The sequence below is a fragment of the Arvicanthis niloticus genome, chromosome 25 (genome assembly GCF_011762505.2).
Source record: "Arvicanthis niloticus isolate mArvNil1 chromosome 25, mArvNil1.pat.X, whole genome shotgun sequence".
Lineage (NCBI taxonomy): Eukaryota > Metazoa > Chordata > Mammalia > Rodentia > Muridae > Arvicanthis > Arvicanthis niloticus.
The window spans coordinates 11616920-11761098 of record NC_133433.1 but is presented as its reverse complement, the minus strand read 5'-3'; the positions used below and the strand labels follow the sequence as shown (position 1 = coordinate 11761098).

The 144179-nt window shown below is 40.0% G+C and overlaps 3 protein-coding genes, 1 long non-coding RNA gene and 1 pseudogene across 10 annotated transcripts in view; 3 read left to right on the top strand and 2 right to left on the bottom strand.

The window, feature by feature from the left end:
* Window positions 1-7898: 7898 nt before the first annotated feature.
* LOC143438379 (large ribosomal subunit protein eL33 pseudogene) lies at window positions 7899-8316 on the top strand (annotated as a pseudogene).
* Window positions 8317-38034: 29718 nt separating this feature from the next.
* On the top strand, window positions 38035-58504 carry Ccnc (cyclin C). 3 transcript variants are annotated; one of them, XM_076924089.1, is made up of 12 exons: window positions 38035-38268; window positions 39885-39991; window positions 40969-41053; window positions 41227-41296; window positions 44316-44367; window positions 48700-48755; window positions 49671-49706; window positions 50331-50422; window positions 50942-51009; window positions 53786-53865; window positions 54091-54209; window positions 55616-58504. In XM_076924089.1, exons 1-12 carry the CDS (start codon window positions 38237-38239, stop codon window positions 55668-55670), a joined length of 852 nt encoding a protein of 283 aa, XP_076780204.1. In that variant the 5' UTR covers window positions 38035-38236; the 3' UTR covers window positions 55671-58504. The 3 variants fall into 3 exon arrangements, with proteins under 3 accessions (XP_076780204.1, XP_076780205.1, XP_076780206.1); XM_076924090.1 differs by having other exon boundaries at window positions 38059-38268; window positions 54969-56844; XM_076924091.1 differs by lacking the exon at window positions 55616-58504 and adding an exon at window positions 54856-54972 and having other exon boundaries at window positions 38102-38268.
* An 8171-nt stretch (window positions 58505-66675) lies between these two features.
* LOC143438485 (thiosulfate sulfurtransferase/rhodanese-like domain-containing protein 3) lies at window positions 66676-74653 on the bottom strand. 2 transcript variants are annotated; one of them, XM_076924087.1, is made up of 5 exons: window positions 74487-74653; window positions 70950-71060; window positions 68794-68964; window positions 68541-68700; window positions 67368-67585 (listed from the first exon to the last, which is right to left on the bottom strand). In XM_076924087.1, the coding sequence occupies exons 1-5, from the start codon at window positions 74554-74556 to the stop codon at window positions 67513-67515; spliced, it is 585 nt and encodes a 194-aa protein (XP_076780202.1). In that variant the 5' UTR covers window positions 74557-74653; the 3' UTR covers window positions 67368-67512. The 2 variants fall into 2 exon arrangements, with proteins under 2 accessions (XP_076780203.1, XP_076780202.1); XM_076924088.1 differs by lacking the exon at window positions 70950-71060 and having other exon boundaries at window positions 66676-67585; window positions 74487-74649.
* A 7988-nt stretch (window positions 74654-82641) lies between these two features.
* On the top strand, window positions 82642-139292 carry Usp45 (ubiquitin specific peptidase 45). Of its 4 annotated transcripts, none has more exons than XM_076924084.1 (18): window positions 82642-82695; window positions 86521-86630; window positions 89715-89884; window positions 90819-90922; window positions 92585-92685; window positions 104271-104413; window positions 104801-104896; window positions 105801-105931; window positions 113276-113363; window positions 118409-118490; window positions 123250-123341; window positions 125080-125136; window positions 125717-125860; window positions 129022-129682; window positions 130851-130948; window positions 133325-133411; window positions 135236-135389; window positions 136870-139292. In XM_076924084.1, the coding sequence occupies exons 2-18, from the start codon at window positions 86531-86533 to the stop codon at window positions 136998-137000; spliced, it is 2439 nt and encodes an 812-aa protein (XP_076780199.1). In that variant the 5' UTR covers window positions 82642-82695; window positions 86521-86530; the 3' UTR covers window positions 137001-139292. The 4 variants fall into 4 exon arrangements, with proteins under 4 accessions (XP_076780199.1, XP_076780197.1, XP_076780200.1 ...); XM_076924082.1 differs by having other exon boundaries at window positions 89712-89884; XM_076924086.1 differs by having other exon boundaries at window positions 82650-82695; window positions 105869-105931.
* Window positions 139293-141588: 2296 nt separating this feature from the next.
* The window catches only part of LOC143438483 (uncharacterized), a 7338-nt gene continuing 4747 nt past the window's right edge, over window positions 141589-144179 (bottom strand). Inside the window, exon 2 of the long non-coding RNA XR_013107285.1 lies at window positions 141589-142624. This is a non-coding gene — a long non-coding RNA (uncharacterized LOC143438483). The remainder of the gene's footprint in view (window positions 142625-144179) is intronic.

Sequence of the window (144179 nt, the reverse complement as noted above, 5' to 3'; positions counted from 1 at the left end):
TTCCTTCTCCTCTTCCTCCCTTACTCCTCCTCCTCTTCCTCTCTTTACTCCTCCCACCTTAGCTCCTCCTACAATGTAAAATGTCTGGGTTTATATAAATGAATTGTGCTGGATAGTTTTATGACGAGCTAGTCATCTGAGAAGAGAGAACATAAATTAAGATAATAGCTCTCTAAGACTTCGTTGTATGCAAGCCTGGAAGGCATTTTCTTAATTAGTGGTTAATGGAGGAGGACCCAGCCCATTGTGGGCGGTACCACCCCTGGCTAGTGGTATTAGGCTCTATAAGAAAGCAGGTTGAATAGGTCATGAGGAGCAAGCCAGTAAGCAGCATCCCTTCATGGCCTTTGCTTCAGTTTCTGCCTCCAGATTCCTGCTCTGTGAACTTCCTGTCCTGACTCCTTATGAACAGCAATATGGAAGTGTAAGCCAAATAAAGCCTTTTCTCCCTGACTTGCTTTCAGTCATGGTGTTTTGTCACAGCAATAGAATCCCTAACTAAAGCATGCCCTGAGGTAGAAGTTTCAGTTTAGCAAGGAAGCCCATGTGTGAACAAACAGTTGAGGTAGGGGTGGAGGACAATAGGTGAGAGCAGAGAGAAAATAATGAGATGTACTTGTGTAGGTTCATTTGAATTGTATTAAAGACTATAGATGTTCTTATGATGGAGATCATCTGGATCTGAACAGAGGTGTGGTAATTTTATGTGAGAAAGTGTGTGCTGGATGGAATATAGATACTATGATAATGAAGTACTCCTGCTGAAAATCTACAAGAATATCTAAAAGGAATACAACATGGAGAAGGATAAAGGTGGTGGTGGTGGTAGTGGTGGTGGTGGTGGTAGTGATGGTGGTGGTGATGGTGGTGATGGTGGTGGTGGTGGTGGTGGTGGTGATGGTGGTGGTGGTGGTGATGGTGGTGGTGGTGGTGGTGATGGTGGTGGTGGTGGTGGTGGTGGTGGTGATGGTGGTGGTGGTGGTGGTGGTGGTGGTGGTGGTGGTGGTGGTAGTGATGGTGGTGGTGGTGGTGGTGATGGTGGTGGTGGTGGTGGTGATGGTGGTGGTGGTGGTGGTGGTGGTGATGGTGGTGGTGGTGGTGGTGATGGTGGTGGTGGTGGTGGTGGTGGTGATGGTGGTGGTGGTGGTGGTGATGGTGGTGGTGGTGGTGGTGATGGTGGTGGTGGTGGTGGTGGTGGTGATGGTGGTGGTGGTGGTGGTGGTGATGGTGGTGGTGGTGGTGGTGGTGGTGGTGGTGATGGTGGTGGTGGTGGTGGTGGTGGTGGTGGTGGTAGTGATGGTGGTGGTGATGGTGGTGATGGTGGTGATGGTGGTGGTGGTGGTAGTGGCGGTGGTGGTGCTGAAAAGAGAAAGATTTCTGAAAATGTTTCTAAAATAGACACTCCAAGATGTCCTAATGGATGGAGCTAGGGTGTAATAGGAAAAGGACTCAAGGATGACTACTGGATTTTTGACATTAACAAATTGATAAACATGGCTTTGCAGTTTACTAAGATGCAAAAGATTGATTCTGCAGAAAATTCTAGATGGAAAGCAAAAGTTCATATTATATTTGACATAGCTCTTGCAAATGGAGAAAAGGTTACTCAGAAGATTAAAATATACATATTTAAATATTTACATTTGAATTTGCATATTCAAAATTCTAGAAATTAGGCTAGAAATACAAACTTTCAACTCATAAGCATATATTATGTATTTGAACCCATGATAACAAATAATATAATTAAAGAAATAAAACTACAGAAGATGGACAGTCCAAGGCATAACACCTTGGTGTTTTCAAATCTTACACATCAAAGAGGTGAGAGAAATAGGAGAAGAGTACAGAAAAAGAAGCTAGCAAGGCACAGGGACAACTTCTATCCTAGAATGTGTAGTTAAATAAAGTTTCTAGAAAGTGTAAGAAAAAAATCTTTGAAACACCACTGAAAGGCCTTACGTGGATGTTTAGAACCTGACCTCGCATGGGGTAACCTGGTACTCATCTGTTTTATTAGTCCAAGTTCTCACAGGAGTGTTGGGTAAGATGGTCAGATGGGAGACAGTGGCTCTCGATTACCTTTAATACGAGATTTTTCTATAAAGGGAAGTGAGAAAATAGAGTGATAACCAGGAAGAGGCATAAGATCAAAAGGTTTCAAGTTTGGTCATCGTAACGGCAGGATATATGGTGATAGCTGTGAGTCACAAAAGGCTAAAGGAATGGGTGCTGTAAGAGGGACGATTTCAAACAATCAAACCCTAGTAGTATTCCTCCTATCCGTCACCAAACCACCAAAGCGAGAGGGCCTTAAAGACCATGTTATCCAGCCTTCTTGTTGTTTTTGTAAGAAACTGAAGCACAGAAAAGCTGCACTTGTCCAGAGTCATACAACCAGCTTCCCCTTTGTGCCTCACCATGCTTTCCTAATGCCATTTTATATTAAATATTTTATTTAATATTCACATATGTACATAATGTGTTCGAATCAAACCCTTCTCCATCCTCTCCTTGCTGTAGTCCTTTCTCCCGGTTTTTAACTATTTGTCACTTCAATCATGGTTAAGTGTAACATTCAGTGCATTAAACACATTCAGACCGCTGTACAAGCATCACTACGCATTTCCCGAACGCAAACTTTGTACTTGTCAAATAACAATTTCGTAGCCACCTAGTTTCTTTGATTCTCCACAAATTTTATCACACAAGATCACACACATAGTACAGCCACACAAAGGTTGTCGGGTTTTGTCTGGACTAATTCATCTGGCACAGTGCTTTCAAAATGAACATCGTAAAACCTTACAATAAGAAGTACAGATTTCCAATGCAAAACTCTTAAGATTTAATCGCTGTAATCAAGTGGCAGAGGTATCACCAGTAATATGCACAAAGCAAGCACGTTTGGCTGGCATCATTTCTTAGTATGGTATTTTAGAGGGAAGAGGAGAGAAGTGATGTTAGCTTTTCATCTTGGTACTCTCATGCCTCCTGTTGGAAAGCAAAGGAATTGGCTCTCTCCCTAATCACTATTAAAAGCAAGAAGTGATTCAGGAAATCCAAGAATCTCAGAACCAAGGATGCATGCACTGCAAGGTGAAACTTTCCAAAGTTACTTGAAATCAAACTGTTTGGCAAGTGATGTGCACCACTCAGAAGGTGGGCAGGAGGATTACTTGAGACTAGAAAGTTGAGAAGGTTTTCTGATATTCACCAGAAATGTCTGCGTGGACATGTGTTTTATCCAATAGGAAGTTTTTATTAGCTGGCTGGTGACTACACTGGGCTACCCGGTGTAGCTCAGAACCTTTCTCAGGGTGACCTTTTAAGTACCTGGGTTGATATTACTCAGTTAACAAGAACACTAATTCAAAAGCAGAGCAACAGGAGCCGAAAAGCAAGGTTAGCATATTTAGAGACATCCCCAGAGCTTTGGACTATGAAGGCTTAGCTCTTTGTTTTAATTTTGGCAGGTGGTACTGTCTAGATGCTGAGTTTTATGGCCTGAAGGCTACTTCTATCATGACATCACTTTTGCTAAGGTCTGGGGGCTGGATCCTGTTACACATTCCCCACTGGCTCTTTGGGTATGATGGATTCATTTAGGGGCAAGGGGGTTTGTTGTCTTAGTTTACAAGAATTTATTCATTGTTTTACATAAACAAGTAGGCAGTTGAACAAGCAGAGTCGTATAGTGAAAGTTACAAGTAAGGATTAATGGCCCAGCCATGGCCTTAAGTGCAGTAGTTAACTAGGGAGCCTGACTGGTACCAGTTTTAGATTTCTGACATCTCTTTTTTCTTTTCTGATGATTATTTTTTATTATAGTTAACTTTCAAACTTATTCCCTGACTGCTTGGCATAGAAGCAACAAGTTTTCCCCGGTTCCATGCAAAGAACACCTTGTCTCAAAAAAAAGGAGGACCAGTTTCTTTAGTTCTGAAGAATGACCTCAGCTAAGGAATGTAACAGGGGTTCCAAATGGGGAGCAGAATTTTCTAGATGGCCCAAGTCTATATTAACTTGAGTACTGAGTTCCTTCAAGTTTTTATCCCCCATAACTAGGGCTAAACTTCAATAGCATCAGAGCCCATAACACCTGCCCCAAATAGAGGGATGAAAGGGGGGATGGCTCATCTCACACGGGAAAGCCCAGGATCTAGATTTACATAGACCCTGCCTTCTTTTCATTTTTAGATGAACACCTGTGGTATAACATGCATGAGCTTACAAAGGAGTGGGGTCTCCTCCAGGGTAAACAATTCAGAAGTTGCACAGTTGGTTAAGCTATTAGTGCCAGCTATTAGTCCATTGGACTCTGGGGCCAGGGAATACATTCTCTTGCCATTTCTGAAATTAACCAGCTGTGTATGGATATTAGAATATGCATCAGGGAACTATCTTGGGGTTATCTTGGTGACATTAAGCAGGTACACTTCCCACAGAGGTCCTTGTTCTGGGTAGTCTTATGTCAGCTTGACACACAAAGTAGACTGATCTGAAAAGAGGGAATCTCGACTGACAAAATGCTTCCATAAGATCTGACTATAGTGAGCAGTAGTGATAAAAACTGCATGGTATTGGTACAGAGACAGGCAGGAAGATCAATGGAATAGAATTGAAGATCCAGAAATGAGCCCACATACCTATGGTCACTTGATCTTTGACAAAGGAGCTAAAACCATCCAGTGGAAAAAAGACAACATTTTCAACAAATGGTGCTGGATCAACTGGTGGTCAGCATGTAGAAGAATGCAAATTGATCCATTCATATCTCCTTGTACAAAGCTCAAGTCCAAGTGGATAAAGGACCTTCACATAAAACCAGATACACTGAAACTAATAGAAGAAAAGGTGGGGAAGACCCTCAAATACTTAGTCACAGGGGAAAAGCTCCTGAACAGAACACCAATGGCTTATGCTCTAAGATCAAGAATTAACAAATGGGACCTCTTAAAATTGCAAAGCTTCTATAAGGCAAAAGACAATGTCAATAAGACAAAACGGCAACCAACAGATTGAAAAAAGATCATTACTAATCCTAGATCCGATAGAGGGCTAATATCCAATATATACAAAGAACTCAAGAAATTAGACTCCAGACAACCAAATAACCCTATTAAAAAATGGGGTACAGAGCTAAACAAAGAATTCTCAACTGAGGAAATTCGAATGGCCGAGAAGCACCTTAAGAAATGCTCAACTTCCTTAGTCATCAGGGAAATGCAAATCAAAACAACCCTGAGATTCCACCTCACACCAGTCAGAATGGCTAAGATCAAAAATTCAAGTGATAGTAGATGCTGGCGAGGATGTGGAGAAAAAGGAACACTCCTCCATTGTTGGGGGATTGCAAGCTGGTACAACCACTCTGGAAATCAGTCTGGAGGGTCCTCAGAAAATTGGACATAGCACTACCTGAGGACCCAGCTATACCACTCCTGGGCATATACCCAGAAGATGCTCCAACATATAACAAGGACATATGCTCCACTATGCTCATAGCAGCCTTATTTATAATAGCCAGAAGCTGGAAAGAACCCAGATGTCCTTCAACAGAGGAATGGATTTAAAAAATGTGGCACATTTACACAATGGAGTACTACTCAGCTATTAAAAATAATGAATTTGAGAAATTCTTAGGTAAATGGATGGAACTAGGAAATATCATCCTGAGTAAGGTAACCCAATCACAAAAGAACACACATGGTATTTACTCACTGATAAGCAGATGTTAGCCCAAAAGCTTGAAATAGCCAAGATTCAACTAACTGACTACATGAAGCTCATGAAGAAGGAAGACCAAGTGTGCATGCCTCAGTCCTTCTTGGAAGGAGTGACAGAATGCTCAAGAGAGCAAATAAGGTGACAAAGTGTGGGACAGAAAGTCAAGGAGGGGACATTGGGAGACCACTCTATCTTGATATCCAACCCATGTGCAGTCACCAAAGATAGACGACGATATGGATGTCAGGAAGTGCATGCTGACGGGAGCCTGATACAGCTGTCTCCTCGAAGGTCTGCCAGAGTCTGACATATCCAGAGGCGGATGCTCACAGCTACCCATTGATCTGATCAAGGGTTCCCAATGAAGAAGTTAGAGGACTGAAGGAGCTGAACAGGCTGGTGGCACCAAGAGAAGAGCAACAGTGCCAGCCAACCAGAGTTCCTCAGGGTCTAAACCACCAGCCTGGGAGCACAAAGGGAGGCACCCATGACTTCAGCTGTATACTTAGAGGAGGATGGCCTTGTTGGGCATGGGTGGAAGAGGAGATCCCTGGTCCCATAACGGCTGAACACCGAGCGGGGAGGAATTCGAGGGTGGGGAGGGGTGGTAGGTGGGGCACACTCTTGTGGAGGCAGGAGGGGGGACGGGATAGGGGGTTCCTGGGTGGTGGGGGGAATGGGATGAGGGAATAAAATCTGAAATGTATTTTAAAGAAATAAAAAATATAAAAAATAAATAAATAGAAAAAAGTAAAAAAAAAATCTAACTGTAGTACATTTTCTTAATTAAAGATTGATGACAAGGGTGCAGTCCATTGTGCATGGTTCCATGCCTAGGTTGGTGGTCCTGGGCTCTATAAGAGAGCAAGCTGAGCAAGCCAGGGAAAGCAAGCCAGTAAGCAGCACTCTTACATGGCCTCTGCATCAGCTCCTGTTTCTAGACTCCTGCCCTGTGTGAATTCTTGTCCTAACTTCCTTCAACAATGAATAGCAATGTGGAAATGTAAACTAAATAAACCCCTCCCTCCCCAACTTGCACTTTCGGCATGGTCTTCCATTGCAGCAATAAAAGCCCTAACAGTCACTCAGGGTGATTATGTTGGTTCTATTTACAGCTATAGGGTTGGAAATGGAGCTTATTGTTTGATTAGTTCCAATCCCAGCATAATATGGGGGATTGGGGTCCAGGCACAATCAGCATTCCTGATCTATATGGTTAAGAAACAGATACATTCTTTCTATCATCCCAAACACTGAGGGCCTGGGTTCCACTGAGTCCTGAACCCTTATCTGAGGTTACCAAAGAAATTCCTGGGGAAATTGGAGCTTGGGGGGCTAGTCATCTTAAAGATCTCCTATTGTGGAGATATCAAGATGGGTTGTTTCGGGCCAATAGGACCAATAACTTAAGGTGCAAGTTTCTTTTATATAGTGAATTTACTGCCTGGATCTGGACCATTTTGGTATAACCTGGATCCTCAGGTTCTACTGGTTGTCTAATAATAATTTTGACTTCCTGCCAGATATTTCCAGCATTGACAGGTAAATACTAAGAAGGGATCAGTATGCCCCCAGGAGGATTACGTTTTGTAACCCCTTGGGGCCCAATGGTATTTGCCTGACTTCTGGCAGTTCAAGGGGATGCATTGTACTGGATAGATCAGAGCAACTTCTTTTCACCCACAGCCTCCAGAGCATGGTCCTCTGCCCTGAGCAGAACTTGAGCATCAGCTATGTACCCAATCCCACAAAACCCAGAGGAGGCTGGACTCCTAGGAGCTCTAAAACAACCTGAAACAGCATCATAGGAACACAGGATCTCAGGAGATTGGTCACACCAGGATTTCAAGATCCCAGAGGCAGCCTGACTCCCAGAAGCTCTTACACCCAGTATCTCAGGATCACAGGATCACAGAGACAGCTGCACTCTGAGGAATTCTGCACAACCAAGATAACAGGAAAGACAGGCTACAGTCAGAGACAGGGGGTGCAAGTAGCACTAGAGATAACCAAATGTTGAAAGGCAAGCACAAGAATATAAACAACAGCAACCAAGGTTACTTGACATCATCAGAACCTAGTTCTTCCACCATAGCAAGTCCTGGATATCCCATCACACCGAAAAAGCAAGATTCAGATTTAAGAACACTTCTCATGATGATAATAGAGGACATTAAGAAGGACACAAATAGCTCTTTCTGCCATCTTGGAGCCTGTGGAGGCCGGCTGGGAACAAGACTTCTAAAAGCAAGCATGTCTGGAAGGCTGTGGTGCAAGGCCACTTTTGCTGGCTACAAGCGAGGTCTCCAGAACCAAAGAGAGCACACGGCTCTTCTTAAAATTGAAGGCGTTTATGCCCGAGATGAAACTGAGTTCAACTTAGGCAAGAGATGTGCTTATGTGTACAAAGCATAAAACAATACAGTGACTCCTGGAGGCAAACCAAACAAAACCAGAGTGATCTGGGGGAAGGTAAGTCGGGCCAACGGAAACAGTGGCATGGTTCTTGCCAAATTCCGAAGCAACCTTCCTGCTAAAGCCATTGGACACAGAATCTGTGTGATGCTGTACCCATCCAGGGTTTAAACTAATGAAGAGTAAATAAATAAAAGTAGATTTGTGCTTTTAAAAAAAAGAAGGACACAAATAATTCCCTCAAAAAAATACAGGAGTACACAGGTAAAAGCCCTTAAAGAGGAAACACAAAAAATCCCTTAAAGAATTACAAGAACCAAACAGGTGAAGAAATTGAACAAAACTTCCCAGGAACTAAAAATGGAAGTAGAAACAATTAAGAAATCACAAAGGGAGACTACCGTGGAGATAGAAAACCTAAGAAAGAGATTAGGAGTCATAGATGCAAGCATCACCAACAAAATACAAGAGATAGAAGAGAGACTCTCAGGTGCAGAAGATACCATAGAAAATATTGACACAACTGTCAAAGAAAACGCATAATGCAAAAAGCGCCTAACCCAAAACATCCAGAAAATCCAGGATGGACACAATAAGAAGACCAAACCTAAGGATAATATAGAAGTGTAGAAGAGATCGAAGATTCCCAACTTAAAGGGCCAGTAAATGTCTTCAACAAGATGATAGAAGAAAACTTTCCTAACCTAAATAAAGAGATGCCCATGAACATACAAGAAGCCTACAAAACTCCAAATAGACTAGACCAGAAAAGAAATTTCTCCCATCACATAATAACCAAAACACAAAATGCACCAATCAAAAAAAAAAAAGAATATAGAAAAGCAGTTAGGGGAAAAGGTCAAGTAACTTATAAAGGCAGACCTATCAGAATTACACCAGACTTCTCACCAGACACTATAAAAGCCAGAAGATCCTGGACAGATGTCATAAAGACCCTAAGAGAACACAAATGCCAGCCCATTTGTGCTTCTATACCCAGCAAAACTCTCAATTACCATAGATGGAAAAACCAAGATAGTCTATGACAAAACCAAATTTACACAATACCTTTTCACAAATCCAGCCCTACAAGGATAATAGAGGGAAAATTCTAACACAAGGAGGGAATGTATACCCTAGAAAAAGCAAGAAAATAATCTTCTTCCAAGAAACCCAAAAAAAAGATAGCCACACAAACATAATTCCACCTCTAATAACAAAAATAACAGGAAGCAACAGTCACTTTTCCTTAATATCTCTTAACATCAATGGACTTAATTCCCCCAATAAAAACACATAGACTAAAGTACTGGATACATAAACAGGACCCTGCATTTTGCTGCATACAGGACACAACTCAGTGACAAAGACAAACACTACCTCAGAGTAAAAGGCTGGAAAACAATTTTCCAAGCAAATGGTCCCAAGAAACAAGATGGAGTAACCATTCTAATATTGAATAAAATTGACTTACAACCTAAAGTTATCAAAAAAGATGAGGAAGGACACATCATACTTATCAAAGGAAAAATCAACCAAGACGAATCCTTAATTCTGACCATCTATGCTCCAAATGCAAGGGCACCCGCACCCATAAAAGAAACTTTACTAAAGCTCAAAGCATGCATTGCACCTAACACAATGATAGTGGGGGATTTCAACATCCCACTCTAAGCTATGGACAGATCATAGAAACAGAAACTAAACGGAGACACAATGAAACTAACAGAAGTTATGAACCAATTGGACTTAACTGACATCTATAGAACATTTCATCCTAAAACAAAAGAATATACCTTCTTCTCAGCACCTCATGGTACCTTCTCCAAAATAGACCATATAATTGGTCACAAAACAGGCCTCAACGGATACAATAAAATTGAAATAATCCCATGCATTCTATCAGATCACCATGGACTAAGACTGGTCTTCAATAACGACAAAAACAATGGAAAGGCCACATATATGAGGAGACTGAAAAACACTCTACTTAGTGATAACTTGGTCAAGGAAGAAATAAAGAAAGAAATTAAAGACTTTTTAGAATTTAATGAAAATGAGGGCATATCATACCAAAACTTATGGGACACAATGAAAGCAGTGCTAAAAGGAAATAGCTCTAAGTGCCTACAAAAAGAAACTGGAGAGAGCATACCTTAGCAGCTTGACAGCACACCTGAAAGCTCTAGAACAAAAAGAAGCAAATACACCCAAGAGAAGTAGACAGCAGGAAATAAACTCAGGGCTGAAATCAACCAAGTAGAAATGAAAAGAAGTATACAAAGAATCAACAAAACCAGAGGCTGGTTCTTTGAGAAAATCAACAAGATAGATAAACCCTTAACCAGACTAACCAGAGGGCACAGAGACAGTATCCAAATTAATAAAATGAGAACTGAAAAGGGAGACATAACAGACTGAGGAAATTCAAAAAATCGTCAGTTCCTACTACAAAAGCCTATACTCAATGAAACTGGAAAATCTGGATGAAATCAACAATTTTCTAACTAAATACCAAGTAGCAAAGTTAAATCAAGATCAGATAAGCCATCTAAACAGTCCCATAACCCCTAACGAAATAGCAGCAGTCATTAAAAGTCTCCCCACCAAATAAAGCCCAGGACCAGATGGTTTTAGTGCAGAATTCTATCAGACCTTCATAGAAGACCTAATACCAATTCTCTTTAAACTATTCCACAAAATAGAAACAGAAAAATACACCACCCAACTCGTTTTATGAAGCTACAATTACTCATACCTAAGCCTCACAAAGACCCAACAAAGAAAGAAAACTTCAGACCAATCTCCCTTATAAATATTGATGCAAAAATACTCAATAAAATTGTCTCAAACTGAATCCAAGAATACATCAAAACAGTTATCCATCATGATCAAGTAGGCTTTATCCCAGGAATGCAGTGATGGTTCAAAATACAGAAATCCATTAATATAATCCACTACATAAACAAACTCAAAGATCAGGAATTCAAGGCCCATACCTAAACATAGTAAAAGCAATATACAGCAAGCCAGTAGCCAACATCAAACTAAATGGAGAGAAACTTGAAGCAATCCCACTGAAATCAGGGACTAGACAAGGCTGCGTACTCTTTCAGTACCTATTCAATATAGTACTTGAGGTTCTAGCCAGAGAAATTAGACAACAAAAGGAGATCGATGGGATACAAATTGGAAAGGAAGAAGTCAAAATTTCAGTATATGATAGTATACTTAAGTGACCCCAAACTTCCACCAGAGAACTCCTAAGCCTGATAAACAACTTCAGCAAAGTGGCTGGATATAAAATTAACTCAAACAATTCAGGAGCCTTCCTCTATTCAAAGGATAAGCAGGCTGAGAAAGAAATTAGGGAAATGACACCCTTCACAATAGCCACAAATAATATAAAATACCTTGGTGTGACTCTAACCAAGCAAGTGACAGATCTGTATGACAAGAACTTCAAGTCCCTGAAGAAAGCAATCAAAGAAGATCTCAGGAAATGGAAAGATCTCCCATGTTTATGGATTGGCAGGTTTAATATTGTAAAAGTGTCCATCTTGCTGAAAGTAATATCCAGATTCAATGCAATTCCCATCAAAATTCCAACTCAATTCTTCACAGAGTTAGAAAGATCAATTTTCCAATTCATTTGGAAAAAGAAAAAAAATCAGTATAGCAAAAACTATTCTCAACAATAAAAGAACTTCTTGGGGAATCACCATCCTGGATTTCAAGCTGTACTACAAAGCAATGGTGATAAAAACTGCATGGTATTGGTACAGAGATAGGCAGAAGACCAATGAAATAGAATTGAAGACCAAAAAATGAACCCAAACACTTATGGTCACAACCATGAGGAGATAACACCTGAAATGTAAGTAAATAAAATATCTAATAATAATAATAATAATAATAATAATAATAATAATAATAAAAACAGATAATGGAACTGGCTATTGCAGTTGAACATTTGAGACTTTTTGTCGACAATTTAATATTACCCATATTACTGGGATTCCTTATGATCCTCAAGGACAAGGTATTGTAGAAGGGGCCCATGGAACTTTAAAACAATATCTTCACAAAAAGGAGAGGAGGTATATCCCCATACACTACAAATTTATTTAAATCATGCTCTTTTTATTTTAAATTTTTAAAAACTTTGGATGCCAAGGAACTTTCTGCTTAGTGTCTATGGCACCATACTCATGTCTAGGTGAAAAGGAAGAATCCACTTACTGGTATATGTCATTATCCTTATCAGGTATCTAATATGGAGAAGTGGGCATGTTTGTGGGGTTTTTTTCTGCAGAATGCTGAAAGAGCATGGTGGCTGCCAAAGTGATTGGTGAGACATGCTGATGCTGGGACAAAGAATGATGCTGACCTGTGAGCTTGCTGAGTGCCCTGACAATGGGGAATAGGAAGCTGTATTGGACATATGTTCCTGACTCACCTTGGCTTTCTTATATCCCAGATGAGACAAGCTGCCTTGCCTCAAGTTTTTAGACCTTGTGGAACAGAGAATCATAAAGAGAAGTTATTATGACTCTTGTATTTTTCTTAAATGTGACCAGTTATTCTGAGTCAATCATGAACTGGTCTTGAAATCAATCCAATATTGGAAATAACAGTCTTCACTTGGAAGGCTGGTTGTAGACATTTTCAGAGACATATCTGGAAGTTAGCTGCAGTTCTCTATGATGTTATGTTAGCAAGTTGGGACAGGATCTGGAGTTCAAACAAGTGTTAGTGCATGTGTTAAGGCTCTTTTAATTGTCAAGTTAAAATTACTTTTGTGTCTTCTATAGTATGTATTGTAAGTTGTATTGATTGTATACTTTCTAATTGTGTTAGTGTGTTGTAACCTGTCACGTCTGTTACAGGGGTTTATCAACCAGCTTTTGTCTTACTGCACTGAGTATTACAGAACCTTAGTTTTTTGAAAATAGCTTGCAAGTACTGGAAGAAACGAGTCAGGCTTTAAGCAGAAGCAAGAGTGTAGTGGGCTTGATTGTTGCTGGTATAACAGCTTTAATTACATTAATTGCTAGCACCACTGCTTCTGCAATTACTTTGACACAAGAAGATAAGACAGCTATTTTGTTAATCATTTAGCAAAAGAATGTTACTGATGTGTTGAGTATACAAGAGGATTTAGATAGACATTTGGAACCTCAGATTGATGCTCTTTATCCTATTCAAATTATTGGAACGAGATTCAGAGTTTAAGAGTAAGGAGCCATCTCAAGTGTCATGCCAAATACCAATCCAGTTGTGTTACTTCTAAAATTTACAATGATAGTCATTATAATTAGGAAAAAGTTTAAAGATGCTTGCAGGGTATTTGGCATAATTCTAACAACTCTCTGGATGGTTTAACTTTGCGTAGTGACATTATGAATTTAAAAAATACTGCTTTGCTGAGCTTTGATGCTGCCAATAATGCTGATAAAATTATTAATGGCTTGAGGTCAGCGTTTTCATTTTGGTCAAGCATCAAGAATGGCATATATAGCTGATTATGCTATCCCTTTTTGTCCTGGGAGTACTTTTATTCATGACAATTGTGTGAAAGCTTGTCTTTAACAACATCAACATGTTGGCAGCCAAAGTACATGACTTGAAACTCAAAATGGACCCCCAGACATAGTTATCAATTTAACAGGCTGGCAAGCCAAGGATGGGTAAGATTCTGCACAGAGTCTTACCAACCTAAGACATAAGTGCATTGCTTTTGATAATGCAAATTCCATGATGGGTATGGAAGGCATTCTTGTTAGAATGACCTAGGACATGCTCAGTCTTGTTTATGAAATAAAAAAGGGAGAGATGTGGAGATCTTTTGGGGCTGCTTGGCAGGAATCTGACATTGGCCAAGGACAAAGAAATGGGCTTCAGGCAGGAATCTGACATTAGGCTAGAAAAAAGAAGTAATTTCAGGCAGAAATCTAAATCTTAGGCTAGAACAAAGAAGTAGGCTTCAGGCATGAAAATTACTTTGAGCTAGAACAGGGAAGCAGTTTTTGGTCATCATGATAAGCCCTTAGAAATAGTGATCACAGTACTTTTGTTTATTGTCTTGCTTATTCTTTGACTATTTGTGTTTATTGTCTTGCTTGTTCCTTGACTATTTGCATCTATTATATTGCTAGTTCCTCAACTTAGAACTGACCTTAATACTTGCGTGCAATTAAAATGGTATAAAAGCAAAATGGAGGAGGATGGATGGGATAGGAGGTATATTGGGGATGGAATGGGGAAAGGGGCTAACATCTGAAATGTAAATAAATAAAACATCCAATAAAAAATACATCTTAAAAAAAAAACAGAAAAAAGAAGGCAAAATCCATAATTATAGAGCCCATGTCATTCTTATCTTTAGGGGGTGAGAGGACCTGTGACAGATCATCTGTCATTATCTTCTGTTGCCTTCTTCAGCTGGGCCTGGTGGGTCCATGACGTGACATCATCGAGCTTTCCTGCTGTTTCAGGTTAGAATTATCTTTACCCATATAAGCTCACTAGGCTGTAATTCGTGAGCAGGCTCCGCATAGACATGGGTGCAGCCCCTCAGACTTTCTGATGAGCAGTCGTCTCAGTCTGTTGCAGGGCCTGCATGAACTTGAAGAGAGAATGGTTACCAACTTTTGCCTTATAAATTTCTCAATATATGTTGCAACTGGTACTTAGGAAGGCAAAAAGTAGGAGACTGGCTCAATTTTTGCTAGTCTCAAGGACATATTTTCAAGATGTTTGTGTGCCCCTCCACCCCCACCCTTTTTTTTATCCTGTCCTGAGCATCGTGACCTACAGGTACAATGTCACCGTTACTTATCATTTAGGATCGATGTCGTATTTAGGCAACCTTTGCTTGTTGAAGTCTGGGTTATTGTCAGACCCCAGGGAGAGGAGCAGCCCAAATCTAGAAATAATAACTGGATTTGAGTAACTCAGTCCTCAGATGAAGTTTGGCAGCCATCTGTCTTCTGATAACAGCAGGGTGTATGGGTATCTTGTCCACCATCACCCATTTGTCTCCTGTTTGGCATCTTTTCTTTTTGTTCACAGGGTTTCTTTATGTAGATTGGGCTCTGGAGCAATTCAGGTTCAGGTAGGGTTATCAAGATCTGGAGAGGCTCACTGGTTCTAGGGATGCCTTCCAGGTGCGGAGTCTACTGTCTGGTTCCCTTAGGCCTCTGGGGATTCACATTTTTAATTGCTTTCTGGCTAAGGTGAGGATCCCTCCCTCTCTCTATAGAGGACCCCATAGGCATGAGCGATGGCAAATGCATACCGACTGTTTATGTATACGGTAATGGATTTACCTCAGCCAGTGCCTGGGTAACTCATGAAGCTCAGCCCTCTGTGTTGAAGTCCAAAGTGACAACTGAGGCCCCAGCATACCTCATTTCATTTTGACTAAAACTGTTTCCCCACCCCCACCCCACCCCCCAGTATACAGCACCGCTTCCCTTTCTTGTATGTTAGGTTAGTTTTGATGGATTGGACCATGTCGGTTATTTTCAGGTAATGCTGAGATCTGAAATGTAGACAGAGGCTGGAGGATTCAGACCCTGAAGCACAGCAGAGCAAAGGATGCAGCAGCTGCAGCTCTAGGGACAGCAGAGGCTCTCTTCAGAGCAGAGGTTCTGCCTGAAGCGGGAACTGAGTCCATCTTTCATAGCAGCAGTGAGTGCTTTCAAATTGCCAGCACCTGCCTGGATGGGCTGAGCTACAAGATCTTGCTGATGGGAGACAGAGGGGCAGGGGCATCTCCCCTCACAAAGTTTGGTGCTAGGGTACCATATCCATTGCAACATCAAGAAATAATACCCTGCTGTGTACACACATAAACTCCCAATCTGGTTGGTGGAGTCTGATGAACCTAACTTGACTGTGGTCTTGCAGAGAGGTTCTGTTGAGTTGTCAGGCAACAAGCTGGTTGGGCTAATGGATGAAGGTTTACAGAATCGGATATGGGACTGGTCCAGGAGAAGTAACTGATAATGTGTTATTTGAGCTTTGTATATCTACCCCTCTGGGATTTCCCCTCCAGAGGGCCACTACACAGTTTACAGTAGTTAGGAACAGTTACTGACTCAAAGTCAGTTTGTCAGTTTTCATTTGTACAGTTGTAATGGCAACTGCCCCAAACAAGCCTGATAAGGAACAGAAACAGGATCAAGTTTGGGGGGCAGATAGGACACTGGTCTCTTTTAGGGTCTCAGTGACTAGACAAGGACTCCATTTATAGGACAGAACATCTTTGCCCCCACCCTCCGCAACCCCATGTCTCTGGCTTTCCCTTTGGGATCTCTTTCATATTGTAAACTTTTGAACAGTCTGCAATAATTGGGGTGTGTGTGTGTGTGTGTGTGTGTGTGTGTGTGTGTGTGTGTACGTGCACGCAGGTGTGCACGCTTGCATGTGTGTGCACACACGCATGTTACATAATTTACATGACAGGGTTTCTTTGTGTAGCCCTGGCTATCCTAGAACTAGCTCTGTAGACCAGGCAGGCCTCAAACTCACAGAGATCCACATACCTCTGCATTCTTAGCGCTGGGATTAAAGGAGTGCACCACCTCCCGGCCTATTTATATTTTTAAACCTTTTAAACTTTTGGAGTTTTTTTTCCTAATATCTGGGGCTAACTGTATAACAAAAGCAGTATCACTTAAGCAGCTGTTTTTAATCCCTTTTAAAGGATTAAAATTTCACAAAGCTGACAAAATTGTTTAACATCTCCCTACCTTGGTCAGTATTAGACAAAAGGGGAAATCTGGTCCACACAGACTGCACTGTCTGGCAGTGATTCTCCTGCCAGACTCTGGGGTGGTTTCTCTACTATATCCAGAGAATAGTTTTGAATTTTCCCATTATACAGATCATTATTTGAAAGAAAAAAAATAAATGTTATGAAAGAAAAAGGAGTGAAATTTTTCTTTTCCCCAGGGGAAACTTTCCCCCTTCCCTAAGATACAACAAAGCCCTGCTTTGGCTGCTTAAAGAAGGGCAGGGGGTGAGGGGAATTAGGAAGTGCACAGCTCAGGGAACTATTTCTCCCTCCTTGTCTACAGTCTCTTAGGTGGCATGGGGCCCCGCAGGGGAAAGCCCAGGTCCCTCCCAGCCTTCACACAGGGAACTGACCACAAGCAGAGAGTCAAGTGACCAAACAAGCAAACACTGGGAAGTGGGAGGGAGAAGGTGAATTTCCTCTAATAGGGCTGAAAGAATATTTGGAGGTCTTGGATTTCTCTGGGAGACCTGGCAGGGCCAAAAAGAAGGCACATCTCAAGTAGTCAGGGTGGGTCTTGTATCAGAGAATGCCACTGGTCACTACAGGTGAACCGGTCGTGGTGGCAGAGATTTCATAGTCCAGACAGCTCCAACCATCATTAGGCACCCAACTTCAAGAGGGCCAATTGATTTCACAGAGGGGCTGGGATTTTCCTGTGTGAAAAACAGACATCAGATTCATCCTCACCAGAAAAACACTCCTCTGGGTCAAGGCAGGCCTCGTCCAACATCATCCTCAACATCACGTCACCATAGCAACAGCAGCAGCCACCAGCCGCACCTCCAGTTATGCCAGAGGGAGGCACAATGCAGTGCTGCCTGTGAGTCTACAGGAAGTAGTCTCGGGGGCAACAGTGGGTGGCTTCAGTCCCAGGATGTCTCACTCTCATTTCATTTTAGATTTGTTTCTGCAGACAAAAACAAAAAGATACACAGTAAAGACAACCAGCACACATTCATACATCTGAACAGACCAGGGGAGTCAGTGGTCTCTCACATAAATCTCCAGCTCCAGCACTGGGTCAGAGGCCAAGTCTGACCTCTCCTTTGTGCCCCAAACAAAAGATGCCTCAACCAGACTTACCTCCAGAGGTGACAGACCAGGGACCTTTCTAGTTTGGTTCCTTTGGGGATGGAGGTGTCAGACCAAGCATTAAGCAATGAGGGAGTCCTACAGCCCTGGAACTAACTTTCCAGGTTGCACATTCCCTAGAAGCCCCTTGACTACTGAACTCTTCCTCATCAAAGACTCTCTGAAACTCTCAGTGTCTTGAGGTCTGGTCTCAGGGGATGTCTGTGGAACCCCCAGAAATGTAAGGTATCCAATAGAGAAGACTACTTGGGGTTTAAGCCAGTAGAAAGTCTTTATTAGCTGGCTGGAACTATAATGGGGTTCCAATGTAGCCCCAAGTCTTTCTCAGGGTGAATGCTATGAGTTATTGCTCATATGAAAGGGTATCCTGGGACTCAGAAACCCAGGAACCATGCAGCTCTGAAGGGGAAAGTTATCCCAGTGGAAGGGAATCCTGAGACATGGACACTCAGGAACCCTTCAGCTCTAAGGTGGGACAGTGTCCCAAGGGAAGGGTGTCCTGAGTCATGGGAGCCCAGAAGCTACATAGCTCTGAGAAGAAGCTTCCTCAGAAGAGACATTGCAGCTCCCTGGGGAGAGAATCCTTTGCCGAGCTGAGGAGCTCAGGATCCTCAGCTTACTCCACTTCTTGGTTTTTTTTTTCTTTTTCTCTTCATTGCTTCTTTTCTTCCTTGCTTCTTTTGATGAGAGAGTCACACCCGGCAGCAAATATCACGAAAGAGATTTATTGACGGGTCCAGGATGTGGAGGGACAATCCAGGGATGGCTGTACTCTGTCCACGGAAGCAGACAGCAAGGAATTGGACATAGGGCAGGACTTATATAAGATTTCTTAGGGGCAGAGCCTTACACAGGCAGAGATTTCCAGATTGAGGATTGGTGGGATTTTAAGTCCTGAGCTTGAGGAGTTCAGGGATTAGTGAGTTTTCCCATTCAGGGATTGGTGGAGTTTTGTGGAAAGCTCTGGGATTTGTGGGTTTTTCCCTGCTCAAGGATTAGTGGCTTTTTTTCACTCCCTTTTCCCTGCATTGGGCTCATGGGTTAGGGTAGGAAGTCCTTGCTGGTCACAGCCGCTTTTGGCTGAGGCGCTGTCTCTGTGGAGCTGCTCAGAGAGGCTGGAGTGGAGGTGCTGCCTTGTGTACAGCTCCTGTGGGACAGCTCCTGCAGCGGTACTTCCCCAAGGCTACAGCTGAGTCTGGAAAGAAGTTGTGGACAGCTCCTCATGCAGGCAGTAATCTGAGGCAGGAAAGATGTGCCACCGTGGACAGCTCCTGAGGGGCAGCTCCCTCTGAGGAGGGAAAGGAGATGCTCCACCCACCGTGGACAGCTCCTGTGACAGCAGCAGGCAGAGGCGACGTCCTGGTGAGGCCAGGACAGCTCCTTCTAGGGCGTCTCACTGAAGCCCCAGGCAGAGGTGAGAAGGAGGAGCCAGCGCCGCCTTGACTGGCTTTGCAAGCTGCTTAGGGACTACAGAACTTTTAAGCACACAAAAAAAACATAACCTGGGTTGACATACTTCAATTAACAAGAACATTAGGAACAATTAGCCAGACATGGAACCATAGAAGCCAAAAACCAGGGTTAGTATGTCATGGCCTGAGCAAAATGTTGAGGCCCGGGCCGACCCACGTTTGGGCGGCCACTGTATCCCGGTCCAAGCTGCTGCTCCAGTCCGGGGGTCGGGGTTCAGCAAGAGAGAGAGTGAGGCTGGACTCGAAGAATGGAGACCAAACAGAATGTGTTTCAATCCTGTTTATTCTTCAGTCTCCCTTCTTCTCTCCAAGTCCCAAGTCTTAAGTTCCTAGTCCCTAGTTCCTAGTCCCTAGTGCCTCCAAGTTCCAAGTTACTTCTTCCAAGTTCTCTTCCAAGTGCCTGCTACCTGATGCCTAATTCCTACTCCAAGTTGTACTCCAAGTTGTACTCTCTGAAGTGTCTCCTAAAAGTGTCTCCCTAATGTCTGCTGTGTCTGATTCTCTCTAGAGCCAAGTGTCTTCTACCTAATGTCTGGTGTCTCTGATTCTCTGATCTCAGTCTGATTCTGATCTGTTCTGTCTCTGCCTTTTATATGTCTCACTTCTAAGCCACGCCTTTTGGTCACACCTTTAATCATGCCCTTAGGTCTTGTCTCTAAATCTGATCTCTAGGTCACACTCTTAAGTCACACACCTTTAATCTCACACACCTTTAATCTCACACACCTTTAATCTCAAGGTATCTAAACCAAGATTATCAGAGTGTGCTCAGCTGTTGTAGGCTATTGTAATCCAAGTCACATGTCAGGGTATATGGCTCAAGATGGCTGCAAAGCTGATAGCCGCTTTCTGCTAAAAGTTGGCCCCCAACATTAGTACGTTTAGAAACTTCCCCAGAACTATGGACTTTATACTATAGATTAGGTCTTTGTTTTCATTTTGGCAAGTGGAACCGAGTTTTACGGCCTGAGTGGGTTCTTCTTTCATGGTGTCAGTTGTGCTAAGGTCTGGAGGCCTGTTTTGAGACCAGTATGAGAAGCACGAAACCCGAGCTCATGTTGGAGATATAAAATGAAACCCGAGCTCATGTTGGAGATATAAAATGAAACCCGAGCTCATGTTGGAGATATAAAATGAAACCCGAGCTCATGTTGGAGATAAAATTCAGTTGTAGAATGCTTGTCTAGCATGTACAAGATTAGACCTGAAACACCATCGAAAATAATTATTAGTATTTTATTCAAACAAATATGTGCAATATATAAAACAAATAGAGTCAACAAAACTCTTCTCAGCTGCTCAATTAGACCCAGAAGAACACTTTAATGTGGTGTTGATATCAGAACAGATGAACATTTGAAAACTGTCACTTCTTGCTTTTCTTCTCTTTTTTATTGTTCTCTCTAGTTGTATTTAAGCTACCTTCTTCTCTATATCTTATGGTCCCAAACAAGACATAATTTTCCATTACCACAAAAGAATGTTTTTGAAGTGAAGGAAATACGAGGCAGTGACTTTAAAGCTCAGAGAACAGGAATAAGCTCAGGGCAGGTTGTTTGTAATAGCAGTCTTCTGTAGAAATGACCTGTGGGAAAACTTGAAGAGCAAAGCAACGTATGGACTTCACATGAATGCAAGGAAATATTTAAAAGGCTCTAAAAGTGACAAAAATGTGTAGTTATGAATCAAACGATTCAAGGTAAAGATTACATGTTTTAGCATTTGCTCTGTTTAAAAAAAAAAAAAACATAACTTTTGGGCCAAGGATGAATTACCCAGATATCTAATTAAGTCCTTCTTAAAATTTTTGATACTTAAATTCTGGATAGCATTGCCTTCAAAAGAAATCTTAATTTTAATTTTACATGGTGGCCTTGGAGAACTAACTAGACTCCACACACTATTTGTGAAGAAAGTACAGTAGATATTATATGTGTTGACCACTGCACTCATTCCAATCTCTTTTTATGCTGTCTGTGACTGGGAAATACATGTTAACCCTTCCTACTATTAAAATGGAAAGACAACAAATAATGTGGGAAAAGAAAACTAAATGTTTTTGACTTCAGAAAGAATTTTATACCCAAGTTGCAAACACGCTGTGAACTGACAATGGTTATGATTTACTCAGGGCTCTTGCACCAACAGGCCATGGAAGTTAAAACCAAGAGTTTTCATACCGATTTTTATATCACTAAGTGAATGTAAGACCAAAAATCTTTAGATCTGGCAAGTGGATTTCACTTCAGAATAAAGTATTTGCATAAAAAATGGCGCTGGTCCAAAAGAAAAGGAAGTCCTCTGCTCTCAACGCCATAATATACTGTTTCTTAAACACTCAGAATCAGACATTACCTCCTGCCTTTCTTATTACAGTTGTTTCATCAAAGGTGGCCAACAGTTAGCTTCAGGATATTCCAGCATTTCAACTGTCCTTGTTTACTGTCTGTGGAATGTTTCTGTCCAATTTGTCAAGCCTTGGCAGTCAGATCTTCATGAAGAATAAATATGTTATGTGTTTTAGTAACTTAACAACAGTTTGAAAGTGTGGGAATGTAAGCAGATTCCTATTACAACATGGGAACTAGACAGAAGGGTGGAAATTGCTAAAGGAGTTTTAACTATTTCATCATTGTCTGGCCTTCTAGAAACTGTGATGGCTAAAGTTATGTTTTAAGTTTAAATTAGGGTGCTTAAAGAGGTCTATAAAACAAAACTGCCTCTAACCTACTAAGCCCCAGTTGTCCAAAGACAGATAACTTCCTGGAAGGCTGAGGGCTGTTGTTCATGTGATAACAAGCCATGTGTTTTCACTTCTGTAAACAAGTTTGGTTGCACCAGATGAACAGAATGAGATTGATCACAAGTGGTCAAGAAGTATGTGGGCAGGAAGTACTTCAGGATATATGCTTGCACCATTAGGACAAAGGTGGGAAGTGCATAGCCTTGTGGGTCTTGCCCTTATTAGCTCCTGTCTCGTGTGATTTGAGACCATATTCTGGGAATCCCAGGTATGAGCCTGACTAGCTGGGATGATTTGTATATGCTTGGACCAGGGAGTGGCACTATTACAAGGTGTGGCCCTGTTGGAGTAGGTGTTGGAGTAGGTGTGTCACTGTGGGTGTGGGCTTAAAGATCCTCATCCTAGCTGCCTGGAAGTCAGTATTCTGCTAGCAGCCTTAAGACGAAGATGTAGAATTCTCAGCTCCTCCTGCACCATGCTGGCCTGGATGTTCCTGCCTTGATGATAATGAATTGAACCTCTGAACCTGTAAGCCAGCCCCAATTAAATATTGTATTTATAAGAGTTGCCTTGTTCATGGTGTCTGTTCACAGCTGTAAAACCATAACTAAGACACTAGTGTCCATCATCCCTGCCAGTATTGAAGAAAGCTTGCTTCAAATTTGGCTTCAAAACTGTGGTAGTGGCTTTATTCTCACACCGTGGGATTAACAAAACCTGTAACATTACAACTCTACTCCCTTTTCAGAAATTAAATTGGAATTTATTCTGGAGACTCAAATGTTGCAATGAATTCTGGGATCTCTAAAGATGTGCCTTCCTGGAACAATGTGATTAGCAGTATTTTCCAGTGAATGTGTCATCTGTGACAAAGTAAAAAAAGAGGATCTCTCTGAGCGTGAGAGCTGACTGCCTTCCATCAACGCAATGCTCAGGTTCACAGTGCTCCAAGTGCTTTAGAACACCAGAGTAAGGAAGGAATGAAGTGTGACTCCATTGGTTCTTCCATTTGGTTCCTTGTCTCCATTCCAAATTGTCTGACACTGGGAAAACCACTCAGAATTTTGAGGGCCTGATAGAGACTTATATTCTACCATCAAAGACCTCTGGGTTAAGAGTCTGGCTCCTAAGACACCTGGGACAAGTCTCAGTACCTGTGACTCCTCCCAGTACCTCTGCACCCTTCCCTAATCCTCCCCAGCCCCGGATCTAGGCCTCCCTTCCCCTAGCTTTGGATTCTTATATAACTCAATTATTCGGCTACACACTTACTTGTTTCCATATACCAAGACTCCCTTGGTCTCTTGGCTTCTCATTTGCCTCCAAGTCCCTTCTCTTGTCTGTCTTCCCTCTTTCACTGCCCACCCCCTTCTCTCATGGCCAGGTTCAGTCTGGACCCTTCTGATGCCTCTGTCTATTTTCTCCCTCATATCTACAATAAAACCCGTCTCCTCAGCCATACTTAGAAATGATCACATCCTCATTTTCATTCACTAGTGTCTTATTAAACTGGGGTTTTATTGCCGTGAAGAGACACCATGAAGATAACAACTCTTACAAAGGAAAACATTTAACTGGGGCCAGACAGTTTCAGTGATTTAATCCATTATTGTCGTTGCAGTAAGCGTGGCCGTATACAGGCAGACATGATTGGTGCTGGAGATGACGCTGTTCTACATCTTGATCTGCAGACAGCAGAAGGAGACTGCCCCAGTAGGCCTAGCTTGAGCATATGAGACCTCAAAGCCCACCTCCTAGTGACATACTTCAACAAGGCTATGCCTCCTAATAGTGCCATTCCCTATGGGTCAAGCATTCAAACTCATGAGTTAATGAGTCTAGAGGGGGCCATGCCTATTCAAACCACCACAACTAGGTACTTGAGTGACAGCATGCTGGGCCCAGAGATTCCACATGTTGGCTCTGTGGGCTGGAACTCAGGTGCAGATATGGCAGGTCTGAGACCTAAGCAAACCACATAGGAGGAAGAGTCCCAGAGAATCCCAGCCTCCTACACTGCCTGGTCTGGTTTGAGAAGTCTGGCTTCTGTGACACCATCAATATTGGATCCTTACTGGGACTCCTCCCAATTAGTCTACAGCTGCCTTGTGCCATGAAGATCCACATTCAGAACAGCAGGATTGGCCCTTTCACATGTCCCAATCATTTGCAGATGATTCAGATTTGGGGGCGGGCCATCTCAGAGGTCTGGATCTGGGCCTGGGTAATAGCAGAGCTGGTCAGCCCGCTGGATCTCCTTTATCCACACCACCATGGCTCACTAGTACTGCCCTGGCTAGGGCACCCAATGCGCCATCAGCAGGAGGTAAGCGCTGCTTTTCTCATGCCATCAGAGCTGGTTTACTTGCACCCATGCCTCCAGAGCCAGCTCCATTGTGCTGCTGAGTCAAGGTGCAGAGGTCCATTCTCCCAAGTGCTGCAGTCTGTGAAGGGCTAGGCCAGCTGTCCTGCTCTCACACCCTCATGACTGGCTCATCCATGCCTTTGTCATTAGGGCCAGCTACACTGTGATGTCCAGGTGAGGTGCAGAGCTGGCTCTGAGTGCTATAGCCAGTGACGGGCAGGGCTATCTCTCCTGATCTTATGCCCTTAGGACTAACTCTCCTGACTACCACAGGCGGTGAAGAGGGGGAAGGCATCACCCTCAAACCCACAAACCCATGTTTCTTCATGACAGCAGTAGATATGCCAGCTCTCCCTCCATCGTGCTCCCAGGGCTGGCTCACCTGCACCCCTCCACCCGTGCCAGCTCTGCTGTGCTCTCTCCGGAGTACTACAGTGGGTGAGAAGCAGAGCTAGCGATCCCATGTTTATGACTCTGTGGGCAACTTCCTCATTGCTGGAGTCAGCCGTCCCATTCTCATGCCCTTGAGGCCAGCTAATCCACACCCTGCCACCAGGGCCAGCTCCACTGGATTGCTTGGGTAAAGCACAGGCCTGCATGCTGCAGCTGGTGGAAGGTGGGGCCAGCTCTCCAGAGTGCCACAGCCAGTGAGGGGCAGGACAATTTCTGCACAGCCCCTAGACATGTGTGGTCCCCAGTGGCTGATGTCCCCATGTTCTCTAGTATGGATCTAATTGCATTCTTCTACATGACATTTGGCCAGTTTGACCAGTACCATTTGTGGAAGATGCTTTTTTTTTTTTCCAGTGTGTATTTTGGGGCTCTTTATCAAAAATCAGGTTTCCACAGGTGTGTGGATTTCTGTATGGGATTTCAATTTGATTGCAGTATCAATATGTGTTTAATAATATTATGCTGTTTAGTACATAAATTATTATATAGTAATTTGTTAATATATAGTTCTGCAGTATGACTTGACATTTATGGATGGTGATAACTCCAGAAGTTCTTTGATTATTCAGGATTGTTTTAGCTATCCTAGATTACTTGTGTTTCTGAATGAAATTGAAAATTGTCCTTTCAAAATCTGTGATAAATTATGTTGGAAATTTGGTGGAGAGTGGATTGAATTTGTAGATTGATTTTGGTAAGCTGGCCGTTTTTATTATATGAATCCTACCAATCCATGAGCATGGGAGATCTTTCCATCTTCTAATGTCTTCTTCAATTTCTTTTTTCAATGACAAAGTTTTTGTCATACAAATCTTTCATGTGCTTGGTTAGAGTTACACCAAGATATTTTATATTATTTTAGGCTATTGTGAAAGGTTATTTCCTTGACTTCGTTTTCAATATGTTGATCATTTGCATACAGGAGGGCTGCAGGGTTTTGTGAACTAATTTTGTATCCAGATACTTTTCTGTAAGACTTTCCTGGTGGAATTTTTGGTGTAACGTGTGTGTGTGTGTGTGTGTGTGTGTGTGTGTGTGTGTGCGTGTTATCATCTAAAACTAAAAATACTTTGGCTTCTTCCTTTCCAGTCTTCATCCCCTTGATCTCCTTGAACTGTCCTATTGCTCCAGCTAAAATTTCAAGTACAATATTGTATTGGTATAGAGAAGAGTGGACAACTGGCACAGCCATGGCTACTGGAAATGTTGAAAGTTATGAAGCCAGCACATGTTTGACACAGTTCCAGCAAAGCTGAACCAAACTGTAATCTTAATTTTTTAAAATCTTATTTTAATGATAGATTTTAAATGCTTTAGCCTTTCTTGTAATCTACCACCCACAGGAGGTAGTAGAAAAGACAGGATACAGGAGAAGTGGACCCAATTAGAAAGGTTCTTTGGAGCAATTCCCACCTGCGTTGTCTGGAAATCGGCAGTTCAATTCACAGGTTAGCAGGCAGTAGCATCTCGATCCATTCAAAAACAGCTCACGGATACACCAGCAGTCTAGTTCGGTAGAGATGGGTTAGCAACAGTAGTGACACAACCCAGCAAAACAGCCAAGCCTCAGCCTCAGCTCCAGTCAGCAGGAAGTGCCAGCAGAACACCAGGAGTTTTTAGCTGTGTCTCTCTCAGGAAATCAAAGATCAGCAAAGACACAAGACCCACAAACATTGCACAGCTAGCTGTACCAGCAAGCAAAGATCTGTCTCTGTCACTCTGTGGAATCCTATTTATACCTCCAAACATCATGTGTCCTCCACATGTCTTACCTCAGCATGGCGCTTGCCTCAGCACGTGCATCCAATCAGCCCGAATCCTTGGAAGCAGCAACAAACTGCAGCACACCACCAGAAGTTTTTTGGTGGGATTCTCTCTACGTCCTAACAATGCGACTCAACTATTCAATGTAAAGTGGACCAACACATGTGTGTTCTTAGCAAAGAATCCTTCATCATGTGTCCTTTCACATGTTTGTTTTAGTAGAACATCCTCTCTCCTGTGTCTGCTTCAGAGAAACATTTCTTTACCAATCTGACTTAGCCTTTCACACTTGTGTCCACTTTAATGAAATGGTTATGTGTTTTCTCCAACAAAACACCATCCAACTGTCTTTCCAAAGAACCCTTAAGTTTCCACTTTACCAAATGCTGAGATCACAGTCATCCTGTCTCTCAGTTTTAGGTTTTGGTCTCTGCATGTTGCATTCTTGCATTATAATTTTCTGCATTATAATTCATCGGATTTTTTTCCCAAAGAAAATTTGTCTGAGTCTTTTTAGAAAAGTCCTAAACTTACTATCCCTTCTGCTTTTAGGAAAATAACTTTACCTAACTCTATTTGGAAATCTTCCTGATGCCCTGGAGATCACTATGAGGACAGATAAGCACAAAGATGCTATGAGTTTCTTTGAGAGCCTATGACTCCAGGAATCTTCTTAGGGTTTCTGCCTCTAAGCAAACTGAGACAGTATAATTGGAACAGTGTAAATCTGGAGAGAGTTGGTAAATTCTGACTAGTGAGGAGGGGCTCTGAGACTCCCAGTGTTTCTCAGTCTGTGGATGACCATAACTCCTCCAAGTTATGACTGGAGAAGGTTTTTGTAGATATGAGGGAGAGTACAGCCAGAGACATCTGCAGTCCAGAGCAGGAAGAGAAAGGAGTACACTGAAAATGCCCAGCAGATTCAGTTGGGCCATGAGAGAAGACAGATGGGGAAAGAGTGGATGGATGCTTCCTGCCATGATGATAATGGAGCTGACCTGCTACCCCCCACAACGCACACTTGCACACACACACACACACACACACACACACACACACACACACCCTGAGCCAGAATGTCACAGAGTTTTTAAGCTTGAAAACTACAAATGTCTGTGCCAAGTTGTAGATACATTTTCCCACCAGTCAGGATTTATGGATAAGGGCTTTCCTTAAGTGGTTGATCTACATCAACAAATACAGAATGTAGGTTTTACAATCCAACTAATCAAATCTATTTGTTCTTTTCTGGTCAGGGAGAGTCATTGTGTTTGGGAGTAGCAAAAAAATGAATAATGGAAACTGGTCAGAAATAGTCATGTTTTGGGGAACAAAATATGAATAACAGAAGATTTTCAACTACTGAGGAATCCCCAGTTCCCTAGGGGCTGGAAACCAGAACTTAGTTTCACTTTATGATTAAAATAGAGTCTGAAAAGAAAATGGCAGTATTTAGGGAAAGTTTCTTTTGCTTGTTCCCAATAAACTTCAGTTCAGAGAAGCTAAGTATTGTAACTAAGCTTACATACGCATGTAAGTAGGAAGTGGTAAAGCCAATCCAATTTAGACAGAGTTTTTGGTTGTTTGCTAAATGGCTGCTTATTCTGTAACTCATCTTGGCCTTGAACACCCAATCGTCCTGCCTTCTCCCATGAATGCTGGGATTATAAATCTGTGTAACCACACTGCTGAGACTGAGGTCTTTCTTTATTGTTACTGCGTGTGAATGCAGGCACGTCTATGCTACTGGATCCATGTGGAGGTCAGAGGACAACATTCTAGGGTCCATTCTTTCCTTCCACCTCCCTACTGAGGGTCGCTCTTATTGTTCCTGTTATACAACACACTCAAGGCTGGCTCAGGAACTAGGGATGATGGGATTTTGTGTGAATGCTCAGATTACAGATGATATATATATATATATATATATATATATATATATATATATATATATTCATCAAGCTTACCAAAATACTTTCACAAACTGAGATCAAGATTCAGATCTTGCAGACCAAGACTGAACTCTCGCTTTGTTTTAATTTTTTGAGACAGTCTCATTATGTAGCTATGAATGTTCTGACTCATCTATGACTGTGTAGCTATCTAGATATCTACTATGCAGATATGTACTATCTACATCTTTGACTGTGTAGATTAGAGTGACATTGAACTCATAGAGATCTGACACTGACACTTCTGCCTCCTGCAAGCTGGGGTTAAAGGAATGTGTCACTATGCCTAGTAAGACTGAAGTTCTTGTCTTGGTTTGGGGGGGAGGGTTGGGTTTCTGAGACAGTATTTTTCTGTGTTATCTTGGCTGTCCTGGAACTCAATCTATTGACCAGGCTGGTCTCAAACTCAGATATCTGCCCACCTCAGCATACCAAATGCTGGGATAAAGGCATGCACCACCATACCCAGCTAAAACTGAATTTTTAACTACTGCACTTTGCATTAATTTTGAGGTTTAGTTATTGCCAACAAACACAGCAATCCAAAATTTAAAATAAAGAAAATAGAATCAATGATTAGGTATAGGGAAGGAGATAGATAGGCAGGTAGATTTCATATATATATATATATATATATATATATATATATATTGCGTGTGTATATGTATTTACAACAAATGTTATCACTTTCAAAGCAGGATAGTGAAGATAATAATTTAATTAAATTATAATATGATCCCTAGTAATAGTATTTGAGAGAGCAAGAGGGCAAAGTTAAACACCACACCTAAAATGATATGTCTAGAAAAATTTAGTCACTGTCCTGGTTAGTATTTTTTACCAACTTGACACAAACTTGGGTCATTTGGAAAGAGGGAATCTCAACTGAGCCAATGTCTCCATCAGAGTGGTCTGCAGGAAAGTCTATGGGGACACTTTATTGATTGATGCCACATTAGATAGTGCCATACCTGGGCAAGTGATCCCAGGGTATATAAGAAAGCCAAACTGAGCAAGCCAGTAAGAAGTGTTCTATGGTCTCTGCTTTCTGCTTCAGCTCCTCCTTCAGGTTCCTGCTTTGACTCCTGACTTGACTTTCTTTGATGATAGACTATGATATGGAAATATAAGCCAATTAAACTTTTCACGCACATTGCTTAAGTTCACAGTGCTTCACCACAGCACTGGATAGGACCACTGGCCCAGGGTGATACCACTTACAGTGGGTTGTACCCTCTTACATCAATCATTAATTAAGAAAATGCCCCAAAAGCTTACCCACAGGCCACTCCCATGGAGGCATTTTCTCAATTGAAGTTACTGCTTCAATTGAAATGACACTTGTATAAACAAAAACTAACCAGCACAAAGCCACTTGCTTCTTAGCTTCTAGTTATCAAGAAATAGTCTTTGTTCTGCTGGAGAAAGCATGGTAAGAAGAAAAAGATAAGTGCTTCATTTTACAAGGGAATAATCAATTGAGATTTTATCAAGACAATCACTCACACACACCCTTTTTTTTTCCACTGAGTTTTTCTATGAGTCTTTTACAGAGTTGGAGTCTATCCTGGTCTATGTAGCCCTGGATGGACTTAAACTCATTACATAAACCAGGCTGAACTCCAACTGCCTCAGATATGCCAGCCTCGCCGGGCGGTGGTGGCACACACCTTTAATTCCAGCACTTGGGAGGCAGAGGCAGGTGGATTTCTGAGTTCAAGGCCAGCCTGGTCTACAAAGTGAGTTCCAGGACAGCCAGGACTACACAGAGAAACCCTGTCTCGAAAAACCAAAAAACCAAAAAACCAAAAAAAACAAAAAAACAACAACAAAAAAAAAACCCAACAACAACAAAAAAGATATGCCAGCCTCCTGAGAGCTGGGTATTGAAAGCTTGAGCCACTAGGCCCTACCCACCCATCTTAAAAAAGAAATCACTAAAGGGCTGGGAATGTAGCTTAATCATTTGTTTGTCTGGCATGAATAAGACACCAGGTTTGAGCCTCACTTTGATATTAAATTAGGTGTTGGGGGGCATGCCTATAACTCCAAACAGAAGCTGTAATGTGGGTCAGCTACCTCAGGGAGTCAGTACAGGACACATCTGGACACCAAAATCTCAGTGAAAGAAGATTTATTACCCCAGAAGGGCAAAGTGGGAGTGGGGGGAGGCAAAAGGAGGAGGAGAGACAGCAAGCAGTTACAACAGAATTAAGAAAGAAAGAATGAGGGAGAAGGTGGTGGAGGGAGGGAGGGAGGGAGGAAGGAAGGAAGGAAGGAAGGAAGGGAGAGAGAGAGAGAGAGAGAGAGAGAGAGAGAGAGAGAGAGAGAAAGAAAGAGAAAGGAAGGAAGGAAGGAAGGAAGGAAGGAAGGAAGGAAGGAAGGAAAAAAGGAAGGAAGAAAGAAAGAAAGAAAGAAAGAAAGAAAGAAAGAAAGAAAAGAAAAGAAAGAAGGAAAGAAAGAAGAAGTAAGTTAGGGGTTTTTTTTGTACAAGTGTGTTTTTAAGGGGGAAAAATGAAAGATGGGTTTATAAATCTTGATTGGACATATTAGCCAAATAAAGAATTCTGATTGTTGGACCTCACTGTTTTGTCTCAGGAATGAGTTGGTGACCAAATAAATGAACAGGCTTTGGGAGATGGCTTCAGGGATGTTATCTGATGGTCTTTAGCAAGGAAAAGGAAAAGTGGGAGAAGGGCAAAAGGCAAAACCTGTCTGCAATGTTTGCCATGCTTGGGCCTAATCGATCCCTCTCAAAGCAGGAGGATCGGGAGTTCAAAGTCATTCTTGTCTACACAGCCTGTTCAGAGCCAACCTGGGCTACATGAAACTTTGTTTAAAACAAAACAAACAGAAACAAAAAAAATCTGACAGAACACACAAACTAAAAGACAGTATTGGCATATTTCCTGAAACTTATTTCAGTTATGTGTCTCAGGAGGACTGAAATAAACATTCCTGAAATTACAAAGAAGTTTTGAAAATATGGCCCAAGTAAGCAAACTTACTGAATGAAAACAAATGGAAAGGAAAGGAAAGGAAAGGAAAGGAAAGGAAAGGAAAGGAAAGGAAAGGAAAGGAAAGAACTGCCCCTAGGTATGGTGGAGGAGAAAGTTTATTGTAGATAAAAGGGAGAGCATAGATAGCCAGAGGCAGACACAGCATGGAAAGTTAAGAGTGGTCATGATTCTGAGTCATGAAGAGAGGGAGAATGGGAAGGGAGAGGGTACAGGGGAATTGGGTGCAGCAGCCAGGAAGCCAAATGTACAAAAGAGGTAACCAAAATGTCTGGATTTGACAGGGAAGAGCCTGTGGGGGAGGGGAGCCCAGCCCCTGGACTTGGGAGTTTAGGGCAAGGGGTGGAGTATGTCAGCCAAATTCTGTGATGGGTAGAAACTAAGGAATGTTAAGGGAGCCTGTTAAGTAGGCATCTTGGCCATTTGTCCGAGGTTTGAAAGTTAATACCTACATGCTTCTCTTTCTTTCTCTTCTCTTCTCTTCTCTTCTCTTCTCTTCTCTTCTCTTCTCTTCTCTTCTCGGCATTTAAAAGGCTTTTATAAATCATTCTACTCCAACATCGGTGTTCTTAAGTAAAATTAACTTAACTGGGCATGTTGTTCCATCAAACTACCTTCTAAATATTTATCTCCATGCCTATAGATCAGTGCCGCTTTCAGCACTGGCCATTTTGCAGTGGACAAAGGTTACTGCAGAGATAATTGACCAAAGTGCCAAAAAAGAAAAAAAAAAAGAAAGTTGTTGAATACTCAGCCTTAAGTATAACATCTATGGTACCCCTTTCCTGGATGAGAAAATGAATTGAGGACATGACACTCCTCACTATGGTTGAGGGAAGGTTTATTGCAGCTATGAGGGAGAGCAGAGGCAGAGGCATCTGGCAAAATCCAGGATGAGCATGGCTGGTGGGCTGAACAGAGCCATATGGGAGAGAAGAGGGCAGAGCCAGAAGCCAAGAGGCTGGGAGAGCAGGAACCAGGAGACCACAGTAACTAAAAACTGGCTGAGTTACATAGGGATCAGAGGCTGGGGACGGGAATCTCAGTCCAATCTCTGGCCTGCAGAGTTTGGGACAAGGAGGCAGGGCACACCAGCCAGGATGACCGCATAACTGATACTGTAACAGGTAGGAGCTGAGGAAGACTGTAGGCCAGAGGAACTTTGATATGTTAAATAGTCCTTTGTCCTGAGTTTGAGACCTAACTTTCCAAAGCCCAAGAAACATTGCAGAAGAGTTTCAAGAATGTAAAATTTTAATGGTGGGAAACATAGTCTTCTGGATATGACATGCCCATTCCACAGAATTTCCTGGGACAGACTGCTCCATCATGGGTAGGGGAGGGGCTCATGATGCTCCACCCTTCCTACAGAGTTAATAGCATTTAGTTTTTCTGGGTGGAGGCAAAGACATTTTCCTTAGTTGTGTACCAATGGATACATTGCCCATGTTCCAGTTAATTAACCTCCTTTCCCATGTTTATGTAGGCAATCCTAGTTAAAATCAGTAGGCCACTGCTGGGTGGTGGTGGCAGAGGCAGTTGTATCTCAGAGTTTGAGGACAGCCAGGTCTACAGAGTAAGTTCCAGAACAGCCAGAGATACACAAAGAAACCCTGCCTTGAAGAACAAAAACAAAGCAAAACATACTGGTCACTAAAATAAAATAAGTTGTCGCGCCCCGCTCGACCAGCAAGGAAGATGCGACAAACCGGATCCTTCTCAACAACCTTTATTGTAGAAGCGCTCTTTTAGATTTCAGGGAGAGACCTGGAGTGCCCAGAACGGGCTGCTTATATACCCTCAGCCCTGGAGGGGGAGTGGGGGGAAGCACATGGAGGTGCACGATTGGTCAAATTGCAGTGCTTCATTAGCATACCACATTAGCATACCCCGCCAGGGAAGGGGTTAACTGGTCAGAGTGTGGTGCTTAATTAGCATACCTTGTTCCGGAGGGGTTGGAGCCAAACTGAATTGCGCATGCGCGGTGCACTGGTAGTTACTAGCAGAGGCCTAGGCAGGCACCATCTTGGCCAGCCTCATCAGATCGGCTGGCACACGCTTGGCCTGCCGAGTCGGGTCGGAGGCCTACAATAAGTAAAATAAATCCTCTGAAAATAGACAGGGAAATTAAGTGGGGAGAATGCTGTGGGCAGGGAATGGCATATGCCTTTAGCTCTAGTACTCAGGGAGGGCAAAGGCAGGCTCTCTGCGAGTTTGAGGCCAGCTTGATACTATAAGAGGGGATTGGAGGGGAGGGCAGGGTGAGCACCCAAAGTTAATTTCCTGCAGAGCTCAGGAGACCTCAGCTGTAGGCACTTAATTTACATGGCCCCTCTGAGAGCACTGGAAAGCCCTGCATGTTTGGTGTTGTGGACTGGAAGCAGAAATCAGAATATAAACAAAAAAAATTCCATGTGGTAATTTGTGAAAGTGTTCACAGAAAAAAAAAGCACCTGAATGGTGTTATATAATGGCTGTAATAATGTGTTACAATTTGGTTTTACATTTACATTTCAACCTGACTTTGTGTCCATGTTATGATGTTAAAGCACCCTCCCCCAATTATGTGAGAGTTTGATTCAAATATAAGAATATGGGCTGAAGACATGACTCAATGGTTAAGAGCACTCACTGGTCTTCCTGAAGGCCTGAGTGCGATCACCATCTCATTACCAACTTGAGAAGCTCATAACTGCCTCTAACTCCAGCTCTGGGGATCTAATGACCTCTTCTCTACACATACACACCTTAAAAAGATTCCCAAACCCCACAAGTACCAGTATTGCTGTGTCTATTATTATGTGCTACAAAGATGAGGAAACTGGTTTGTGGGAAAGCATATAGGTGCAGACAGAAAGTAGACATTAGGTCCTAGGATAATGATAGACATGTATAATGTGTAAATTAACAGGAGTACATAGAAGAAAGAGGCCCTGCACAGCGGTACACCTGAAATCTCAGCAGTTAGTAGGCGAAGGCAGGAGGATCAGAAAGGTAGCATCATTAATGGTATCATAGTCAACTTGACACAAACCTATATGTCCCTTCAAAGAGGACTCTCAGTTGAGTACCTCTGTCAGACTGGCCTGCGGGCGTGTCTATGAGGCACTTTCTTGATTGCTAATTGGTATAGGAAGGCCCCGCCCACTGTGGGCAGTCCCAACCCTGAGCAGGTGAGCCAGCAATACGTAAGACAGGAAGCTAGTACGCCAGGGTGAATTAAGAAGCTTTTCTTGTCTGGCAGTGGTGGTGCACGCCTTTAATCCCAGCACTTGGGAGGCAGAGGCAGGTGGATTTCTGAGTTCAAGGCCAGCCTGGTCTACAGAGTGAGCTCCAGCACAGCCAGGGCTACACAGAGAAACCATGTCTCGAAAAACAAACAAACAAACAAACAAAAAAGCTTTTCTCCATGCTCTCTGCTTCAGTTTTGAAGTGGATTCCCGCCATGGCCTCCCTCGATGATGGACCAGTAAGCTGAAGCAAACCCTTTATTTCCCCAAGTTGCATTTGTCAGTGTTTTATCACAGCAACAGAGAAGCAAATCAGAACACTTGAGTTCACAGTGCGTTCCAGGCCAGCCTGGGATATCTCTAACCCCTCCCCCAAGACAGAGTTTCTCTGTGTAGCTTTGGCTATTCTCAAACTCATTCTGTAGACCAGGCTGACCTCAAACTCAAGAGATCTGCTGGCTTCTGCCTCCTGCATGCTGGGATTAAAGATGTGCGCTAACACTGTCCCATTTTTAAGGTGTTATAGGAGCTGAGTGTAGTGGGTCATACTTTTAATCCCAGCACTCAGAAGAAAGAGGCAGGCAGACCTTTGTGAGTTTGAGGACAACCAGAGCTACATACTGGGATCATGTCTAAGACAGAAAAAAAAAGTTGTCATAGAAGCACATAAAACATTGGTAATAGCAGTTTGTTACAGAACCCTTATGCAAGGCTAACAAAACAAAAGAAAAAAACAAAGAGAAACTTAAAGAAATTCCACAATTCTATGATGCAGCCCATGGCTTGGGTGACGAGTGTGTCTTTTAAACACTTTTTTGAAAAAATAGGATCTGCACTGAAACAGACAGTAATGTTCACAAATGTATTAACATGCTCCTCTGTCCCGGACCACTCTGCCTCATGTTTGGGGGCCACTGTGTCCCACCAGAGCTGCTGCTCCAGTCCGCAAGTCAGGGTCTAGCAAGAGAGAGAGTGGGGATGAAGGGGAAGAGATGCAAATAATGGAGAAAAGACAGAGATTCTGATCAAGTCTCGTTTATTGAGGGGAAATCCGGGGTATTTATACACTTTTGCCACGCGCCTTGTAGGCATGGATACCATGTGCCTTGCAGGTGTGGCTATCACTGTGCCTTACAGGTGTGTATAGAGTGGATAGCACTGCATGCCTTACAGGCATGGATACCACATGTGCCTTGCAGCTGGGGGCACCAAACAGCAAAACAAGATATGGTATCTTGAAACAGAAAAACAAGATGTTATCAGAGTGTGCTCAGCTGTTGTAGGCTGTTGAAAAACAAGTCTCATGTCAGGGTATATGGCTCCAGATGGCTGCAAAGCTGATAGCAACTTCCTGCTAAAAGTCGGCTCCCAACACTCCTCAACATTTTTCAGATACCTTGGCAATTAAATTGGAGTCATTTGGGGGTATTCTGGTAGGTAGGTCATGAAAATTAATTGTGTTGTTTCTATTTCAAGACCCTTAATACTAGTTAATAAAGAGCTAGCTTGAGTCTTATAGGCTCTATCCAGAAAGACTTTGGTCTTGGAAGCAAGGAACCTTGAAATGAACAGTTGGGAGAAAGAAACCCTCTAGTTCTCTGAAGATCTAGAAGGCAACCAGGAAGAAGTAGCCAGCTTTAGGGAACACCTTGAGAATGAGACGAATTTTCAAGCTGCGTTGGAGGTATTTGAGGTGAGAGTTGGGAGATGCTGTAACAGTGAAGCCTAGTCTAGCTCATCCAAATTCAAGAATAAATGTATTTTACAGGTTGTGTGTGTGGCTACGTGGGTAGAATTTTTAAATGAATGTACATCATAGCTCCAAATTGATATGCCACAGAAATGTAATAATTTAACTTTAAAAATGAAATAATATTTACATGGTTTTTTTTTTTTTAAAGATTTATTTATTTATTTTATGTATGTGAGTACACTGTCCTGTCGCTGTCTTCAGACACACCAGAAGAGGGCATTGGATCCCATTACAGATGGTTGTGAGCCACCATATGGTTGCTGGAAATTGAACTCAGGACCTTTGGAAGAGCAGTCAGTGCTCTTAACCACTGAGCCATCTCTCCAGCCCTACATGTTTCAGTTATCATTGTAACATTGTATTTAGTACTGTAGTTCGGTGGCTGAGACAGGAACATTAGGAGTTTCAGACCAGTCCTTGCTTCATGCTGAGACCCAGTCTAGGGGATGAGGAGGAAGGAATAAAGGAATATAGTTTAATCGGTAAAGTGCTTGCTAGTGCCGCAGAAGCTCTGGGCGATACTCAGCAGTATCTGCGAGGTAAGAGTATTCACATCCTCAGCTACATTGTTTTGGGCCAGTCTAGGACAAGTGGGAATCTAAATCTTTTCTTTTTTTTTTTTTAATCATTTTAAATTAAAAACGTCTTTAAATGATTGGACCCAACTGAAAATTACTCAAGAATTCTGAGGCAGATTCACACAGATGTTTTTCCTTTGTGAGTGGAGTCCAATTGAGATGTGGAACGGAGCGAAAACGTAAGTGCAGCTAAGATGTACATTCATTCACATGCTCGTGTTTTTTAGGTATACAAGTAGCCGGCTCTGACATAAAAAAGATTGCTATTCTAAAAAGTCTACACTTGCCGTACTCCTAACTCCTTAGGCTTAATGCCGGCAGGAACTTCACTAAGAGCACTTAGATCTTAAGGCTAAAATTGCTTTCATTTATTTCTCCTTTCAATCCTAGGGAAAAAACAGGCATACAATGCCAGTGTGCTATTTTTGAAGGCCTACAAGATGGATTAACAAGATCCCTAAATGGACCCAAAGGAAAACCGCATCAGACCCAGGCTATGGATACTCTAAGAGATTAACTCGCAGAAGACCTCCGGGAGAGCCTCTCACTACCAGGAGCCTCCGCCTGTGTTTACTCTACTTCCGGGGACCCGCCTCAACACGCCCATTGGCAGCCTGACGTTTGCTTGCTTCCTCTGCTACTAGGGCGGGCCGGAACTTTTGTCAGCCGGAACCGGTGAACGGCGCTCAGTGTTGTCGACCGGCGTCAAGGCGACGAGGGTGCTGTTCTCTTCCTCTGGCTGCGGTTGCTGTGGCGTTCAGTCCAGCCAGTCTGACTGAGGAGCACAGTCGCCTGGACTGTGTCTATGGTCGCTCCGCGGGCCGCTTTGCCGGCTGGTGCTTTTGTATCAGGGCAAGCAGTATTCCATGGCAGGGAACTTCTGGCAGAGCTCCCACTAGTAAGTGAGCTTCCATTTTCTCGCGTGGGACCGGGTCTGGGGCACGGGAGGATTGGGCCTGCCATTCCCTCGGGGCTTCCATCCTGGCCGCTGGGGTGACCCCTCCCTGAGAAGCCGGGGGTCCGAAGCGCAATTGTGTGCTGGGAGCAGAGGGGAGCTGAGTTCGAGGGATGGATGGGTATGAGGTAAGGGGTCCCGTCTCCGAAAGGGAGACTGAGGCGGTTTCATTTCAGATTTGGGGGTTTGATTGGTGGGATGATGTGGGCACAGGCAAAGGAAAGTGACCCTTTGTAGCTCAGTGAGGTTGCCTGTTTCCGACGGATATGGTTTGCTTTTGCTAGTTTTGTTAATAGCAGTGGTATTATAATCTCTTGTCATTCGCCTTCTTGTAGATTTAATATTTACTTAGAGGAGAGGAGTGAGTCGTGCTTGTTTCTATCTTCAGCTTCCTGGCTCAGTTTTATGCCTAGATTCACACACACACACCCCATACCCCAGCCCTATCCCCACTTCCACCCTTGGAGGCAGGATTTCTCTGGGTTAAGCCTTGGCTGTCCTTGATTTCACGAAATAAACCAGGCTCCAGTTTACTGAGATCCGCCTGCCTCTGCCTTTGAGTGCTGGAATTAAAGGCATGAGAACCTATGTGCTGGTGCTTTGTACACATGACACTATGAAGGAAATTGAGAAAGAGGTAGAGAATCTTTGAAACCATCAAGAGATTTTTTTACCCTCAAGTTCTCCTGTTTCTTAGTCAAATGGTCTTGCTGAGCCTGCCAGGGGGCTACTGAAAAGCTAGAGAAATCTGATGAATAACTTACCTGAGAGTTTAAAATGGCATCCCCAGCACCCATGTTTATAGACCAGACAGAACGGCAGTCAAACTGATTGACACAAAATTCTATGAAGATAGTCAGCAAAACAGTCACAAATAGCATCCAAAAAAACCAAAGGGATTCCATTGGTGGGTCCAACAAGACTGAAAAACTTGGGGGTGATGATGAAAACACTTGGGGGTGATGATTGAAAAAGAGATTAAAGTAGAAAAATGTAAAATTTGCTCCAGGCTGAATTTACTTGAAATAGATGAGCGTGTATTGAGGAACTCAGGTATTTCATTGTTGCGCGTCATTTACTCGGTATTTTAGAGACCTGGTGTGAAGAGTTAATGCTGACGTAGGCTAGTGCTCTACCTGCCTCAGCGGGCATTCCCAGCGAGACCTCCAAAAAGAGAAGCCGGGCACAGTGCTGCATGCCCTTTAATCCCAGAACTTGGTGGTGATGGGGAGGGGCCTATCCCTGTGAGCGTGAGGCTAGTCTGGTTTACAGACGAAGTTCCAGGACAGCCAGGGCTACACAGAGAAACAAGAAAGAGAGAGAAACAGAGGGAGAGGGAGAAAGGGACCTCCTAGAATATGATCAACTTATTAAATCTTAGTGTTTAGATGTTTTTGCTTGTTGGCTTTTTTTTCTATTAATTTACTTATTGGCTTTATAGTCCAGTATCAGCCTTCTCTCCTCCCAGTACCCCACCACCTCAAACAACTCCTCCCCCGTTCCTTCCTGCTTGTTGGCTTTCTTCTATACCGTGTTTTTAACATCTTTACTTGTTCTAGTTTGCAGTGGATTTTGGATAAACAAGATCTGTTGAAAGAGCGCCAGAAAGACCTAAAGTTTCTCTCAGAAGAGGAATATTGGAAATTACAAATATTTTTTACAAATGGTAAACTTTTACATTGGTTGAAATAGTATAGTTGGTCACTATGTTGTATGGTAATTTCAATGAATTGTTACAGTCTATAGTTAATGCTTCTACTTACACATTTATCATTTCAGTGTTCTGGGTAACACTTTTTGCACCTTATTATGTATTATAAGCATAATGTTGACTAATCTCAGGCATTTTGAGTGAGGCCCATTTCTAAGGTTGACCTAAGCAAAATACTTTAAAAATAAATGATTCTTTAAATTAACATCCTGTCATTGTCATTTTACCTTATAACTTTGCATTGGCAAGACGGAGATTTAGTCAAGAGACCTTTACTGTGTCTGGGATAGCTTTGTTACCTGTTTTTGTTTGTTTGTGTTTAATTTTACTTATTTCTCTTATGTGTCTGGGTATTTTGCCTATACCTGTTCATTACATGCTGTGCCTGATGCACAGGAGGTTTGGATCCCCTGGGACTGGAGTTACAGATGGTTATGAGCCACCATGTGGGTGTTGGGAATGGAACACAGGTCTTATGCAAGAATAGGTAGTGCTCTCAACTCCTGAGCTATCGCTCCCATCCTGTCACCTAGTCTTTAAGTCTGTTACTCTCTGCAAACCTACCTTTTTCTTATATCAAAGATTAACTATGGATTTCTTGGTAAATAACAATATCTTAATTTTTAAAGCTACTTTTATAGATACTATGAAAAGCATTAAAATGTGTAGTAAATTAAGAGTATTTGATATACCAAAAAAAAAGAGTATTTGATATTCAACCTGCTTATTGCAAAGATAAATTGTAGGAAGTTTCTTGTTTATGACTATTGCTGCATATGCAAGTCTTAGACTACTGAGGTTCAGAGGGTGTAATTGTGTGCCAGGTGTGAATGTTCATGATTGCGACATAAAGAAATCACTGATAAAAGTTAATGGTGTTAATGCTAGTATACTGATGACAGATACTACATTTAAACTTTATTCTTTTTCAGTTATCCAAGCATTAGGTGAACATCTTAAATTAAGGCAACAAGTTATTGCTACTGCTACAGTCTATTTCAAGAGATTTTATGCTAGGTATGGTTGTTTTATTTTATTTTATTTTATTTGTGCCTGATTGAAATTCTTTTCTAATTTACATGTACAATATATAAGTAAATCACTTGTTTACTATAGAATTATGACTCCACCCCCACCCCAGTGTGTTTTCTAAACCGTCATCATTTAACTCTTGTCTGATCATATTTTAGGTATTCACTGAAAAGTATAGATCCTGTATTAATGGCTCCTACATGTGTGTTTCTGGCATCCAAAGTAGAGGTATAAAACAATTTTCTGTTCTTCATCAATGTATCACTATGTCTGGTTAATTTTATATATATATATATATGTGTGTGTGTGTGTGTGTGTGTGCGTATATATATTCATTCTTTGTATGGATAATCATAGGTGGTAGTTTATATGAACTAATATAGACATCTTGCAAATATTTATATTTTTTAAAATAAATATGTCACTATGTATCAGATGATTTAATGAGACCCTTTAAAAGTACTAATTCAATCCTATAACTGTGAAGTATACAACAGCAGTGTCCATGTAGGGTAAAGGACCAAGGATAGAACACCCTGACCCTGACTTGACCATGAGACCAGGAAAGGAACACCCTGACCTTGACTTGAGCCCAAGCAAGAAACCAAGGCCAAGGAAAAGAATCCTGCCAGTATTTGAGCTTGCCCCAAGATCAAGCCACAAAAATCACATCAATCCCATGCTACCCTGGAGAACAACCCTGCCCCCACTTTTCAAATAAAGCCTGCCTTCTCAGTTCCCTGCTGCTCCTCGCCCAGGCAGAGTTGCAAACAACTCTTGTCCTTCCTAACAAATCTCTTGTGTGAAGTTTGTTGCAGTATTCCTTGACTCCTGACTAGAAGGATGCCTTTCCTTCAGAGATGCAACACTGGGGAAACCATTCCCCTCAGAACTGTAACGGGTCCATGAGAGAACTTTGTCTTCAGCTACAATACTTTCATAGAGGAAACCTTTCCCCTCAGAGCTGTAACACTTACAGTCTTCAGTTTTATAAATGAGGAAACTAAGGCAGTGAGTCCTAATAGTCTAGAGCTTCATATTATAACTTAATTGCTTTTTTTAATCTTTAAAAGATTGTTTGGTTAAATGTGGCGGTGCATGCCTTTAATCCCAGCACCTGAGAGGCCGAGGCAGGTGGGTCTCTGTGTGTTCAAGGCCAGCTTGAACCACATAGTGAATTCTGAGTTCCAAGACACCCAGAGCTATGTAGTAAGACCTTGTCGTCAAACAAACAAACAAACCAAAGGACAGTGTTTGGTGCTAGGTTGTGTTGAGTAGCACAGCTTGCCTACTGTAGCCTGATAATGTTGTTACTCCTTGCCCATATCATATGCTTTCTATTTGCACCAGTCTTCTCTGGTAACAAGCCATTGTGGGGGAGTGAAAGACCAGGAACGACTTTGTAGACTCTAGTAAGGAAAAGTGTGGATAATGAGAGCAGGAAAGGTAGGTAAGAGAAAAGACAGATAAGGACTTAGACCAGGGACTGCATTTCGACTAAAACTTACTGTTTTCAGTATTACTGAAAAAGTTTCACGTTCAGCTTAAACCCAAATAGTATAGATTCTGAGAACTGGCTTTTTTCTTAACTAATCCACATAATTCCTAGTCTATTGTTTTTGTTCTTAGGTAATGTCTTTAGAATAATTGTATCCATGTGAATTGAATATGATTTTAGCCAGTAAGTTTGTATTTCTTTTGTGTTCATTTTTATTTTAGAAGCACCCATGACATCTTTATTATCTAGTAAGCAGAATTGACTATATTAGAAATACTAAAACTCTTTCTAGGAACCTAAATTGACTCTGTCCATGGTTTCTTAAGATAAAGTTTGAGTACATCTAGTTATAGAAGTCAGTTATAGAGTGTTTGCCAAGTTTCCATGAGGCCTGGTTTCAGTCCTTAGGACCAGATATGTGTATAGAATGCTGTTTTGAATAAAGAGGTCTTGTAGGTGAGGTGTATTTTCAATTTTGGTTGTTGAATTAGTTTTTCACAATGTATTTTGATCATGTTTTCTCCCCTCCCCAGCGTCTCCCAGATCCTCTTCCTTACCCACCCAACTTAGTGTTCATTTTCTTTGTCTCAAACAAAGCAAAAAGTAAAACAACAACAACAAAAAAAAAGACAAATATCAAAACAAACAAAACCAGTAAAAAGCAAAAAAGCCTGCAAGGAAAAAAAAAGGCAAGGACAAAAACCATGGAGTTAATTTTGTGTTGTCTGACTACTCCTGGGCCTAGGGGCAGCTTTAGAGTGTGTTGATATGACCAGTGTCACTCCATTGGAAACACTGATTCTCCCTTTGCAAGCAGGTATCAATTCCAGGTAGCTTTTGCATTTACCCTCTCAGTATGTTGCATTTTAATTCTTAACTATAACCAAATCTTTGTGTTTTGTCTAATTGAATAGAAATTGTGTACAAAATCATACTGTCTCCAGTTTTGAGTTTTTAGTTTTACTTACTAGGTTTTGAAGTTTAAATTTAAATATAAATATATGTTCACACACATAAAGTTATAGATTACATATTTTTAATAGAAGGCATTTGAATAGTTTTAATTTGTTAAATAAGATACCAGTTCTTACTTTTTATACTTTAAAAGAAAGTAAGTAGTTTGGAAATCTTAAGTGGTTTATCTGAAATTAAATAAGAGTACATTTAAAATGTATTACATGATAAATTCTAGTTATTTTTATAGTGGTAGTGTATAAGGTTGCAAAGGAAAATGATAACTTACCTAAGAAGCCTTTTTAAAAAAAAGATTAATAAATCTTTATTTTATGTTTATGAGTGCTCTATCTGCATGTACACCTGCATGACAGAAGAGGGCATCAGATCTTAGTATAGATAGATGGTTATGAGCCACCATGTGGTTGCTGGGAATTGAACTCAGTACCTCTGGAAGAGCAGCCAGTGCTCTTAACCACTGAGCCATCTCTCTAGCCCCTAAGAAGCCTTATATTCCATTACAACTTTCATTCTTTCAGAAAGGTTGATATTTGTACATTGCGTGATTGGTTGGCTGATTAATTGTGCTAAGGATTGAACACAGGGTCTTGTACATTCTTGGTAGGCCAGGAGTATGCCATTGAACAATATTGCCAACCCAAATTATTGAAAATTCAAGAAAAGCTAATAGACTGTAAACTTGAGAAGAGCTTGGAAATGTGTTTGGCATAGAACTCAGATATCTTTAAAGTTTTTTGGATTATTAAGTACTTGATCTCATTCACTTTTCTCTAGGAATTTGGTGTTGTCTCAAATACAAGATTGATTGCTGCTACTACTTCTGTATGTAAGTGCAAAAAGTGTCTTCTGTTTTAAGGATGAAATCTAAAGAAAAGCTCTGTAAACATACAGATTTTTGTTTTGTTTTGTTTTGTTTTGTTTTGTTTTGTTTGTTTGGCTTTGTTTTGTAATGAACCACATGTAGGTGAGTTTATTATAGCTCCAAAGAATACATTATCATTAGCATGTTTCACAAGAAACAATGTTTGAAAACAAGTTGATTTTCCTGATGTAGTGTCAGTGCTTGGAAGGTAGATTAGGAGTTAAGGCAAGCCATACTTACATAGTGAGTTTCCATACCTACATAGTGAGTTTGGGCCAGCCTGGACTACATGAGACCACAACCTTTTTTGTGTTTTTTTTTTTGGGGGGGGGTGGGGTGGGTTTGGGTTTGGTTTTTTTTTTTTTTTTTTTTTTGTTATTTTGTTGTTGGTTTGGTTTTACTTTTCTTCTTTTTAATTTTGAGAGCAAGTCTCATCTGAAACTTGGGCTCCTCTAGCTTCTACTTACCAAGGAGGACTGTTAATCTCCAGTTTAGATTAGAAGTGTGGGCCAGCACGCCTGGATGACAGTACTTCTCAGTGGTTAAAAAAAAAAAAAAAAAAAAAAAAAAAAAAAAAAAAAAAAAAAAAAAAAAAATGAGTTGTATTGATGGGAATTATGTATTTTCAGACCTTCAAGTTGAAAACTATGGTACGAAAAAAATAGAATACTGACTGTAGTGAGTCAATTGAGCTAATTTTCATTTATTTGTTTCTTTGTTTTGCTTTTTGAGGCAGGGTGTCACTTTAGCCCTGGCTATCCTGGAACTCACAAAATCTGCCTCCTGAATGCTGAGATTAAAAGCTTTTATCATCATGTCTAGCAACTCTTATGTTTTTAAAGATTTATTTTTAATTCTGTGGAGGTGTGTGCTTGCATATGGGTGTTTGCATGTGAGTATAGGTACATGAGGAGGCCAGAGGCATCAGTCCCCTGTAGCTGGAATTATAGAAAGTTGTGAGCTGCCTGGTGTGGGTTCTGAGGACCAAACTTGGATCCTCTGAGAAAATGATCTTAACTGCTGAGCCACCTCTGGCCCTAGATGAGCTGGCTTTTACACCGTTTCTGTCTCTTTCTGGTTGTGTTTGTCCCTATCCAGGAACATAGTCTTTTAAGCAAGTTGCTTTAGCTCTCAACCTTAGGTTTGTGTGTGTGTTTGATTTTGAACTTTTGAGACAGTGATTCACCACTGTGTACTCTGACCTGGAACTTATGGTAGTTCTCTTGCTTCAAGTCCTAAATACTGAGTTTACTACAGGCATAACTCACTATCTTTCTCATATCTAAATCCTTTTTTAAAATGTGTGTTTTTGTGTGTGAGAGTGTGTGTAGTTTGCTATATGTGCATGCATATTTGTATGAGGTTGCCATGTATGTACTTGTACATGCATAGATGTCAAGTCCTGAAGTTGATGTGGAGAGTCATCTGTCATTTCTTTTCCACCTTATTTGGTGAGGCAGGGTCTCTAAATTAAACACAGAGCTTGCCAATATGGCTAGTCTTACCACTAGCCAGCTTGCTCTGGGGAGTAGATATCCTGACTCTGCTTTCAGAGGCTTGAATTACAGATGGACTGCACACACGGAATTTATGTGTCTGGGGATCCGAACTCTGGTTTCCTTATGCTTGCAGTGCTTCACCTGCTAAAGTAGAATAGGTCTCTACTCACCTGCTATATGTCTTCTACATCATATCAAGACAGCAGCAGTAGGATACAGTATATTACAGTATTATAGGATAATCCCAGCACTTGGGGGCAGAGGCAGGTAGATCTGCGAGTTCGAAGCCGGTCTGGTCTATAGAGCTAGTTACAGAACAGCCAGGGCTACATAATGAAACCAAAAACCAAAAAACAAAACAAACAAAAAGACAACACTTAGATGTCTTGCTGCTGTGAAAAATATTGAGTGAAGCAGTCTTAAAGGAAGGGTTTATTTTGACTTACAGCTTCAGTCTGTACTTTGCTGCTTCCGTCATTTTAGGCCTGTGTCAAGGCAAGAAACATCACAATGAAAGGCTAAAAGCAGAGAACATGGAGGAGACCGAGGACAAGAAGTACTCTTTAGTCACACTCCCAGGGATCCACTTCCTGTAATCAGGCCCTACCATCCCAGCTTTACTATCTCCCATTTGGTTTTTCAGTTATGGCTCCATCAGTGAACTGAGCCTTTTGTTCAGAAACTTCATCATCACTCAGTGATGGCATCCTGCAGCTGATGGCTTAGTTTTCAACATGAGTCATGGGGGATACTTTATATTCAGACCCCATTGTCCATTCCTATAGACTTATGTCCTTAAGCTTTACTTCTTTTTTTTTAATTACGTATTTTATTTATGCTTATATGTGTGGTGTTTGTGCATATGGGAGGCTGAAGAAGTCAAAAAAGGGAGCTGTAGGTATAGTAGGCTGATGTGAGCCACCATCTGTGGGCAATGGGAACTGAACATTGGTCCTCTGCAAGAGCAGCAAGGATTCTTAACTGCTGACCCTCTTTGCTGTAAAGGTCCTCTCCAGGTACACTCCCCTTCAAAGGCAGTGGGGGTTTAGGACTTGAGCATGTAAATTATTTTTTTGTTGTTGTTTTAGTTTCCTGAGACAGAGTTTTACTACGTAGCCGTGGAGAGATGGCTCAACTTAATGACCTGAGTTTGACTCCTAGAACCCATGAGTTGTTCTTTGACATCCAACCACATCATGGTATACACATGTGTGCATGTACAAACATAGATAAGTAGCAAGTTTAAAAACTGTAGATTGGGCAGTGGTGGGATACACCTTTTATCCCAGCACTAGGAAGGCAGAGTCAAGCTGATTTACAGAACAAGTTCTAGAACAGCCAGGGCTGCACAAAGAAACCCAGTCTTAAAAAACAAAGCAAAAATGTGGATCATTTAAACATGTAGTGGGAGAGAAGCTGACAGCATAAAGTGGGTCTAATCTCAGGGGAGGTGTTAGGTGTCTAAGTCCAGGGCTTGGTGATGTGTATCAGTGCACAGACTTTTGAAACAGGATCTCACTGTGTAGACCAGGCTGGCCTGAAACTCAGATTCACCTGCCTCCTGAGTGCCGGAACTAACAGTGTGTGCCACTATGCTGGTCTTATACAGACATTATTTTACTTTATTGATTCTCTGCCAGTAATAGGAATCAGTTTTATATATGTACTTTACACCCTGCTTATATTTAAAGGAGTCATAAAACCCAGAAACCTTAATGGGAACATTTTCAAAATTAGAGAAAATATGATTTTCCTAATGTCAAGTTTAAGTAGTTGAAGATTTCAGATCTTGGCAGATGTTACCTAAATTCATTGTAGAGTACCTAATTTATAAAATACCCTTTATGAGAATGTAATAATAAAATGCACAGAATTCCTTACTTTGAGTGAAGTCACTTGTACTAGAGGAAGGAATTACAAAACAGAGCTGCTGGAGCTACCAGTTCATATCCTAGTTGGTTTAAGTATTGTAATGACTTGAATACAGTTTTCTCAATAGAACTTAAATAGAACTTAGGACTAATTGAGTTAGTAAACAATGGTTTTTCATTTGTACTTTATTAGTGAATGCAAATAGTAACTGTGTAGTATAAGAAAATCACCTAGAGACTTCACATGTATACTTACACTTTTATTAAAATGTTTTGGTGAGATGTGGTGGTGCATGCCTTTAATACCAGCACAAGGCAAAGGCCAGCAGATCTCTATGACCTTGAGATAACCCTGGTCTATATAGTTTCCAGGCCAGCCAAGGCTAATAATGAGACCTTGTCTCAAAAAACTAAAAATAAGTAAATAAATATATTTTGTTTGTTAATGTCTTTTGGAAGAGAAACACTGATAAGTTCTGAAAGTATCTGTTAGTTAAAACAAACTTTGAGTCTCAGTGATTACTGGCAACATTTTTGTATATTATCCTAACTTTTCTCTCCCACCTTTTTTGTTATGTGTTCTGTATTCATCCCTGGAACTCTCTGTAGATGAAGCTGGCCTCAAACTCAGATATCCGCCTGCTTCTGCCTCCTGAGTGCTGGGATTAAAGGCATGAACCACCATATCTGGCCAACATGAACCTTTTTTTTTAATATAAAATTGAAACTGTTCAATTGTATAGGCAAGGATGCTTCCTACCACTTAATCTTTGGCCTCCATAGAAATAAAGTTTAATTATTTCTGAGAGCACCTACTGAGGGTAATATAGCACACCTTCTAATATTTGGAACTATGTTAAAGGACTTTAGGATAAATTCATGCTGGCATTTTCTTGGTTTTAACTGTTTTGTTTTGTTTCCTATAGTAAAAACTAGATTTTCATATGCCTTTCCAAAGGAATTTCCTTACAGGATGAATCATGTAAGTATATTATATAAAACTCTGTATTAACTAACTCCATTTTATATTAGGATAAACTTCAGAACATCTTAGAAATGGAAGTTTCAAGTACTATAAATATATATATTATTTTTAGAGTAAGTCTCAGTAGCTTCTCTATATTTTTCTGTTGGTAATTAACAGTAATTATCTTGGATCCCAGTTAAATCACCGTAGGATGCTTTCAATAATATTGAAGTTGGGACTTCTCCAAATTACAGCATAATATTCAGGTTTGGAGTGGCAGTGGTCTAGCATCAGTGTTTCCAGGTTACACCAGTGTGTCTCACTTGGAGCAGTTTGAAAACTGGTTTTGAAAAATTACCTGTTGAATTCATGTTAATATTTTAATAGATGTACCATTTCCCACCTTGCAGGGAATTTGTTTATTCTCTTAAGTAGAGATCGTTGCACTGTACATTTGTCAATAGAAAGTACATAGAAAATTTTGAAGTTTCTTTTTTGTTTTGTTTTGTTTTTTCAAGACAGGAGTTCTCTGTTTAGCTCTGGCTGTCGTGGAACTCTCAGACTTGCTCTGTAGACCAGGCTGACCTCAAACTCAGATATTAAAGGCATGTGCCACCATGCATGACTTAAATCTGAAGTTTCTAACATTTATAACTTTTTAATTTTTTTTAAGGAATTCTGGTTGTGGCTCAGTAGCAAAATAAGTGCTTGGCATATTTGAGACTTTGGGTTCAATTCCAAGACCCCCCCCCAAAAAAAAAAGACATAATACTGTCTTTTCCTTAATAAGAATTTAAAATGTATTATCTAATAATAAAAGCAGATTTTCCCAGGCATAATGGCATAAGCCTTTATTCTCAGCCCTTAGGAGACAGTAGATATTTATGTAATTATGCTTATTTTCACTGGGTGATTTTTTTTTTTAAACAGATACTAGAATGTGAATTTTACCTCTTAGAATTAATGGTATGTATATTTTTCCATAATACAGTAAAAATTTGATGGGTTGTATTGAAAGGAGGTTAAAATTTAATACATCCAAATGATATATAATGGCAAAGTCATAGGAAAATAAGACCATCATCACCTACTTCCTTTCTGAAGGCTGTAAAATAAATTATCTTACTTGGGCTGCAAAAAAATTTTTTTTATTTTCTTGTAACTTTAATAAGGATTACAAGTAAATAAGCCAGGACCATTGCAAATTCTTTGCACAAATTGTGCATGTTGTAGGGTTAAAGACAGATTATGTCTTTGTCAGAATCCTGGTCCTCTAGTTGAGAATTGTAGATTTATAAACTAATAAGAGGCTCTTAGTGTGTTGCAGATGTGACACTTTAAGTCTCTAAAGCAAAGAATGGATGCTGACTGGGTACCATCTGATTTAGCAAGGTATATTCCAGAGAGAGCACTGCCTTCACTGTTACAGTAGCATAGGGTCATATTTGAGTAAAAGAATGAAAATGAAAGTATGAGACAGAGAAATTAATTTGAAACACAGAACAAGTTGTTGGAAAATGATACCCTTTTATTGTTTTATGTTATAATACATCTGTTTTTTACACATATATATTTTTAAACTGTTTCTAGGACTGTTGCTTGATAGTGTATCATCCGTATAGACCTTTGCTCCAGTATGTGCAGGACATGGGCCAAGAAGACGTGTTGCTTCCGCTTGCATGGTAACTAGAGCAGAAGTTACTCATATATTACTTACTAGACAGGAGAACTGACAACTAAACACATGGCTTACTTATTAAAATGTCCCAAGACATTTTATTTTTATTTATTTATTTACTTTTTTAAAGATTTATTTATTCATTATGTATACAGCAGTCTCTTACATGTATTCCCAAAGACCAGAAGAGGGCACTAGATTTCATTAAAGATGGTTATAAGCCACCATGTGGTTGCTGGGAATTGAACTCAGGACCTCTGGAAGAACAGTCTACTATTCTTCTGACTAATACTATACTGACTAATACATAAGTTTTATATTAAGTAATATGTGTCCCCTTGTTGTCCCACTCATGCATCCATTGCTTGGCCTCTGTGTGTCATTTCTGTGGCTGGGGTCAGTAACCAAACAGGGATTTAAGTGTACAAAGATGGGAGGGAAATCTGGTTCTTTCTCTTTGGGAGAAGTTACAGTTAATGAAGTAGTTGTGATTTTAGTAATGGTAAGATTTCTGTTTCTACAGGAGGATAGTGAATGATACCTACAGGACGGATCTTTGTCTTCTGTATCCTCCTTTCATGATAGCTTTAGGTATGTAAATTTGGTGGGCCTTTATTGGTTAGCTGGGGTTTTTTGCCTCTTTAGGTCATCCTAGAATAAATTTTACATGATTTTATATTTTGTAGTAGTAGATTAATCTTGAATGTGAGCTTTCAATAATCACACACTACAACCATCTCAGATTAGCATTATTTTTCTCCTTCACTTTTTTTGATAAGGCTTCCCCTCCCTGTCCGCCCTTTAATTCATTTAAAATAATTTTAACTAGTATCTTAGCAAAGTTTGTATTTGCTTATGGGGGGAAATTCAGGACTAAATGCTGATAGTAGTTGTCTTATAAATAACTGGTTCTGTTTTCTATTTCTGAATCCAGTCAAATGCTCTAGAACTTAAGGAAAGAAGCATCTATGCTTCTGTTACTAGGAGAACTTGGCTGACATCTCACGGAGTGTAGGAAGTGCACAGTGATGGCTAGCACTGTCTTGGGAGTTAAGTAGACCAGATTTGAACATTGCTTCCTATACAGTTGTAAAAACAATTATCTATTTTTTTCTATTTTGTAAAATAGTGGAAGGGATAATAACTTTATAAACAGTTGTTTTAATAGTTAAGTGGCATATCCTGTAGAACACCAGGTGTCTATTATGTCCAAAGACTTAATAGATTCTGCTCCTTCTTTCTCTCCTCCTTCTGTTGATTTTCATGACTCCCTTCTAAACACCCTCCTCTTCTTCTTCTTCCTCCTCCTCCTCCTCTTCCTCCTCTTCTTCCTTCTCCTTCTCTTCTTCTTCCTTCTCTTCTTCTTCCTCCTCATCCTCTTCTTCCTCTTCCTCCTCCTTTGTTCTATTTTTTTCAGTTATGTCTTTTTAAATTTTTCTTTTAGATTATTGTTTTATATGTATGAATATTTTTACCTGCATGTATGTATATGTAACACACACATGCCTGGAGCCCATGGAGGCCAGAAGAAGGCACTATATCCCCTGGAATTAGAGATAGTTGTAAGCCACCATGTGGGTGCTAGGAATTGAACCCAGTTCTTCTACAAGAGCAATAAGTATTCTAAATACTCCAGCTATCTCTCCAGCGCCCCTTTTCAGTTATGTCATAAACATTGCTGGTTTTCAACCTTATACTAGAGGTCGATATAAGTTAATGGCATTGGTGCCTTTTTTTTAAATGATTTGCTTATTTTTATTTCATATGCATTGGTGTTTAGTCTGCCTGCATGTATGTATGAATGAGGGTGTTGGATTCCCTGGAACTGTATTTACCGATAGTTGTGAGCTGCCATGTGGGTCCTGGGAATTGAATTCAGGTCTTCTGGAAGAGCAGCCAGTGCTCTTTGAGCCACCTCTCTAGCCTCACTGGTGACTCTTGTAAATCACTGGACTTGGTGGGACTCTTATCTAATATCTATGTTCAGTGAGAAAAGATGCTGGGTTTGTGTAGATAGGAAGAAATAGCAGGATATGGTCTTGCCACCTGTGTGGTCTGTGTTCCTCTCAGGTAGTCTTACTGAGATCAGTAGCTTTTATATTTTATATATAATCTTTTATGTTTTGAAATATTAAAGTAAGTGTGTTTGTGTGTATTCTGTGAGTATGGGCAAGTTCATGTGAAGGCAGGGTACACATGGTAGGGGCTAGAGGTTAACCTTTTTCATTCTGCAGGAGCCATCTACCTTTTTGAAACAGGGTATCTTACTGAGACCTAGGGCTCATTTATTAGGCTAGGCTGACTTACTGTGTATTCCAGAGATTACCAGTGTGTGCTGTCATGCCCAAGATTATTCTTTTATGTGTATGGATGTTTGGCTTGCATGTGTGTCTGTGCATTATGTGTATGTATTGCCTGCAGAAGCCAGAAGAATACATTGGGTCCCCATTACTGCAGTAACAGTTGGTTCAGTCATATCAGTGCTGAGAATTGAACCCAAATGCTGGAAGAACCAGTGCTCTTAGCCTATTAAGCCATCTCTCCATCCCTCTTCCCAGCTTTGTCTTGGTTAGTTTTGGTTTTTTAATGTGGGTGGGAATTGAACCCATACCACACAAGACACTTTTCAAAGCTTGCCTAACCAAATGTGACTAATAGTACAAAGGCCAATAAACACCTAAGTGAAATTTAGTTTTTTAAAATTTAGATTATATCCCCTAAGGATGGGTTCTATTAACTGAGAGATAAAGATAAAGGTCCAGGGAGGGGGGATCTGGGATGGACATTCTGGGGGATCTGCATGAGGTCTGCCTGAATGAGGTCTGCCTCTACAGATAGCAAAAAGTCACTAAGTCATCAAGAATATCCACCCTCAGCTTTCTGGATGAAATGCTGGAATTTTATTTCCTCCTTTTTAGGAGACATCGTGTATGATTAACATTCCTGGTTGCCCTAGTGATCTGTGGGTTCAAGGAATTTTGGACCCTCAACAAACATTTTTAAGACTTAGCAGTGCATTGGTTAGGTAGGGCTTTGTTTTGTCACTGACTTCTGGGTGTGATTTGACTACTTTGCGAGAGTATGCATAGGTGAATTTTCCTGTCCTAGTTTCTTGGTTGGAGTTGTTTCTCTTATAACAAATTTTCCCTCAAGGCACCCTCACTGTGACCAGTCCACAGTGAAGACAGGGTGTCAAGAACCATCCTATAGCTAGAGGTTGTTTTAAACAATATGGTGTGTATGTGAATATTGTTACTACACTTTTTAAAAATAGTTTTGGAAAATAAGACAATCTTTATGAAAATCTTTAGTTCTAAAACTATGTTTGCAGTTAGATTTGAACAGTTGTCTCTGATTTTCTTTCTAGCTTGCCTGCATGTAGCCTGTGTTGTACAGCAGAAAGACGCTCGACAATGGTTTGCAGAACTTTCCGTGGATATGGAGAAGGTACTCTTTTCTTTTTTGAAAACATGGTCTTACTGTATAGCCGTTTCTTGCCTGGAACTTGCTATGTAGCATGCTGGCCTCCAATGCATAGAAATGTATCTGCCTCTCTCTCCCAGGTGCTGAGATGAAGGCATGTGTCCCCTCGCCCTACATGACGTGTGTTCTTTATATACTAATACGTTGCTAGTTTTTGCTACTGAGAGCTTTTCAAATATTTTCTTTTAGATTTTGGAAATAATCAGGGTTATTTTAAAACTGTATGAGCAGTGGAAGAATTTTGATGAGAGAAAAGAGATGGCAACTATTCTTAGTAAGATGCCGAAGCCAAAGCCACCTCCAAACAGGTACATTTTAAACTGATTTAATTTCACTGCATGATGTAATGTTTATCATATTTTCCTTAGATTGTGTTATATTTTATCTTTTTCTAAAAACTTGTACTAAAATTGCTTTATATCTGCTTATGTCATTTCTGCCTTGAGACTGTCTCAGTTTTAAGATGAATTCTTCTGTCTAGTAATTTTTCTAATGCAATGGAGGTCTATTACAGGTATCCCTCAACATATAGCCACGCTCTGTACTTAAACTGAACTGAATTAGACAAACATTGGAAATTCAGAGATAAAAAGCTTAAAAGTAATTCTTTCCATTTGACTCTCTGTTGTTTCTCTCCCTTCAGTAATGATTATTCTCCTATTTCATATGTTTCAGTAAGCATTTTTAAAGACCTTATATGGTAAAGATTATAAATTTTGGCTTCTGAGTGATCCTCTGATCCATAGCACACAGTTACATATAATTTTACCAAAGAGGAACCTCCTGTACTAAGATGTTTTTGTTGTTTTAAATGAATCTGTTCACTTAGTTGAGTGGCTTTCTGCCCTCTCTGTGTATCAGATCATTCAAAGAGAGAAAGATGAGAAGGAAAATACGTGCTGTAAGCTCAGTTGTTACTTAGAGAGGTTATTTAACACTAAGATGCATTTTTAGACTGCTGCTGGTTACAGTGATGTCACAGTTGAGAAGAGGATGATGATGAACTGTTACTAGGAGCTGCTTAAGGCAGTCATTGAAACAGCTACCTTTGGATGCATTTTTTACAGAAGCTCCCTGAGTGATTCTCCACTAATGGCAGGGCCTGAAGCTGCAAGATGATGGTGGACAAGATAAGGCACTCTCCTATTGTCACAGTTACTGGTATCTTCAGCTTTAGTTATTTTTATTTTAATAATCAGCATTTTTCCAAGAAACTACCATATTTTTGATGTATAAAGATTTGTTGTCATTACCATATGATTTTATTATACCATTGGACAACAGGTTTTTTTTTTCCTTTTTCTTTTTTTTGAAAGACACCTTGGATTTTCCTCAAAAGTAGAAATAGAATTTTATATGTCAGATTTACTTTTGTAGGAAGTTTGTTCAGAAGTTTTAATCTCTATGTTGAGTGATACCTGTAATAATAATGAAATCCTAAAGTCTAACTTAAATCTTTGAATGTTTATGGACACTAACTTCCAGACTGCTTGTTATGTATGAGGGCCTCAAGTTACAGAAGAATAAAAACATAGAACCAACTGTTAGTTTTCTGGATTTTCATTTTTCTACATTTGTGTTTTATAATCAGGAGTGTCTGTTTTATAGAATTGCTTCACAGAATAATGAACTTCAGAAATTAATAGTACTATCCTAGTATTGAAAAATGAATCTTTTAATTGGCATAAAATTTCTTTCTTCCCCATTTGAACAGTGAAGGAGAGCAGGGTCCAAATGGAAGTCAGAACTCTAGCTACAGCCAATCTTAAAACACCCTGAAGACTCCCGTAGTGGACCACTTGGAAGTAAAGCATTGGACAGTTTGAGTAATGTCTTCATTGGAAAGCAGATGCAAACGAATAGCTTGTTTCTGTCAAGCATATTGGAAATTGACTTAAGTTTCACAAAATAAGGGTTTTTTTCCTAACTTGATTCTAGTGTGTAATTTATTAAATATTAATTTAAAAAATTAGTAAGCCTCTAAAGGAACCAACAGCCATACACAGACATTTCAGAGTTAACTTCTCTCTCACATACACATATATATGTAGACACATACTAATACTGTTTTTTGATTAGGAAATTGAAGATTTTTTTTTAATTAATAATAGCTTTTTTTAAATTAAGTCAGGAAACATGAAATGTCATTTGTTCAAACTTTTCTTTGAGCAAAGAAAAATTTTGAGGGACCAAAAAAGGACATAAAGACTCAATAAAACTCTCCCCAACTCAGTTAAATTTTAAAACTGGAATAAGAAATTAAATCTTAGAAAATCCTAGGTTTTAGAAATAATAATTACAATTTGAGGGAGATTAGTCAAGAACTTACTGATTTTAAAATATATTGTATTCAATACTTTTTGTATCATCACAGAAGATACTGGCCCAGCCTATCAAAAAAGTGCAATATATAGAGAGAGCATACTTTGACATTTTAAAGGTTGTATTGACTTACTAGCTGTTTTGAAATTCTGAGAAACCTGAAAGAAAAGGTTATTTGCAACTAATTTATAGTTAATAAGCATTTTAAAAGTTTAATTTGATTAAACGCTTACGTTAAAATTTGATGAAATTTTAATGTTTAATCTGTCCTGAAAATGTTTTATGAAACATATACACCCAGTTTAACTTTATGTTTTAGTGTAAGCTAACATATGTACAGCAGGAATTCGGAGTCAGGAACCTAGTCAGGTTTTAGACCAGTGAGATTCTTAATTCTCATGGGTGTAGACTTCAGAATAAATGTTACATTTTAAATTAAATTTGGAACTTCAAAAATTAACTCATTTTCTTCAGACTTGAAGAAGAATAAATAAAACTTGGAGTAATGGGATATTATTGTGTAGTTTTGCACTTTTTAAAAAATAAATCATGAAAAAATAGTACTAAGTGTTGACTTCCTGGTTAAAATTAGAAAAATAAAAGTTAAGTTTTTCAGCTATATTCACTAATGTCTTGAATTCCTGTTGCTAAGTTTGACTTAGGTTTTCTGAGAATCTTTTGTGCGTGTTAAAGTAGAACCTTAAACTTTGTAAAGGGGTGACTTTGTATAGTTTATGAGTAGATTGTAAGGAAAGTTCTACTTCCTTATGGAGAATACCCTATGCAGATGCGCTGCAAGGGAGACTTTACATTGGTACAAATATGGGTTCTCCTACGGCTGTATAAGGATAAGAAACGAACAAACGGGCTCTCCCCAGGCCTGAAGTGGTTAATCCAAATCCAAGTTTAGCTTGGTTGCTTGGTGATTCTTTTTTTTTTTATTTTTTTTTTTTTATTAGATATTTTATTTACACTTCAGATGGCATCCCCTATCCCCATTTCCCCCCCACCCCCACTTGGTGATTCTTATCACAGCCATTAGCTATAGTTTTCTCTTCAAGCTTTTGGTTTGTTTTTGTTGTTGTTGTTTTTGTTTTTTGTTTTTTTTGTTTGTTTGTTTGTTTGTTTGTTTTTTTGGTTTTTTCGAGACAGGGTTTCTCTGTATAGCCCTGGCTGTCCTGGAACTCACTCTGTAGACCAGGCTGGCCTCGAACTTAGAAATCTGCCTGCCTCTGCCTCCCAAGTGCTGGGATTAAAGGCATGCGCCACCATTGCTTGGCTTCAAGCTTTTTTTAAATCGAGTTTCTTTTTTCAGATTTATCTTTGTGCTTCCTAGGTTTTTTTTTTTTTTTTTTTTTTTCAAATGTTATTGTGGAAAATGAAGAATTTTCAAGAACAGAGCAAGCAGTGAAGTAAACCCATGTGTATGGACTAGAACAGACCAAGCAGTGAAGTAAACCCCATGTGTATGGACTAGAACAGACCAAGCAGTGAAGTAAACCCCATGTGTATGGACTAGAACAGACCAGCTTCAGCTGCTACTGACTCATAGCCAGTTGTACCCTATTTCAACTTCCACACCGGTCTCCAGTTCATATATTATTTTGAAGAAAATTCTAGATATATCATTTTATCCATAAATATTTCATCCTCTTAATAGGTAAAATAATTATTTAATATATTAAAAATCTCAATTTTTTGAACATTGCAGAGCATTCTTTGTATTTGTTTATAAATTCGTTTAGTTTTAGATTCATGAATTCTTCCTCCATGCTATAAAAACATTCCCTGTTTTCATTTGTTCATGTGTTAAGTTTCCCATAGCCTAAGTTTTACTGTGAGCATCTTTAGCAGGCCATTTAGTGAGGGGCTATTCCTCCTGTGTAGTTCTGTACATTGATAATTGAATATGAAGGCTGATCACATTGAGATTCTTTTTGTTTTGGCTAGACTACTGTAAGGTGGCCGTCCCTTGTATTAGTCAACACATAGTGGCTGTTGCTGGATTGTCCTCACATATGACAAGTATAGATTTAGAATCAGTCAGTCAGTCTTAGGCACACTGTCCAGTCTCATAGCCACCAGCCACTTAGGGCTGAACAGTCACTGTGTGGCTCGTCTGAATGCAGATATGCTGTAAATGTGCAAACATGTTGGATTTCAGGTACTTACTAATACAAAACAAAATAATGTTAAAAATCTCAATTTGTTTATAATCATTATGTGTTTTAAATGATAATATTTTGGATCTATAGAATTAAATAAAACATTATTACAATTTTTCTTGTTTCTTTTTAATTTTTAAATATAGGAATATTTAAAATCACAGAGTGGCTTGTATTGGACAGTGCTGCTGCCAGATAATAATGAAAATATTAGATTTCTGTCTCATCTCACCTACCTTCATTTGCATTTCCTGCTTTTCCTTTTTACTTTGTCATTTGTCTGCTATTTACTTCCGCATTTCCAGTTAGCAGGCTCTCACTGGTTCCATTAGTTATTTACTGTATGCTAGATGTATGCCTGTGCTGTCGGGATTCGATGTGCTGTCGGGATTCGATGTGCTGTCGGGATTCGAGCTAGGCTTACTGCAGAGATGAGAGCTCACAGTCACAGATGAAGTCAGAACAGCTAACATGCAGGTTCTCATTGGTAAAACCAGAGCGCTTCACTGAACTCCACTTTACCATATTGCCTCTTCTGCTTACCCCTCCCCTTTGTATTTTCAGCTGTAAATAACACCCTGCCTTGGAAGATGGGAGATCCTGCTTTCTCACACATCTTCCCCTTCAGCCCTACAATGGGCCTTCCATCATTTAATTACAGTTTGAGCAGGCCCACAGTACTTGGGGTATCGAGTCAGGAGCATCAGAAGTTCAAGTAACATATGAACAGTTCAAGGCCAGCCTGAACTATATAAGACATTATCTCTAAATAGCAACAAATTGTACAGTGTTTTTAAAATTCTATTTAGTATATATAGATAATAATCTATAGTCCAATAACTTTTTAAAAATATTTTGTATTTTTATAATTGACAATTACCTTAGTTATAATTTGCTTAAATTGCTTCATGTTTTTTGTTAAGTCATCCAAGAATTGTTATTTGTTTTCTAAAACTCACACTTGGGGAGACTTCAGCTGTGTCCATCCTACTGGCTATAATGACGACTGCGGTTTGTAGAACTGACTAGATTGGGATTCCCTTTAGTTTCTCTTGTATAGTTACTAAAGAAGGGACTTCAAGCCTTTTAAGTACCATGTTACTGTCCTTGAGAGTTTAGGTTATTCTTGGTCTTAGGGTATTAAGCTTGTTGGTTTTCTAAAAGTGGTTTTGTTGTTGGGTTTTGGTTTTTAAATTAAAGGTGTGAACCAGCTGGCAGTGGTGGCACATACCTTTAATCCCAGCGCTTGGGAAGCAGAGGCAGGCAGATTTCTGAGTTCGAGGCTAGCCTGGTCTACAGAGTGAATTCCAGGACAGCCAGAACTACACAGAGAAACCCTGTCTTGAAAAACCAAAAAAGAAAAAAAAAAGTGTGAACCACCACGTCTGGCTGTTCCAACAGTTTCCTTTATGTTTCTTTTCTTCTATTTGGCTTAGTCACACTGAGGTTAGGGTCTTGTGTAATTTTAGAGAATCCTACATATTTGAGAAGACAAACCATAATTTGAAAGACTGTGTGTTAAAAAGTAAGTGTAGCATAGACTCAAAGATTAAACAACTGTCACCAGGAGCTGGAGGGTTGGCTTAGTGGTTAACAGCACTTGTTCTTGAAAATGACAGGTTCACTCCCAACCTTACACGGAGGCTTACCACTTCCTCAGGCACCAGGTACACTGGTGATACACAGACATGCATGCAAAGCACTCAGATGAATACAGTAAATCTAAAAAAATTAAGATAACAATAATCAAATGTAATCTTCAAAGAAGATGTAAAATAGGAATTTATAAACACACTTACATAAACTCAGTGGGATTCTACCAGGATAACACCTGGAAGTTTCTCTTTCCCCTTCAAAAGTTTTTCATACACAGAGAAACAATGTATTTTGCTGGAAGTATAGGAATTATTCGGTTTTTCATTTGAATTGATTGCTTGAATTAGGGTCTCCTTACACAGCCCAGGCTAGCCTCAAACCACTGATATTCTTGCCTGAGTCTCTATGATGTTAGGATTGAAGGTATGAGCCACCAAGCTTGGCTGCTTTATCTTTAAGAATCTATCATTTGAGTTGAAGAGAGCTCAGCAGTTAAGAGCACTAGCTGCTGCATTGAATTCTCAGAACCTTCATCACCACTGTGTAATTCCAGTTCCAGGAGACCTTAGGCCTTCTGATCTCTGCAGGGACCAATCATGCAAGTGATGCACAGATGTACATGCATCCATACAAGCAAAATATCCCCATACATAAAAATAATAACTAAAAGGTATTTTAAAGCTATGTCTCATGGCATGGGTCTTTAAACCTAGCACTTGGGAGGCAGAAGCAGGTGGATCTCTGAATTCCAGGCCAGCCTGATCTACAAATCAAGTTCCAGGACAGCCAGGGCTGTCTCACAAAAACAAAACAACAACAAGAAATAATAAAAATAAAAACATAATTTTTAAGAAATGGTATTTAGGGTTAAAGAGATGGCTCAGGAGTTTAAGAGTATTCGTTGCTCTTGTACAAGATCCGGGTTCAGTTGCCCGCACCCACATAGCCGCTGACAACCATCTATAACAAAAATTCCAGAAGATTCACCTTTTTCTGGCATCTATGGGTACTGCATGCAGGTAGTGAACTACCAGGTACAGGAGAAACAGACTCATAAAAATATACAAACCTTTTTTTAAAACTATAAAAGTTCCAATAGATTAGGTGCTGAACTTGTATCCATTAACTGTTATGACACATCCATAGTAAAATGCAAAACACAGTCTCACAGCATCGAAGAGACCTCGTGGAAATAAGGTGGGCAGAGAAGACAAGAGTGAGTGGAAGTGGGGACGTTTGAGCAATTCAGAATTTTGTCCACTGTTGTCACGTTTTCCTTTCTTATGATCTACTCTTTACCAAAGTGATCTTCTCCCATGATGGGGATAACTACATATTTGAGGATTCCCGAGGCAGGGTTGGTTTGTTTTGTTTTGCCATTGCCCGGGGGATATGAGAGCAATGCCTCCTAACAAAAGAAAATTAGGGTGGGTTTTTTTTTTTTTTTTTTTTTGAGTGTCTGGGGGTCTAATTCTAGTCTATTTAAGAAGGCAGCCAAGTAGAGGACTTAAGAGAAACCTTGGCATCTGTCCCATCTGCAAGGAGAAAAAAACCTCAGGGAAGTCTTAGATTAGGGTAGCTACTTCCCTACCCATATTTCCTAGGCCACTGGGAATGGGCCCTGTCCCCAACCTGCTAACAAAGAGTGTGAAATTATCTGTCCCAGTAAGTTGTGGGACTTCATACCTACCATGGCTCAGTCCCCTGTCATCTCTGTTTCTTCCATTAGTCTTATTTGTCAGAGTCATGTCAGCTGTGTGGCTGCCTGCTCAGATCTGTTTGTATATCAGATACTTTTGGTGCTACCATTTCTCAGCACACTTGATTTGCCATCTGTTTCCTTGCAAGAAAGGGTTTACAAAAGCTTATTGGTAACAGGGTGGATCCTCCATGGGAAGAGGCCATGCCTGGTGGGGTGGGTGTGGGTATCTAATTGGGAGAAAAAAAAAGAATGGCCATAGTCCCAAGGACCATCAAGATAGAAAGGTCCTTGGTGAGCTAAGTGTGGTTGTCTGGTCTGCAGAGTAAGTTTCAGGACAGCCAAAGCTGTACAGAGAGACTGTCCCCAAAAGCAGACAAAAGATTAGAAGGGCCCATTGTGCAACCAGTGGGCATCTCCAAGAATACTATGGCCACTAGGATGACAGGCAGCATCCTCTAACTTCTGGATATTCCTTGGCAGTAGCAACCAAGGCAAGGGCAGACTATGGAGAATTAGCATTGAGAAGTATTGATAAATAGTCCCACCATCCTGTACATGGAGCTGAAAAATAATGGGTTAAGGACAAAACATTATGAACTTGTTACTGCTGGACTTTTTAAAAGATTGGTGTTTGTCCCTTTCTGCTCAAGGAGTACCTATACTCTCACACAGGCCAACAAAAGGGTATTAAGAAGAGTATGCCTCAGGACCACAAGGGACTTTATTGTCATCCTTTTTCATTTTAAAAGCTACCTAAATTCATACACTTTTTTTGTTGTTGTTGCTGTGGGGGAAAAAAAACTGACTAAAAACAACTAGGGAGAAGAGTTTATTCTGGCTTACATTTCTACTTCACAATGAAAAAAATCAGAGCAGGAGCTCAATACCACTTAGTGACTTGTTTTCCATGGCTTGCTAAGCCTGTTTTGTTTTGTTTTTTTTTAAGATTTGTTTATTATTTTATGTATATGAGTACACTGTAGCATTTTCAGACACACCAGAAGAGGGCAGCAGATCCCATAACAGATGGTTGTGAGCCACCATGTGGTTGCTGGGAATTGAACTCAGGACCTCTTGAAGAGCAGTCAGTGCTCTTAATTGATGAGCCATCTCTGCAGCCCAAGCCTGCTTTTTTATGTTACCTAGGACCACCTGTTCAGGTGTGGCACTGCCCACAGTAAGGGGGAACCCTTCCACATCAATGAAGAAAATGCCCGCAGACATGTCCAGAGGACAGTCTAATGGAGGCAGTTCTTCAGCTGAGATTTCCTTTTCCCAGACATGTCTAGATTTTTTGTCAATTTGGCAAAAAGCAGCACGGTAGCCCTAACAGATGTTTTCCATTCATCTGGCATCTTCTAAAAACATGGCACAATAAGCTAGTCTTGCAAGGCTTCACTTGAAGGATGAAGCCCTTCAAGTAACTATAGAAAGGGCATCAGAGTATCTGGGTGTGGGGCGAAGAAATGATAGAGCAGAAGTGTAATCGTCCCCATAGTCCTGTCCTTTCCCCGGGTGTGGTGGTTTGAAAGAGAATGCCCCCATAGGCTTGTATATCTGAGTGTTCAGTCATCAGGGTGCACTATATTTGGAAAGCATTAGGAGATGTGGCCTTGTTGGAGGAAGTATGTCACTGTGGTGGGTTTTGAGGCTACAGAAGCCCAAGCCAGGCCTCCCTCTCTCTCTCTCTCTCTCTCTCTCTCTCTCTCTCTCTCTCTCTCTCTCTCTCTCTCTCTCTTCTCTCTCTCTCTCCTCTCTCTCTCTCTTCTATCCCCTTTATCCCCCTTTCTTCTCTTCCTCTTCCTGCTGCCTGCAGATCCAGATGTAGAACACTAAGCTCCTCCTTCAGTACCATGGCTGCCTGCATGCTGCCATGCTTCCCGCCATTCTGAAAATGGACTATATCTCTAAACTGTAAGCAAGCCCCAATGCTTTTCTTTATAAGTTGCTGTGGTCAAGGACTCTCCACATCTATGGATACCCTAACTAAGACACAGGCATATAGCCCAACCACTACTGGGACAAAGAGGAACATCAAACGTGGTAAGCAAGGGACCTGCCCTCTTACCTTCCCTCCCCAGCAAGATGATTGCCATAGTTTTACTCAAGCAAGCAGACAGCTCTCTTTGGGATGGGAGACACCCAAGTGCTGGGAGTTTGCTAAAGGAACTCTGAATTGGGTATTTTATAGGCTCTCTAGAGCTCCCCCTTTCCTTTCCCCTGTTCCTATTTAGATACCCAGCCTCAAGCCTTCCTGGCCATTTTCTCATGAGTGTTTTCTGGGAACAAGAAACCCTCCTAAGGAGCCCGTTCTCATTTTTCCTCTCCCTATCCCCTACATAGAGAAGGTGGCAATAATAAGTAACAACCATTAAGGAGACAATGCTGTTGTCAATCAATGTTGTTAATACCTGTGTCTTTCTCTTTCCTCAATGGAAACCATTCTGAAAGTGGCTTTCCTTACTTCTATAGCTATGTTGAAATCACTAATAAATTATGTTATTTCATGGTTTAAACTAGACTACCGGGCTGCAGAGATGGCTCAGCGGTTAAGAGCACTCAGTGCTTTTCCAGAGGTCCTGAGTTCAATTCCCAGCAACCACATGGTGGCTCACAACCATCTGTAATGGGATCTGATGCCCTCTTCTGGTATGTTTGAAGACAGCGACAGTGTACTCTCATACAATAAATAAATAAATAAATAAATAAATAAATAAATAAATAAATAGTTTTTTTAAAAAAAAAAACGCTAGAATACATAGTATATTTCTGTAATTTGTTCTTTTCATCATCATTACAATATATGTAAACCTCTAATTTTTCACCGACATTAATCTTATTAGCTGTGTCTGTGTTAAAACTGTTTAACCTTTGTTGGATATTTGCTATCTTCTGTTATATTTGGTTACCAGGAACCAAAACAGGGCCTTGTGTGTCCTAGTTAAGTTGCTAATACTAAGCTACATACCTACCCTTTCTTAGTTTTTGAGATGAGTTCTCATTAATTTGCCTAGCTTGCCTTTGAACTCAAATCCTTTTGCCCCAGCCTCTAGAGTAGCTGAGATTACAGGCTAGAATCTCTCTTTGATACTTCCTGTCTTTTGATATAGTTCTCCTTACTTACATCATCAAATTACTGAATGTGTTTTAGTTTACTTTTTTTTCATTACAGTTACTAAGGTGATTTGAATAGAAGTGGCCTTCATAGACTCAGGTGTTTGAATGCATGACCCTTAGGAGTGGCACTCTTAGGAGGTGTGGCCTTGTTGGAGGAAGTGTGTCATTGTGGGGCTAGGCTTTGAGGTTTCAGAAGCTAATGCCCAGTTTCCATGGTTCACAGTCCTGCTGGGGATCAAGATGTAGAATTCTCATGGCAGCATCCAGGCAGCTGTGGGGCTGGAGAAGCTGAGAGTTCCACCTCTTGTTCCAAAGGCAGCTAGAAGACTGGCTTCCAGGAAGCTAGGATGGGGGTGGGGTGGGGGACGTCTTAAAGCCCATGACCACAATTACACACTTCCTCCAACAAAGCCACACCTACTCAAAGTCCACACCTCCTAATAGTACCACACCCTAGGCCAAGTGTATTCAAATTACCATACCGGCTGTCTTCAGATCAAGATGTAAAACTCTCTGAGCTCCTTATTCAGCAGCATGTCTGCCTGCATGCCACCATGTTTCCTGCCATGACAAAAATGGACTAAACCTCTGAACTGTAAGCCAGCCCCAGTTAAATGTTTTCCTTTATACGAATTGTGGTCACGGTGTTTCTCCACAGCAATAGAAACCCAAACAAAGACCGTTACTTTAATCCTTATGTCTAAAAGTCCAGTATGTAAATCCCCTGTGGTTCAGTTTCTAGTTGTCCCCCTCTGAGGCAAGGTTTCATATAGCTCAAGCTGGCCTTTACTCTCTGTGTAGCTGGGGACCTTGACTCCTTCTGCCTCCACCTCCCAAGTGTTGGGGTTATAAGCATATACCACCATACCCTGCTTTTTTTTTTTTTTTTTCCTGTTACTTTTCAATTGTAAAATACTGTTTGCTGATGGTGGCCCACACCTTGAATCCCACCCAGCATTTGGGAAGCAGAGGCAGGAAAGCAATCTCTATGAGTTCCCGGCCAGCAATAGCTACACAGTAAGACAGTGTCTCAAAACAAAAGCAAACCCAAAAAAGATTATGACTACAGTTGTGCCCAGCAAGTTTTGATAAAAGTCTGAACATTATATATGAACACTTGAGATAGCCTTTGGCTCTCATTCAGACAACCACAAACTGTGTCCTTTAGGCAAAATCTGGTTTGTCACCTGCGTTTTGGCCTGGCCTTAAGGTAAGAATGTTTGCTATATTTCTAAATAGTTGAAAGAACATCTTGTGATACATGAAACATAAAATTCATACTTAGTTTATATATTCATCTATTAGGGGATCAGGAAGATGCCTGCATTCGGGATTTAGTTGACATTTAGTTCTTGAGAGGACCGGTCAATTTATGGCTTGTCTGTACCATTAGTTGTAACTAAAAGCCAGGCACTATCCAGGCTGGTAGTCATGGGCCCAGTACTACAATTTGGGTTCGTCCTCTACGCTCTCTTTCTCCTTAAAATCATAGATCTTCCAAAGCCTTGCTGCTTCAGTAATGCCTGATGTGTGTGTGTGTGTGTGTGTGTGTGTGTGTGTGTGTGTGTGTGTGTTTTGCAACATTCCTAGTCCTAATAGGAACAATCAACAAACCATACTGCCATTGTGGAGACAGAAGTTCAAATGCTGGTACTTCCACATTTTTCAATGGCTTCCACTTATTTTGGACAAGGAAGTACCTCGAGAGCTTTGCTAGGGGTGTCCCACATGATCTAAATAACTTCACAAATGAAAATTTAAAAAGCAAATGGTCAGAAGAAGCAGGTAGGAAAACGCAAGTTTACCTTGTTACTATTACATCAGCACACAAACAAGCATATAACTTAACATTTTAAAGAAGTACATGCAGGGTAGAGGGAATAATATTTTATTAGTTTTGAAATTGAGTCATATGACTTATAACACCACCTATTTTTTTATGTGTGCTTTGATGAGTTTTGACACTGCTGATATTTCTGTCATTGCCTTAGAACATCTCTAGTATCGCACAAATTTTCCTGGCCTCTTCTAGGTTACTTTGCCCTCCACAGTCATAACCTGTTGCAATTTTTATCCTCACATTAATTATAATTTTAAATTGAGTTGCCTTGTTACTATTCTGGCCACACATTGCCATGAGTCTTCAGATGCTGTGAATGAGTTTTCCTGAGTAGAGTTGACTTCTCCAGACACCAGATTCTTTTCTTTCGAAACAGGGTCTCCGTCGTCTCATCTGGACTCAAACTCATAGCAATCTTTCTGCTTCCACCTTTCAAGTATTGGACCTACAAATCTGGGGCTCAAACCAGAAGCTCAGTTATTTTAAATTGGGACTGCTTGTTAACACACTGTTTTTGCCCACAGCCATGATCACACATGGTTAGATAATACAAGCTGACTATGGGATCCCAAAATACTTAAAAAGTAACTGTAGAGGGAGAGGAAACTGTGCTTTGGAATGTAATGTTTAAGAGAAGAATTAAAGAATGAACTGGAGAATCTATATATTTCGATGGCAATTCATATTATCTCAGTGTGCAGTAGACTTTGAAAATGTTCAGGGGAGCAGTACCCTCAGTTCTCAGATTAGAAAAACAGTCACTAATTAGTCAAACAGAATCTATTAGCCTTTGGTGCCAAGGCTGGGGTTTTCTTTTGCTTAATCAACAATTCTTGTATATATGAACACAGAGTCTGTTGTTGCAAAGGTCAACTTTCTTGTTTCTTCTCTGAAATTTCACAGGTCACCCATTCCTTCCATCCTCCAACATAATGTTGAGCACTGCAAAGATACAGCAGTTAGTGGTGCTTCCTAACAGAAGAGCTTTGCAGTAGCCACTCATCATCTTACTTAGATTCTACATCTCCTAAAACCATTTTGTAAGTAGGTTGGAAAGACACAGGCCCTTAGTCCCCATATTACATTTAGTTACTTACTTACTTACTTACTTACTTAGTTAACTTAGCTTGTCAAGACAGGGTTTCTCTGAATAGCGCTGGCTGTCCTGGAACTCTGTAGACCACACTGGTCTCAGACTCACAGAGATCCGCCTATGTCTGCTTCCTGAGCATTAGGACCACACCCATGCACCACCACTGCCTGCTTATACTGCTTTTATTAGCAGTGTTTTTTGTTTTCTTTTGCCCCTGTAGTAGTCAAGCTTAAATCCAGGGACTTGTGGGTGTAAAGAACATGGTTTACTACTAAATTATATCACCAGCCCAAAGAAACTTTGGGGTTTCTTTTGTTTTGGTTTGGTTTTTTGTTTTTGTTTTTGTTTTTGTTTTGACAAAATATCAGTGTAGTGCTGACTGGCCTTGAGTTTTTAAATTTTTGTTGTATATGTGTATAGGTGTTTTGTTTGCATGTGTGGCTGTGCACCACATGCATGCATGCCCAAAAAGGCCAGAAGAGGGCAGCATATCTCTTGGGAGTGGCATTACAGACAGCTATGAGGTGTGCCATTGAGGTGCTGGGAATCAAACCCGGGTCCTCTAGAATTGCTGACAGTGCTCTTAACCATTGTGCAATTTCTCCAGTCCTGCCCCCTCCCCAAGACATTCTTAAATAAAATAAGACATGTTTATTTTTATTTTTGCTATGCTGGGGATTGAATCTAGGGCTTTTCACATATTAAGCAATTACACTACCATTGACCTATAGCCTTAGCTTCCCAAATGTCACTATCATATTGCAATACACAGTGCTCAATCTAGGTTTTTCTTCATTCACACACCTGCTAAAGCCCAGTGATATTGCTGTGTCCATAGCCTTCTTACTTCTCACTCCAGCTAAACAAGAAAACACTAGGCGGTCAGATTTGGATGGCTTCACTTCATGATACTTCTCTTTGAAGTCCCTTGGGTTCATCTGCAGAGCTTCACCTACCTCATCCACTGGGAGAAAATGTTAAGGCATTCAATTAAGTTTTGGAGATAATCAGTTATTAAGCATACAAATGAATCTTTTTAAAAACATATATCACTTACATGGTATGTTGATCGATCCAGGTATTTTTCCATGCTCAAGAATTTCCCATGTATTTCTAACATCAATTAACATAATATCTTTGGAGTTCAGTAGGTTTTTTAGTTCCCTATAAGTCACACCCTTAGAAAGAGTGGAACAAAAATGTTGGCTTCCCCATATTGACTTCAAACCTGTAAGAAATAAGTTTAGACAGCTGTAAAGAGACACTGGCATTAACAGCTATAAGTTATAGTTAGATTACATAACTGAGTTTGCCAGTTTACTTTAATAATGTCTGGATACATACTCTGCTCCTGGTTTCTGACTCCTGACAGAAGTACATAGAATTTCTGAGGGTGATATATGACTCCTGTGTTTTAAATGAGATTCTTTGACCTAGACAATCTCAGGGTGGCACTGGTTGCCTGAAAGACCAAGCTATCACAGGTTATTTGATCACACTGTGAGACTCTATACTGGAAAAACTTCTGTCTAGTTGTGACTCAGCCCCAGCACACACCTTTAATCTCAGAGCTTTCTTTATTGTAAACAAGATTAAATAAAATCAACCATAGGTCAAGAGGTGGAGCAAGCAACCGGTTGACAGAAAGTGAACATAGGAAAAAAATAGAGTGAGAGGAAGTGAGGACAGATAAAGAGAAGCACAGGAAGTAGAAGGGAGGGACATTCAGATAGAAGGGTTTTTAAGATGGTGTGGAGAAGAACTGGGGTTTTTTGTTGTTGTTGTTCTGCTACTTGGGTGGAGGAGAAAGGTGAGTTGGGTGTTTTCTTTGCCTTTCTGAGCTAGCAGGCTTTCACCACAGCATCTGGCTCCTGCGTCTTCGTTTGGTGAAATCGAACATTTGGGCTTTTGTTTTAAAAACACCAAGTTATGAATAGAATGTGGAGCTTTCAGACTTGGTCTTCTGTGCAGTGGAACAAGCCTAGATGGTTGAATGAGTAATAAACAGTGTTTATATTATGACGTTTCCATTAAAATCTTCCATCTAGGGAGTTGGAGATCTGCTGTGTTAACACATCCATGTGTGGGAACATGGCACACCCCAGCTCCAGGAAGATGAAAACACATACATGTAAGACTCCTCTAGATCCTATACCATGACTTCCTCTACATAACATATCACTTCTTCCACAGGTTATTCATCTGTATTCTTTAATAATTTAAATAGGCTAATAGAGATGCTTATCTGAGTTGTTAGCAAAGTAATGAACCTGAAGAAGGAGTCACGGACTTTGATTTATAGTCACCTGGTCAGAAATAAGAGAATCCTGGACTTGCATTTAGTGTCTTATAGTGGGGACCATTTTGTTACAAAGCCCTTATTGGTGTCTTTAGTAACTCTGGGTAGTTGGTTCAGAGTTAAAATTTAAGACTCAAATTACTAGAGAATTATCTTAGTGTAGGAAAACTATACATTTGGTGTCAGAAGCTATGTGGGGAGATAGCTCAGGAGTGAAGTGTTTCCTTTTAATACATGAGGCCCCTGGCTCTGCCTGATATCCCTAAAAAGAAAAAGGTGTCATGAGCAGATCACAAAAGTATTTCCCAATATGGAATTTTCCAACTCTGACTGAACAACAGGATGCAGCCTGTCATTTTGCTCTGAATGCTTGGCAGCTGGCCTTCTGCCAGCTCCATATTCTCTCCAGACCCTTTAGTTAGCAAGAGCTAAGAAACGTATCAAACATCTAAAAATTGTCTTGTATCCATAATTCACTAAGACCACTCTCACTCACAAGACAGCATGAAGAAAAATTTAACTTCATTCCCCTTTACAATTAAAGATAGTACCCTGTGTATCTTAGAGCCTCTGTTGCTGTGATAAAAGACCAAAAGTAAATCGGTAAGAAAGGGTTTATGTTACTTTATAGCTCATAAATCCTTCAGTGAAGGAAGCAAGGGACAGGAATCCAGGGTAGAAACTGATGCAGAGACCATGGACTGCATATTTACTAGTTCTCCATGGCTTGCCCAACCTGCTTTCTCACACATCCCAGGATCACTTGTGCAGAGGTGGCACACCTACAGCGGGTTGGCTCCTCTCCCATAAGTCTTTAATCAAGAAAATACCCCGAAGACATGCCCACTGGCCAATCTGCTGTGATGTGCGGAGAAGAGCTCACACGTTTGTTAGTACCCATGTCAAAGGTTCACCTGGACTCTGGTCAAAAGGAAGCCTGCACACAGCGATGTCTCTCGTCAGTTGGGAAAGATGGTCAGCACGATTTTCAGTCGACTGGAAGATTGTAACCAAGCTCTTGATTCCTTAAACAAATATAAAGCTAATATCTTCAAGATACTAAGATAATGTGTATGTAATTGAAGTTTGGGGACAAAAGTCATAAAAGGTTTGTTCTTCAATGTGAGAAATGCACCATGAACAGTTTGATGTCAAGTGGCAGGCAAGAAGGCATAGGTAGATGAAAAGAGTGGAAGTAATATTACTAAAACAAAGCTCATAGGAATACCAGGATAAGGCCAAGAGCCCAAGTGGTAGAAAATAGATGAACAGAAAATTGACAGGCAAAATGAAAATGAGCAGTAAAATCAGAAGAGTGGCCCAATCTCACTACAATAAAAAAAAAAAAAAAAAATAAGTGTTAGCTGGGCAGTGGTGGCGCATGCCTTTTAATTCCAGCATTTGAGAGGCAGAGGCAGGTGGATCTCTGAGTTCGAGACCAGCCTGGTCTACAGAGTGAGTTCCAGGACAGCCAGGGCTACACAGAGAAACTCTGTCTCAAAAAACCAAAAAACAAAACACAAGAAGAAATATAAGAGTTAAAACGTTGTTTCGGGCCTGTAAAGCTTAAAATTATTGATAATGCCTGTGGTGGTTTAAATATGCTTGGCCCAGGAAATGGCACTATTAGGAGGTGTGGCCTTGGTAGAGTAGGTGTGGCCTTGTTGGAGGAAGTTAGGAGCTTTGAAGCTCCGCCCAGTGCAGAATCAAGTTTTCTCACGGATGCAGTCAGATGAAGATGCAGATCTCTCAGCTCCTCTGCCTGGATGCTGCCATGCTCCTGCTTTGCTAATAATGGACTGAACCCCTGAACCTGTAAGCCAGCACCAATTAGATGGTGTCCTTTATAAGAGTTGCCTTGGTCATGGTGTCTGTTCACAGTAGTAAAACCCAAATTGAGACAATGCCAAATATTTGTGAAGGCATGGGGAAATGGATTCTCTCAGACATTGTCATTAAGAACTCTTAAAGGGGGCCTAGAGAGATGGCTCGGTGGTTAAAAGCACTTACTGCTCTTCCAGTGGACCTGGGTTTAATTTCAATATTTGATGGTGGTTCACTAAAAAATAATAAATAAAAAAAGGACTCAACCTATTCAAATCAGAGACAGCGGGCTGAATTCACACTTTTCCTATGTGGCGTGGTAAGAAACTGGAAAACTGTGCAGCTTCATAAATTTTCTTAAACCTGATTCTGGCACTATTTACCAACCCTGGAAAAGGTACTCACAGCAACAAGTCTTGGGACTGGATCAAAGATAGTTTCTTTTCACTGTAGTCATCAGACTGACTTTTAACTTCCTATGATTCAGCTTTACTCACTTGTCAAGAAGTAGGTATGAAGATGGGTTTTCTTGCCTTTCCAGTCTGTGATCAAAGCCTGAAGCAACCACGTATTTTTTTCTTTAGTCTCGCCTTCCCTAGGACTCTCGATTTGGAGTCGCATACGTATTTAGCTTTTTGAAATTGCATATATTCCACAATAGGGATGTACTACTAACCAGTTACTAACAGTCATGTATAGACAATTTTAGTTTTTTTTAAAATGTTTTATTTATTTTTAAGTATTGTCTTTTCTTTCAAAGAAGCAGCCGCAGCGGCCCAGCAAGCTAGCCTCTCTTGTTCCTTTCTTAACACCCTGAGTTACTGAAGATGGGCTTTTTCTCTGCACTGTTTATTTGCACCAAGCTATGTCTGTTTTGTATGCTCTATCCTTTTTTATAAATTGACCACTTGGTCTGGTGTTCAACCAAAGAAACACTCATCAGTTCTTACACTGAAGAAAAAATCCCGGCTAAGTATTATAGAATATATGTGTGAATACACACACACACACACACACACACACACACACACTGTCAGGTATTATGTTATAGCACCAAGAAAACTAATGAATGCATGCCTTTGGGTTAAAATAAAATTAATGCATATACAGCGGAATCAATAATTATTCCTGTTGTCATGAATTATACCATACTGCTCCTTCTGAGGGACATGTCTCTCTCTCTTCATTTCTACCCAGAACACTGACCTTCCCTTTCAGATCTTTTTAATATTGCTTGCCAGTTCTCTTTAACAACTCTAGTTCTAGGTATCCATTCTAGTAAAAAATAGTTGTTTATGTACACAGGGTCGATTACACGATGGTTATCAAATAACTTTATAATGAAAACCTAAAACTAAAATTTTCTCTAAGTGACTGGATAGTAAACTATAGTACATACATAGTACATATGGGGTACATGCAATGTAAAAAAGCTAAATATGTATGTGACTCCAAATTTAGAAATAAACACATTTCGCACATATAGTGAGAACGTATTTATGGATAACCAAAGAGAAGTTTAAAAGAGTTTTTATCATCGGTATCTGAGAAGAGTGGGGTGCAAGGTATTTAACAGAGATCTGGGGCTGTTTTTTTGGTTTTTTTTTTTTTTTTTTTTTGTTCAGTTCTTTGGTTGGTTGGTTTTTGCTTTATTTCAGAGAAAATATAACCATGTACTATTTGTGTAATTTTAAGAATACACAAAGGCACCCTCCTCTGGCATTTTGACCAATTCAAAATCCGAGAGTTTTCGATTATAGTCGTACTGGATAGGGCTAAGACTTGATTCTGTCTCCTTTTCACCCATCCAGGCACAAATGGTGAAATTCTTAGTTGTGGGAGTTGTATCCCCTGCAAAAAGCCTGGTAGGTTGGTTGTCTAATAAATAATTGCTACCGAAAGGTGAAAGAAAACAATTTGCCCAGAAAAAGCCCATCTTTCAGTAACTTAAAGTGTTAAGAAAAGAGCAAGGGAGGCTAGCTTGCTGGACTGCTGAGGCTGCAGCTTTGGAACAAAATCGACGCGAAAGAAGAGGCGATTTTTAAAAATAAATTACAGGGTAGGTATTGATGCCCTGGATTGAGCTTTAGATCCAGTTAAATCGATAACTATTTTCACTTCTCTGCCTTCTGCTTCCGAATTTGCGAAACGCATAGGAGGCGGGGTACTTTCCTAGTTCTAATGCGCTTAAATTCGGGTGGGTGGGGGTGGGGTGAGTCTGTTTCCTGAAGAGATGAGCTCTGTCCCCGGCAGATCCCAATAGTAAGTTTAAAAGGGCAGGTTTGTAGTTTAGCCTCTCCGGAGCCTTCTTGCTAGCTCCTTTGAGGGATGAATTGACCTTCATCATTCAAACTTGCACAATTCATTCCCATTATAAATAACCTTGGTGCCATATTTACCCTGTCGCTGTGTTCATTAGCAGATCTCCAGTCTGCGAGAGCAAGGAATCTGGAGGCTCAAAAGGAGGAAAACACTGCAAGTGGGCACTACATACCTACGTGCCGATCGCAGCAGGATTCACTTTTATTAATAACTAGAAGTCTAAAGAAGAGAGTATGGTCAATGTCATCCCCTCCCCGGCACCCGAAATCAAGCGCCTTTCCTTTCCCAGGGATTGTCAAGCTCACCGCCAAGAGCGGGCTCCACTGATCCAAGGGCCGCCCTGCATGAGGTCCCAAGCACCAGCCTGGCCAGCATCACAATGGGCTCTCTGGGACCGGGGGGCTGCTGACCACTTCCTTTCCTCCTTCCTGCTCTTCTTCCCACCGGCGCTGTCAGGCTCTTGAGCGCCCCGCAGCCAGCACTGGCCGAAAGGGGTACTGCCACACAATTACTATTTTACTTTATTTGGCAAGGTTTTCGGCAGGGTTCATTTCAACCGCTTTAGAGTGTTAGCTTCCCATTGCTACATTAACAAATCACCACATATTTACTGGATTAAAAAAAACAGAAATTATTTACAATTTTGAAGTTAGCATACTTAACTAAAATCAATGTGTCTGAAAAATACGTGTATTTTTTTAAAAACTTCTGGGAAGATTTTACTTTATTTTATTTTTAGTTGCCTCATTTCTTGTCTCCTGAACTTTATCTATCTTCAAAGCTACTATATAAGCATCTTCAAATCTCTCTGGCTCACCCTTGAATCTACTGTAAGTGCTTTCATTTGCCCTTCTCTCTTCTCCCTCTAAGGACCTTTACATTCAGATCACTGAAATAATTCGTCAGTCTCCCCACTTCTGGGTACTTTATATGTGATAATATCTGCAAAGTCCCTTTGACCAGGTGTGATAGTTTGGATAAGAATGGTCCTCACATACTCATATATTTGAATATTTAGAGGCAATAGGACATGTGGCCTTGTTCAGAAGAGTATGCAATGGAGCAGGCATTGATGTTTCAAATGCTTAAGCCAGGACCAGTGAGTCTCTTCCTGCTGCCTGCAGGTTCTGATGTAGAACTCTCAGCTACCTCTCCAACACCATGTCTACCTGTGTGCTACCATGATTTCTGTCATAACAATAATGGACTAAACCTCTGAAACTGTAAGCCAGCCCTAATTAAATGCTCCTTCATACGAGCTGTTGTGATCATGGTGTCTCTTCACAGCGATAGAACATTGACTAAGATATCAGATAAGAGAACACATTATAGGTTTCAGGGATTGGGGCATGTGTGGGGTTGGGAGTGTTGGGACTCCCCCCACCCTACATAAAGTCTCTCATCCCCTTAACTTTCTCCTGAGTTCACTTCTCCAAACACAATAAAAGTTGCATTGAACTGGAATTTAGTCCGTTAAAAACTAACATATTAAGTCCAACTGATATTAAAATGTATACCCAAGGAATAATCCTATTAAATATACACTTTGAAATCAGCCTATTATAACAAATCAGTATTTTTATTGTATGTTAGGTGTGTGTAGTATGTTGTCTGTATGTAATATAAGTACTTGTTAGAGAGGGTGTGTATGTGTGTATGGATGGCAGAGGTCGATATTGGGTATGTTTCCTCAATCATACTAACCTTCATTTTTTGAGACAGGGTCTCTCACTGAACCTGAATATGATTAAATCAATACAGAGATGGCTTCATGGTTAAGAGTATTCTCTTGCAAAGGACGCAGGTTCAATCTCCAACATTTATATGGAGATTCACAACAATCTATGGTTCCCTATACAGGAAATCCAATGCTCTCTTCTGATCTCTGAGGGTACCAGGCAAGCACGTGGTGCACAGACACATACAAAAACAAATCACTCATATACATAAACTAAATAAATACAAAATTATTTTTTAAAAAAATAAGATGACCACATCAGGAAGGCTGTCTGGCCACCAAGCTTCAAGGATCAGCCTGTCTCTGCACTCCCACCCAGTTCTCCCTCAGCACTGGAGTTACACCACATCCTGTTCCGAGATTCTGAATTCAAGCCCTTAGGCTTGTGTAGCCAGCCCTTCAACTGAGCAATCTCCCTAAATCCAATAACTCAGTAATTAATAAACCACATCAGATGTCTATGCCAAAAACATTATCTACTACTATGTTTTTCTTAATTGTTTGTAATTTACTTTTTAAATTTTTGGTGTGTGTAGGGGGCACATGTGTGCCACAGCATGTGTAATGAAACCTGTAATGTGTTCTCTTATCTCTTATTTTAGTCAGTGTTCTATTGCTATGAAGAGATACCATGACCACAACAACTCATATGAAGGAAAACATAGACAACTTTGCAGAGTCAATTATCCTTGTCTTAGTTAGGGTTTTACTGCTGTGAACAGACACCATGACCAAGGCAAGTCTTATAAGGGACAACATTTAATTGGGGCTGGCTTACAGGTTCAGAGGTTCAGTCCGTCATCATCATGATAGGAAGCAGTGTCCAGAAAGACATGGTGCTGGAGATGGAGCTGAGAGTTCTACATCTTGATCTGAAGGAAACCAGGGGAGACTGTCTCACAATAAGCAGAGCTTGAACACATATGTTACCTCAAAGCCCTGTCTCCACAGTGACACACCTCCACTAGCAAGGCCATAGCTCCTTCAGTAAGTTCCACTTTTTATGGGCCAAGCATATTCAAACCACCACATTCTATTCCTTGGTCCCCGTAGGCTTTTTCAAACATATGAGCCTATAGGGCCATACTTAACCATAGCATAATACAAAATATAATTAGTACAACTTTAAAAGTCCTATAGTCTACCACTGTCTCAACAATGTTTAAAAGTCCAAAGTTCAAAGTCTCTTCTGAGACTCATGTAACCACTTGATTGTAATTTCCTATAATATCAAAATCAAAAAGCAGATCACATACTTTCAACAGATCGTGACACAGACTATAAATTACCATTTCAAAATGTCACAGTGAGGAAATACTGGACCAAAGCAAGACTAAAAGCCAGTTAGGCAAACTCTAAACTCCATGTCTCCATGTCCAATGTCAAAGTAAACACTCTTTAGGTCTCCAACTGCTTTCATTCTTGATGACTGTAACAAACTTTATTCTTTTGAGCTGATTCCACTCCTTCTTAGCAGTGTTCCTTGGCAGGCATCCCACAGCTCTGGCATCTCTAATATCTTGGGGTATTGAAATCAACACCAGCTTCACAGTTTCTTGTTCCAAAGTCTGGTATCCACACATCATCTTCTAGGCTCCTCCAAAGGGCTTGGGTCACTTCTCTACTCTTGCCCTCTGTAGCACTCTAGGCTCTGGTTGACTCCACTCCATTGCTGCTGCTGTTCTTGGTGGTCATCCCATCTGGTATCTCCAATATGCTGGGTCTACTGCTGCAACTAGGCTTTACCAATAGCTTCTCATAGACTCTCTTCATGGTGCCAAACCTCACTTCTGTGCATGACCCCTTCAGTCCAGAGCCATTAACTACAACTAAGGGAGGCTACACTTTCACCAAGGGCCTTTCTTGGTGAAAGACAGTACCAAGTCAGAGTACCAAGCCTCAGTTGCTTTCTGTAACCCAGTCACACCTTTAAAACTAGTATGACCTAGGCGAGTCTTAACATAATACCAAGTCTGGCTGGCAGCATAATGTCTATCTATGGAACACAGCTCCTTTGTGCTCTTAGAAAACACTTGCCAGAAAATCTCACCTCAGTGATGCTGGTTGCTTCTTAATCACTATTAATTTCTTAGTTCCAATTAGTAATTCCTTCTACTGGCTCAAAGGCTAGAGACACATGGTTGAAACTGTTGAGCTCTGCAGCTTATTGGGGCTGGAACATGCCTAGCTTGTTCCATTAAATTATCACCAGCGGTCTGTTTTTAGTAAATTCATTCTCTGTCTAAGCTTTGTGTCTTAGGGTTTTACTGCTGTGAACAGACACCATGAAGAAGGTATCTCTTTTAAGGACAACATTTAATTGGGGCTGGCTTGCTGGTTCAGAGGTTCAGGCCGTCATCATCAAGGCAGCCATGGTGCAGGAGATGCTGAGAGTTCTACATCTTCATCTTAAGGCTTCTAGCAGAATACTGGCTTCCAGGCAGCTAGTAAGAGGATTTTAAAGCCCACACTCACAGTGACACACCTACTCCAACACCTACTCCAACAGGGCCACACCTTGTAATAGTGCCACTCCCTGGTCCAAGCATATACAAACACTTGGCTATCCTAAAACTTGCTCTGTAGACTCACTTTGACCTCAGAGATCTGCATCCCTGTCTCCAGAGTGCTGCTGAATGCTGCATTGAAAGCATGGTCCACCATGCCTAGACTTAAGCTTTTCTCTACTTGAAACTATAGGAACAGGTCTACCAGGCTTGCCCTGAACTCAGAGATCTGCCTGTATCTATTTCCTGGGATTAAAGGCATGCACCACCATGGCTGGACCTCAGCTTTTCATAGCCACTGTGCCTCAAGATCCAGACCAAAAGCTAGTGTCATCCCACGTCAATATCCAGATCCAAAACTTGTGTCTTCCAGCCTCAGGATTTGGATCACAGGTGTGCCCTCCATTTCTGAATTGTAGTTCATTCCAGATTTTAAAAGTCCAAATGAAAACAATAACCAGGTAATAATAATGCCTAACATAAACACAAACATAAACTTATCTGGGCGAGATCTTTCCTGAGGTCACCACTCCCTTAATTCCATTTAATATCTTTGAACACAGGATTTAGCTCCACTCCACTTCCTGGAATATCTATTTTTCTTTCCAAGCTTGCTACACTTGATCAAAATGATCTTTATAAGTGTATACCAGCGGACAAAAGCCTATGGGGGGCTACATTGAGACTTCATTGTCAATGCAATTAATTTGAATCTCTTCACCTTAACCTCAGGCAGACTCTTCAGATAAGGACAAAAAGCTTCCACATTCTTCACCAAAACAAGTAATCTCCAGGCAACATATTAAAATTCCACTTCTCAGAAACCTCTAGAGCAAGGGCTGCGTAGTTCAAATCATCCTCAGCACCACTGTCTTCCATATTCCTCCTAGGATCGTCCATTAAACTCCACTTAAAGCACCTCACTACTTTCCAAAGTCCCAAAATACACATTCCTTTAAACAAAAACGTGGTCAAACCTATCACAGAAATACCCCAGTCCCTGGTACCAAATTCTGACTTAGGGTTTTATGGCTATGAAGAGACACCATGATCAAGGCAACTCTTATAAGGGACAACATTTAATTGGGGCTGTCTTACAGAATCCCATGTTCAGTCCATTATCATCGCTATAGGAAGCATGGCAGCATCCAGGCAGACAAGATGCTGAAGAAGGAGCTGAGAGTTCTGCATCTTGATTTGAAGACAGCCAAGAAGACACTGTCTTACATTGGGCAGAGCTTGAAGATATTTATTACCTGAAAGCCCTGCCTCCACAGTGACACACTTCCTCTGACAAGGCCACACCTCCTCTAATAAGGCCACACTCCCTAATGGTGCCACTTCTCATAGGCTAAGCATATTCAAATCATCATACCCCTCAAACACTTATATGGGTTCTGGGGATTGGACTCAAGTTGAACTCAAGTTGTCATGCTTAATGGCAGGCACTCTTATTCACTAGGCCATCTTGTGTATGTGTGTGTATATATATATATATATATATATATATATATTACATAGTATATATTTTCACATTATATTTTTTTTCACATGTATGTATATATAACAGATCTACATATATATATATATATATATATATATACATATGTATGTATTTGTAGATTCTCATATGAGAGGAAAAACTATGTGGTTGTTAGGTTTAATTGTCAATTTATTACAACTTAGAATCATCTAGGAAAAAACCTCAGTGTTGGATTGTTTACATTAGGTTGGTCTGTAGGTATGTCTTTGGGTGACTACTTTGTAAAAGAAGCTTTTATTTACCTGATATAATTGTCCATCTTGGAGACTTACTACCTCCATCTGCTAACCTAGGCCTAGTCCTGGAAGCTGCTAGCCTCCTTACAAACCTTATCTAGGTGTAGAATGTTTTCAGCCTCTGAGACTTACTGCTAAGTAAGCTCGACCTTTCTAGTTTTTTCTGAACTCTGGCTGGCTGGTTCAACTCTCCTGTTCTGTCTCAAACTCCTCTCCAAGCTAATTGAATCAATTTGCCTTCTTTCCCTTGGCCTCTGACTTTTTGCTCAGCTTTGCCTCATACTAACTTTAGCAAATCTGTTCTACCCTTCTGACTCCCCCTCATTCTCTGGCTCATTCTGTCTTCACCCATGTCTAGTTTGTTCTCTCTCTGAAACCTGTCTCAGAGAGAACTGCCTCCTTCCCTCTTTTCTGTCCACACTGCTCTCTCCAAAGGAGCCTCTCTTTTCTCTCTGTTTCCATGTGAGTTGGGAATATTCTGTTCTGTCAAATCTTTCTCTGACTCATCACTTTGTCTGCCTCTCACTTAGTATCACTTTCAAACATGGATGCTTTCGTCTACAAACTAACTTTACCTTCATTGTTTGGGTGTACTAAGGGAACGTCTGTATTCTAGCCAGAGGGATTAAAGTATGAGCTAAGGCCTGAGCTGTACCACATCTAGAAAGAGGTTTTAAAACGATTTGAATAAAGTCTTTCAAGGGCATAGGGTAGAAAGATGTGAATTCTTTGTCCTAGACATGAATTTTATAGTATTTGATACAAAAGATTTATATTTGTAATTTCTTTCTTTTTTTTTTTTTTTTTTTTTTTTTTTTTTTTTTTTTTTTGGTTTTTTCAAGACAGGGTTTCTCTGTGTAGCCCTGGCTGTCCTGGAACTCACTCTGTAGACCAGGCTGGCCTCGAACTCAGAAATCCACCTGCCTCTGCCTCCCAAGTGCTGGGATTAAAGGCGTATGCCACCACTACCCGGCTGGTATTTCTTATAGAATGATATTTCTAGTCTTGAGTTCCTGCTTCCTGGACTTCCCAACATGATGGACTCCCTTTCTCCTGGATTGTTTGTTGTTGTGGTATTTTATCACAGTAAGAGAAATGAAGTGAGAACAGCACATGTTATTTGTCTTTATGTCTGATACTTAACATGATCTCTAGTTTCATTCATTTTTCCACAAATACTCAAGCCAGCTTTGAATGGAGGTTGCAGCCTCCAAAGATTTTGATCAGACTAAGGGCATATCTGTTAGATATCAAGGTAGCCATGGCACTCTATCAATTCTAAGAAATTTAAATATTGAGTGATTAATTGTAGAATTCTTAAATTTTTTTAGTAAGACAATCTAAATTTTAATTTTAAAATTCAACCTTTTTTCCTATAACTTTAAGTTGAGTCTTAATGTATACTTTTAAAAAAAGACCTATTCCTGATACAATTTAGGATGCAAGTATCTGCTCTTTTTCACCTTTTACATATTCTATTTCAAATTCAATATTAACATATAAAACTTTATATTTATACAAATTTGAAATTTATATATAGACTTTGAAATTACCTCATAACCCAAACTGTTCTTACAGATGCAACATTTTCTTTTTTCCCTGGAAGAAAATGATCTTCTAAAAGATGATTATATATCCCATACCTAGTATCTTGACCAGCATATTTTTTATTCCACTGTATTTCTCTAAGGAATGGTTCCTATAAATAATGTAAGTGAATAGTTCTCTCCTTTGCCAAGTTTCCTCATGGAAATAAATTAGATTTTTAAAACCAAAAACGAAAACCAACAACAACAACAACAAAAATAACAAAGAAACAGTCAACTTTTTCTTAATTGGAATCTTTTAACTTCTAAAACCAGCACCCTCTCCATTAGGCCACAACTTGTCCTTAGTGAAAGATTGAGGCCCATCAATCAGTGCTTGCAACTAAATTTCAAACTAAATATTCAGAAGCAAAGGTGTACATTGCTGTAACAGATGATCAGACTCTGAAGAATTACAGATGTGAGGTACCATCTAGTTCAGAAGTGAGAACCTCATCAAAACACACAAAACAAAAACAAAAAACAAAAACCGTTAAAATCATAGAGTGAATCTCAGACGTGACTTTAGAGTTCCGAGATAGGTGATGGAACAAGAGAGGCCATCTCAAAAGGCACCTAGCAAGTGGGACCCAGCTCAGAGGGACCAGAGCAGCTCACTAAAGCCAGCACCGAATCCAGGCCCTGTGGCTGGCACTGTCCCAGATGGCTGCAGGGGGGGCCATCCCCTCATTCCATCTACACTCCTCCACCTCACGTCAACCTTCATGCCACCAAAGGAAAACCCGGAACCGGGTCTGGACTCAAAGTCCCGCCCCCCCGGCCCGCCCAGAACACCAAACCCCGCCCTCGCCCCACCCAGGACGCCAGGCCCCGCCTTCTCCGGGTTCCCCTCTGCACAGGCGCAGAAGCTCCTGCGTGTAGAAGCTGCGGCCCGGCGGGCGGGGTGAGTTGGGGCCCAGACTTCGGGGTCACTGCAACCCCTGTGTCTTCGCTTGGGCGGCGAGGCCTCCTTGTAGGTGAACCAACCTAGAAAGAGAGGTTTCCCCGCGTATCCTCGCGTCCAGATTCACAGAGGCACCCGGCGGCCTCCCGGACGGAGGGCTGGCGGCAGCGGGAAGAGCCGGGGTCGGGGAGGGAGCCGGGCCGAGTCCTCGTCTTCTTGGTGACCTGGGCGTGCAGCGGCCGCTTGTCCTCTCGGGGTCTCTCCTCGCAGCGCATTCCACTCTGCTAACTTGGGGTGCATCCGTGCCTGAGGAAGAGAACCTAACCACAGCTTTCTGGCAACACCAAATATTAGTTTGGGGGTCGATCTCACCTGAGTCCACGACCAGCTTCCTGACTTCTGCAAGTCACTTTAACTCTATTTAGTTCCCGGTGTAAAATGAGGATGCTGATAGTGACGTATCTCAAAGTGCTTGTGAGAGGTTCTTAGAACTGAGTGTTTCGAGCCCGGGCAGTGTTTGCATTTCCTCTTACGCTGGAGAATAGCAGCCCAAAACGTTAAAAATAAATAAATAAATAAATAAAAATAAAAAAACCCAATTTGACATGGAATGCTTGTAGCCAGTTGAAAAGCGTAATGTTAATTACGTTAGCTGTATATCCCGTGTTAGAGAAAACGCAGGTGCTAGATAATATTTAAATTAAAAGCTAAAGTTGATGTCTCAGCAGGTCACTAAGCCTGATGGTTCAGTCTCTTGGACCCAGGCGGTGAAAGAGAAAAGCTACTCTGACCTCACTAAACACTAAACACGTGCTCAGCCATACACATAAAATACATAGATTTTTTTTTTTTAATAAGAAAGTTGTAGTGTTTGATGTTTGGAAAACCTCACAGGGAAATAATAGCTAGAATATATTTGTGGTGAAGTTAACAAATCAGGCCCGAAACTTCTGTCCTTTGATGGCTCCGTCTGCAATTTTGCCCCCTGTTTGTCATCTGGAAACTTGGAGTTTGGGAGTGTTCTGTTGTAGTAGTAATTGTTCTATACCCAACATTATGTTTTCATGCCAAAATGACCAGTTACTGTGCGGTTTCCATGCTCCAAGTCTCTAGTGGGTCCCGCTGAACACAGATTCATGTTGCTGCTTATTCCTTGTCTGACCCACCTTTCAGAGAGAGAGAGAGAGCTTATGGAAGTTATGGGAGAGTACTCTTTTCCATTCTGATCTGGTTGTATGTTCATAGAATGTTCCATGAAATGTACAACCATGTGCTGACTCCTGGGAATCCTGTTGACTCCTCAGTGCCAGCAGAGTCTTGGAGATTTCCAGACACAATTTTGATAATGGAAAGCATTTGAAAGTTCAGTAGTTGGATTTAATGTTATTTGTTTGTTTTGCCTTCAGTGGAATTGCCATATTATGGGGTTGGCATATGTTTAGATACATCTATTAGAAAGATGATTTAAAATTGCTCCTCTATTACCTGAATAAGTTTGAGACAACATTTTTGAAAAAGGTAACAGGTGATTTACAAAGTTTAAATCAAATACCTGGCTAGGAGTATTCTCCCAGATGCCCTCATTATCTGTACATAAATCTTCATCTTTATCAAGGGCTTCTCTGTTATAGGGGGAAATATATCATTTCTCGTGAGCTATTTCTTTCTGAGAGTCTGTTAATTCCTCTCTCTGTCCAGGACTCAAATTAAAGTAAGTGGATGCAGGTTTGTAAATTTAGAGCTGGAAAGCCGGGATTGGTCATCTCATTGTGGGGAGGTCAGGCAGGTGAAGGTTGAGGAGACTGGAAAGGGTTTGAAGTGGCTGAGTATCATGCACAGAAGTTGTTCAGGGAGAGGTGTCGGGGATAAAGGTAGGCCCAGTATGTTTTCTTACAAGACTTTCTGAATACATGAGAAAATGATGACTTGGGTTCACCTAGAATTGACTTTTGCTAAATGGCTGATACCTAAAGTTAAATGTGACCACATGATTTTCTTTAGCCAGTTAATATGAGTTTCCAGGTAAAGCCTTACAAAACAGCTCTATATTAGGATTTTTCTCCATTCTGCTCTAGGAATTGAAGCATTTGCTGAGATGTGTTGGCAAGGATACTTGCAACCCCCCATCACAGACTTAAAAAAAAAAAAACAAAAGCAGTATTAAAAAAGACAAGAATGAGGAACTGTAACAGATGAAGTAAAAACAAAGACTAAATCGCCATCCCTCCCCCCAAAAATTCCTATAGAATACACAAATCAGATAAAGAAATTAGAATATGTTAGGATATAAGGTATCAATATAATATCAGGGCATACTTTTCTTAGATAGGACAGTGATGTTATATAGGAGAATTCTTCTTTATTAAAAAGCACTAACTATGCTTACATATTTAGGGGTAAAAATTCATTATTCAACTGATTTTCAGGTGCTTTTAAAAATAATCATACATATTGGGCCGAGGCGATGGCAGAGTGCCTAAGAGCATGCGCTGCTCTTGAGGAAGAGCGAGCTTGGTCCCCAGCAACCTCACTGGGCAGTGCACACCCCTGTAACCCCATCTGCAGGGATCTGAAGCCCTCTTCTGTGCTGCACAAGCACCTGTATCAGCATGCACATATGCAGAGGCATACATGTACATTAGAAGTCTTAAAAATTGTGTCTTTCTACCTGGACATGGTGTCACACACCTTTAATCTCGGCACTCTGGAGGCAGAGGCAGGCGGATTTCTGAGTTTAGGGTCCTGGTTTACAGAGTAAGTTCTAGGACAGCCAGGGCTATACAGAGAAACCTTGTCTTGAAAAGCAAAAACAAACAACAACAACAAAAAAACCAAACCAAACAAAAAAAAAATTCCCTCCCAAACAAAAATTGTATGTTTCTATATTGATAGTTAGATTTTTTAAAAAAAAAAACAGTGAAATACATGTATAAATATACTTTGTATACTAGATAGTATGTGTGTGTGTATAATCTAGATAGTGTATGATCATTCAGTATACAGTTCTTTTAACCTTTGTAGATTTAAAAAAATTTTCATAATGAAATCCTGAAGAGGAAATATGGTAGCTGGAAAGGCAGAATTAATTTTTCTGTCAATGGTCCACTAGGTAGTACAGCAATTAGGGCTCCTAATTACTACGTTTATTTATTTTTTCTGGTCCAATGGGTCTTCCATGCATTGTCTGCATGGATGACAGGGTAAAGAAAGAGCCCATAATAAGCAGTACTTATTTTCTTTATGAAAATTTTACCTCTGAGATGGTATATATGCAGACAGATGGCATGTCTTAGTTCAGGGCAGTAATGTCTTAGTTCAGGGCAGTAAAAAAATTACTATCAGTCGAGTACCTTAACAGCAAACATTAGTTATGTGCTCAAGGTGCTGGGAGATCTTGTCTGCCCTTGCTACAGGTAAAAGTAAGACCTGGTTTTACTCTCTCAGCTCTCTTCTGTTACCTCCCATAAATGAAGGGTCACATCTCTTACTGGGGCTCATCTCCAAGTGCTGTCACATTGTAGGTTAGAGTTCAGCCAAGGGATTTTGAAATGCTTGGGGAATAAGCACAGTCTATACCAGAGTAGCTGGAATGTGCCATTTGTGTATTGACTTTGTTTTTATGGCAGTTCTGGGGCTAGGACCCAGGGTCTTATGCATGTTTTACCACTTCGTACTCAGTCCTGTATATCTATATCATGGTTTATTCTCACTGATTTATCTTCTTTATTTTTCCTCTGTTGATTTGACCAGTCTAGTTCGAATATGCATTTAATGTAGTTTAATTTTGAAGATGAAAGTATTATTATTTTTCTTGAAACTTTTCAGTAAATAACAGATGCGGGTAAAAGACCCATCAAAAGATCTACCTGAGAAAGGCAAAAGAAATAAAAGACCACTGCTACCTCATGATGAAGATTCTTCGGATGACATTGCTGGTAAGTTGTGCTATCTGGCATCTTAGACAGTGGTGGATTAAAGAAGTAGCAATAGATGCTTTTCAATGAATAAATTCAGTACTTTATTTTTACCATTTTCTGCAGAAGTCTGAGACTAACTCGTCTAGTTCCACCTACAAAGCCATTGTTGGTGTTCTTATCGGGATTTTGTTTAAGTTATAAGTATATTAAAGTTGTCAGATTGTTCTTTGTCTTTCTCATGGCTCATTAAAATTAAGTCTCTCAGCCACCAGAATTATGCAGATGGTAAACCTTTTGGTTTGGTAACTGTAGGGCTTGTGTGGCCTACCCCACTCTCCCTTCCCCACCTTCTTCCTCCTTTTTCTTCTTTCATTTCTGTGGTGATGGGTTTCAAATAGAGCTATAATCCTAGTTCCCCAGGGCTTTGTGTGTGTTATCTGAACACTCTGTCACTAAGCTACAAGCTCAACCCACAACCCCCCCTTTGAGTTAGTCTCACTATATTAACCTTTGCTGGCTTAGAACTCACTCTGTAGACCAAGCTGGCCTTGAATTCAGGAGATCCTCCTGCCCCTGCTTCCTAGCACTGAGTCTAAAGGTGTATATCACTGAGCTGACAGGACTTGTGTCTTAACAATGAACTTGGAATCTTTATTTTCTGTTCTTGTTGTCATTTAATAATTTGGAACAAAGAGAGGAACTGTTGACTTATTATCACCAGTTGCAAATTAAAAGGTTTCCATGTAGAGTTTTATTAATATTTAAAATATTAATATACAAGGCTGAGTATGGTGGTACACACCCTTAACCCCAACATTCAGAAAGCAAATGTAGGCAGATCTCTGAATTTGAGGTGGCCAGAGTTGTGTTACTGGTTTTTATTTACTTAATGGAAACTAGATTACGACAATTTTATATTTAGGAGTAGCCATAGAACCTACTTATCATATGAAATTTAGATAATTATATAATTTATAGAAGACCTGATGATAATTTACTTTATAAAATACAATAAGTTGTTTGCATCTTCCCATAAAATATATGCGATCTTGAGTCCATCCCCTTGGCAGTGATTTCAGTTTTAGAATGGTGGCATCAGAGTAGTTACATTGTCCTTCAGGATCCATCCCATGGATTATGGAGAAGATAACAGCATAGAATGATGTTTCCCTTCAGAATTTTAAATTAAAAAATTCATACAAAGTGATGACAGTTTGTAAACTGTTGCCCTGGACTGGCTGGTCATTTCATCAACTTTCCCCGAATGTCCCTTTCTCTAATGACACGGGTCCTTGATAATTGAATATACATAAGAATTACTCTTTTGTTTTGGTTTGGTTTTGCTTTTGCTTTTGAGCCGTGGTCTTTAGCCCTGGCTAGCCTCAAACTCACTGTGTAGGCGAGGGTAAGAGGAATTCTGAAAGCTCTGGTTCCTGTAAGTTACACCGTTTGGTTTTCTTTATCCTAATAATGGTGAAAATTGGAATATAGCAAAACTAGCATAGGTGAAAAGATTGTATGTATCTGTCTTTCTAGTTTACTTACTACTTACTGGAACTAGCAAGTGAGCGCAGGCCCTGGTGTGTGCTAAGCACCAACTTTATCTGTGAGCTGCACTCCTCATCTTGGTGTGCATTTCCCTGCTATCTCTTCAGTTCGAGTGAGGAAACGCCATATGGATATCGCTAAGAAAAATTTCATTATTTTTTAAATGTATTATTTAATTCAATTTTTTAAAATTAAGACTGTCAGCCACCAGAGGTGTACAGATTGTGAAACTTTTGTTTTGATAACTGTAGGGCTTGCGTGGTGTGTGCATTTGTCTGTGTCAGTGAATATCCTGTGTATATGAGTGCCTGTGGAGGCCAGAAGAAAGTGTTGGATCTCTTAGAACTGAAATTATTGAATGTTGTGAGCTTCCTGATGTGGGTGCTGGGGACCAAACTCCAGGCCTCTGGAAGAACAAGATACTGCTTAAGGAACAGAAAAGACATTCAAAGTGCTTGATACATTTATAGCTGTTCAGAAAATAGTAATCTTTGTTTGTTTTCCAGACAGGGTCTCACTCTGTATCTTTGGCTATCTTGGAACTCATTGTATAGACCAGGCTGGCCTGGAAGTCACAGAGATCCCCCTGCCTCTGCCTCCCAAGAGCTGGGATTAAAGGCATGTACCACTACCCCTGGTTTAGTAAATATTAATCCTGTTTCTTATTTTGAACTAATTTTAGATGAACATGAATGTATAAGGAAATATAGATGTCTCATATAGCTGTCACTTGTCCTTTCCTGATGTTGACATCCTGTGTTCCTGTAATATGTCATCAGATCTGATGGATACATCCTTAGCTTATTGAGACATCAGCAGAGTTACATGCAGCTTGCATGTTGTTAGTGTGTGTGTGCAATTGCATTATTGTTATGTTTGTAGTTTTCTATGGCTCAGTGAACCATGCCTGTGGCCATCTTGTAAGTTACCTATTTATATCCATACTTTGTCCTCAGCCATAGCTCCTAGAAACCCCTAATTTCTTCTGTAATTATTTCAAGAATGTTACGTAGTGCATTCATGTAATTATATATCCTTATGAGTTACTTTGTTTTTCAGTGTGTACTTTTTAGTATCATTTTAATGACAGGTACTTTTGCTTACTGTGCGGGTTAGCTTTCTGTGTGCTGTGATAAACAGTACAACCAAAATCAACTTGGGGAGAAGTAGGCTTATTTCAGTTTATAGTTCATAATATGTCATGAAGAAAGTCAGGGTAGGAACAGAGGCAGGAACTAGCACAAAGGCTGTGGAGGAACACTGAACACTGGCTTTTACCTGTGATTTGCTCCACTTGCTTTCTTATACACACACTAGGGCCACCTGCCCAGAGCTGGCCCTGCACACGTGGGCTGAGACCTCACATCAGTCATTAATCAAGAAAATGCCTACAGACTTGCCTACAAGCCAATCTGATGGAGGTAATTCTCAATTGAGGTTGCACTTTCCAGATGACTCCAGCCTGTGTCAAATTGATTAACCAGCACCCTTGCTAACAGTAGTTCTTTCATCTAGAGAGAAAATGTTTTCATTTTGTTGCATATCATTCAGTAGGTCTCACGTGCCAGCACATCAGTTATGCTGTCAGTGTGAACCATGTGAAGAAGGCAGTAGCTGAGACTCTGTGGTCAGTTTGTTCAGAGTGTTTGAAAGAGAGGAGATTCTCTGATGGACAGCCAGCACTTCCTTCCGATGTGTGGTTGTGCCTCAAGTGTGGCTTTCAGGTAAGAAGGGTGGTGTTTATGTGTACGTACGTCTTCTGCTATCTTTAAAGTGTCTTGTATGAATTGGACTTTTGGTTAGACACAGGCCTTAAAATAGATTCATTTCACAGCTAGATTGGTACTCCTAGATGGACTTAGGAATGTTTAGGAGTAAATAAATACATGTCATGTTTACAAAGTAATCATGTGTGGCTAAATAGTTTGAAAGAGAATCTAACACGCCTGTTCTCATCTCTGGGCCTGTTTTTGCCTTTTTTAAATTTAGGAAGTGGATCTAACCTTTTAGGTTCCTTTATTCCTGTTTTAACCTTTTTTTTTTTTTTTTTTTTTTAAACTTTGTGCATGCCACAACCCAATTGTAGATGTCAGCTTCCTGGAGTTGGTTCTCTATCTGTATGTCCCATGGATCAAACTTGGGTTGGCTGCAGGTACCTTTACTCACTGGGCCATCTCACCAGCCCTCACAAAAGTGGCTTCCTAAGCCATAAGGAAGGAAAAGTCCAGCCCTTTCTCTTTACAGATCCGTGACACGTGCTAGACTTCCCTCCCATGAAGTACTCCTCCTCTTACTTACCTTCTGAGGGAAATTACTGGCCTTGTTTCCCTTCTCAGTGAGGTTGGAAGGTGGAGGACTGGGAAATGTGTTCGAGGAGGGCACCGCTGGCCCAGTACTGCTCAGTGTCCCACAGTATATAATATACAGAACAGCAGTGCATGCATTCCTAATGACAGGAGGCCAATCAGGTGTGGTTATCAGATGTATATATACAATGAACAGTAAGTTATCTATTTTACAAATAATTAAACCTGGTAAAAAAACAAACTGTTTCTTCTTGCTTGAAGTCAAAACTGTGCGTAAGTGTAATTTAAGATTTGATCAGTTTGAAAGGAATTTATGTGTGATTCAAACAAATGGCACTCTGCTCATCTTCAGGGATGCGGTAAAAACTCAGAAAGCCAGCATTCGCTGAGACACTTCAAGAGCTTTGTGACGGAGTCCCATTGTGTTGTCATTAGCCTGAGTACATGGGTCATATGGTAAGTTAACTTTTGTTAGTATTGTATCTTTAAAAAAAAAAAAATCTTTTGAGCATTACAAGTAAAATGAAGATATAATATCACTGTATATATTATTCTCTTATACACCATCTGGGATACTTTAAGAAAAATAATTTTACTCGTGAACACAAAGCTTAAAATTTAAAAAAAAAATCGTACTTATCTCTGACATTTTTTGGTACTATAAAGGAAAATTCTGTCTAGTTGAATTCTTACAGTGAACCAATGCTGAATGTTCTAAGAGGAGGATAGTGCTTTAAGCTCTTAGGTAGTTCAGAGATTCTCTAACCCACACAGTGGTGTTTTAAAATTTTACTGGAGTCAAGTATGGTGTTGTACACTTGTAATCACTGGGAAAAAACCAGGCAGGTGATTGTGAGTTCTAGGCCAGCCTGAGCTATATACCTTGTCTCAGAAAAAACAAAAACTGGGGCTAAAGAAATAGTTCAGAGGTTAAGAGTGTATACTGCAGTGGCTGGAGTGATGGTTCACCAGTTAGAAGCGCTGACTGTTTTTCTAGAGGACCTAGGTTTAATTCCCACAATGGTCTGTAACTCTAGTCTCGGGAGCTGGTGCCTGCTTCTGTCATCTCTGGTAATGCATGGACATGGTGGACAGACATATAGCCAGACAAATATTCAGTCTCATAAAATAAAAAAAATAAGGTTTGAACAACAATAATAACAACAACAAAAATAGGCACAATGATGCACACATTTAATTCCAGCATTTGGGAGGCAGAGGCAGCTGACTTTCAGGCTAGCTTAGTCTATATTACAAGTTCTAGGACAGCCAGTGCTATAGAGAGAGACCTGACTTTGTTTTGTTGTCAGGCTTGTTATTTTGTCTTGTTTTTTTTTTTTTTTTTTTTTTTTTTTTTTTTTTTTTTTTGTAATAGAGTGATCTACATAGCCCTGGCTGTTCTGGAACTCAACCAGAGGGTCTTGAACATACACAGACCTGCATGCCTCTGCCTCCTGTGCACTGGATACTACCAAGAAAGGAATTGTTTAGTTAGGGTTTTACTGCTGTAAACAGACACCATGACCAAGGCAAGTCTAATAAAGGACAACATTTAATTGGGGCTGGCTTACAGGTTCAGAGGTTCAGTTCATTATCATCAAGATGGGACCCTGACATCATCTGGACAGGCATGGTGCAGGCAGAGCTGAGAGTTCAACACCTTCATCTGAAGGCTGCTAGTGGAAGACTGACTTCCAGGGAGCTGGGATGATGGTCTTAAAGCCCATGCCTACAGTGACACACCTATTCCAAAAAAGCCACACCTCCAAATAGTGCCACTCCCTGGGCCAAGCATATTCAAAGCATGACAAGAATGAAGGAAGGAAGGAAAGAAGATACTCCCCCCCACCCATTAATTTGGTGCATGTATAAGTTTAACCATATCATTGCTCTCTATGAGACTGTGTGACATTTTATTACATTTAAGACAAGCTGCAAAACTTGATAGGAATGTGAGGATCTGTATGGACAGTCCCTTGCTTATTGGTCCAGGCTTAGCTAATGCCTTCTGCTTTGAGTTCCTGGTTTCTATTAAAGACAGAAGTTGTCAAGTGCATACCTTATATATAATTATTGAAGCTGCTTCCATAACATCTGCTTGTATTGTCTATTTTTCAGGTGTTATGAATGTAATGAAAAATTATCGACACATTGCAACAAGAAAGTCTTGGCTCAGATAGTTGATTTTCTCCAGAAACATGTTTTTAAAACACAAACAGGTAACTTAAGCAATTTTCTAAAGCAATTTGGATTAAAGTACAATGTTTCATATTGTGCCTGATAATCTTCACTTCAATTCCTGGAACCCACTTGGTGGAAGGAGAGTCAGTGTGTGTATGGCCATATATTTCAGGGCACTTGTGTAGAGGCCAGAGGACAAACTGAGAATTGGTTCTTTCTTTGCATCGTGTGGATCCTAACACATCAGACTTGTGTTATCTGGCTTGGCAGTGTGTTCTCTCACCCCTGAGCTACCTTGTTGGCTCTTAAAATGCCTTGGAAGAAATTAAGTGCTTGGGATGGAGCACCAGCAACCGAAAGCTTTTATAGGAATATAGTTGTGCTAAAAGAGTTTGCTTGGTTTATTTGCTTTTTTAACAGTGCTGGGTTTGATCCCAGGGCCTTGTGTAAGATAGGCACATACTGTACCACTAAGCTACAGCTCAGTCTTTTAGTTGTCATGAAAGGCAAAACCAAACAAACAGAAAACATAGTTCAAATTGTATTTTTGTAAGTCCAGTATGTAGTCGTCTCTGTTAGTTACCTGTCACTCTGAAGAGGCAGTCATGAGAATTCAGAGGAGGAAACAGAGGTCAGACATTCAACTACAGACACAAATTAGAGAATGAACTGGAAGTAGGGCCAGACTGTGAACTCTCACAGCCTACCACATGGACATACTTCAGCAAGGGAGGCTGTATCACTTCCACAAACAGTGCCACAAACAGAACACATACAAGTATTCAATATGTGAGCCTATGGGGGACATTTTCATTCAAACCACTGAGGTATTCAGATCATGACAGAACACAGGCTTTGAGTCAGGGGTCTGGCGTTCTGACTTGTCTGTCACTAGCTATGTGACCTCAGGTGCTTATTTTGCTTTTCCCCTTCGCCCCCCAACACATGCTTTTTTCTCCCTGGGGTACTATTGGGTGTTAAATGTAATCCTTAGGGATGAGGGACTGGAGCACCCACTACTTTTGCAGAGGACCTGGGTTTGGTTTCCAGCGGCTCAAAACTATCTTCTTACTGTAGTTCAAGATGTCTGATGGCTTCTTGTGGCCTCTGAAGGACTGCACATGTATAGTTGACATATATGAAGTAAAGCCTTCATACGTATTAAAACATTAATAATAAAATACTTTTAAAAGAAGGTAACAGGAGTTCACTCATAGTTCTAATTGGTATTCAGAACCTTCCAGATACTCATAAGCAGGTGTGTTCTTTTGAAAAGGAAACGAGTAGTGGGTGAGCTTGGTTTTTTTTTTAGCTGATCTCTCAAAGGATGAACTATGGCCAGATGGAGATAAAACAAATCACTTCAAGTTGTAGGAAGCTGACCTTTAGTTGTCACTGAGGAAACTTGAGTGGCACCTAAGAAATGGAACTTTGAGATAGTTTGAGAATAATGAGACTTTCAGAATTAGAATGCTGCGTAGTTTTGAATTCATGGTTTCCAATAGTTCCAGCTGCTGTGCTTCTCAGACAGATTTGCTTTTGAATAAGACCCTTTGGCATATTGAAAGTAAGTTTGGGGGTTTAGTAATATATATATATATGTGTGTGTGTGTGTGTGTGTGTATATATATATATATATATATATATATATATTATGTGTGTATATATATAGTAATATATGTGTGTGTATGTGTATATATATACACACACATATATATGTATATGTATATATATACATATATATACGCACACCTCTTTAAAATATATATATATATACACACACATACACATATATATATATACACACACACACACAATTTTATTTTATGTGCAGTGGTGTTTTGCCTACATGACCTTCGTGTGAGGTTGTGGAATCTCCTAGAACTGTGCTGCCATGTGGGTGCTGAGAATTGAACCTGGGTTCTCTGAGAAGGTAGCCAGTGATCTTAAACACTGAGTCATCTCTCTAGTCCCCATGATTATAATTTCTCCCACCCTTTTCTCCCTCCAACCCACTTCCTTCCCTCCTTCAAAATCATAACATCTTTTTTTTCATGAGTTGTTATTGAATGCATATATGTATTTGTATGTAAATATATATTTCAAAATATAACCTATTGAGTCCATATACTGTTACTTGTATGTATGTTTTCAGAGCTGATCATTTGTTGTTGAACAGCCAGTTGGTGTGTTCTTCTTTGATTGGTCCCAGATTTCCTCAGATGCCTGTAGTACTTTGTGTAGGGAAGAATGATACTAAAAAATTCTTTTTATGATTTTTCACCAAGAAAATAACTACTGAGAAGGAAGCCAATACCTGTTCCCTAAGCATGCTTCAGATTATGCAAGGCCTTCTTTCTAACATTTTCAATGTTGCTTATAGAGACTCAAGGCAAAGCAGATACAAGATATGTCAATTGCTCTGTAATACTCTGAAAACCTGTGTTCTATTGCAGCATCCAGCATGGCTCCAGGCATTAGACTGCAGCCTGACTGGAGCAGCAAGGGAATAAAGAAAAGAGAAACTTTGCTCAGGCACATGGAGCAGAACAGCTTGGATTGGGTGGTCCAGGGTCTGCTACTTGGAGGATCTGTCCTTAGGACAGAGAAGAACCACTGTTAGGAGTGGTCAGTGTTGTACTTTAGATCCGTTATTTGACTCGTAAGACAGATAGAATGGATATATACCAGCTATTATCATAGTGACATTTATTATATGACCAAATAAGTAAATGTTTCTAAGGCTGATGATTAACGAGGAATTAGACTTTGAGAATAAATAGGTGTGTTAATTATTATTCATTTTCAAACTAGAGGAATTGTGGTGAAATAGTTTTTCTTAAAACTTCTTTCAGCTGTAGAAATAAGCGAATTAGCATTAATACTACATGACTGGTTTAGGTAATTGCATTAAGCAATTGAGATGAATCTAGTGCAGGTTCCCAGAAGAATGCTTACAGCTGTGTAGAGTTCACATCTGATGTTAGAATTTAGGTTGGGGGTAGGGGGAACACTCACCCTTGTCATGCATAATGAAAAGGTCATATATAACACAAGATTGAAAAAGGCAAAAATATCCTTGCAAGACCCAGCCAGAAAGTTGTATATAATTAAGAAGCAGACCAATGACCTGAAGTCTGTACAAGAATGAATAAGGTTGGTAGAGCTCATGGGGAGGGAAAGACAAACAAAGCTCAGAGGACTTTTAGGGCCATGAGACTATCCCATATAAGGGTGGGTACCTGTCATTCTGTATTTGTCCATTTGATAGGAACATACACCACCAAGAGGAAAGCTCACGTAAGCTATGGATGCTGGGTGATAACCAAGTGTCAGTGTAGCTTCATCACTTCTAACAAACGGACCGTTCTGCTGGGTGTGTGGGGCCAAGGGGGTGGGGCTCGTTTTGCTTTGAACCTAACAGCTGCTCACAATTTTTTTTAACTGACCCACTACGAAAGGGTCATGAGGCTAAGCTGCTTTAGTTATACAAATACCAAATGCCGCAATTCCTGGTAGAATATCGATGATTATTGCTTTGCTTTTTTGTCAACCACCCAGGAATCATGAAAATTCCATGCTCTTTCTAAGATCACCTGTTTAGCTCAAAATGTCAGTGCTGGCAGGATATTTTTATCATCACTAAAGAAAATAAAATATATACCGTTGAGTTCATTATGCTGATGCTTTCTTAGAGTATCAAAGACCTGAAGAGTGTTTGTTTTTACAAAGTAAGTGTTTTTATGTACTGCTCCACCATATATATGTATATATGTATATATTTGTTTTTAAAGTAATACAGTATTAAATGGTTTGATTAGGTTCTGAAGCTGAGGATAATATTGTGACCTTATTTAGTAACAGTTAGAAAGTGGTTTGATACCTTTTAAAAAGATAAATACAGTTTCTTCAGCCCTAAGTGAAAGCCCTGATCTTTCTTCAGTATGTGAACATGAGCTCTTTCCCTGGCCCAGCTCGGTCCTGTGAGGCAGAGGCTTGGGTGTATTCAAGGTTTGGTTTTAGCTGTAAGCCCTGACAGAGGAAGGTAGAGCTGCCAGAGGGCTACTGGACAGCAGTACTGCTGCTTTCCAGAATGTGCTGCAGACTGCCCTTATCCAGGAAGCCCAGCCCTGGGATTTTTGAAACTGCCAAGCCTCTCTGTGTGCATGTGTGGGCTTTTGTTGAGTCTGCATGTACTAGGTTGATGATGGAGGCCCTATGTACTGAGCTTAATTAAATGTCTTAGGGTTACTATTGCTGTGATGAAACACCACAACCAAAAGCAACTTGGAAGAAAAGAGTTTATTTCCCTCACCATTTTATATCAAAAGCAGTGAGGTTGAGAACTCAGATAGGAAAGGAACCTGTAGGCCGGAGCTGATGCAGAGACCACAGAGGGGTGCTGCTTACTGGCTTGCTCAGCCTGCTTTCTTATAGGAGCAGGGACTATAAGGAGCTTCTCTGTGCCTTTCAACACTCTTATCTTCTGAGTGCCTACAGAACAGCCCTGGGACCTCTCGATACCAAGTGGCTTTTCTAGCTCAAAGTTCCAAAGTCCTTTCACAATCCTTGACAGAACAACATCATCAGGTCTGTTGAAGCCATACCCTATGATCTTGGTACCAGTTTGTCTTAGGGTTACTATTGCTGTGATGAAACACCATGACTAAATGCCACTTGGGGAAGAAAGGGTTTATTTCAATCATAGTTCAATATAATAACAGTTCATCATCAAAAGTAGTAAGGGCATGAACTCAAGCAGTACAGGATCCTGGAGGCCATGAATTGATGCTACCTACTACTCATGGCTTACTCAGCCTGCTTTCTTGTAGAATCCAGGACTACCAGCCTAGATGCAGCCCTACCAACAAGAGGCTGGGCCCTCCCACATCAATCGCCAAATAAGGAAATGCTGTACAGGCTGCCTATAGCTTGATCTTAAGGATATATTTCTTAATTGAGAGAATAAGAGTCATCTCTCTGATGACTATAGCTTGTGGCAAGTTCACATAAAACTAGCCAGCACATTAAGATTGTTGAGAGCAAGAAACTAGGGGAGTGGTCAGGCTGGATGTCCTCCAAGAGTATGCCAGATTTAAGAAATGAAATATTTGGATCATTAAAATATTAATTCTAAAAAAAATTTAGTAATTTCCGTGTATAACAAGGAGTTGGGAGGAAAAGATACCAGGTATTAAAAGCCAAAAAACTGCTGTGGTGAACACATCTGTAAGCCAGGCATTTGGGAAGAAGAAACAGGGCAAACACCCACACCTACAAACAAACAAAAGCCAACTCATAGCCAGGCAGTGGTGGTGCACACCTTTATTCCCAGCACTTGGAAGGCAGAGGCAGGTGGATTTCTGAGTTCGAGGTCAGCCTGGTCTACAAAGTGAGTTCCAGGACAGCCAGGGCTATACACAGAAACCGTGTCTTGAAAAACCAAAAACAAAAGCAACTCATTTAACCAGAGTAGGTTTAAATTCAGTTTTTATCTGAACCACAGATCACAGAAAATTACTTGAAGTTTTATTTAATCAATTTTCCCAAACCTGGCATAAACTAAACACATGAGAGAAATTAGTTGTATACAGTGTGTAATTAGGCATTATGACATGATTATTTTTAAAGTATTTTTAGTTTTCTAAAATTTTATGTCTTTGTACCACCTCTATGCAGTACACAAGGAGGCTAGAAAAAGTCCCCGTGGGCTGGAGTTACAGATGGTGGGTGCTAGGAATTGAACCTGGGAGTCTGCAAGTGCTCTTAACCCACGTCTCTAGCCCAAGGACTTTTTTTTTTTTTTTTTTTTTTCCTGAGACAGGGTTTCTTGGCTGTCTTAAAAGTCACTCTATATACCAGGCTGGCTTCAAACTCACAGAGATCTGCCTGGCTCTGCCTCCTAAGTGCTGGGATTAAAGGCCTGCATCACCACCACCATGCAAGGACTTAATTCTTTTGAGGAACCATTTGAGCATGGCCATTGTAAACTCTAACTGTAAAGGCCTTCAGCCTAACACCAAAGATACTTAGAAACTGCATTCAGCACTTGCCTGGGAAGAATGGCCTTTCTTTCTCTATCTGCATGCAGATTTGTTGGATTCTTAGAAGTCTAACGCCCTACCTTTATCGTGCAGATAGGCAGCAATCACGGTATCCCTATGAGAGTTGTAAAGCTGACTCCTTGGCTTCAAATTTTCTGTCTAACACTAATCACCATATGTCAGTTTTATCATCATTTCTAAGTGGGTTTGTTGTTGTTTTAGATACATTTTATTTTGTGTGTGTGTTGCCCGCATGTGTACATCTGTGCACTGCATGTTGCCTGGTGCCTTTGGAGGTCAGAAGAAGGAATCAGATCCCCTGGAACTGAAGATACAAATGGTTGTGAACCATCATGTGGGTGCTGGGAACTGAACTCCACAAGAGCAACAGTGCTCTTAACCACCAAGCCACATCTTTAGCCCTTATTATTGTCTCTAAAATGAGAAGTTATTATAGGTGGTGATTATCTCATGTTGTTTGTTTTTGAGAGAGAGAGAGAGAGAGAGGGAGAGAGAGAGAGAGAGAGGCAGAGTGACTCCTATACCCCAGGCATGCATCAAACCTGTCCCTACTTCCCAAATGCCAGGATTGCAGGTGTGTGCTGATACACTTTGCTCAAACTCACACAGTAAATAAGGAAAACTCAAAACAAGCTTTGCCCCCTCTTATAAGGAAAGTGGAAAGAAACGGTATTTGGGGGCTGGAGAGATGGCTCAGTGGTTAAGAACACTGACTACTCTTCCAGAGGTCCTAAGTTCAATTCCCAGCAACCACACAGTGGCTCACAACCGTCAGTAATGAAGTCTGATGCCTTCTTCTGGTGTGTCTGAAGATAGCGACACTGTACTCACATACCTAAAATAAATCTATTTTTTTTAAAAAAGAAATAAAAACAACAACAGAAAACCAGTGTTTTCCTCTGGTTAATTGAGGCAGTTCACAAATTCTGATATTAGATTCCAATTTAATATTACTTGAAAGCAAAGCTTCATCTTTACGTACTTAGCCTTTTACTTTGTAGGTTGTTTTGGAGTTTCTTTAGACAAATTATAAACTCAGGTTAAATTCTGATTACTCTTTTAAACTGCACTTTCAAAAGATTATACAGAGTAGACAGTTGACAGCAATGCCATCATTCCTCATTTGACTGTTTGTAATTTCATCATAATGAAGGTTTTCATGTCTTTCTTGCTAAATCCATAAATCTGTTCTGTTATGTGTTTTAGCCTTTCACATTGTTCTCTGAGACTCTTTTGGCACTCTAAAATTACCAGTATTATAAAACTACTCACTAAGCTTTTCTGATGCTTTCTTTGTTTACTTTGAGTACCTGTGTTATGTGGTGCAGTGAATTGAGACATGCCAAGCAAGCATTCTTTGATCAAGCTGTATTTCCAACCTAGATGACTTAAGATTTTCACACACACACACACACACATGTGCATGTGAGTTCACCTGTGAGCGGAGTTGCCTGTGGAGTCCAGAAGAGGACATCCAACCCTATGGAACTGGAGCACTGCCTGGGTGCTGGGAACCAAGCTCAGGTCCTCTACAAGAACACTACGTATTCTTCAATGCTGGGCCATCTCTCCAGCCTCCAAGTCTTGTCTGTCTGTCTGTCTTTTTTAAAGTTGTGGGTAAAACTTGAGGTAAAAAAATGAATGATAATAGAAATGTTTTTAAGTTCTTTTATAAATCTTTTATTGTAGCAGCTTTGTTCTTTTCAAAAAATTCTTGAAGTTGAGTCTTTGAGATCTATGGGTCTGCGTTGGAAAGTGGAGAGGCTGTGATGCCGCTCGTTTTCTAGCATGCTTGCATGCTTGCATAGCTTTGCCTAGGGCTTCAAGCCTGGGGTTCAAGCCCCACTGGCACACAAACTGGTCCTGGGAGCAAGCACACACATACCTTTAGGTGTAAAATAATTGACTCATTCATACACTCCACCTACACTTTTAAAAGTAGAATCTTGGCTCTTGGCTTTGAGCAGACAATTCTCCAGTGAATAAATGTACAAAATGTCTACCTCGTTTTTCTGTGATAATACCGTATATTCAAGGTTTTGTGTGCCAGCTCTATACTTTCTGATCATTAGTCATAAGTCTTCTATATAAATAACGAAAAGTGGTTCATATGATACCTGGCACACTGTGGGCATTCCATAAGCCAATTGAGTTTAAATTGTTCCATATTCTAAAACTTCCCCTGTTTCTTTAAATAAAAAAAATAGCTTTTAGAAAATATTACTATGTTTTCTTATTAAAATAAGTTTTCTTATTAAAATACTGATTTGTTTAATCAGCTTAATACCACTGTTGATCTTGGATATTTTCTCAGACTTGTAAAAGTGTACAAACAGACCCTTGCCACTTGTGTGAAGTGGCTATTTAACCGTGAAATCAACTGTGTTTATTGCTGCTGCCCTGTGGGCATGTTCTCCTGGCAGTGCTGTCCATATTTGGTGGCTGTGCATGGAGAGCCAGGTGGTGCTGCAAAGCATCGCACAGTGAAGCGTGGCTATCTCCAGCTCTGACATTTGTCATTCCTTACTGCTGAAGGGAAAGGGGAAAATCTGTTTTTCCATATGTTTATGCTTTTTTTTTTTTGCCTGCAGTTTTGTCCAGATGGTCTTATGAACATTGTTTACTTTGGGATGTCATCCCAGATGTTTTAAAAAGTGATGGATTAATGAGGTACACAGATACATAAATTGTATAAATTTAAAATTCTTTTAATTAAAATATTTCTAGGACTTTTTAATTTGTTTTTTTTTTTTTGTACTTTTGTTATTTTGTACTTTATAGTTTATTTCTTCCAACCATTGTTTTTATGTAAAAAGGTAAAAGAACAAGACTGGTAGTTTCAATTGATAGAGCGCTTGACAAGGGTTAAGAGTCCTGGGTTCAGTCCCCAACACTATATATAAAACTGGATCTGTTGGTAATTGTCTGTAATCCTGAAGCAGGAGTGGGAAGCAAGAGGATCCCACCTGGGTAAGGGTACGTACATGGACCTTGTCTCAGATACGTCACATATCAGAACAGCACTTACTAAGGATGTTAAACACAGGAAAGTCTTTTGAGGATTCATTTCTTCAGAGCTTCACACATCCAAATTGTAGCCTACTGTGTTTTATAATTATTTTATAATCATTGAACATAAGTAATTGATGGGAATTTAGGTTGTAAAGTGATGGGTTTATGATTGGGATATTACTATTATAAACTTAAGTGAATCACTTAAGTTGTCTAAGACAGCGCTGGTATTAAAGGCATGTACCACCACACTTGACATAGAGACATTTTCTTTAGTGGCGTAGCCACTAGTAAGGAGACATTGCCCTTATACATGGTTCCTCACCTGTGATCTTGGAAGAAACACTTGAAAAAATGGATCACCAAAACAGTACCACCACCATCACTACCAAACAACCATGGGACATAGAAGTGGGATTAGCTGGGAAGCAGGGATCGGCAAGCATAGGAGGAGACCAAGAATATAATAATGAGGGTGAATATGTCAAAATCAATGAAAGCCATTATTATATAAAATTATAAATGTGAATAAACGAAACTAGAATCCAGTATTAGTGAACATCCACAAGATCAGATAGTAACTCTGGTAGAAATTCAGCCTTTTTATGTCTGATAAATTCCTAAGGTGAGTATGAAGGGCTTGAGGATGTGTGACTTGGAAGTCCTGGAATCACACTCTACTGTGGGTATATTGGGATGACAGAGTTTTATGTAGCCCAGGCTGGCCTCAAACTCACTTTGTTGCTGAGGATGATCTTGAATTTCTGATTTTCTGGCTTCCATCTTCCCATGCTGGGATTAAATGCATATGCCACCAGCCTGGTTCTCTGGGGTATTGGTATGAACATAGGGCTTCATGTTATGCTAGTCTCTGAAGTAAGCTACATTCACAGGTCCCCGGTATGATGGTTTTGAGTTACATTTACATAGTTACAATTGAGTTACCATTACATAGATCAGCATGTCAGTTGATAAATGTTAGGAGTTGTCATTGAGAAAGTAATAAAGCAGTTTTCAACTGGGCGTGGTGCTAGAGGCCTTTAACCCCAGCATTAGGGAGCTGAGGCAAGTTCAAGACCAACCTGATCTACATGGCAAGTTCTAGGTCTACCCAGAGCTGCATAAACCCTGTTTCAAAAACAGATAAACAATAATAATGATGCAATTTTCAGATCTGTACTAGTTATCTAACTTGTCTAGTACAAACATGGCATTCAAGTTTATTACTTAGATATTTTACTTTTTTGTAATATGTTATGATCCCATTAACTGTTTTAGCTTTTAGAATTTCAAGCACACAGGAAAGTTGCCAGACTTACAAAAAGGCATCATCACTGCTAGATGGAAGTTTTCCTGACGCTGTCCTGTCTCCTTTTGGTAGTTGTCATCTTTTCATCAAAAGTTTCCCCTCTGAGCCTGACATGGTGATGCTTGACTTGAATCCCAGTACTTGGGAGGCAGAGACAGCAGCAGGCAGATCTCTGTGGAATTTAGGACAGCCTAGTCTACATAATGAGTTCTGGGACAGAACTACATAGCTACATAGCGAGACCCTGTCTCAAAAAAAAAAAAAAAAAAAAAAAAAAAAAAAAAAAAAAAAAAAAAAAAAAGAGAGAGAGAGAGAGAGAGAGACAGAGAAAGTTTTCCCTTTTGGGGCTGAAGAGATGGCTCAGTAGTTAAGACCACTGGGCTGCAGTTTCAGAGGACCTGGGTTTGATTCCCAGTACCCACATGGTGACTCACAACCATCTATAACTCTATTTCCAAGGGATCCAATGCCCTCTTTGGCCTTTGTTGGCATTAGGCGTGCTAAGTAGTATATAGGCATATTTGTAGTCAAACCTACCTATATACATTAAAATGTTTTTAAGATAGAAAGAAAAAAAAAACAGCAGAATTTCCCCTTACCACTTAATCTCATTAAAAAGAATCAATTTGCATTCATTCTGTAATCATCTCTTTTAATACCCTTATTTACTTTGATGTTCAAATGCCAGTGGTTTTTGTTTTGTTTTGTTTTGTTTTTTGTTCTGAGCAAGATCTCACGTAGCCCAGGCTGACTTCAAATTGTATTTGTAGCTGAAGATGACCTTGAATTTCTAGTCATTCTACTTCATCCTTTCAAGTGCTGTAATTATCGCAGTATTCTACCGACTGCAAGTGTTCTGTGCTCGCTTGAGCCCTTCCTTATTTTTTGGCATAATGGCAGTTTTATAGGCTCATGTGCTATCTTTGCTCTGGGAGCTTAGAGTCAACTTGTCTTTAGCACGTACTCCTTTGGTTTTGGGGAATGGTGTTTAGAAGGAAAGCCTTTTTGCCTTCTTCTCTTTAAACTTTTAAGTTCATCAGGAAACTATTCTGTAACGTGATGTCAGGTACAGATATCTATATTAGAGTGAGTTCAGTTCAACAGCAGTAAAATGTAAAACCAAAGATACTTTTGTTTGTGGTCTTCTTGTTTGGATTTAAATGATATATTTAAATTGTCAGGTGACTCGAGAGTTAGTATTCTACTTCATTCCAGTTATGTTTTCTGTAACTCCTAGGTGCATTTTCTAGAATCATAAAACTTTGTGAAGAAAAGCGTGAAGCGGATGAGATAAAGAAGGGAAGGAAGGGCTGTGCTGTGCCATCTGTCAAAGGGATCACAAACTTAGGAAATACTTGCTTTTTCAATGCCGTCATTCAGGTAAGAGCCGTCAGAACGATTTGTAAACGGTAACAGTTGTGTGAACTAGTTAATATGAGCACACACACATACACACCTGTAGTGTAGACTGTCTAGGGACTGTTCAGAGTTACTCTTCCAAGTCCTTTCTGGTTTTCTTTGGGCAGTTGTTGGTGGTGGCAGTGTGTGCACTCAGCAGTGCTACTTGGAAGTCTTTTGTCTTCCTTCCCTGGCTTCCTTAGTCATACTGACAGACATAGAGAGCATTCAGCTAAGCCGTTACGTTACATTTTAAATGGATGTGTTCTGCTGTGCTACATGAGATTTGAAACTTTTAGAGTATTCATTATATCAGATCAGAGACTTACTGTAACCGAATGAGGAGGCTTGACCTTTTCTGTTGTTTAGAACTTGGCTCAGACTTACATTCTTTTTGAACTGATGAATGACATAAAAGAAGATGGCACCAAATTCAAGATTTCTCTTTCGTCAGCTCCACAGCTGGTGAGTAACAAGTACAAGAGCCATGTGCTACCTGTTTCTAATATATGTATTTTCTGTTTCTCTGAACTGCCAAATGGGACTGTCAGAGGACTCTAAAACATAATTCAAAGTGTCTCATAGAAATAAATAATCAAATAACTTTTTCTGAAATCATAACTAAGATATGCTATAATTCAGACATATGGTTGAAAAGGTACAAAAATGTTAGGCAATTTTTATGTGCACATACTGGAAAACACTAGAGTCAAACTTTTATTGAGCAAAATGTTCAGGACCCTTGTTTTGTAGTAAATGGTAATATGTACTCAAATTAAGGTTTTTGTTGTTGTTCTTTAAACTTGGATTGAAATATTTAACATCTGAAGGCTTAAAATATTTTTATTAATATATTTATTTGGTGTGTACATGCATGCATGCCATGATGCAGGTTGAGGTCAGAGGGCAACTTGTGGTATTCATTTCTCTCCAGTGTGGCTCCTGGGGATTAAACTCCAAGGTCACTGGGCTTAATGGCAGGTGCCTTTGGCTGTCAAGCAACCATCTCATAGGCTCTTCATATAAAGGTTCTTAAAGTCTAGTCTGATGATGGAATTTTAAGCTAATGAGAAAGAAAGAAAATAACAAACAACAGTCACTGGCATTCAGAGGCTGACCTAACTAACACCCACAGTGAGGCTGTGTACCTCAGTCTTACAGTAAGGCCACCTCAGGCTCCGGCTCTGAGCCAGGGACAGAATGAGAACAAAGTGGTCTGACAAGTTATTAGCACTGTTAACAACTCAAGTTAATATACTTGAGATAATTTAGTTATTGTCATTTAAATAAAGTATAGCACTTAGATTCTTGGCATTGTTTTGTTTTGAAATTATGTATTGCTGACACAGCATTGATCATGTTTTCAAAGGAGCCATTAGTGGTGGAACTTTCAAGCCCTGGACCATTGACTTCAGCCTTGTTCCTGTTTCTTCACAGCATGAAGGAGGCTGAAAAAGGACCACTTTCTCCTAAAGTCCTTTTCAATCAGCTCTGTCAGAAGTGAGTGTGTCTGTATTCTTAATATGAACAATGAGGCCACAAGCACTAATGCGGCATTCTCACAAGGGCTTTTACTCCTGCTTGGTTGCTGCCTAAGCTGCCAAGGTAAAGAGGCAATATCTGCTAGCCACATCCGTGTGGGCGAATTGTCACCATCCTCTGAAGAAGTGATTGTCCGTCTCCATTTTATATGTTAAGAAACAGGCTCAGAAATTAGGTAGTTCACCTACTGTGTGAGCAACGCACTGAAGAATCAAAGAATCAAGAAGTCTGTCCTGACTCAAGTCTATGATGCAGTTTTATATATGTATGTTTCTGCCAGGATACCAGCTGTTCATGTGTTTTGTGAGTTACTTGTGCTACTTGGACATATGTTTCTGGAGGTGGGACTGAATGGTCAGGCTGGGGCTAAGCAGTTCTTGATGACTCGAGGCCATCACCCACTTGTGAAATCTGGAAAGTAGCATAAGAGATAAGTTTCTTTTGTTGGTGCCTCGTATATGATAAGTTATTTCTCTGCTGGTGACGTGAGCCAATTTAAGCCAGATTGGAATATATAAACACAGGTTTATTGGGAAGCTGTGAGTTCACTAGCCTCAAGGACAGAGACCAGGGAAGTCGCACTGGGGAGGGAGGAAGAAGGGAGGAAAAGAGAAAGAAAGTGTACAGAAAGAAGGAGAAGTGGGGAGAGAACAAAATGTTTAGAGTCTCTGGGCAAGGGCACCCAGCCCCTGTACTGGAAAGTTCAAGGTTGGGGGCTGGTATGCCAGGTCGGGACTGAGGGATACTGGGAGAAAACCTAGAGGTTAGGTATGCTTTGGTATGTAAAATATGCACCTTAGGGGCTGAAACCTTTTTTTTTTTTTGGTCCTAGTCTCTGAAATCCAACATCTCAGCCTTTTGTTAATAATAAATGAATAAGGGGCTACATAGTAATCTATGACTACTTCCTGCTGACATTGGGGCATTGTTATTGGAGGTGGGAGGTTATCAGAGCAGAGTTAAGATATGACTGGGTATTTCTGTTCCTCAGAAAATGAAAAGCAGATTGACCAATGACCCAGCACTACTATAACTGAGCATTTATGTCAGCACACGGAAGTTATGCACACTCATGTTTGCTACAGCACTCGTCACAACACTGTACAGAATTAGTTTAGGTGTTGTCAGAGCACAAACAGATAAAGAAAATCTATGCTTGCACCACACAGTTGTATGCAGGCATAAAGAAAAAAATGTGATATTTGCAGAGAAATAGATGGAACAGGAGATTAAAATGTTAAGTCAAATAAGCCAGACTCAGAAAGAAAAATTCACATTTTCCTCATATGTTGACATCTCAATAAAACTAAATCCAATATGAAAGTGAAAAGAGAATATTTAGGAAAAGTAAACAGATAACTACAGGAGAATGAAACATGCATGAGAACGTCATAATAGAATCAAGTGTTGTACAATGAATATACACTAATAAAAAAATCTTAAATTCCAATGTTAAGATGAATGTTTCACCTTATAAATGCAAGGTAACCTTGGAATTCATTCTAATCTAAAATGAATTTCATGAAAAGAACACAGACTAGTATTAAACATAGCATAAGACAAATTTACAATAATTATCTTGTTTGATTAAAAAAAAACAAATTTAACAAAATTTAACAAATTCTTGTTAAAGAATTTGTGAAAATGAACTACATTTTTCTACTTGAGAAGACTAGAGAGAATAAGGTAAACACCGCTAAATACCAGGACGCCACCGCTTATGACCCAGGATCTAGTACTTTAAATAGTAATCCTCATTTTCTCATAATTAGTGTCCATCCATCCTACAGTGCACTGTGTACCTACCATGAAATTAAGTGAATTGGCAGTAAAGTTAACATAGAGGAGAAACACCATTTCAGTTACTCTTTTGCTAGGTAGCTGCAAATAGCATCTTCTGGTAATAGGTCAGAGAAACTCAGGCTAAAACCAAATCCCACATTACTTGAGGCTCCACAGCTGACATCCTTAAGAAGTAGAAATTACGTAATAGATTTGTGCTGTCAGTATCAAGCAGTGCCGGTGAAATCAACCAGAACAGAAACAGGACTCCTTCAGGAGTCCCGGTTTTTAAGCAGGCCTGTAGGGTAGAGATCATTTCTGAACAAAAAAAGCTGCCTTCCTGCAGCTCCATCTTAACCGTGTACAAACCATTTATTGCTGTCTAAGTAATTGCTGGAAAAAAATTTAACCTATGATTCTTTTTTCATTCTTTTACTGAGAACTTAAAAACATAATCTAGTAACTTACAGGATTTTTGAAGGAGCTTATATGAGGTACCAATATCAAGAGGCCTTCAAACTTTAAAAAAAAATGTTAACAGATACCAAACATATGAAGACAGAGTATTTGATAAGGTGAACATTCATAGGCAATGTGCTTCCTATATTAATTATTTTCCCCACCATTACGACAATACATCTGAAGGACAGACAAAACTGAAGGAAGGGAGGTTCATTTGATCTCAGGGCTCCAGAGGGCGCCATCCATCATGGTAGAGATGGAATGCCACCTAGACCAGGTTGGTCCATGGCAGTAGGAGCCTGTCAGGCAGCTTATTCAATCTTGATGGATGAGGAAGCAGAGAGGAGACTAGTCCCAGACGGACATACGGCCAGCCTACAGTCCTCTTGACCCACCAACTCAGCCATATGTCCCAAAGTTCCATAACCTCCCCAAAACAGCACCAACAGCTTGGGACCAAGTGTTTAAGCACGTGAGCCTTGAAGGACATTTCAGATTCAAACCATATCACTTAACAAAATTGATGCTGTCAGGAAGAGGCAAAAAGTGATGGAAAGATGGTTCAGTGGTTACAAACAGTCACTGTTCTTACAGAAGACCAGATTTAAGTTTTCAATACTTATATCAATGGCAACCATTGTTGCCTCCAATTCCAATGATCCAATGTGGTGTTCTTCTGACCTCAGAAGGCACTAGCACACAGGTAGTGCACATAAACACACAAGCGTGTGCACGCATGCACATACTTTTTAAAAAGAAAGAGGTGAGGGCTTTTACAGTTGTTAAGATACAGGGCCTAGGGAGGTTGCCTAGCAGTTAAGAGCACTAGCTGCTTGTCCAGATGACTGAGTTCAGTACCAATACTGAGATAGTAATTAGCAACTGTTTGTATCTCAAATCCCAGGGAATCCAACACCCTCTTCTGGCCTCCTGGGCACTGCATGCATGTGTTCACAGACATACATGTAGGCAAAACACCCATACACATAGAAATGAAATCTCAAAGCCAAAACTGCTCAAGATTCTAAAGGACAACTATGCACAAGGATAAAATAGGTGACTGTCAAGAAAGAGAAAACAAGGTGGGTATGACAGCTTGTAGGAGGAGCTAAGGTGGGAGGGGTAAGTAGAGGAAGAGGAGGAGAAAAGGAGAGGAAGAGGAAATGGAAGAGGAGAAGCTAAGAGGGAGACAGAGAATGAGAGAGGGGACATGGAGGCTGATGTTCTTTTGTCTGTAGCAGTCAAACGTAGTTGGTATATCTAGGTTGGGTATTGGGTTACACCTCTGATTGTAAGGGTATCTTGTTATTGATCATTACTAAATATATAAGCCTTTGGATAATCTAAGCATTAGAGTCTCATCTGTACCAAGCCTGCGTGGTTGGTGGGATGGTCCGGGCACTGCCCAGCCTTGCAGAGACAGCATGGAAGATTGGCAGAGCCATCTCCCACACTGGCGTCTCGTGGGTGGCAGGGCTGGTGTTTCTAGCTGGCCGTTTCTAGCTGTGGCGCACACTTTAAATAATTACAACAACAACCGCTCATGTCCTTAATCTCAGCATTCAGGAGGCACAGGTAGGTGGATCTCTGTAGGTTTGAGGCCAGCATGGTCTACATAGTGGTTTCCAGGACAGTCAGAGCTACATAACACATAGACCCTGTCTCAATAAAAAGAAAGGAGAAAGAAAACAAACAAGATGTCTTCTGGGTAATGATGCATCAGTCAGTTTGCAGTCTAAAGACCTCCTCTACTACAAAAATACCACCAAAATAGAAAATATAGAGAAAACAAGGGCCTACAATGTGGCCCAGCAGGTAAAGGTACTCCCCACCCAACATGCAGGTCCAGCAACCTGAGTCAGATCCTTAGCACTCACTTAAAAGGTGGAAGGAAGGAACTATCTTTACAAAGTTGTCCTCTTACCTCCACATACATGCTGTGTCATAGGCAGCACACACACACACACACACACACACAACAACAACAACAACAACAACAACAACCAGTATAATAGAGGAGAAACAAAACTTCTAAGTGGAATTTATGTTTAGTGAATTCCATATAAGTATAAAATAGGCAAAGCAAAACACAGCCGTGTTGTGCCTGAAAGAGTTCAGCTTTGAGAAGCTGAAAAGACATGCATGGGCTGGAGAGATGGCTCAGCAGTTAAGAGCACTGGATGCTTTTCCAGTGGACCCAGGTTTAATTCCCAGCATCTATATGGCAGCTCATAACTCCCTGTAACTCCAGTTCCAGAGTTTCTGACACCCTCACATAGACATACATGCAGGCAAAACACCAATGTATACACAAAAAAAGACATACATATTTCACAAGGACCAGAACAAAGCTCACTGTTTAAAGATGGGGATAGTATCTTAAGCCTGAAGGAAGCACCTGTACAATGTTTCCAAAGGCCAACAGGCAGCTTGAGTAACTAAAGTGGAGTCTTTCACAGGCTACTAGATGCCCAGATTATAGCCACAAAATAAATGACATATGAGGAAATTTGCTCTCCAAGGCTGGTCAGAAGGGCTATGTGAGAATGACTTAAGATTTAAAATTAATCAGCAGAGAATGGGGGAGGATGAGGAAGAAAGGAGCAAGGAGGTGGGAAAGACTCCTAATGTATGAAAATGTTCCAAAATCTGAACAAATCCAGAGCCTAAACCATTTTTGCCCCTAAGCATGTTAGATGAGGGGTACTAAACCTGTGGTAATGAATCCTGAAGAACAGGGTAGATAGGAATCAGAATTTTTAATCTGGGAGCACTCAGCTATTTTAACATATTTTTAATTTTCATAAATCTTAATAAAAGAAGAAAACATAAAAACAAGTGAAGCTGGTTTGGTCAGAGTTAAAACAAATTTCTAAAGCATACAATGCCCTAAAACTATTTACTTTATGGGGTAGCTCTATCTCTGATCTTCTCACAGACTTTTCTGGCCTTCAAGAATTAAAGAAACATTATATGCTGAATAAATGAAGCACACCAAACCCTCTCTATTTGGAGCCAGTTTAAGTATAAACTTTTAACATCTTTAGAGACAATAAATTACAAGTTCCTACTTAAGAACTGTCTTCCTTCACACATCAGAACTGAACTGGTTTATAAGGTCTAGGAGAACAGTTTGAGTGTTACACACAGTAACCTCAGACCTGATCATCTCAGTGTTTCAGAAAAAGAAATAGGTATGTAAACAATGCTGGGTAACAGCCTCAGATCATGTGTGTCTGCAGGAATTGTATCAGGCTATGTTTGACAATAGCCCAAGCTATAAAGTATTGTGTAGCAAGAAAGGATCCGCAGTCTGCACCGTTGATCCCAGTACTAGGGAGACAGAGGCAGGTGAATCTCTTGAGTTTGAGGCCAGCCTGATCTACAGAATGTGTTCCAGGAAAGCCAGGGCTACATAGTGAGGCTTTCCTAGTGCCCATGTACTGCAGTTCCCAGCAACAGTATAACGGTTGGTTTTGCTCCTACATCTTTGCCAACATTTGTTGGCTTCTTGATGTTAGCCATCTGAATGGGGTGCATCCTCTGTGTCTAGATTTGATTTGAATTTCCCTGTGACTGAGAGTATGGAACCTTTTCCCCTATATTTTGTGGCCATCTGAGTCAATGTCCACTTCCCATTTGTTGCTGGGTTGTTTCTTGTGTGTGTGTGTGTGTGTGCATGTGCATGTGTGTGTGGTGTGGTTGTAGGTTGTCTTTTCATTTCCTTTCTTTCTTAGCTCTTTTTATAGATATTCTAGTTATTAATCTCATCATTTATGGTAAGCGTTTTTTCCTCAGTCCAAAGGCAGTCTCTTCATACTTGGTTATTGTTTCTGTGGAAAGTTTAGTTTCATGCAGTCTCACTTGTTAGTTTTTACTATTATTTTATAAGCTATTAGAAGCTGTCAGAAAGTCTTTGTCTGTGCCTATATCTTGAAGCATTTCCCCTGTTTTCTTTTAGTAATTTCAACATTTCAGGTATTACATAAAGGTCTTACCCATTTTGTATTGATTTTGTTTTTAATAAAGAACGGCATCTAGTTTTATTATTCTCTGTGTGGACACAAAGTTTTCTCAGCACCATTTACTGAAGTGGCTGTCTTTCCTTCACCATCTGCCTTTACACCTTTATTGAAGTGTGTGTTTGTGTTGTATTGTCTGTTTACTCTGTTGGTGCACATACCTGTTTCTGTGCCACTGCCATTCTGGCTTGGTTGCTATGGCTCTTAGAATACATTGAAATCAGATATTGTGATACGCCCAGGACTGTTCTTCTCCAGACAAAAAATGACCAAATTCTACCAAATACTGGCTCTTAGTATCTCTATGCATAGCACTTAACTGTGTCATTCAGGAAATCTAATTGTTAAATGTTTAGGAAGAGTATATCACATAGTTAGCAATATACATTTATATTAAGATTCATTCTGTAAATATGAATATATTTCTCCTAAAACAGAAGACAAATGAATAGATTAAGATATAGAATGTAGGGCTGGAGAGATGGCTCAGTGGTTAAGAGGACTGACTGCTCTTCCAGAGGACCTGAGTTCAATTCCCAGCAACCATATGGTTGCTCACAACCATCTGTAATGGGATCCAGTGCCCTCTTCTGGTATGTCTGAAGACAGCTACAGTGTACTCATATAAAATGAATAAATAAATCTTTAAAAAAAAAGATACAAAATGTATCTTAATCTTTTTGTTCTTTGAGGTAAAAAGATAAATCACAGAGGCTTGGATCTGAGTGCTGTTTTTCTTGCTGGTTGTATGACTTTGCATATTAATGTTTTTGGCCCCTCATTCAGTGAGATTGGGATTAAAGGAGTTAAAAGTTCATAAAACTGTGTGGTTTGCTTAATAAGAGGTAGCCTTTTGTTCACAGTGTTCACCTGATGGGCTTATTCTCACCAAAGAGGAATAGCATTTTGTCTGTTTAATTGAAAAGTAGCAAACGGATTGTTAATTTATTCAAAATGATCTTAAGCAAGACTGACGTGATTATAATAACCCGTGATTATTCTTTTTCTTTTTTTCTGCTTTGTTTTAAAATTCTAGGGCTCCTCGATTTAAAGGTTTCCAGCAACAGGACAGTCAGGAGCTTCTGCACCATCTGTTGGATGCAGTGAGGACAGAGGAGACAAAGGTCAGATTCTTAATGTTTGTCACATACTGTTCTCTTTAAGGCAGGATGTGAATCTAGAATCATTTCTCGGATATTAAGGTATAGTGAGAAGTAATTTTTATCTATATTTTTCCCTTTCTTCAGTAAGTTTATTTTTTATACTTTTGTATAGAAGTGTGAAACACTGTTTTTTCTTAATGTCTTTTAGCTTTTAAAATAAATCAAACAAAATAATTCAAGTAGAGACAAAACTCACTGTGTTGCAAATTTATAGTTCCAGATATTCAAGAGGCTGACAAAGGAACCAGGAGTTTATAGTGAGATCCTGTTAAGAAAAAAGAACCAGGAGTGGTGTTGCATGCTTTTAATCCCAGTACAAGGGAGGCAACGTCAGGCAGATCGCTAGAGTTGGAAGCTGGCCTAGTCCACATAGTGAGACCCTATCTCAGAAAGGAAGGGAGGGAGACAGGGAGGGAGGGAAGGAGGGAGGAAGGGAGGGAGGGAGAGAGGGAAGGAGGGAGAAAAGAAGAAAGAACAAAAAGAAGGGTAGAAATGTTGTCTTGAATATTGAGGCCAAGGAAATCAAACCAAGGGATCTAGATCCTGGAAGACGACCAACAGTCTGGAATGCCCATTCCCTTCCTTCCGCTCCACTGCTTTTATGTGTACTTTGATTTTGAACCAGACTACCTTCTGTTAAGATCTGTGTCATGGTGGCTGGGAAGATGGCTCAGGTCTTAAGAACACTGGGTGCTCTTCCACAGAACCCAGGTTCAATTCCCAACATCCATATGGTAGTTCATAGCGTCTGTAACTCAAGTTCCAAGGGATCCAACACTCTCAACACTGACGAAGATTCAGACATTAAACACCCATGCACGTGAAACAAAAATAGATAAATCTTTTTTTAAAAAAATGGGATCTGCGTCATGACCTGGCATGTGTCACAGTCTGGTTAATTGCTGTCCTCTGGAGGCAAGAGGATGGACAGTGGAGTTCTGGGCAAGCCTAGGCTACATAGTGAAACCCTGTCTCAGAAACCGAGGAATCCGAAAGAAAGATTGTTACTATTTTCTATGGCTTTTCCTAAGTTATGGCTTCCTCTAAGAAAAGTATGGCTCCTGTCTCCTTGTATACCTGGGTGGAGTTCTGTGAATACCGTTGGACACATTTAGTACCGCGTAGTGAGAACTTGGGCTGGAAGGAAAGCAGTCACCTGTTACAGAGGTTATTGTCTGCTTTCTTGGTGATTTGCAACTATTTTGAATATATTATCATCTGAATAAGTTGATGGGTAACTACTACGTCATGTTAGACTTTTTTTTAAAGATAAATTAAGAAATTGACAATTACATTTTGGAGACATTAACATTCCTCTGAGCTAAATTTTGCTCACATCCTCTCACAGCTTTGTTTTTTTTTTCTGCAGAAATACGTTTATTAGGATAGTCATACATCATTGCAAATTAGTTAATAATTTTCTTTGCGTTGTCTTTCTCTGTTGTACAAGTATCATAAAAACTCAGAACGAGTTGCTCTTACTCTTCCACTCGAAGGCCATAGCTAGTGTGGTAAGAAGAAAGTATCACATTTGTGGATGTCTTTAGCGTCACAAGCACAGCAGCCGTGCTGGTCAGTTACAGTGTGTCCGCATGCGGGAGCGGCATTGTCTGTCCTGGGAGTGAACAGATGCTAAGTGTGCTGTGGTGGACACGTGTCACTGCCTTGGCCTCTTGATGGAAGAAAGACTTCAGTCTTACGTCGGCCACCAGAACCGTGTAGAAATGACGTAAAACTATGGATCTTCTATACTGTTTCCTTAAAGGCTTTCTTGTGACTCTAAAGTTGAGGAGTATACTACTGCTAAATTGAATGCCATGCTACAGGGGGCATGTGAGCCAAAATTATACACGTTTGTGTGTGTGCAGACCCTATGACTGTATTTACTATAAACAGTTCTTTCATGGGGAGACTTTTCCCTCTTTCAAATTCAAGCTTTCTTTGTGTGTTTCACCTTTTTTATTTGTGCTGTCCCTAAGAATAGACTGTTATTATTATTATTTAGGATACATCCTTTGAATCCATTGTTGAGTAAGATTTGTTAAAGGCAGAATTTCTCAGCTAGCTACATTGTGACCTTTGTTTAAGCAGCTCCACGCCTGGCATTTCCTTTTCTTATAACATGAATGTGAAGGTGATTGTGTGTGTGTGTGTGTGTGTGTTCGTTTTTTGTTTTATGAGTAGTTTATTATAGATCTATAGTCCGGAGCTTAAGAGGGAGAGAGCCATGCTAATTGAATAGGCTTGGGAGTCAGCAGTGTTTGCCAGGTGGTCCTTTTCACGCGCCCAGGCCTGCAGTTTGAATATAGGGCCTTGGGTTTGTCAGGCTGCACTCTACCCACTGAGTTAGTTCCTCAGCTCCGAGTCACTTAGCGACTTTATTATACTTCATAAAGGGGATCTGGAACTTTTGTTGTTGTCCTAGTCGTTTTGAGACACAGTTGTTTGTTTTCTGTGTGCAGCCTGGCTGTCCTGGAACCCACTGTATAGACCAGGCTGGCTTCAAGCTTAGAGACCCACCTTCCTCTGCCTTCCAGGTGCTGAGATTAAAGGCGTGCATCACTACAGCCCAGCTTGGAACATTTTTAAAAATTATTATTCTATTCCTTAAAACAGATTTGGTGGTAATCTGTGAAATTATTAGGGTTTTATTTGTTTTCCTTCCTTCCTTCCTTCTCCCTCTCCCTCTCTCCTCCTATGATTTTTTTGTCTTTTCTAGAATTAATTTAAAAAACTGTATTTTCTTGGAAAATTGTTCACTATGTTTTTCAAGTTTCAGATGTAATTATGTTGTAAAATATTCTCTAGGGGTTATTTAAAATTTTTTAAACATTTATTTATTTTTATTTTAAAATTTATTTTATTTAAGTATGATATTAAGCTTCCCTTTATTATTTAAGATATCTATCTAGTACTTTCAAACAAATAATTATACCCAAATACCAAAAAAATTCCAAACCCAAATAATTACTTTTGGATTCATATATTATTTTTCTTCAGTTTCTGTTTTCATTTCCTTTGAAATTTTGCCTTCTACTTTTATTTGGTTTTGGCATTCTTTCTCCAAATTCATAGTTTGGCTTTTTAATCTATTTACTTTATTGTTTTCAATTTATTTAAATATGTAAGTGTAAAATTACTTCTGAACATTGGGAAGTATCTTAAATTCTGATATACAGTGTTTTTATTTTATATGCAGTGTTGAAGTATATCCTGTAGTGTGACTTGGGCATTTGTTTTTTTAATAGAGAATTCTGTGTCATTTTCACAGTATAAAACCTATTTCAGGGGCTGAAAGGGGAGAGATGGCTCAGCATTTTAGAGCAGTGGCTGCTCTTGCAGGGCCAAAGTTTTGTTCCCAGGTTACACATTGACCTTTTCACAAAGATCTGTAACTCTAGCTCCAGGGGATCCGGTGCCCTCTTCTGGATTCCTTAAGTACCTGCTCATACATCTTGTATGGACATGTAAAAATATAACAAATCTTTTTAAAAGTTTATCTCAGGTAGTAGAGTTGTGTTTGTTTTTTTCATGTGTATATTCTCATGTGTTGGGACATGTATGCTTTTGGATGGAGGACCAAAGTTGGCTTTGGCATCTTCCTTAATAGTTCCCCATGCTGTATGTCAAAGCAGTGTCTCCACTAGTCTAGCTAGGCAGCTTACTCAGATGGTTCTCTGTCCACACTTTTTATACACTGGGTTCCTGTCTGCACTGCTTGTACATTGGGGCCACCCATGCTGGCTTTATTGGAGGCAGGGTTTCTGGAGATTGAATTTTCTGGTCCTCCTGCTTCCATGGGCAACTACATTATGTACTGAGTACCCACTCATCGACCTCTCAGACAGTAGTTCATATAGTAAAACCTGTAACCAATAGGTAGAAAAATCTTTTCAAAGATTACATTTTTTTCTTTCTCCCTATGTAACAATGTTACACTTGACAAAATATATCCTAATTAGAGGCACAATTTTTGTGAAGGCTAATAATTTGTTGACTTAAAAAGTATTTATTGTTGGAATACATAGTTTATTCTGAGACTTGCCTAATATAGACACAGATGTAAAAACAAGGGCTATGAGTGTGTGGGTCAGTGGTAGCATGTGTGAGCCCCAGCTTCAGAACACACACACACACACACACACACACACACACACACACACACACGTAAGAATATAAACCTTGTAACTTACTACAAGCCGCTGAAGACACAGTCATTATCATCATAATTGTGACTTGGGAAATTTTTGACTGATGTTAGTTGATAGTCTGGATTTTAGGGTCCCTGTGTGCATGCACTTTTTTTTTTTTTTTTTTGAGAGCCTGCAGTGACTAATTTGATAGTGTCTTATCTATTAATGTTTCTTCATGGACAAAAAGTTTCATGTGATCTGATCTTTTGTTTCCTTCTCTTTTTTTGTCTTGACAAGGAATGATGGTTTAGATAGAAGGGGGGGAGAAAGAGCTACTCGAAACCTGAAGAGAAGCTGAACTGGGCTCCTTGCTTTTGTAAAATGCTTTAAATGTGAGAGGGAACCTAAACAGAAAGCCAACTTTTATCTATGAAAATTTGTCATTAAGGAAGCTTAGAGGGTTTTTCTTTTTTTCCTTTGTTTTTGCTTTTGAATTTATTTTAGAAGCAAGGTCTTTCTCTGTTAGTGACTCCAGTCTACCTGACAATCCTGCCCCTGCCTCCAAATGCTGAGATTACAGGCCTGCACTACCATGCATAGGTAGAAGGTTGGTTCCTTTGTGGAATTGTACAACTGAAAGATTAGGTTACACTTAATATTTCTCAATGTGTATATGTTAGATAAGTCTCAATCTTAACAAAAAAAAAATCAAAACAATAGAACTAAATATCCTAACAATAGATACCCATTTAAGATTTAAATATTTTACTTTAACAAGCCGAGATCAGTAGTGTACCTTGCTATTTGAAAGTGCTTTGTTGTGAATGAGATCTTCCTGAACCCTCACTAGGTTCTAACATCTTTGTTTTACAGAGGATACAAGCTAGCATTCTAAAAGCATTCAACAACCCAACTACCAAGACTGCTGACGATGAAACTAGAAAAAAAGTCAAAGGTATGTTGACTCTGTTAATAATTATGTCATAAAGCAATTTATGAAGGCTTCTTCCTCTTCCAAGGCTCAGGGAACATCACAGTGGGTGGGGGAAGGATCTAAGAACCAGGTAGAGTGTTAGCGAACACCTCCTCTGCACATGGCCTGCCCTTGCACTCATGAACTCCCAGCCGCTGTGCTTTTCCAGTGCCTGAACAAAACTGTCCTGAAGAGGGGAGGGACAAGTAAGCCTATCCTTACTGAGTGTATTGATGCCATTAGTGGTTGCTAGAGGAAGGAAACGGCCATGTATCTGTAAATAACCTACCTGTACCCATTCTCCTGCAGAGGAAGAAGGGATCAGTGGGAGGGAGTAGGGGTGCAAAAGTGTTATGGGGATAAATATGATGAAAGACATGTATGAAAATGTAATGAAACCTCGTTATTATATAACACGAATATATGCTAATAACCTAAAACCGGTTCTTTACAGAGGAGCAATTGAGCACATGGACTAGGAGAGTGCCTCTCCCCAGGCTCTGACCTAGTGGTGCAGGCGAGCAGAGGCACTGCCCAGTGATGTATCTTCCCTTTCCACAGTATTAGAGATGAAGCTGGGCTTCGTGACTATATCTTTAATAGTTCTACAGTTCCTCCATTCAGTATGTTAGGAATGTGTGGGTTGTCGATATCAAAGCTGTAGAGTAAACTTGTCTAGGTGGTTGTAAATGCACATTAGAATATATTACTTTAGTATTACATTGGGTTTTAAAAATACAATGTTGTGTAGTGTTTTAAAGTGGGTGTGCATGCATGCGCGCGCAAGTGTGTGTGTGTGTGTGTGTGTGTGTGTGTGTGTGTGTGTTGTAAAGATAGTATTATGTAGTGCTTGAGTCTTGTGGCCAGTGACTGAGGAGACAAATCCTACAGGAAATAGTCCTGCATCGCTTAGTATGTCAGACAGTGCTGTGTGTTTAAGATGAAATTGTTAATCTGTTTTACTTGTTGAAAAAAGCAGCGTCAGCTGCAAAATACCTTGATTTTTCTTTGAGCCCTTGTCCTATACAGGCTTCTTAATCAAGTTCTTAAGAATCCTTGCTAACTTGAGTCTCTCAGTTGTAAGAATTAGATGGATCTCTAGTGAGTCTAAGAGCAGCCTGTTTTGAGTGATAAGGCTACACAATTGAGAACCTGGCTCCCCCAAATTAAGGGGCTAGAGATGTTCAGTGCTTAAGAGCACGTGTTGCTCTTCCAGAGGACCCATGTTTAGCTCCCATTGTCACAGAGGTGCTCACAGCCATCTGTAATTCCAGGTGCAGAGGACCCAACACCTTCTGACATACCTTTATATGGTATTTATGTAAAGGCAAGCCAAACACTCATACATTAAATAAATCTAAAACTAAAAATTAAAAAAGGGAATACTCTGAAGGAAAAGGACAGGGAGATACTTGCTCAGTGTTAGGATAAACTAAACTAGAAGCCAGAGATGCTTCCTGGGTATCTGTCTGGGCCTGTGAAGGCCTTGAAAAACTCCCGTCACCAACAGGGCTTGGCTTGAGGAAACTGAGGAGTGGTGACAAAGACCAGGTGAGGAGACAGGACTCAAAGTATTGCTTCTAGAAGGTGCCACTTGGATGCTTTGTGTTTGAGAAGGATGTTTGATAGCACATATGTCACTATAGAAATGGGTATCAACAGTTTTCCTATGAAATCATACTTGAAAATTTGAAAATGCTGACTCAGAGTCCATCTGCAAAAAAGAATGCACTGTAAAACGTGCATTGCCTATGTTTGTTTGGTTGGTATTTCAAGACAGGGTTTCTCTGTGTAGCCCTGGCTGTCCTGGAACTCACTCTGTAGACCAGGCTAACCTCAAACTCAGAAATCTGCCTGCCTCTGCCTCCCAAGTGCTGGGATAAAAGGCGTGTGCCACCACTGCCTGGCTTGCAATTTTTTTTTTAATCGAGCTAATATCACATGTATAGACATGTTCGTACATGGGATCTTCTAAGGGAAACAAGAATTATTAAAAGTAATGCCCTCCCTTGGGAGTTGAGCTGGAGCATTTTCGTGTTAGATGAGGAGGCTTGTTGATATACCTAAGACTTTTATTCTTAAATGGCTTTTAATTTTTTTCTTTCTTTTCTTTTCTTTCTTTCTTTCTTTCTTTCTTTCTTTCTTTCTTTCTTTCTTTCTTTCTTTCTTTCTTTCTTTCTCTTTAACCATTTCACATGTTTGCTTTTCATATGGACTATCCTCACCTCCCACTTCCTGTCACCTCTGCCAGAGCCCCTCCTCCACACTCCCCCGACATAGATTTCTCCTCTTTGAGAATCAAGTGCTAGCCAGTAGTTCAAAGGTAAAGGGTAAGGCCTCATGTCAGCTCCTTGACTGTTGATAATGCTGGTCCTCTGTGGGCCTGATGCAGTACAGTTCAGATCAACTACAGTTGATGAGTTATGGTTACAATAGTTGTATCACATCCAGAGAATGACATTTGGTAAGCCCTCTCTTCTGGCTCTTAAATATTTCCTGTCTCCTCTTCTGCAGTGTTCCTTGCCTTAGAGGGAGTTGTGTTAAGTGACTCGTTTAGGGATGGGCTCACACTGTTTATTTTCTGCATCCTGGGGCAGCCATGAATGTGAGCTCACCACTGTTTATTATAAGGAGGGGCTTCTCTTATTTACGCTGGGAGACACTTGTCTATAGAAAGCAGTTTGCTGCTATGTCTAGTTCACCGTCAGAAACATGTTTCCCACATGAGTCTATTTACACCCCCCTACTCCCCGTACCTACATTGTTTGCCAGGCTTAAAATATCAGGCATTGGTTCACCACTTCTGGAAAAGGCTTGAGCCCACTTCAGAGGGCAGTTGCATTACCTAATTGTATCTAGACAGAATGCCTGTAAGCTCCAAAGATGTTGCAGACTCACTGTTTATTTAAGAGACCTAATAATAGCAGCACATCTTGCCTTCTTCCGGCTTTTGCTACAGTCTGCCAACATGAGACAAGCCAGTGATTAAGCAAGGCTTGTTGAGATATTGTAGTTTGAGTCTATATCTTATGACATCCAAGTCTCATTCTTAGTGTATATTTTGTCTTGAAATACTGTTAGTATGAGGTCATCATTGTAAAGGATGTAAGATGTCCTTTGTATTTTATTTCTAAGGATGTAAGATGTCCTTTGTATTTTATTTCTAACTTTCATTTTTTTTAAAAATTCCTTAAGTAATCACATTTGTGATTTATTTATTTATTTTACATATATGGGTGCTCGATCTGCATGTACACCTGCACACCAGAAGAAGGCATCAGAACCCTTTAAGATGGTTGTGAGCCACCATGTGGTTACTCGGGGAATTGAACTCAGGACCTCTGGAAGAACATCTGGTGCTCTTAACCACTGAGCCATCTCTCCAGCCCAACTTTCATTTTTGTAATATTATGCTGCTTATAATACATGATTGGAATTTAGAAATAAGTGCCCTAACACTCTGTTGTAGTTACAGTTGGGCATAGTGGTGCACACCTTTAATTGCAACACTTGGGAGGCAAAGGTAGGTGAATCTTTAGGAGTCTGAGGCCAGCCTTGTCTACATAGTGTGTTCTAGGACAAACAGAGCTCTATAGTGAGACCCTGTCTCCCAAGGAGGTGGGTGGGGTATAATTTCTCCAGTGTGTGCCTTGTTACTCTGTGTTGCAATGCTGCCATCTAGTGCATGCATAGAACAATAACGCTGGGTTTCTTTCCATTTCTGTCTTTTTTGTACATTTTTTTCTTAAGGAACCACAGTATTTCTTAATAGTTACAATAAAATGTCTATTGGTATTAAAGTATGCCTTCTCTGTTATTTTGTGCTTTGGATAATGCATTTTAATAGTTTTCAATAAAGTTAGAGGTTTGCAAAGGATAGATTTTAAAAGCCAGATGAACAGTTTTGTTAATATACTTTCTGTCAGCGGGACAGTGGTGGTGCATTCCTTTAATTCTAGCACTTGGGAGGCGGGGCAGGCAGATTTCAGTGAGTCTGAGACAGGCCCGTGTGTATATTAACTAACTTAACTACACATACAGCATGTTGTTTGGTCAGTTTCTCTCCAGCACTGATTATTTTAAAGCCAACCATTAGCACAGTTTCCTTTGATCTGTAAGCACTTCATAAATCAAGTGATTGCAACTTTTAAAGTAATCACCAAGCACATGCGTGCGTGCGTGTGTGTGTGTGTGTGTGTGTGTGTGTGTGTGTGTGTGTATGTTTACACTAATTGCCCAGGCTGAGTTCTCATTCTGTGTTTCCCACACCGTCTTTTACACCGCCTTTTATTGCTGTGGTTCTGGAATCTTTAGCCTCAAAAACAGTTGTTTTCCCTGTTCTGTCCATCTTTAGATTAGATACAGAGACATCAAAAAAATTAATAGGAGCAGCTTGGGTGTAGTATGAGTTAGTAGTTATTGCTGTCTTTACTTTACCTCTTAAAAATAATTTGGACTGGCAAGATGACTCAGCAAGTAAAGGTGTATGCTGACAACCTGAGTTCAATTCCTGGGACCTACATGATGTTAATTCTTAAAGATTATGGAACCTAATAGTTGTAATTTCTCTATAAAATTGTAAAGGAGAGAGATGTAACATGATATATTAAAATACATTATTGGATGTAATGCAGAAGCTATATTTTTTTTCAAATGACTTGAATAGAAGCATGTCACTGTTGGATCAGTGATTGTTCTGTGAATTTTTTAATTTAAAAGAAATGTGTTTTTTTTTTAACAGCCTATGGAAAGGAAGGAGTGAAGATGAACTTCATAGATCGGATCTTTATTGGTGAACTAACTAGCACAGTCATGTGTGAAGAATGTGCAAATGTATGTGCCTAGAATTCACTCCATGGAGTACACTACAATCACATTGTTTTGTTGTATTGCTTTATTTCACAGGTATCACAGTGGTTATCAGAAGATAACAATAGCAAAATCATGGATGTGATTTGATAAATTGATAGACTTACTTTCAGTAACAGGAAGCACCAATTCAGATTCCCAATATTTTCGCTTCATACACACACACACACACACACACACACACACACACACACACACACACACATCCTCCTCCTACAGGACATTAGTGGCGTCTCAGAAGTAACTAGATTTGCGCAAGTGAACTGCCTTTCCTTTATAAAGATTCATGTGCTTTGCTTGCTCAGGCTCTAAGGTGATAAAACTTACAGCACATGACACCCATTACTGCAGAAAGGAGAAATGTACTGTTATGGCAGTAGCCATCACTCAACTTTCCTGTAGAGATCATATGAATAAAGGTTACAACAGCTCAGGTATTCTGCATAGAGCTCTACTGTACTCAGGTTGCTGTTCAGCTTTCCTGATTTTAAACAGCCAGTGGTAATGACAGCAGAGAGCTTATCTTCTATATGAAGGCTCGTCATTAAGAAAAAACCTTGACAAGCGGCTACATAATGATTTTTGTAAAATAGACCTTCCACTTCTCAATGGTAAGCACGCTTGGAAGTTTTTCTAAGTAAGTGTGTTCCTATATATGACTGTTTCCTCTTGACTTCCTTGTGAGGTGTTAGGCTTCTCTCCATTTTGCAGTCTGTGTGTAGCTGAGCCTTTGAACTGGAGTTCTCCTGTGTCAGCCTCCCGAGTGGTAGGATACAGGTACCTGCCACATGTCACATGTCAGATAAGACCGTCTTTTAAGATCAAATATATAGTAACTTCTAGTTTACATTGAGATGACAGGGAAACAAGTAACGAACATAGTGCCATGTCCTAAAATGTGAGAACAGAAGAAGACGATCATGTTTGGTTTAGGTTTTTGGTTTTGTTTGTGGTTACGTGATGTACAAAAGGGGTGTGTGCATGTGTGTGTATACTCTTGATTTAATCTTTGATTTAGTACTTCTTGTTTTAATGCCATCTTTAACAACATAAAACATGCACCATTTTTATAGATTTTTCAACTGCTTGTTAAGAAATATTTCTGAAAATGTGGTTGAGTACAGTAAGTCAAACTTCTATCAGATTTTAATAAAGAACTAAAAATGTCCAGTTTTTCTGCCATCTCTAGTTTTAGAAAACAATTTTTTTTAAAGATTAATTGACTTATTTTATGCATATGAAGTATACTGTAGCTGTCTTCAGACACACCAGAGAAAGGCACAAGATCCCATTACAAATGGTTGTGAGCCACCGTGTGGTTGCTAGGAATTGAACTCAGGACCTCTGAAGAGCAGTCAGTGTTCTTAACTGCTGAGCCATCTCTACAGCTCAAAAACAAGGGTTATTATATATCCTCTCGCTTATGAGACTGAAACATAAAATGTGACTACAACTATTACTAAAGTTTACACAATGTTGTGCACAGACACTGATGTCTCTTTTTTTACCAGTATCTTCTACAACAGATTATCCTAAGAAATCGGCCAAACACATGTCAGACTCTGTTCTTAACATTTCATACAGTATTTTAACTTGAGATTTTAAGTCATCTGAGATGTTTGATTTATTGTGCTCTTTAACAGCAGTGTGTATCTATGTTAGAATTCTAACCACACCTCTCAATCTGACCTTCCTTTTTAAGATCTCTACCATGAAGGATCCCTTCATTGACATTTCACTTCCTATCATAGAAGAAAGGGTAAGGAGAATCATGAAACTTGTAGAGAGCATGCATGCATTCAATTATTTAAACATCTCTTGGGTTTATCTCTCACAGAGTCATGGTTTACACAGAATTAGGTTTATGGGGTGTGTTTGATTTCAGGTTTGTGTGCGTGTGCATCAAGTATATATATTTTCTTATTCTCCGGGATTAAATCTTTTAGCCTTGTATTTTGAAATTCTTAAGAAAATTACCCTTTTAAGTGGGATGGAGAGCAGTTAAGAGCACTGGCTGCTTTTCCAGAGGACCTTGGTTCAGTTCAGTCTATAACTCCAGTTCCAGTGCCAGGGTACCCAACACCCTCTTCTGGCCTCCATGGGCACTGCATGCAAGTGGCACGCAACATACATGCCTTCAAAACACCCATACTAATAATAGAATTTTTAAAATATATTTTTAATAAAGAAAATTACCTTTGTATATTTCTAGTAAAATATATTAAAATATATTAAATATATTAAATATATTAAAATTACCTTTGTATATTTCTAGTAAAAGTTACAAATGTTGAAAAGAATTTATTTGCTGAAAATGCTTTATGTTATATGTGGCATAGGTTTCAAAACCTGTACTTTTGGGGAGAATGAGTAAATACAGAAGTTTACAGGAAACAGACCAAGAACATAACAAAGGCACCGTTACTGTAGATAATACCCATCAACCCAGAGCTGCCAAGAAGCAATCCTCGCCTAAACATAAGGCAAGTCAAATTGTGGGGGGTTGGGTATGTTTTTAATATTTGAACTGTGAAGGATGTCAAGCATGTCACAAGCAGAGTCACCAGGCTAAGAACACCCGCCTCCTGTTTGTCAGCTTCACAGTGCTCAATTCATGGCTGGTCATGTTTCCGCACTTCTTCAGCCCCAGCTTTAGTGTTTTCTCTTTTTTTGCTTGTTTTTTTTGTTGTTGTTTTGTTTACTCGTTTGAGCAGGCTCTCACTATGTAGCTCAGACTGAACTCAGTTTTTTTCTCCTCTTCCATATCACCACCTTGGCTGCCTCTCATTGAGAATTTTGAGGAAATTCAAGGAAGAAATACATTTCCTCTTTAGCCATTTTCATTTGTTCTATGTTTTAAGGTTTAAGATGGACGTCCCCCTCACACTTAGTGTGTTTAACAGAAACTCATTGAATATCTTAAAATACATGAAGATTAAGTCCTGATCTGATAGCTAATTGCTGACCCTTTTACTATATTGTCCTACAGTTATCTCACTATGATGGTACAGAGTTTCAGAGGGAAAATGATAGTGAAGTGTCAGGTTAATAAAGAAATAAACCTGGCGTAATAAGTAGAGGCTTATCATTGGTAGAAGATTGGCTCTCTTAAGACTATTTTAAAACATAACCAGTGAAAGCACACAGTAAATGGAACTTCTTGCCTGGAGAATTGCATGGGATCAAGAGTCATTACTACAGCGGTCAGAGAGAAATGCAGGAGAGAAGTATGCTGTGTCTGCCCTCTGGCTTTCTTGCTCTCACTACTCTCCCTTTCCCACACTGGCACTTGCAGTCAGCCGGATGGCTCTCAGCCATGAAATCTGTCATACTGATCCCCACAGTTGCGTACCTTCTCCTCACACTGTCTTTTCCAGCAGGACTTCCAGAGCGTCTGCCCCCTCTTTGCCTATGGGGCCTTTGAGCCAGGTGTGCCTCTACGGGAACATCCTACTCTGCTCAGTATCTGAAGATTCCTCCAATCCCCTTAACCTCGGATTAGTTCATATATTAGTTCATGTATTTCCCCTATAATAACGGGAATTCTTACCAACATTTGAGTTCTTGTCCATTTTGTGCTATTTCCAGTTCTTTATACCAATTATATTGAGTTAAGATATAAACTAAGAAATATGCCTAACAGGTGGATCTTTAGGTTCAGTCTGGTCTACAGATCAAGTTTCAGGACAGCCAGGGCTACACAGAGAAACCCTATATCAAAAAAAAAAAAAAAAAAAAAAAAAAAAGAAAGAAAGAAAGAGAAGAAAAACAAACAAGAAACAAAAACAAGACAAGAAAAGAAATATGCCTAAGATGTTAGAGATTACAGGTGCAGAAACAGGGACTTAAGAAGGTTAGGTAAGGAATGTGGGTTTTTCCCCTTTGTTTATTGCTTGCTTGCTTGCTTATTTTGAGGCAAGGCCTCACTGTGTCCACCTGACTCTGCCTTCCAAGTCCTGGGATGAAAGGTATTTACTATTGCATAGGTCAAGAATGCGGTCTTATCTGTGTATACCTATTCGCATTGGCATCTGCTGCTTTTCTTTTTTTTTCCAATCTTATGTATATGGGTGTTTTGCCTGTATGCATGTCTATGCACCACACACGTGTGTGCCTGGTACCTGTGGAGGCCAGAAGAAGGCATCAACTGGGGTTACAGAAGGTTGTGAGCTGCCATGTGGGTGCTAGAAATTGACCCCAGTGCTCTTACCTGATAACATATTAAGTCATGACACTTGCTTTATTAGAAAACGGGAGCTGGGTTGTCCTTTTAGCTGCTGCATCTCTAGAACCTTGCTTAGTACTTGTACCTGGATGGTTTTTCGGGAGACCAGTGTAATCATTCCCATGGTTACTTAAAGCTGCTAACTGGGCTGCTCTGTGCCCTGCCTTACTTGGCCATCAAGACAACTCACTGGGGTGGGCATTCTGTCTTGGAGGTGAGGAAATTAGAATCCTGAGATGTTGGCTAATTTATCTAGTGACACACCTCTAGTTAGTGACAGGACCGAGAGCCAAGCAGCCTGGTACTGAGCATGCCCTGCTTCCATTCTTAACTACTTCCAGGACAGTAAAGATTTCCTCTATGCAATTTTGATTACTCTTTCAAGATAACCTTAGTGATGTTTGGTCTCTATTTATATTACAAGCTTAATATTAATGTTTTTAATTAGTTAAATTTGTATGGGCTAGGCATGGTGGCACATGTCTTTAATCCTGGCATGAAGGATGCAGAGGCAGGCAAATCTCTGAGTTTAAGGTCAGCTTGATCTACATAGTAACTTCCAGGCTGGGCAGAGCTACAAAGTGAAACTCTATCTCAAAAAAAAAAAAAAAAAAAAAACCAAAAAACAAAAAAACAAAAACAAAAAAACCAAAACACCCGTCAAGGATAGGAATGTGAACTTTGCTTTTCATTAGGAAAGCTGGGGCTGAGAGGATCGCCCAGTTGTGAAGCTCTTGCTTGGCATGAACTCTTGGGTTTAGTCCCTAAAACCATAAAACACAGATAACACAAAGTCAGTAAGCCTAAAACTGGCTAGATCAGAAGTTATTCTACTTAATCACCTGTTTAATAATACAGATCCTCAAGTTCAAAACATTGTTTCATAAACTCACAGGTGAACTTGGATTTTTTTGTTTTGGTCTTTTGAGGCTGGGTCTTTACATAGCCCTGACTATCCTGTATGTCACTTCTGTAGACCAGGCTGGTCTCAAATTCACAGAAATCCGCCTGCCTCTTCCTCTTAAATGCTTCGAGCATGTACCACCATGCCCAGCTCAACTTGTTGGTTGTTATCCTGAAGCTCATAATTTATTACCCATTTATTACGTGTTCTGTATGAGACCAAACACATAGTGATAGAAATAAATATCTTATTTGTATATGACAGATTTAAGTCTCCCCCATAGCCCTGTTCTATAGAAGTCGTATTCCCTTCCTTACAGGTAGCCACTGTTGTTAGACCCCCAGGTAACAGTTTATCTTTAAATTAGAGCAAGTTGATTCTCATTTAGGTAGATTTTGAAATGGATGTCAGAGAAGTATTTATTGAATAATTGTGGTCAGTTAAATAGGACTTTAGTGACATTTGTTTCCAATAAGATCACAAGATTCTTTTCTCTGAAAAATGTCAACTTACAGAATCAACTAAGTCATGACAGAAAACATTTAAGAAAATGGCCGTCTGAAGAAGAGAAAACTCTTGTTACATACCCAAAGAATGAAAACTTGGAAGCCAGCCAGTTTACCAGCACCCTCAGCACCGAGGCATCGCTGAATGAAAGCCCCACTGATGGCAGTGAGAGAGACACCAGCCTAGAAAGCAGCGTGGATGCTGACAGCGAGGCTTCTGAACCCGAGAACACTTCCAGGCAGTCTGTGCTGCTCCGGTCCAGTGGTGATTCCTGCGGGCACGCAGAGCAGCACCCGCCCCTCCCACTGGCAAGCGACTTGCCACACACCAAGGAGACGCACGGTGGCGATGAGGAAATGGCGGAAGCGCTTGCTGAACTTCGTTTGAGCAGCACTGCAACTGGAAATAGAGATTTTAACAGGGAAAAACAGCCACTGAATGTCCCAAATAATTTGTGTTTTTCAGAGGGAAAACATATGAGGCTTCACAGTGCCCAAAATGCTTTTCAGACTCTTTCTCAGAGTTATGTAACCACTTCGAAAGAATGCTCAGTTCAGTCCTGTCTCTACCAGTTCACATCCATGGAGTTGTTGATGGGCAACAACAAGCTGCTGTGTGAGGACTGTACCGAAAAGAAACGGAAGTGCCAAAAGGAAACCAGCTCTGCAGGTAAGCATCTCGCTTGCCTGCTTTCTGTGTTACTGATGGATTGAAGGTAACTAGTGGTTTATAGTTCCTTAATGGGTGACCCCAAGTTCCTGGGTGCGTTGAGCCTCTTGGCACAGGCCTTGTCTTATTTGGGTTTCTGAATTCAGGACACTGGCTGGGCAGAGTAGATTCCCAGGAAAAGCTGCAGTAAGTGAAGAGCAAGAAGTATACTTCTCTGTCTTGAAACTGCAAACCCATGTAATCAGATCTGAGGGACCGAGCTATTTAAACCCTTTCTGAAATGCCTCTAAAACGCATGGTTGAATCGCTAGTAGGATTTGAGATTACTGGCCTCCACAAATCCCCCCTATTTCATATAAGTCCAATATATGTATTTGAAGTTCTTAAATATACTTATGCCATGAATCTAGTGCTTGCTTGATTAGAGAAAGATAAGAATTCTCACCTGATGAATTTTTACTAGCATTAGTAAAGAGTTAGCAAAGAATATTCTTGGGGCCTATGTTGTTGCTTGGGATGGAGAGAGGGCTTAGTAGATACAGTTATGCTGAAACAGACATGAAGACGTGAGCTCTGATCCCAGCACCCGTATAAAAGCCAAGTGCAGTGGCACATGCCTGAAATCCTGAAATCCTAGCACGTGGGAGGGAGAGGCAGATGCATCTTGTGGTCTACAAAGTGAATTCCAATACAGCCTGGGCTCCAAGGTGAGGCCCTGTCACAAAAACAAAACAAATGAAAAACCAAGTTGGAAAAGTGGTTATGAGAGCTGCCCACTGTCAACTTCTGGCCTCCACATGCAGGCCATGTACGATGTACATTACCCCCCCACACACACACATACACACACATACACAAAACACATATATACCTCCCCCCAACATTAAAAAAAAGTTTCTTTAATATTTTTAAAATGGCTTAGCAGGTGTAGTGAGTCACACTTTTAGTCATGGCACATGGGAGACAAAGGTAGATAGATCTCGAGTTTGAGGCCAGCCTGGTCTATAGAGTGAGTTCTAGGATAGCCAGGGCTACACAGAGAAATCTTGATCTCCCCCCCCAAAAAAAATCCAAAACACGATGCAATAGTGTATATTTTATATAAATGCCTACCATGTTATAAGTAATATATTCAATGGAATTTTACAAGTAAATTTGTTGTATGCAGAAAAGAAAGCAGGAGGAGTTTACACTAATGCTAGGAAGCAGCTACTCATATCTGCCGTTCCCGCTGTCCTGATCCTTCATCTCAAGAGATTCCACCAGGTAAGAGTCCCTTAGCAGCACTGTAGTCAGCTTCATGATACGCTTGTAGAGCCCACAATCCTCTGAGAAAAGTTTAAGCATTAGAAAGTGTTTCCTGGAATTAAAAAAATTATGTGAGATTTCTTGCACTGGGCGGGGGTGGGGAGGAAGCTTGACGGGCATTGAGAGATTTAAATGGTAGGGATCTAAGTGGTGTGTGGGCACAGGTATGTCTCAATGGAGACTAAATGTTACTAAGAAGAATTACAAGGAGCAAACAGGCAAAGCCCACACAGCTTGCGTGGTGTTTGAGCTGGCAGTGCTGACTAGGGGCTAAGCAGTGGAAGGAGGGAGGCCCCACACCCTCAAGGCCAGTGAGAGACAACTCAGATGCTTTCAGTGTTAAAGAAGAGATGGCCTTTCTGTAACTATTTATGATTTTAACCTTGTATCTTGTTCAGTGGGGTTTTCTTTTTCTTTTTGGTGTTTGGTTTGAACGCAGGGTTTTCTGTTTGCTAGGCAGGTGCTCTGCCACTGACATCTCTTGCCCTGTTTCTCTTTTCTCTTTTAAATTTGAGACAGGGTCTTAGGAGGTTACCCAAGCTGGCCTAGAATTTTCTGCCTAGCCTGGGAAGGCCTTGACATTGTAATCTTGCTCAGGCCTCCTAAGCAGCTGGATTAAAGACCTTTGCAAAAGACCTGTGTCACCATCCCTGACTGCTCTTTTTTTTTTTTTTTTTTTTTTTTTTTTAAATAACTTTTCAAATTTTCTTGAAGAAGAAATAAATATAGACCTCTTTTTAAAAAAGGTTTGTTTGTTTGTTTTGTACTTTAAAATAAAATTAGTAATTGGCGGCTAGGAAAATAGCTCATAGCTCAGCTTTACAGTCACAGCTGGAGGTGCCCAGGGAGAGCTTTATCACCAGCACCAAAGCCCAGAGCCAACAAACGTCAAAGCTCATGATTCTCCATAACCAATTTTATGGTGGAAAGACGTGGTTTCTCATCTCATCTGGATACCTGGTGAAAGCACATCTCCACCGACTATGGACAAGGAAGGGCATGCCAGATGCAGAAGCTAATTTGTTTTATATTTGGTACTTGTGTTCTTGTTATGAACAACTCAAAAAAGAAAACCCACTTGTGTACTTGAAGGGAATTATTTACAAATACTTCAGTCCCTTCTCTTTCTGAAGCTGAATGTAACCTCAAAGGCTTGTTCCCAAGGGTCGCAAATGATGGAGAGAGTTCCTAAGTAACACCTAACTTTATCTCTTAGTGTCTCTAAAGTCTTGTTTTCCTATAGTAACTTTAGAGCGATATTCCAGAACCATACACAACACTTAAAAGCAAACCTCAAACTCAATAGAGATCTTTGTCGTAGACATACCCAGTGACTGAATTTGTAGCTATGCAAACAACTCAGATAAGAAAAGTGTTGGCTCCAATCGAGGAGTGTAGAGCACCTGAAGAGGAAATACAAATTTGAGTAAAGTACAAAATAGGCCCATCTTTTCAAGCAAATTCAATATAAAAATGAGATTTCTTATGTGATTGGTATGCAGTGATATCAAGAAGGCCCTGCATGAAAGATGGCACCTGATTTGTCTGTGTATACCATTTACATTTAAATATCTCCTCACTCCATCAGAGTGTGTGCGCTTCTAACAGTGGATCTGGTTACTTTTTTTAAAGTTTTATTTTTATTAGTGTGTGTGTGTGTGTGTGTGTGTGTGTGTGTGTGTGTGTGTGTGTGTATGTGAGAGGACAACTTTTGAGAGTTGGTTTTCTCCTTCCACCATGGGTTTTAGGGAGCAAGCTTAGGTCTTTAGGCTTGTACCTCTCCCTGGTGAATCATCCTGCCAGCCCTCAGTTAATTTTTATTACCATCACATGATGAAGAACATACATTTTTTTTCAAGGTTATCTCTGGAAAGTAAAAAGAGAAAAATAAGTAGAATTTTCTTAAGATCATAAAAATTCATTTGACTGATGTATGTATACTGTTTACTTTTATTGGAAAAACTTTGACATGCTCAAAGTCTTTCATACTTAGTGAATATTGTTGACTTTTAGAAATGAAAAGGACCTAATAAGATGTCTTTGTGCCCATTTTCTGCTGTGACCTAGATGAGGTTGACTACATTCAAGTTCATTTTTAACAAGTCGCTGGGTGAGATGACCTTAACCCTTGTTGAGTGCATTTCCATGGCAGTATTAGCTTTTAGCACATTCAATTTATTTTTCCCATTAATTGTTGTAAAATCCACAGAGGAGGTAACTGATCTATGAACATTTAAATCTATGAAAATGTCTTTTAGGATTCTTCTTTTGGTTTTAATTAACATATACTTTAAACATAATTTGTACTAAACTTTTTTATTTTGTCTTTTTAAGGCTGGCTTGAGTCTTCGTAAAGTAAACAGACATGTAGACTTTCCACTTACCCTTGATTTAGCTCCGTTCTGTGCTGCTACCTGTAAGGTATGAGATATTAAAAAATTTAATTAATTTGCAAGTGATATGCCTAAAAGCATACTGTTTGTTGTTTATTAGATAATGCTTCTGGTTTTGTTTAAATAAGCTTCTCTTTTCGAATAAGTAATTGTGGCATATTATACATCAGATGTGACTTTTGTTCTTTGGAAGATGAGTAAGGTGTTGGGCACCAATCCCAACCATCAAAGCTGCCTGCTAGTTATGAGCAGATGCTATGTTGGCTTTGCACCTTCCTGTTCCTCTGCGGGAGCCACATCATCATCTGGTTTTCGCATTCGTGAAGGGCTGTATCTTTTGTAAATAAACACACTACAGAGTCATTTTTTTTATGTCATTTCACGAGTACTGATAGTCATGTGGTTGTCAGCTGAATACAATAGGTCGAAATGCTAATGCCTTACTAACAAGGTTCATAATTGCTTGCATATACTCACATGTAAGACTTGTGCAGGTAAAATTGATGGGCATTTTATTGAGGAAGATAGGTTTAGGGAAATGAGTCTCACGCTCATGATTATTTACCTGAAGTCCAGTTTGGTGGTGTCATAGGTTACTTACTGAACTGAGTCTAATACACTGACTAAGTAAGTGCAATTTTCTGGTGAATATAATTAACTTGATGTGGAATACCAGCTCTGTCAGTTACTAATATTCAATACTAACCTTCATTATTCTTAGGACTAACAGATAATTCAGCAAATAAGAAGGAGGTTTTGTAAGCTCAGTGTTTAGTTTTTAAGAACAATGTGATTTTGAAAGTACCTATTCTACACTATGATATGATTTGCACATGGCTTGTCATCAAAATGTTCAAGTGCTATGATCTTTATTTCCAATATAACATTAAAGAAATGTGTAGGAACCTTAAAAAAAAAAAAGAAAAGAAAGTACCTATTCTAAAGAATTTCTAACATACTTAAAAGTAGGCAGTGCAATGAACTTCCATCATCCATTCCTACAATCTCAGGTCTGTGGTTAGTCTTGTCCCCTCCCCCGTCCACTTGCTTGTCTATGTTGTCTTCTGTAACTGCTTTGAAGAAACTATCATTTCATGATAGATATTTAAAAACAATAATTACTCTGTGGTTTTTTTTTTTTTTTTTTTTTTTCTGTTTTTGTTTGTGTGTTTTTCTCTTAAGATAAGATCTTGTCCAGACTGGTCCTGAACTCATGAACTCTCAGCCGCAGCCACTCAAGTGCTGGGATTATAGGCTTGTACTGCCCTAAGCACCGTGTGCTTTCTTCTGCAGATTGCTTTTTTGGTGGGTGGGGGTGGCAATTGAACTCAAGGCATCACACATGTACTGAGCTGGATGTTCCTGGCCTCTTCTCCATTTTAACTCAACCACAATGTCACTTAGTATATCCTTTATACATTTAGTGTTCATATTTCCTGTTGTCATATGCATATGATTTTTAAAGTGAATTAGCATTCAATTCATTTTAAAGATCAATACAATAATTAAAATGAATACAAGCAAATCAATGATGCTTATACTATTTTAACGTATGATTGCCTTTTCCTTCTTTTGGAATCTTTGTTGTATTTTGCCATGATGTAGAATTTGATGATGATCCCTTTGTCATTGTTTTCTGTGTGAGGCAGTTCTAAGTAGAGAGGACTGGGTACATTTGGGTTTGGTAGTTCCCCTCTTGGTTGTGTTTTTGTAATGCTGTTTTATAGAGGACATTCTGTCTGTTGACAAGCACAGAGAATCTCAATATGGTTCAAGAATACATTTCTCTTATTATTTTTATCTTTTCATGAGCTGTTTCACTCAATGTTCCATTTTTTTCTTTATTTGAAAGAATATAGGTGTGGGGGAGAAGGTTCTCTATGGTCTCTATGGTATAGTCGAGCACAGCGGCTCCATGAGAGGAGGTCACTACACTGCCTACGTGAAAGTGCGAGTACCCTCCAGGAAGCTGTCCGAGTGCATCACCGGAAGGAAGACTGCACCAGGTCTGCCATCCTCTGTACATCTCCTTCTTAAAAGTTAAAGAATTGATTCTCTCTTTTTAGAAAAGGAGCTCCAAATGGATTCATTTTTAAGTCTACTTAGATAATTTTCAAGAATCTTAATAATCACAAAGTAATATCCTTTCAGGCAATATGAAATGACAAGTAATTTTTTAAAGTTACTTCAGAGAGGTGGTGGGGTTTTTGTTTTTGTAAAAACAATATGTGTGTGTGCATAGGTCTGTGTCTCTGTACTGGTATGCACAGCATAATGTGGCTGGCTGAGAGTGAATTCCAACAGTTCATTCTGGCCTTTCACTTGGTTGTCCTGATTTTGCCACTGGGCTGTGTATTCAGGCCTGGGAACTTCTGGGCTATTCTCTTGCTTCTGTCTCCCATCTTCCCATACAAACTAACGCTGGGACGACTGACATGTGTCGCTGATATCTGACTGTTTTTACACTGGTTCTAAGGTCAAATTCAGATCATCAGGCTTGTGTGGCTGGTGCTTCTAGTTATGTCCTCAGCCACATTCCCCCTCTTCTGAAGATACACCACCTCATGAAAAGAGTGGACGTGGGAATTCGCTAGCTTTTACTACAGGCCATTGAGTTTGCTTCTCCATTCTCTGGAATATGAATATATATATACACACATACATATGGTTTATATTTTATTAATGGGTGTCTGTGTGAATGTGCATGTGTAGGTATACTTGCTCAGAGTCCAGAAGAGGGTGTGTGATCCCTGGAGCTGGAGTACAGAGGTGGCTGCGCACACTTGTGCCTGGCACAAGTGCTGGGAACCAAACTCCAGTTTTCTGCAAGAGCAGTGTGTGGTCTTAACTGCTGAACCGTCTCTCTTACCTCCCCTTTATTAGTTGTGTTGTTGTTAGTGGTTGCTTGGTTGTTGTCTTTGTTTTGACATAGCATCTCACTATGTAGCTCTGTCTACCTTGGAATTTACTGTATAGATCAGGCTAGCCTCAAACTCACAAAGATCTACCTGCTTTTGCCTCCCTCATGTTAGGACTAACAATGTGTACCACCATGCCCAGCTCTGTTATTAGCTTTTAAAATGTAGTGTGTGTGTGTGTGTGTGTGTGTGTGTGTGTGTGTGTGTGTTTGGCTGTCAGCGAACAGTTTTGTATACTCAGTTCTCTCCTTCCACCCTTGTGTGGGGATAAAGCTGGTGCCCAGGCTGGTACAGCAAGCACCTCTCCTCCCTGCACCATCTCGCCAGTTTCTCTACCTTCCTTTTTGGTGGAAGTGAATATTTATTTATCTGGGAAATTAAGTATTTATAAGGCTAATATTTCACTAGATATTTAAATTAAAAATGTATTAACTGGAAGTAATTATCAATTTTAGATCTTATGGATCTTAGAGTTAAATATAGCTCATAATAAATGTGTCACTGCGTACAATTTAGATATAAACACATAAACACACTAACTGTAAAATTGTCCTTTTTGTTCTGCTAGGTTTGAAAGAACCTGATAGTGAATTTGGAGGCCACTGGGTCCATGTCAGCGACACTTACGTGCAGGTGGTTCCAGAATCAAGAGCACTCAGTGCACAAGCTTATCTCCTTTTTTATGAGAGAATATTATAATATCTGCTCATTGTTATTTAGTTCGTTTGTATTTTAATGCTGAAGTTGTAACCATAATATGTAACGTGCCTTTGTAGTCTTTAGGAATAGTGCACCCTTGCAGTGTTATTTAACCTTTTCAACATGTGGTGAATCCTCTAGAGACAACTAATTAACATGACAGGCAGTGGTGGCGCAAGCCTTTAATTCCAGCACTGGGGAGGCAGAGGCAGGCGGCTCTCTGTGAGTTTGAGGCCACCTAGGGCTATTCAATAAAACCTCGTCTTGGAAAATTAAACAAAAAATTCATTAATGCTTTCAAATCTATATTCTTAAATGTAAAAAACATGTTTTATGTTAATTTTCATGTCCATGGAGATTGCCACTCTCCACATACACACACACACACAAACACACACGCACACACACACACGCACACGCACACACAAGTTGACAGTAGTAGAGCAATCCCCTTTCCAGTGTGACTCCTCATTGCAGACATTCAGAGATGATGCTGAACTGGATCTATGAGACTATTTCCTAGATGCCACACAGCCTTCCCGGGGGATGCAGTGTGTCCCATGCTACACTGCTTACTTTTGGTTTTAGCTTTTACAATCTTGGCCGTGTTTTGAATCATACTTCACATTTTTATGTGCTTGTTATTTTTCTAATAAACATTGATATATAAGCTTATAACTATGAAAGAAAAATCGTCCATCCTTGCACCACCCCACTTAAAATCATCTCAGGGCTTTGCAGTGGTGTGTGTGTTAGTCTATGGGAAAAGTTTCTAGAACAGTCTGAACTAGTGCCTAATGTAACATAATTATTTTTTCATATTTTATGTGACTCAGTAGTGTAAAAGGGAGCCATTGTAAGTTTGGTAGTGTGAGTTTACAAGTAATGAATTGATTCACTTATTGCTCTGAATATTTGAAGGTATTAGTTCATAAACTAATCATTTGCATTCTTTTAAAGATAATTTGCAAGTGATTGGTTAAGGCCAAAATAAAAATATAGAGAATTGTAACACATAGAACTGGCAAATAGAAATTGATGGTCTATATAGGAACATAGGATACTTTATAGTTTAAGGATGCTTTGAACTATAAACTACCAGATTATATTTGTAAATGGTAGAAATCATATTCTTATAATTAACAGCAAATATAGTTCTTTTTTATTTCTATACATTAGTAAATATTGAACATGGTTTTGTCTTATTTAAAAATTCAAGTGGATAGTTGGAGATGTAGTTCAATGGCCTGTGTAAGGCCCTGGTTCCATCCCTAGCAACACAAACAAAATACTTAGGTGGGCTTCGCTTTTACTTTAATGGGGCCCAGAGCCGCTACTTCTGTTCCCCTTAAATAAGTAGTAACACAGGATAGTTTCTTCTTTTGGAATTCAAAGGATTGAACTGTGAAAACTTAGCATGAAAAATATTACTACCAAGATTTTAAATAATCAATGAAGTGGTTCATTGATGCACAGTATTGAATCAGGATGTAAGGGAACAGGTGCAATGTCTTAGTCATCAGTGCCTGTGTTTGATTCTATGGGCAAATGTGAGGGAGAGAGGCTGTAAACTGTACAGGCCTTTAGCCAGGATTGAACCTTCTTGACATGTGTAACATAAAGTCACCAATGTTGCCTCTTGACATGTGACTGGGAACTGATTTGTCTAATGGAGAGATTTTAAAATACCATAGCACAAATTCTATTTTTAAGTTGTGGAGGAACTTCCAATGGTATTTTAAAATTTTTTTATTGAAGATGGAGAAATATATTTTATCTATAGAGCCCAGTTGTGTCCTCTAAAAAGAACTTTCCAGTGTCTGTTTCATCAGACATTCAGAGTTTATTAATCTATTGATAAAGAAGAATCTAGCACCAAGAGTCTAGCACCAGAGCAATGAGTTAGAAAAATAATTTATTTGTTCAAGTTGGCCTCAGTCATCGCAGTTGCCAACCCCCTGAAACAAATGTAAACAGTCAACCTTTTTTTTCTTTCTCCTAGAAAAGATACTATTAAGATGTATACAATCTAGGCAGGTTCCAGTACCTGGCATATGACAGTATTTTATCACCCTTTAAAATAGACAAACCTGGCAAGTGGTGGTGGTGCATGCCTTTAGATTCAGCACTTGGGAGGCAGAGGCAGGTAGATTTGAGTTCAAGTGTAGCCTGGTCCACAGAGTGAGTTCCAGGAAAGCCAAGGCTTCACAGAAAAACCCTGTCTCAAAAAACTTGAAGAAAAAAAAAAAAACCTAAAGTCTATATGATTTTATACATTATTCTAGTAGTGATGTGCAAATAAAATGTTCATTTATTACCTAGTGCTGAGGAGATTCTGAAATGTATTTTATGACCTAAAGTTTGAGTGGTTTTTCTTGCCATCTAAAAATGGAGGGAAATGGCTTGATTTTGATACCTAGGAATTTCTTATCAAGCTTATGTAATAGATAAAAATTACACAGGTCTACACTTAAATTTTTGTTCTTCCTTTGAAGTTTTCCAAAGCACATTTGTAGAAATTTTAAATTGTGAGGCTACTGTACTAACAATAGTTTCCAGATTACCTCAGGAAACAGTGCAAATAAACAAGAATGTTTACAGATCAACAAAACTACTTAGTGTTTTGGCACAGTGAATTTGAAAGGTAAAAGAGAGACTTTTTTTATCTAGAAACTGGTTTACAGGGTACCTCTATCCCCAATTCTCCCCTGGCTTTCCTATATTTAAAATGATAAAATTTTGATGATGTGCCAATTATGTGAATGTTTATGACATAAACAAATATACATCTATATTTAAGATTTATTGTTAAATGTTTTAAAAAATAATATGTAGACTGCTTATTTAAGTGGCCAAGGAGATGATCATTGTATCAACTCAGAGTCATATATCAACAGAGCTATTTTGCCATATTTAATAATTCTTAGTTTGCATGTGTGATTAATTAGTGATTTTTTTGAAATAGTTGAATAAAATTTCCTGAAGATTTAGCGCATCAAATTTTTGTAGTACAAAATCACATCCTGCCTACTTTCATGAACTTCATACTCAGCTTATTTTTCTGCATGACATCTTGTCAAATAAACCTAAACCAAATATGTGCAATAAAATCAAGCTTTCAGATAGCATCCATTGCATTATTAGAGAAATGATTTCTGTGTTAAAATGCTTTTGTTCATGTAGAAATCATCAATTCAAATGTATTTAAAAGATGGTTATTTTCAGGTATCAATAATAAATTAATAGTATCATTCCTTCTCTTATCCAATTTTACAGTATTTTAAGAATATCTGTATAACTTTATGAGCATTATTTGGTCATTGCTGTATGTATAAACATCATAATAAATATTAAATTCTTATGTCAACAGATCAGGCCTAGAGTTTCTGCATTATACATTATTGACAAAATGTTAATAAACATTGTGTTCATGTCTATTTTAGTCCCCTGGCTTGCTATAAACAAAAGATAATTCAAGGAGCTTACAAACAACACAAATTTATTTCCTACACTTTTAGAGGTCAGAAATATCAAGACAAAGACACACAGATCCATGGTCCAGATGAAGTTCTGGTGATGCTCTCAGTGTTTGTTCACCTGGTAGACAGGGAAAAGGAGCTGCACAATCTCCTTCCAAGGGCTTCATGTCAGAACCTAATCACTTTCTAACTACTCCACTCCACAGAACTCCCACTTGGGGAGTGTGTGAATGAGACACAAACATTTAGTTCACAGGGGCCTTCAAGTTTCAGGAATGTGCTTTTTAAAGATTTATTTATTTATTCTAAGAATACACTGCAGCTGTCTTCAGACACACCAAAAGAGAGCATTAAATGTCATTACTGATGGTTGTGAGCCACCATGTAGTTGCTGGGACTTGAACTCAGGACCTCTGGAAGACCAGTCAGTGGTCTTAACTACTGAGCCATTTCTCCAGCCCAGGAATTCGCTATTTTAAAATAAAAAAATTGTCCCAACCTAATGTTAGGGATTGTATCTAGTAGTTCTTCCACTGAGCTACATTCTCAGTCCAGAAAACAAACAGACCTGTCAGCTATTTCTCAGAATGATTTGAGTTACTTAGATAAGATTGTACACTAGGAAATATGTTGTGTACATGTCTGTCTGTTTTAACTTTTCTGGAGTCATGGAGCTTTCAGAGGTTATGATGAAAGAAAATATACACAGCAGGTTTATTGGGAAGGGGCTCTCGGGTGGTTTCACTGGTCCCAAGAATTTGGCCAGGGAAGTAGCCATGGGGAGGGAGTCAGAAGGGAGGTAGATGAGAAAGAAAAAGAGTATGTGTATTCAGGAGGGAGGGAGGGAGAGAGGGAGGGAGGGAGGGAGGGAGGGAGAGAGAGAGAGAGAGAGAGAGAGAGAGAGAGAGAGAGAGAGAGAGAGAGAGAGAGAGAGAGGAGAGAGACCTACATTTTAATTTGATCATTTAACCAGTGTTTGTTGAATACCTACTCTTTGACATTAGGAATACAGCAGTGAATGCAAGAAATCACTCAAGAAGAAAATCTGTCAAGTGAACTGGTCTTCATTTCAGTTTCTATTGCTGTGATGAGACATAACCAAAAGCAACTTAGAGAGGAAAGGATTTATTTCATTTTTATTTGCAGAGGGAGTCAGGGCAGGATGTGATGCAGAGACCTGGGGAATGCTGCTTACTGGCTTACTCTCCGTGGATTGCTCAGTTGGCTTTCTTAAAGGATCAAAGTCCAGGCCAGGGGTAGCACAATGCTCTGGACCCTCCCACATCAATCACTTATTTGACAATGCCCAGTAGACTTGCTTAACAGCCCTAATGGATGCACTTTCTTGACTGAGGCTCCTTTCTCTCCTCTGAATCTAGCTTGTGTCAAGTTGACATAAAACTAGCCAGCGCATTAAGGGAAAAAAAAAACTCAAACCATATTGCTTACATGCTGTTTGAGTAACACCTAGCAAAGAATGATGTCCCAATGATAACAGATTAATCAGGGTTCTCTAGAGCCACAGAATTTATGGAATGTCCATATATTAAGGGAATTTATTGTAATGACTTAACAGTCTGCAGTCCAACTAACCCAGCAGTGTGCAGCCATGAAGGGGAATTCCAAGAATCTAGTAGTTGCTCAGTTCCACAAGGCTCGTTTCAGCTGGAATTCTGTATAAACTGGAATCCTGAGGAAGTAGGTTCCAACAGATCTGCTGGCAAGTAAGTGCAAGCAGGTGAAGAAGAGTGAAGTCCTCCTTTTCCAATGTCCTTATGTAGGCTTCCAGCAGAACGTATGGCCCAGATTTAAGGCCTAGATATACCACCATGCCTGGATTTGGAACTTTGCTTGTCCCAGTCTGGCCTTGAATTCAGAGATCTGGTTACCTCAATCTCCTGGGAGTAAAGTCCTGCACTAGCTTGCCTGGCCCTAAGCTTTTCATGGCCACTATCTTCAAGCTCTGGATCAAAAGCATGTGTCCTCCCAAGTAAGATCCGGGGCAAAGGCCCATGTCTTTCAGCCTCAAGATCTGGATGACGACAGGTGTGCCCTCCGTTTCTGGATTGTAGTTCATTCCAGATGTAGTCAAGTTGACAACCAGGAATAGCCATCCCAGCAGATCCAAGAGTACCAAAGAGAAAGCTAAAGAGAGAAGAATGAGTTTGAATTTTAGGACTTTCTCCTGCCACAGAAGCTGAGAAGAGAAATCTTGATATTTGTCCCCAGAAAAACATCATTTGCCAAATATTTGTAGTTTTAGAAGTTTGTGAGTTTCCTGAAAGCATTTTCATACATTTCTCAAGAATTACACCCAAGTAGAAAAACCCAAAATGTTTGCAAATGAACATGTATTTTCTAATGATTTAATTTGCTGTACATTGGCGTTTTGCTTGCATGTGTGTCTGTGTGAGGGTGTTGGATCTCTAAGAACTGGAGTTACAGCCAGTTGTGAACTGCCCTGTGGGTGCTGGAAATTGAACCTGGGCTGTCTGGAAGACCAGCCAGTGCTCTTAACCACTGAACTGTGACGGCATCAGACCTTAGTAGGCCCTAAGACTGTAGCACAACTGACTTTATGATGCAATATCACACAAGCTGTAAAGTTCAGCATGCAAACAATCTTATCTTCCAAAACAAGGCCTAATCTATCAAAATCCATAATTCTTAGAAAGTCTCTGAATGTACTAACCTTTCTTTTTGGCTTCTGTAGGTCTGCTTCTGACTGTTTTGTTATCTGATATTTGTCAACTCAGGACATGGTTTTTGTGCTTAAAAGCTCATCCTGAGAAAAACTCAAGGCTACACTGGGATGCCACACACCCAGCGTAGTCTCTGGTGGGCTAATAAAAGACTTTCCATTGGCTTAAACCCATGTCTAAATATTCATCTCTGATGAATGCCCCACATCAAAGCCATTGCTTCAGGGCCAATAATCCTATTCCTTAGGACGAGACTGGTTATACTGCATACATACCTCCAAATTCCAATTGCAAAAAAAAAAAAAAAAAAAAACAAAAAAAAAACAAAGTTATTTCCTACTCGGAACCCACTGCATCTAGACAGTCTCCAAAGGAAACTATCTCAGCGTAGCAGAGGAGAGAGTGTGGAAAATTCTCTCTGTAGCAATACTTCTTTACCACAGGTGTGTTTCTCCGCCCATTGGTTAGTAGTTATGTGATCCTGTGGAGTTCAAGGAAGGAGAATAGAGTGTGTGAGTTTACCAGAAGTCTCTGTCTCTATACAACCTTCTGGTCATCAGGCACTGAGATTTTCTTTCACACTTGAAAACACAATGACTCTCTTTTCAAGGGTCATAGTCCAGGTGGTTTTATCCTCAAGACCAGGTTTCTAGAAGCGTGTTTAGTTATGTTCTGGTGTTGGCTCTGCTGCTCTGAAGACCTACGAGCCAAAATGGTTATGTTATATTTTCCACATGCTTCATGAACAGTGTTGGAACACTAACCAGTAAACATTCTCATGCAGAAGGAGGGAAGATGGTAGTACCAGGATCTTTTACTGTAGGTGAGGGGTAGATCCATTTGACTTCTGATACAGATTCCAAGGAGAGTTTGTTTGCAGTTAACAGCTTTGGCTACATTTGAGTGGCTGTTGCTAAATATGACATCCTAACACATTGCATGGCTTTTTGAAAAGGTCATTCTTGTATTGTGTTACAATGGGGTAGAACTACAATTTC

Coding starts and splice junctions, on each gene's coding strand:
- Ccnc (XM_076924089.1), top strand. CDS start 38,237: ATGGCAGGGAACTTCTGGCAGAGCTCCCACTA. Junction 44,368..48,699: donor TGCTGCTACTACTTCTGTAT/GTAAGTGCAAAA, acceptor TGTTTCCTATAG/TAAAAACTAGATTTTCATAT. Junction 49,707..50,330: donor TTTACCTCTTAGAATTAATG/GTATGTATATTT, acceptor AACTGTTTCTAG/GACTGTTGCTTGATAGTGTA.
- LOC143438485 (XM_076924087.1), bottom strand. CDS start 74,556: ATGCTGGCCAGGCTGGTGCTTGGGACCTCATGCAGGGCGGCCCTTGGA. Junction 71,061..74,486: donor AGTGGAGCCCGCTCTTGGCG/GTGAGCTTGACA, acceptor TATTTGTTTAAG/GAATCAAGAGCTTGGTTACA. Junction 68,965..70,949: donor TCCTTTTGACCAGAGTCCAG/GTGAACCTTTGA, acceptor TATTTCTTACAG/GTTTGAAGTCAATATGGGGA.
- Usp45 (XM_076924082.1), top strand. CDS start 86,531: ATGCGGGTAAAAGACCCATCAAAAGATCTACCTGAGAAAGGCAAAAGA. Junction 86,631..89,711: donor TTCTTCGGATGACATTGCTG/GTAAGTTGTGCT, acceptor CATATCATTCAG/TAGGTCTCACGTGCCAGCAC. Junction 125,137..125,716: donor TTCCTATCATAGAAGAAAGG/GTAAGGAGAATC, acceptor TATGTGGCATAG/GTTTCAAAACCTGTACTTTT.